The following is a 116,869-nucleotide window of genomic DNA, read 5'->3' on the forward strand; positions in this document are numbered from 1 at the left end:
TCGCTGAAAGGCTTAAGGTCCAACTCTGGTCTTACTGCTGGAGGCATTCAGCAGAGAGCACCAATGTACCGGGGTAGACAGATCAGATTGCTGCCAAGCTCAGATACCAATCTCCCTATTAGAGGCATTTAAAAAAAAAAAAAGGGATGTTTTACTTCAGTAGTGGGCAGCAGAGACTGATTTCAGAGCTATAAGCAGCATCTGTCTCTCCACATCTGCAGAGCTCACTCGATACAGAATCTGCTCACAGCCCTTGTTCCGCTAATGGAAACCAGGAATCACACCCTTGCTCCTTTTTCTTTTTTTCCCTCTTGCATAGGCAAGCATGTATTTTCCCTGTTCTACATGGAAAGGGGCCTGAAGCCAACAAACTGGCAAAGAGCAGAATTGTGTAGTTATTGCAAGGCGTAGGCCAGACCCATCCTACTTCATTGTGCTCCCTGCCTGCAGGTGCTCCTTGAGAGCCCCACAGTGGGCACCCCCGTAACGTCGCATTTCATTTCAGAGCTAGCGGGCAAAATAGCGGACTCGCCCACTAGTATCCTCCTACCTGTAAGACCCCGTTACTCCTAACCTGACCCCAGCAAGGCCACTTCCTACCCTCCCCCATGTCCTGAATCCTAATCCACTATCTTATCTGCTGTTTACACCTCCTATCTCTGCCACCGAATCCTAATCCCCAGCTATCCTGCTCTCTACTGCTGTCACGCATGCACACTGCTATACTCTTGCTACAGCTGTTTGGCTCCTTTCTCGTTTCTGCCCGCTCACCAATTCAGTCGTGGTGCTGGCAGAAGACACCTGGCCGCCCCTGACACTCGGTACAGTCTGCTTGTCGATGGCTCACGCCGCACGCACGAGGTACACGCCATTAGGTGTACATCTGGGTAGGTGCCCGTCTCCCAGAACAGCACAAAATACTGGCAGGAGCAGTCTCCCAGGCAGGACAGATTGCTGCGCTCAGAGAGGCAAGTGGCACAGAGCGGGCACAGGCTCCTGCTTATTCCGTCGTCTTTGCTTGAGCACACAGGTGTCAGTGTCAGAGGGAGGCACTTCACTGGAATTCCTTTTTTTTCTTTTGCCTCCAAGCTACCCATTTCCACATACTCCCCAAAGAAAGTGAGGTGACACGGTGCGGGAGGTGGAAGGAGATGCTTTTTGGCAAAAGACTGGAAATTAAATAGGAGCAAAGGCAGGCCGGACCTTCCTTCTAATTCATACCAGAGTAGAAGCTCCCATCTTAACCACTAAAAAAATCCAAGTTGAGGAAATAACAGCTGGAGCCCAACACACTCTCACACTCATATGTTCTCCCTGTCCTACCCTTCCCCCACACACAATATTTACAGGCTAACAAGCTGCAGCTGCCCACTCTCCTACCCACACCTCCTCTCAATTTGCCATCAATAAATCTAGTGTTGTCCCATTTTGTTCAGGACATGCCCCAGTGCATTATTGGGTGAGAAAAGAGGGCGGTTCACAGCCTTAAAGGAAGTTAGTTGACCACAATGCTCCCTGGGTGCTCAGTTCCCATCCAGAGCCCAGGAGGCAGCAGTGTGGGCAGTCCAGTGCTGTCCCCGGAGCACAGGAAGCTCAAAAGCCCCGTGCTGGGCTATTCCATCGCCCAGAGGCACCAGATCTTCTACGTAGGGACAGCAGCCTCCAAACTGCGCCGGCTGTGTCGGAGTTTGCGTTTGCTGCTGTACAGGGCCATTTCTTCAAGTGCTGATGAAGTAGGTGTTGATGAATCACGAGTTACTAACATTTCCCCTTCCTCTGGCTGCCCATCCTGCTCCTGGGGAACTGCGTAGACAAGAAAAGTTAATGTTTTAAGAGAAAGTGCTAGGTTAAGTATATAGCTGATACAGTTAACGTGGCCATAAGGGTATACCCAGGGGCTGAATCTGAGGCAGGACTGAAGTCTTAGTGATTTACAGTAGTCCCATGTCCAGAACTTTTAGGTGTTCTGTAGCTCATGTACTAACTACTGTGGATGCTGGGAAGGAAGTCACATGCGTGAGAAGACACCTGCCCCTAACACCCACGATTCACTGAAAATTATTGGAACTGCCCAGCCTTAGGAAAAATTAAGTACACTGAAAGGAATCGGGCGTATGCTAGTGCTCCAAGCACTTCACTAGTCTCAGCAGAGCAGCGTGCACTAAGGAGCAGTGTGACTACCAGTGTGGTTTGCCGTAGCTAATGAGATAGGGGAGCACTTTGGTCTTGCTTAATGTGGAAGTTACACGACTAAGTCCTTCCTTAAGTTTAGACTGTGGCTTGAGTCCATCAGCAAAGGAACTCACCAGGAAAGATACTCTGGCAGGGCGGACTCTCAGTAACTTGGTCTCAGGCCTTTTAGGATGTGTTCTGCATCTAAAGTATGCTGATGTTACAGTGGCTCCTTTCCCTCCTGAAAGGAGCCGGTAGAGCTTATCGGATGTGCTTTGACATACACCTGGAACATCTGCCCTTTGTGATAATTTGGCTTGAGCAACTACTGAGAGATACTTGTGTAAAAAGGAAAAAGTTCCATAAACCCACAGATTTCTCCCTTCAAGTGCAAACCAGCTCCTGGGAAGCCTCTCTCAAGTCTTTGAACGTAGCAGAGAACCTCAAATACAGAAATCTATGAAGACACATCAGACCAAAGGTGCACAGTCTGCTGAGCTGTACCCAGTGGCCCTCCCTCTGCTCCAGAGCCAGACTCCAAGATGCAATAACCCCTGTTCCAGCACCCAGGTATGAGGAGCTGTAACTCAGAATCCTTCCTGAACTATGAACCGTAGCATTAACCTGTTCTTTGACAAGGCCTCGGAACCAACTGAATGTAGGCGACGAATCTGACATCCTGAAAGGACACTGGGATTGGTAAGCAGATGACTGACTTCCAAAGAAGGCAGACGGGTCTAGAAGAAAGGCATGGGCACATGCAGATAAAACTCCAGATGGGGGTGGGCTGGAGGAGACAATCAGTGTGGCTTGGAGAGAAGTCATTCCTTTTAAACCCTCTTAGACTAGAATTTGCCAAAGGAGCCATCAAACATGCAAGTTAAGTGATCTCAACACAGCATACTGAACTTTTAAAAAAACTTCTGATTTTTCCTCAGCCAAAGTTCTGAACCAAAACAAGCTGCCATGGGATAAGGCGGCATGTCCTTTAGTAGGTAAATGAGTAGTTAAAACAGAAAAAGTGCAGGAAGATATTACGTGCTGTCACATCATAGGGCAGCTATCCGTGTTAGGGTTAGTATTTGGTAACTAATGAGAAGGAGTAGAAGTGAAGACGACTGTATTGAGAGGAACTGCTGATGACACCAAGCTGTGTATCAGGGTAGTCAAATGAAACTCAACTACAAAAAAGGGCACCAGGATTTTACAGAGCTGACTGGGCAATGATGTGGAAGGTGAAATTTACTGCAAATGTGAGTAGATTCAAGAAAGAAATAAACAACTCTAAAATTAAAGGCCTCTGGCTTAGCAAGTGCTAAAACACAGATTGTTGTAGCCTGGAGTAGTATTCTGGAAGGATTCGCTTTATGCTTTTCTTCTTTTATGCTCTTTTCTTGGCTCGCATCAGACACAATATGGGACTAGCCAGAACTTCGTGCTGACTTAGTAAGTTTATTTTTACGCTTTTGGATGATGCTTAAACTCAATAAAAGTAATATAATCCCAACTGCGTATAAAATGCAACATCCTTAAAATGAGATTATGATTCTGTAGTCATTAGGGGGAGCTTTCTGAAAACACTGGCATACTTCTCAGCAAAACCGTTTCACTTTTGAGGATTAGGTATCGGAAAAGATGGGAGAACATACAGAACACCTTCCGCCACTGCATAAACTCATCATACACCTACATTTTCAATACTGCATGTAGCCCTGTCCTCCTTCTCTACCTTAAAAACAGCATAGATAAAATAAAAAAAGTCCAGAGGGGTGTGGGAACAATTCCCACAAAGAACAACTAGGATTCTTCAGCCTGGAAGAAAGATAACTGATGTAATACCGGCCTACATGAATGGTACAGAAAGAGTGAATAAGTCACAGTTATTCACGGCATCCCAGAAGACCTAAGGAAATTATCAAGAAACAGAATTAAAGTAAAGAAAATGCCTAATTGTGGAACTCAATGCTACAAAGTGTCATGGAAGATTAAAAAAAAATCTAGACCATCTTACAGAAGATCATTCCATTGATGATCTAGGTACAATACAAGGCTCAAGACATCCCTACTTAATAGGTGATTACAGAAAATTGAGAATATGCATCTATGCAAGCTCATTTTTTCTGTTTCTTTCCCTAAGAACTCACTCACTCCCAGCCAAACAGGATACTGGTATATTCTGAACCAGTACAAGCCTCCCTTACGTGCTTCTTATCCTATGACAGAAATCAGAAAATACTGGAAGAGAGCACAAGCATTGCAACTAGTATGAATCTAGAGATTCTAGTTTTGTGAAATTTTGGCATTTTGGTGGGAAAGAATCTGTAAAATGGAAGTCTGGAGAACAAAAGGGTGGATGCAAGTCTTTGGAGTAGAGACGTGGCGAAAGAGGCTGGATGGGGATAAAATAACAATACAAGAAGGTGGAAAGATCATCTTTCATTCCTATGTGTATATGAGCTGCTGAGCTGAGTCCTAGACAAAACTAATAATACAGTAGAGATTAGTCTAGTGTAGGATAAAAAGATGCCTTTCCTGTATAAGTTGCTGTAGACATTAGACATCCCAAGTGGACAAAGACCATGAGGACAAAAGTGGTTTCTTGCATACCATAAGGCATCCAGTAATAACTGCAATACGAAGCTGTCATCAAGGCTGTATTTCTGAAACCCGATGGTTATAAGATTGGAAAGCAAAGGACTCTGGCGGTAAGTCATCTGGAAAAATTATGTCATAAAGCAAACACATAGCATGGTTCCACCCTAAAAATGCTATTATGTAGTTCAAGAACTTCATGGCCTCTTAAAATACTTGGAATAAATGTTTTTAAATACATTTAAAAGATGATGACCATGAAGTCAGACTCGACAATGTAAAGAACATTTTCTTAGAGCCCATCTGCAACGGACAAGAAGAAAATGGTGTGCTTGAAAGATGTTCAGAAGAGAGAGATGCTAATGCCTTCCTGCAGTCAGCAGTAAGATATCCTTGGAGTTTCTGTTATAATGCTCTTCCAGCATAAAGTTTAGGAATTGCTTATGAGTTTACCATATGATTAAAAAGCCATAATTCCATGATCAAGGATAATTCTGATTAAAATCCCAGTGTGTGTAGAGGGGTACAGAGAAAAGGTGTCACTAAATGTAGCAATTAGATCCTCTAAAGCTGTGTTAAATGCACACAGAAGTGAAAGGCCTGATAGGATATGTCAAACTGGTGCCTGACACGCTGGGAGTTGCAAATGAAGCTGTAGGGGGTGGGAGGAGAATGCACAACACAGTGTTGTTTTGAACTAGTTCAGCACATACTCCGTTGATCTTTGGCAACTGGTTTCCTTTCCTTTTCCTTTTATGGTAAAAAAAATGCAAGTAAAAATCACTCCAATTCTCAAGAATTTTCCCAGAGAAATATTTTGTTCCAAATATTTTCTCCACATGTTCTGAGAAGGATATCTGAAAAGAGACAAAAGCAGGCCTAGCAGGAGGCTGGAACCGATGCAGAAAAGGAGGATTTTAAAAATTCCTCATACAGATGTTACAACTTGTCAAAATCTATGTAAAATTAAAAATAAAAATTTGTATGTTGGCTGGAATGCTACACTGCCTGGAAGAATGAGATGGGGGGTGGGGGGAAATCTAAAAAAACCTTGAGAGCTTTGTCCCATACCAAAAGAGCTCAGCTGCATCTTCATCTGCTATCCTTCCAAACCGATTTTGGAAAACCTGCATTTTTTGGTGCCTCACACACATCACAGCCTCATACAGTGGTGACTTAAGGATTATTTAAGGATTAAGGACTGGGTTAAAAACCTCTTGATAGGGCACCACGCTCTTTTTTTATGGCTTTTATTCTATTTGAGGGCCCAACAGACCAATGACAGGCAATAGCGAGGTCTGAAGCCTCTAAGCAATTGGTGATTATTTCCCAGCCCTTCAATGACCTCCTCGTTACGTACACTGACTGAATGGACTGCCTCAAGAGAATAAGCCAGGGTTAAGAGGTTTACTCCGAGGGATGAAAAATAGCTGTTGTTCTCAGGAGAGTAAGTTTTTCTTGAGTATCTCTGCAGCAGAACCCCCTTCTGGAAACGGCCCATACGTGGATCAGCTGTCTGGAGTGCAGCCTTTACTCACAGAGGTTTGCCAAGACAAAATTGAGGGAGAAACTGTTCCTTGTGTAAAATAAAGGGGGGAAAAAATAGCTGCAAAACAGGCAGAAGACAACCAGCTTCAGCTGTTGAAGGAAACAGAAGTACTATTAAGGAGCAGGCAGGCCCTGCCGAGCTCCGCACCACTACTACAGCCACCTAGAAGGAAGTGGGAGACAGCCTGAGCCTGCCTATTATCGTTGGGGACAGAAAGACGTGCCACAGCCAGGACAGCCTGAAGAGATACAGCAGTCAAAGCTTTAATTACTGTTTATTTAGGTGACCGTATACACAAACCCACAAGCGTAGACTTGGAAAGTTACCTGGGTACTCAAGCACCCAAATGCTCTCAAGTCTTAAGCTAGGATGAATCTTGCAGGCAGCAAGATTCTTTGCTCTAGCAGAAGGGGCGCAAGGCAGACCCTGAGCAATGGACGTTATCCACTTACAGCAGGTGACAGAGGCCAAAACTTCCCCGCCATGTTCTGCTACCACTTCTGACTCCAGAACACAAAACCAGGAGAAAACTAAGCATGCTTGTTGCACACCATGCTCAGCAAATCAGCATCACTAAAGCACAATGCAAATATCCTACCCAAAACTGAATGTGGCGAGTTTGAAGGTTTCATTCTAGAACGGGCAAAACAGGACATTGCTTCAAGCAGCAAGAAGTTGAAGACCTCAGGGTTGATTCCACAAACAGACAAAGGGGAACCCTCTAGAACTGTGGTGGGAAGCAAGTAACACAAAGACGACTCCTTTGGCCATGAGCTTACCTGAGTTATTTCTGTCATCGATGTATCTGAGGTCATCAGCTGCATCAGGTGACTGGAAGAGAACAGAAGGCGTAAGCATCCACCTCCGTAGCACAAGGCCTCCAGCCTTCCCACACGCTACAGAGAACCTTTTGCCCCCAAAGGCGCTGGTGAAACAGCAGCCAGGGCACGACCCTCAGCGAATGCACGTGCCTACAACATCAACCCTTTGCGCTAACGTCAAGCAGCCCGTTGCCTGAACTGCAGGATGCGGTGTGCGTCTGCCATAGAGCTCTCCTCCTTGCACTTTGTCTGCGTGGGAGGAGAGGACAGGAAGTGACGTGAAAGGCAGAAAGTGTAAAGACTATAGAAAACGTGTAGAAACATGGGAAGAGAGCAAAGACATGAGCTACGTTTCCTTGAAAGTCCTGGATCCTAATTCTGCGTTTGCACTGTTCCCAGGCCTAGCTTCTTAGGCAAAATCAACCTCCTTCTTTATGTTCAGGTGTGTATAGAGAACTGGTGGGATAGGAAGCAGTTACATCCCGACAGAGGGCAGAGACGGCTTTGGAGAAATGGCTAAGTGATGATCATGAAACTCCACCAGTTCCTGCTAATTTTAAACCTTCACAACAAAGACCATTCCAACAACCAGAGCTGTCTGTATCTCATCAGACCAGCGTGACAACACCATGAGAAAACAAGTTTGCTCATGGTCATGAACTTGAGGTGGCTTGAAGATCAGCACTACTCTGGGGACAGGCATAAATGTCCCAAGCCCTACTTATTTTGCTGAAATGGAGAATTTAATCTAGCTGTATATAGTGCTTCAAGGATAGAAAGGTCAAAGTTCTGTTGAGGTATTCTGTTTACTTCAAAAGTGGCTGCATTTGTTACTTCTAATATTCTTTCTAGGTTTGTACACAATACTTACAGAGCTCAACACTTCTCTGAGCTATACAAATGTGAGGATAAAGTTTCAGAAGAGCTCAGTATTCAGCAAGTTTAATAATGCCAAACTTGTCTGGAAGTTCTGGCCACTAGTGATCAAAATCTATCTTTTAGGGGTCTTGCTTAGCTCAAGAGCACAAGTAGCTTAATTTTTCTTTAGTTGTAGCATAAAGGATGGTGGCTCTATACACTCACATGGAAAGCATTAGGGAAGTTTCACAGCTGTGAGAGCGCAAGAAGCCCTCATTTCCATATAAACTTGCCTATTTTGTGCAAGCAGCAAAACTGGAGGGGGCAGGAAGAGGAGGAGGTGATCTCAGCCCATTTAGTGCTTTAGAAATAAAGCAAATGTATGCTAGAAGTCATGCTCTTCGTGAACAGCAGAGAGCAGAGCACCGGGGGCTCTGGTGACTTTGGCATGCATTGCTGAGGAACACAGCACAGCCGAATACCACCGCACTGATCCCAAGTGAGTGACATAGTTGTGTGACTATGGCCAGGAAGAAATACAGTCTACTTAATTACTCTCCAAGCACTACTGAGAGAGGTCCAGAGGAACTGCCTGATGATTTGGAGGTGTAGCCTCCTTTGGAGGCACCTTCTTAGCTTCATGAAGACCCAGTGCTGCACTGTGGCCTCAGCAGAGGCTTGGGGAAACGCGGGTAGTCCAGAGCTGCCACTGGGGCTTGAGCGGCCAGCCCTCTAACTCACTTGGTACAGAACCCGGACAGGCGCACACCGCAAAAGGGAAGGCATTCTTGGAGAAAAAGATGAGTGACTACCAAGGGCTGAGCAATACCACCAGTGAAAGGAGTCAGCCAAGCATATGCATCAAATAATGTATAACTGCTTGAGAATCCTCAAACTGCAACTCTGCTGAAGTCAGCCTGGCTTTGGGGGTGACACCTTGACCTGGGATCTTCGTGTCACGACAGCAAGTTAAAGCCCGATATGTCAGTACTTGCTAGCTCTCCACACACAATGCAAATGTAACTGCAGGCATCTGCTTCATTGTCTTTACATAAAACTAAAAAAAACCTTAAAAAAAAAAATTTCAGACATACAGTATCTGCTCAAATCAGCTGTCACAAATGCAATCAGTTAATGACTAACCCAGACAATAAAAGAAAGGCAGTTCACAGTCCTCGGCAACTGGCTCTAGGTGGCCCTGCTTTAGAAGGGGGGTCGGACAAGATGACCTCCAGAGGTCCCTTCCAACCTCAACCATTCTGTGAGTCTATGACAAAGCAGCTTAAATTAAATGAGGTTCTTTTAGGAAGGAGAAGAACCTCGCCATGGCGCTCACCCTTGAAACTTGTTGTTCTCTTACCATGCGATTAATTCACAGTTCACCTACAGCAGAGTTACAACATATAAGAATTGTCACCGCAGCTGCTGCTTCGGCAAGATGCTGGATACATTCCAGTTTGAAGTTAACATTTGCTCCAATTTGCAATTTGTTGGCAATCATTTCTATTGGTTTTTTTCCCCTTTTAGTTCTCATCTTTCACTTAAAATATTTCAGGATCAATTAAGGTGAAGATGTAGCTGTTTTAAATTTGCAAAGCTTTTGTCATTAATTTTAACACCATCTGGACCAACTTTTTCACAATTCCACTTGACTGAAGCCTCCAATAAACCCTCAGTTATTCAGCATGGCTGGTTGTCATTGCCTCCCACACAGACAGGGCCTTTGAAGAGGACTTCCTCAAATCATTCAACCTCTGCTCTGAAGGTCATCACTTCATGTGCAGGCACTTCCATCACATCAAGCCCTAACCAATCTAATAGACGGTTCAGCATGCAGTTTATACCTGGATTTCATAAACAGGTTTGGAGGAAGGAATAGCAGCAAATTCCCGGTAGTCAAACTTCTTTTCAGACATGGACTAGAAGGGATAGTAAAAGAGAAGAAACAGAGAAGAGAGAGTAAGGGGAGATAAATGGATGGAAAACCAGTAGCAAGCTGAGCAATCTATGGAGAGAGAAAAGCAGAAGCCGAGCGTCATTCTCAGTTAGTGCCAAGAGTGCCTGGATACAGCCTCTGAAAATGAGGCACCTCTGGGACATTGTCTTTTTAGCTGTTCTGGTGTCAGGACAGGGGTCCCAAGTTGCAGAGAAAACATTATGTGCTCCAGAAAAATGCATATGCACACCAAGTTCGGTAGGAAACCTATTTTGGGGGGAAAATCCATGGCAAGATTCCTGATAGCTATAGCACAGTCAGGATTTCAATCCAGAGTTGGCTGTATTGTGTGACCTTGGGCAAAACCAGGTCCCCTCTCTGTGCAACTGCTCCCCCTCTTCCGTTTGTCTGTTTTCTAATTTTGACAGTTCTCTGCAACAACGCCCTGTTGCATTTATACAGTGCTTAGAAAAAGGAAAATGCTGATTTCAGCTGAAGTCCTTAGTTTTATGCTGTTGAGGAAACAAGGGGCCAAAGTCTCTGAAGGGAAAGGCTTTCTGAACATGGAGATGAAGAACCAAGAAAAGGATGAAATAATAAAACAGGGAAACATAAAACAGACGTTACATCGTAGTTGCAAAAAAGGGGGGATGCCTCTAGCAATGGGTATGTCCATCCACCATGCCCTCTTCACAATTCTGTGTATCATGCAGCCAGACCTAGCTTAAGTACTTAAGTAGGTTAAGTAGGGATCCCAGGGCCCAGATGCACAGTCTACACCCAAGCTGAGTAACCGAGAAATCCCAGGATTATAGGCGAGATAACAAAAGCAAGCAGAAGTATGTCATACCAGCCTTCCCGGTGAAGTGACGTTTCTGGGACTGCAATCTGCAAAAGACGACAGAAAAGCCCTGTTTAGTGAACGGCTGTATTATATGCAACACTTCCCCGGATCTGCCCCTTCCATTCAGCAGCATCTAAGTGTGATAAAAGACTACGCTCAGGAAAGACACTGCCTTCTCAGAACAAATGCCTCTTTCCTGTTTTGTTTAAAAAGTCATGATGCTGGTTTTATTTCTGCTCTGGTTCCCTGGAACCATACCTCAGACGTTCTCTCACATTTTCTATAGATCAGGCCCACCCCCTATGCTACGAGATGTCACATGCCCCCAAGGACCTTCCAATCTAGGCTGAAGGAGGAAATTGCTTTCAACACGTCTGCTTTGTTAAGCTAGAGAAGCGTTAACTTTTTTCCTCGGAGACAGAGATAGCTACACAGTACCTTCCAGCGGTGTTGGCGACGGAGTAGGAACAGGTGAAGGTGACTCTGCCAGCTGCTCCAACGTGCTGCGTTTTTTCCCCTCCTTGGACTTCGCAATAACCATTTGGGCTTTAAGAGCATCCTGTTCAAGTGATTTCATCCTGCCTCAGAAATGAGGGAGGGAGAAAAAGACATCAGACACTGCCTTCTCGATAAAAGATAATGCCGCCTTCTGCGCCCAGCAGCCAGACCACAGTCAACACGCTGAGTGCAGAAAGACGGAATTAAGCACCCTTGGTTCCCTGAGGCAGACAGGGCTTTCAAAGCAGGAGAGGAGAACAGCTTGGTTTGCTGCCATCCTGAAACACACATGCCGTCGTGTGCGTTGAACGGAGAGCCTAGAGCTAAGCGTCAAGGCACTGAGAAGCTGCAGGCCTTTCCAGAGGTACCATATCCGTGGGAGAGCAACCCAAGCTGGGAAGGGAACTGCAGGGGCTCAAACGAGTAGGATCAGTTCTCAGGGCTTTATTCTCCTCTGTGCTCTCAGTGTGTTGCATCTTAACCCTCTTCAGCCATCAGGAGATTACGAAATAGCTAAGAAAAAGCGGGCTCAGCCCTCAGAAATGTCTGCTCCCTTCTCCCAGTCAAAGAGACCCAGCATCCCCCCTCATTCTCATTGAGACGACTGCTGGTAGCCTGTGGGACCTCAGGGAAATGAACACCAGCAACCGCTAAAATTTCCTCCCTACCCCTCGCAGGCCACAGCGGGGAGCACTGCATTAGGATGTCGGGATGCAGACAGGACTGTTGAGCATGCAGCTGGCAGGGAGGGGGCTGTGCACACCTGGATTGGCTTCCTGACCCAGGGGTTCTTGAGGCGTGACTCTGCCTTGGACTAGCCATCTGAGCTGGCCTGGCCCCAGGAGCAGGTGCCCACTGTCGGGACTGGTACAGCTTCCTGGCCAGATCCTGCTCGTACTGTTTAATACTGTCTTCAAGAGCTGAGGATCTGAGGAGGAGGAGGAGGAAGAGGAAGAGGAGATGATGGTGATGAGCATCGCAGCGGACAAGCGCAGGGAAAGAAAGAAACAGATACAGGAACACACCCTGGCAAGGAGAAATATGGGTCTGATACAGGGTCTGATCACCTAAGCCCTGATTAAAGCAGGCTCCTATATCTGATCCTGTCCAACACCAACTGCTGCAGAAGAAGCAGGAACCCCCAGAGAGCAATCCGGGATGATGTGCCCAGAAGCGTTAGCCTTCAGAGCCTCAGCATCTAGAGCCTGCCCTCGTATGGGCTAGGAGGAGAGGACGAGAAACGCCCAACAGCCCGATGGAAAAGGCCCCGGAGGTTGTTACGAGAAGTGTGTATGTGTGTATGCGTGAAGCAGACTGCGGGAGTACAGGGCGTGAGCGAGTGCGCATGCACACATCTGATGGTCTCTTAGCGTACGTTTGCATACATATATCTGACCACCTGTTAGCATGCACCTTCGTTTGACCACGAGAAAAGGGGAAGCAAAATGGACAAGCACATTACAACAGGTCTGTTGCCTGGAACGCATGCAACTGAAGAGGCGGGTGCATCCGTAAAACAGCATGTGCATGGTAGGAAAACTGCCAAGATGCATATAGCCCTTGCTGTACACCTGCCCCCCTTGATATGTGCCTGTACCTTCTGAATCACACTCTTCCTATGGCATGAATGCCAACGGTTGTGTGTGCCCCGAACACTTATATAGCATGGGTTCCAGTGTGTTTGTCCCAACAGCGCACAGGGGTGTGTGCTGGGGGGGAAGGGGGGCGCATCGCATGTCCTGGCAGAGCACTGGTGACACAGGGAGAAAAAGGAAAGGCCAAGAAGGTGCAAACTGATGGGGTGACGAGTGACAGCGCACAGACCAGAAAACTGGAAAGAAGCAGAAGACAGAAGATTAGAAAGAAAGTAATAAAATCAGTGGCATGCACTTAAAGAAAACACAGGTTAGTGAGGCTGCAGCACCACGTGCAGGGCAATACAGTCCTCCTTCTCACACAGCACACGTGGTGCTGCCTGGGGGCCTCTGGAAACAAGACCTGGGCCCTGGCTGCCATCATGTCACTCTGCCTGCTCTAGCAGTTATAGAAGAGGGATCCTAAGAAGACCAGATCATCCTGGAGATCTGTGGTAGCATGGAACAGTCCAGCCTTGTCTTACAAAAAGGAGCACGTTATGGCGACCGACTGATTCCTGCCAAGGCCAAAATAAGCAAGGCCTTAACCCTACCCAAGGAATCAGCCAGGTACTTCTCTAAGAACTGAATAAAAAGCTACGCCTTGGTATCAGAAGCAAAGTGGAGCTGAGGACCTGGTCTGCAGAACTTAAAACCAGTAACACTGGATCTGCCAATTGAAAAGCGAGACAGCTAAAAGTAGCTTCTCCTTGTCATGTATTCTTACCTCTAAAAGGCTCTCCCTTCACTAGTTCATTTTCCATGAACAAAACACGCTTAGAAGAGAAGAAACCGAAGGTTTGGAATGCAGGGATCTCTCTCCTGCCCATAGTGGACAAAACCACTATACCCAACAGCCACTAACCCTTCTACAGTGTAAAGTCGAACTTTTACTGTGCCCTAAGCAATTGCAACAAGATCTAGCTAACCCAAAAGCATAGTCAGATGTACAGTAAAGTTACAGGAACAAATCACGTCATCACCTAAAAGAAAAAAATCAGTGCTGACATTACCTCATAAAGCCTGCCCCATCGTATGAGGAAATACGCATGGGAAGTGGAGGCATGAGGGAGAGAAAATCCTGCGTATCTAATTAGGAAGGGATGACAGATCAGTCTCTACCGCCTCTACAAGCACAGTGATGTTGATTTTCAGGAAGAGAAGCCCGACAGACAACTTCTGTTTTGTTGAATCAAATACAACAGTGGAGCTTTTTTTTTTTTAGGTACAAAGACTGAGCAGCAACTCTGTGCAAGACGTCTACTCCTGACGACACTGTGGTGCTTACCCAGCACCGTACTGACAGTCAGTTTTTAATGTATTCAATGCTCATAGCCTTCCTGTGAGACAGAGAAGTGCTATTACAGTCCTCTCGCCATGCACCTGCGGCACAGAGGGACTCGGTGATCTGTCCAACGTCGTAAGGAAGTATATGCCAGAGCAAGAATTTGGATCTGGTCATCTTAGTCCCAGCCAGCCTCTTCTAAGCGATGGTTTGTGAGCACACATTTGGCTCCACAACACCTACGCAGCTTCTAGCCCTATAACAGAAGGGCAATGCGTCTGTTTTGGCAGGCGTTGTTTACAAATTCTCTTCCACTTGTATTTTTGTAAAGGGGTTGTTCCTGGCTTCATGTGAAAATATAGAACTTCCATTTGCAAATGATGCCACCTGAAAAGTTGTGACACAGAAACCATGGGAACAGCATCAACTAGAACAGGCGTGAGATGCTAAATACAGCAGAACATTCAGTGAGTCAGAGCAGCAGACAGAATCCCACAGTACTTGGAGCATGAAACAACAGCACAGGGTGGAAACAATCCTGCCAGAGCACACTCTGTTGACATCCTGACTCACCACTGTGCCCGTATGCAGGCATCCCCATTAGTGGGGAGCCAGGGAAGGAGAGATTACTAAGTATAGACTCACAGAGTAATTCAGGTTGGAAGGGACCTCTGGAGGTCATCTGATCCAAAAGCAGCTCAAAAGCAGGGCCAGCTTCAAAAGGTCTAACAAACATGCTACAACATGACAGAAATCAATCTTTTCCATATAACAAACAGGCTTTCCAGTGACCTGTTCAGCTTTCTGACATTATAGGGCAGTGCAATGAAACTAAGGCAGTGCTTCAGAAAAAAATTTCCAGCTGAGACAGACTAGGCAAAGGACTCATCCAAGGCAAAGAGTTGGAGCATACCAAAAGTTTTTCCTGAAGGGCAAAAGCCCTAGTACTAGGAACATTAGTCCAGCTCCAAATAAACCATAAGCAGATCTGTTACACAATCAAGTAACAATGGGACGCTTTGTACCCTCAAAGCCCTAGATAATTAGCCAGCTTTCATTGAGGATTCCACTATATATTTCTTCATCCTCAGAGCCTCCCCAGAAGACGACGGCACCATTATCATGCATGTCTAAGCACAAACACTGCAACTGCCAAGTGGTATCACAAGGCACAGTAACCCCTCCAGCATCTTATCTAGCAGGCTGGCAAGGATGATTCACTAGCAGCCCTGTTCCTCTAAAAGCTCTCATTCAAACCCCCAAAAGAGACTGTTTCGGATTGTCCTTTGAATGCCTGCTACAGGAACATGATGGGAAGAAAACTATAATTCGTTATAGGAGCAGCTTAACTAATTTTTGAAAGGACTTATATGATACAATAAATGCCTGGACTAGCTTCAAGTCTTAAGTTCTGAGCTAGAAAGTTCTTTCTTCCAAATCCATTTTTAATCACTCTTTCATAGCTGATAAAACAGCTTGTGTGGATAAGAACGCCATCGTCTTGCTAATTTCTTGGCTTCAGCAAGTTTTCCAGTCTAGCAACAATGTGAAATGCTCTTTCCATTTTTCTTTCTGAATGTGTCACCTTGCAGCTTCAATAAAAAAACCAATCTTTTCCATGGGTTACAAAGGAGGTGGGAAGCTGCGCGCTGAGAGGGAAGGAATACATTCACCACCACATAAAGGTGTTTAAGTTATATTTTTTATAAAACTCCACGGTCTTCATGATTGTGCAAGCACTGTTGAAATATAAGAGTACGCCCATGTAGCTGTCCGAAACAGATGAGCTCAGCCAAGCAGCAGATGCTTCGCACCATTTGAACAGACACTATATAACCTCCCCTAACATCTGACTTAGGAAGGCTTGTTTATTCCATTTTTAATACCATGTAATCCAAAAGACATGCAGCAGGTCCCCTGTTCCTGAACTAGCCTAGTGAAGAGAACAGCGAAGGTTCTTCTGTCTCACCGTGCTGCCCTCCACATTGCTCGTTTCTCTGCCTCCAGAGCACGACGTTCTGCTGGAGAAAGCTCCTTCTCTTGACCACTCAGAAGCTCAGGACTCTGCATTCGCAATCGCTCCTGGTGCCGCCGTTCAGCTTTGGCTGTCCGCACAGGTGCCACTGGATCCCCTGCTCCAGGATATAAGGGACTCAACCTGGGCAGAGAGAGAAACAGTCAGAGGTAGGCTGGCCTGGTCCACCACAACTCTTAACTGCCTGTTTTCAAGATAAAAGGTGATGACCTACACCCCCAATCAACTGTTTAGTACCACATCCAAGGACACCACCTTGGGAGATGGAAGGACACATAACAGAGGTGAGTTTCTCTTAAGAAGTTGGTTCCGATCACAGTTTCCCTTTCTCCACAAAATCCTTCCTTTTACACCCTATGTCTGCTGAAAAGGAGAAGCCGTCTGCTCCATCATCTGGCAGCTCCTGGGCAAAGGACATTGCTGGTCCACTTACCCAGACATAGAGTTGGTTCTCTGTTCAGGCTTGATTCCCTCTTCCAGTGAATTCCTCTGTGAGCTGCTGTTCTCGTTGACCTCAGAGGGCCTAGGGCAAAACAAGCATGTCAGCTAACAGTACCACAGGCTGACATTCCCAAGAGCGGTTCAGAACAGATCCAAGCCCCAGAAAGCAACAACTAGTTCAGTTTGAAGACACAATTCTTAATGATTTTGCTCAACAGCTCCTTCTCCACTGCTGCACTCCACTCTACTCCTTGATTTCATAAATGTGCACGCTCTCTAGCATCAGAACTTATTTTCTTCATTTGGAGGTCAACCATCCACTAATACACACACTCTTCAAATGTAAAGCATCGTGTTTGTTGACAAGTTCTTGCACAGTTCTAGCCTGGCTCTTTCCGGCTGCCATTACGTGATGCGCAGCCTGGCTGCTTCCAGCTTTTTCCTTTGCTGATGTCAGATATGCGTGAATGTTAACAAAGGATGATCCTCCCAGGTTGTAAGTGAACGCACATCTGGGCGAGGGACAAATCCTGAGTGATCTCAGAACAGCGATTCTCAATGTAGCCACTCTACGCGCAACTGCGTGACACACTGAGGCTTTGTGCTCATAACCAAATTACTGCAAACTTCAGAGCAGCTGAGCTGTAGTTACCATCTGCAGCTGTGCACGCGCAGATACTACTCAGTTTGATCTGTGATGAAAGGAGGTCACAAGCCTGTTTTCCACAAGTTAAGAACATGCACACAGTTACTGTGGCTCAGTTGGCAGTAAGGAAGTTCATCATGGCTCTGAGCCCTTGTTTTTACTGCTCAAGTTTATTTTGATTAAATTTCAGTTTCTGTTCTAGCATGACAAAAAATACTTCAAGAAACACAAATTCAGTCTATTCCACTGCCTCACCTTTGTTCAAGCATAAATAATAAGCAACCGTAAGTCATCTGATGAATCCAGCCTTACTGTTCTCTAACCTCCCACATTTCAATATGAAAACAGTAGGGATAAGTAAGCCTTCGCATCAAACCAAGAAGCTGGTTTGCATTTGGCTGCTGTCCTTCCTTAGAGTTGCCCTGTCAGCACAGGAGCTGGAAGGTCTCAGTGCATTAATCGTGTGACAAGTTCCTCAACAGAGACTGGACAGAAACAATGGAGAGAAATGAGATTCAAAATGACAGGGTGTTTTCAGCCACTCTAAGACTGACAATAGAAGTGTTTGTGAGGAGAAGAATGTCTGTACCAAAGACTCAGAGGAGAGAGTTAGATAAGGACAGCTTCAGCTTTATTCTAGTGCAACCTTATTTTTATCTGAAGTCTTACGAGAAGCCTTTTCTCATTCTCCAGTTCTATGCCCAAGAATTAGAAAAACAACATCAAGGCAACCTGAAGGACAAGTCCAGGAAAACCAGGAAACAAAAGCCTAAAAACACCCCAAACCTAGGTTCAGCATCAGGGCTTATCTTGAATTAGCTATCTCTAAAAATCAACATCTCTACATAGCCAAGCGCACAGCTAAAGAAGCTATTCTTTTGAAAAGAAAGAGCTGGAAAAACCTTCCCACTTCTATGCTGAAGAAGAAACACTGCCCAGCCCTCTTCCCTGAAAATTACTGATACTGGGACACCTCTGACACATGTGGCTGGTACTGAGCTACCAGTCTTGTCTTACCGAGTTGCTGGAGCCTGGATGCTCCTTCCATTTAGTCTCTCAATCTTGTACTCAACTCCTTCAATGATGACACTGGACTGCATGCTCATCTCAGGCACCTGTTTTACCATCTCATCCTCTTCTGCCTCTTCCTCCAACAGAAGGGTACGTTTCTGCTGCAGTTTTCGAGCTGCCAAAATAAAGACAGACTCATACCATAAAGCTAAACCCCCACAAGGATGCAACCCCAGGCAGGTCCTTACGCTCATCATCCCTGCATGTTTGTGCTGTTTTAAGTCCATACTCTCTCCATGGATGCCTTTGTTTCTCCTCCACTCCACTAATGCGTCAGATGTAACAAACTTTACACCGTTCCCTCAGTCCCTCCTTCCTTATTCACTAAACTTCCATTCCTGGACGCTCTGTAGAACAGACTTCCAACAGTTCATCGTGCTATTCCACTCAAACTGAAGTTGTGTGTAGACTCTTCTTCCCCCTCCCCAGAATGGACAGCCCTAGGAATCTGCATAGGCATGTTGAGTCCGATCTTCCCACTTGCCTCCTGGAGGGACCAAAACCTGGAGAGCTGGTGCCGAACCTCCACACGCAGCAGCGGACCGGGGAGAACCATTAGGCCGGCAGACAAATAGGTCACGAGAGGATCAGGGACACAAGGGGCCAGAGCGCAGGCTGCTCTCTGCAGGCAGGTATTCTGCAGGCAACCAGTCACCAGCGGTGTTCCTCAGGGCACAATTCTAGGGCCAGTTCTGCTCAATATTTTTATCAACAATCTGGATGCAGGAGTTGAATGCACCATTAGCAAATTTGCCTATGATAGCAAACTGGGAGGTGCTCTGGACTCTCTCAAGGGACACGAGGCCTTGCAGAGGGATTGGGCAATCATCAAGAGCATGAAAATTAACAAGGACAAATGTCGGATTCTGCACCTGGGTCAGGGTAATGCCAGGCACAAGTATAAACTGGGAGAGGAGTGGCTGGAGAGCAGCCCTGCAGAAAAGGATCTGGGGGTGCTGGCTGGCAGCAGGCTCAACAGGAGCCAGCAGTGTGCCCTGGCACCGAGAGGGCAAAGCGCATCCTGGGGTGCATCAAACACAGCATAACCAGCTGGTCAAGAGAGGAGATTATCCCGCTGTATTCAGCGTTTGTGCGGCCTCACCTCGAGTACTGTGTGCAGTTTTGGGCCCCACCATTTAAGAAGGATGTGAAGGTACTGGAATGCATCCAGAAGAGGGCAACCAAGCTGGTGGCAGGGCTGGAAGGCATGTCCTAGAGGAGTGGCTGAGGACTCTGGGTTTGTCTAGTTTGGAGAAAAGGGGCTGAGGGACGACCTCATTGCTCTCTGCAGCTTCCTGAGGAGGGGACATGGAGAGGGAGGTGCTGGCCTCTTCCCCCTGGGATCCAGGGACAGGACACCTGGGAATGGCTCAAAGCTGTGTCAGGGGAGGTTCAGACTGGACATTAGGAAGCATTTCTTTACCGAGAGGGTGGTCAAACAGTGGAGCAGGCTTCCTGGAGAGGTGGTCAATGCCCTGTGCCTGTCAATGTTTGAGAGGCATTTGGACAATGCCCTTAATAATATGTTTTAACTTTTGGTCAGCCCTGAATTGGTCAGGCAGTTGGACTGGATGATCGTTGTGATATAGTCTATTCTATTCTGACCTGTCTACCATAACTGCAAAGTAATAACGCTGCTTGGCCTCTTTTATTAAATGTTTTTAAAATAAACATTTTTTTGCAAACAGAACACTTGTGCCAGTAGGTGTGCCTATATGCTGAAATTTCTAATGCTGCAGTTTGCCAGCAGTGGGAGCCCAAAGCAGCAGAAATCTTTGTGCAAGTGCTGGAATTGCAAAGATTCAGAGGATGTGACTTATCACTTTGAGATATTTGATTGGGGTGTTTCATCCTGAGTAAGGTAAAACTTAATTTATTGTCTGGACGATCTTCACCATGGGATCTCTCTTCCCCAGAGGGATATTTTTTTTTTTTTTTTTTAATTCTAGTACTCAGAGATATCCTGATTAGAGGTGATGTTTCTCCTCATCTACCCCTCTTAGCAAATCTCAAAACAAACCCAAATGCAAGCCTGAAACTCATCATTACTCTACAGTTTCTCCTTCCATACTTTATATCTTGATCTTTGCATCTCCCACAGCTCTCTTTTAGCCAACAGTAAGAGTCTAACATACCCAGATAACTTCTTATGTTGGACCTGTGATTCTTTTGGCCACATCGCATTGAAGAAACTCAAAATGACAAGTTGCAATTTCTTTTTCTTACCTTCCTTTCTATCTTTTATAAGCTTACTCTTGTCTTAAAATGCATCCATGTTCCTGAACTACTAAGTGAAAATGAGAAGGTTTCCAATGCTCTGGACAAATTCAAACAGCCTCTCATGCCTCCCACGGAGAAAGGATTCACTTAACAGGCCAAATTTCCTTGCACAGATTCCAACATACCTTCCTCCTCTTTCATTTTCTTCAGGTCATCCTCTCCTACTAGAGAGACACGCTTGGGAGGCTTATCCATCTGCTGTTGCTTCACCTCAATTTCGAAATACTTCTGCCTCTCGCGGAAGGATCTCTGCTCAGGGCTGTGCAGTCCGCCGGGGCTGCGTGTGGCCACCTGCGAGAGCCACACTGGCACTGCCCACAGAGCGACCGAGCCAAACCTCCCTCTCCACCTCGCCCCCCGCGCACGCCCCGCGCCTGCCCTCCCCAGCCTCGCGCTCCCCACCCTCTTCCTCCTCCCCAGCCCTCCTCTGCGCGCCCACGCTGTCATCCTGTCTCCACATCCACAGCCTCAAAAGCCCCCGAATCCGTGCAAGCCCCATCCTAGTTCCAGCTCCAGCCGCCAGAACTCACCTCCAGGGCAGTTTTGGGATTCTCTGTGCTGGTCTGACCAGGCAATTCCTAAGAATACAGAGAAACGGGCACGTTCTAAAAAGAAAGTTTTCTACCACCACTCCTGCCCTCCAGCCAAGTGCCACCAATGCCGCACAGAGAGCAGCAGTCCCGGACATTAGCTGAAGGGCTGGTTCACAAAACAGTCCCAGAATTAACTCTAGACAATGCCACTTTAGGCTTAGCAATCGTGAGTAATACGGATTTATGTTAAATTAAGGGCTAAACAGAAACAGATGGTGACAACTTTTAAAAGGGTAGAAACAGAAAAACGTGGGGCAATAGGTGAAGAACAGAAACAGAGAACTTAGCTTAAGATGGAAGAGGCTTAGACTTTCTTTAAATCAAAGACGCAACTATTGAAAATTTACTTCTAAGAAGTGGCAACACTGTCAGGAAAGAAAGAAATCCGTATTTACCAGAATAAATAACAGAATACTGGATGAGTAGAACTACAGGGGGCAGAAAAAGAAATTGATCCACAAAATCCATCTGTGAACCAGAAATCAGTAAGGGTAAAAAGAGAACTGCCAAAAAGTTACTAGAAGTATGAAAGTTTTTTAACTATACAAATGAAAAGGAACCACAAGAAGAGAGCAAGTAGACTACCTTCAACTTTAACTTTATTCAAACGCACTCCAAAAACGAACAGAAAGTTTTAATTTTGTATAAGTAAGGAGCACAATAACAGAGAAGGGAAGAAGGAAAAAAAAAAAGAAAAAAGCTTCTAGCTAAGAAGCAAGTGTCTGGAAATAGAAATTATTGCTGCTAACACAGAAGAAAACCTAAGAGCTCAATGCACTCACCTGCAGGGACAAGATAATCACTGTTCAACAATTCTGAATGAAATGACTTGTGAAACTGCAAGTCTGACAAGCATGGATTTTTAATTGACTTGTTTATTTGGGTGGCAGATCATGTCTAAAAAATAGCTAATATATTCTTAAAAATCGAGAAGCACGCAAAAATAATTTGAGTAGCGGAGCTATCGGTCTGTTCAATTTCAACAAGACAAACATTCACAGATGAATATAATTAAAACAAAAATAAATAGAAAAGATTAAAACAGAACAGGTGCAATGAAGATTAATCTAATATCGTCCTTTGATAATATAAATAATTTGTGAAACAAAGAAACTGCATAGGTTTGTCTGAGACTTCGAAGATCAGTTTTGTGACCAACCTTGCTTAATATTTTCATTGTCAAATTTGACTCAGAAACCAGGAAGGTGTGAATAAAATTTGTCAATGGCAAAGACCAGAATGCAGATTCACAGAAATGCGGAGTTGTCCGAGACCTCTGCAAATTATTTCGTTCATCCCACTCCATTGAATGGGGACTAGCATTGTCAAAATTCAAAATAGTTTGGAATATCATCCTGGAGTGACAGGTTGATTTGAGGAGGATGAAAAGAATTTAATTTAATAGTGCAAAATACAAGGTGATCTACTTCAGGATCAGTAATTGTTTCTTAAACCATGATATATCAGCTAGATACTATGAGGCTGGAGAAATCATCTCGTACAAGACACAATCTGACTCATGAACTTAGGTCATCTGGTGGGTTGCAGATGCCAAGAGACAAGCTCCACTTCCTTTTATCCTCGACTTAGCTAACCACTTCCCTGAGCTTCTACGGACAGTCATCTACCTCCGAGTAAATCAGTCTATAGAGCTAAAATGGCCAAAAATCAACCCTACAAACAGTAAAGACAGACTTGTGACCCATATTAATTTACCAAACCAGATCGATGTGAGGCCAGATGAGCACCAACGCATGGCAAGGTAGACAGTGGGAGGACAGGATTAGCTTAGATATAACACAAAGTTGCTGTCACACGTCACTGCAGAATAGCCATAGCTCCCAGTATAGCATGATTATGAAAAAGGTGAGCGTGACCTATTGACATGTAAGGAAGGGTTGTCAATTAAGATTCAGGAAGAAAGAAAGAAAGAAAAAAAGAGAGAGAGAAACAAACTACACTGCAGTAGGAAGAAATCTGTGAAATGGGAGATCTCATTTGCATCAAAGATGTGCCAGCAAGAATTCAGACAGGAACAGGTGAAAAGGAAAGCAGTAAGATGATAAAGAGAACAGAGGGTCTTTCCAAACACGAGGTGTCAAAGGGGACAGTGTTTTGCTTCTTTAGTTTAGTGAATGAAGTGATAGTATGATTGTCTATAAACAGAGAGCTCCAGAGGTCTCGCGTAACTGGAGCGCTGCCGTGCAGGAATACAAGCTCTTCAGGAAGGACAGGTAGGGCAGACCGCACGGGCGACGCCTCAACAACACGCTGAACGAGGGTCAGGAGAATGCCTTTGCAGAGTAAGGGCTGGCCACATGCTGGGCTGCTGGAGTGCAGCCGGCAGGTCCAGGGAAGCAGTCCTTCCTCTTATTCAGCACTTACAAGAGCGGCGTTTGGGGCTCCCCAGTACAAGAATGGCACTAACACACTGCACCATGTCAAGTGGAAGACCATCGGAATGATTTAGGGGGCTGCAGCACATGACCTTTGAAAACGGGCTCAGAAGGCTGTGCTTGTTCAGCCTGGAAAAGAGGAGGCTCAGGAGAGGGGGATCCAATTCCTGCATTCTACCTCCTAGGGGGGGGTTACAGGGCACAAAGTCAGACTCTCAGGGTGCACAGCAAAAGAATGAGAGACCACAGACACAAGTTGCGGTAAAAGAAATTCTGATAAAACATATAGAAAAAAACCTCTTCACAGCAGAGATGGTCATACACTGGAAGAGATTGCCCGCAGTGACCTCAGAATCTCCATTTTTGGAAATTCAGAACTCAAGTGGACTGGGCCTGAGCAACCTCATACAACTTCAAAGGTTGCCCTGTTTTGCACGGAGGACCGAGGCAGATGACCTCCAGAGGCCTCATCTAACCTGAATGGTTCCATGATTCAAATACATGGAGGAGAGAAGGAATAATTCCAATTAAGTTAAAGATCAAAATCTAATAAAAAATTCCTCAGAACAGGTTTAGCCTGGCCCTGGACTTTGGAAGTTCAGAGAGTTTTTTCGTTATATCAGAACAGCACGGTTATACAACAGCATCCTAATGTCCGGGGAAAATAACAGCGACATGAAATTCAATGAGCTTTCAGGACTTGATATGTTTACGGACAGGACTCTGCAGGGTGCCGTCCGCAACATGAATAGACTCCAACTTCCAAGGGGACCTCAACATGTCGCTCCTTCAGGACAGCTTTCTTTGGAGGAAACAAATCACCACCTCCTTCCTATCCTCACACTTCCCTTGCTCACCTGCAACGCTCCGTCTTCTGTTTGTACCACTGTGTACCATCACCCCCAGCCAGCACTAGGTACCTGTATCTCAAGCAGAGGGTGTGACAAGGGCACTGCTGCAAAGGTCTTGTATGCTTGCTTGACATTGATGGGGATCTCGTCAGGAGAGGGTGGTGAAGGTGGCTTTTGCTACAGGGACAAAGACAGAAGGTAAAGATAACCACAGATGTTATAAAAAACTGAACATGGGAGAAACACAGCACAACTCTCAGCCTGCAAAGCCTGAAGAGTGGAATATATAAGAGACAGCTCCTGCAGCCTTGGGCAGAAACAAGAGCAGAGTATTGTATAGATACTATATACAGCAGCACACGTATCACAGTCCTGTTTTATTTCTTGGATGGTGGAGGAATGATACTTCTGGTGGTACAGATCCCCACTGACTCGACCAGAATTTTGCGACTGATCTCTTGGCTAAGGGACCATATTGCTGTCGCAGTCCTCAAGGATTTCCACCCAGTTCAACTAGCACGTGCCTGCTTGAATCAGTGGGCTTTTGGGGCTGGAATAAGACAGCTATACAGTTAACTGATCCCTACTTAGGACTGAACAAGCCACATTTAGTTATTAAAAAGTTAAAGATAAGCCCTGGCCTTATCTGGCACTTCTGACTAAAAGGGCCTTCTTCATGGGAAGGGATCTATTAGTCTCATTTGGTTTTTGCGGTGGCTATTGTACTTCTATTTATAAAATGACCAGCGTGTACTTCTACTTACTTCAAGGCTAATAGTCACAGTCTCCTAAACCAAAGTGGCAACCCATTCAGGGATCTATAATCTGGAGAAGACCTGCCTTTGATCTCAAATTTTCCCTTCACAGAATTCTACTTATTCAGAAACATCTGATAAGGTCCAAGAGGACCCTCCTACTGCTTGTCACTTGTCTTTGCTGGTCTTTTCCTCACCTATCTTCCCTGTGACCGCTCCTATCACATTCAGGGAGGAAGAAGAGTTGGGGTGACTGGCTCAAAGCATCACAGAAATGAATGGGAGTAGGATGGGAAATGACACCACCACCTTCCTTTCTACTAGAAAGCCAATCCCCTTTAGTTGCTTCATTTCTTCAATCCCTCTAGCTGCACTAACTCAGTTTCAGGTGTTTGTGGTTTTTCTTTGTCCTGTTCTGAGGCTAAATTATGTTGTTTGATTAAGTTCCCTTCTGCATAGGCTAAAGAACAGCACATCAAGATCAGAAGAGATTGCAAAGTATGTGAATCTTGGCCAATTACATGGATTATATATAGCTGTTTGTCTGCAAATCAGGTCTCTAATTTGGTATCATGTCATACAAGCTTCAATAAAAAAAGAAGGGTTATATTGTAGGTGTACAAGTCTTCTGTCACGACAAAGACCAAAAGACCTGAATCTTTCTCTCCCATCAACGTACAGCCCAGGGAATATGAATCTTTCAAAACCAATCATTTTGCACATCATAAAACTTATTATCAGCAAGATGGTATTAGCTCTTGCTCCAAGATGCAAGACATCGATAGATAAAGGTTCCGAAAGATCTATGCCTCAACAGAACGCAACACCTCATAAATAAGGATCTAAAACTGTAACTGCTCTGGGATTTCAGCCACAATACAGTTTCAACAATGCCAGCTTCTTGAATGGGTAAGTGAATACACCAGGCAGGCTGGTGAGGCTCGTCTACGTTAGAAAAATGAATGGGATGCACTGACCGTGACTCTATTTGTGAAGAGTATGGGTTCTTACCCAGGGCATCCAGACTGATACAGAAACAAGACCAGCCTGAGCAAAGGCATGTGATCTTTAAACTACAAAATCACCACTGAGAGGGTGTGTTCAGCCTACCCACCAGAAAAAGTGGCACTATAGCAACCTAGGGCGGATAGACATAGCTTAGCAAGAAGGAACTGCAGGCCACTTACAGAGTTCTGGATATTGAAGCACAGCTCAGGTTGCTGGAAGGGATTGGGGCTGTCCCCGTCCTCCGAATTATATGAGGCAGCATTTTGTCGCACTCGGGAAAGAGGCTGAATGACGCCTGGCTTGGTCTGCTTGTGTCAATACCACACAACAGGGGGAAAGGCAGAGGAAAAAGAAAAGAGAGAGAGAGAGAGAGAGGGAGAGAGGGAGAGAAGAGAAACAAGCAGTTAGGGCAGCAAGATGTCTCTGCCATGCAAGTGAATAAGAAAAATCCATGCACCTGAGCTCAATTCCTCAGCTGTGCTGCTGACTCCAGCTACCAGACTGGGAGGGAGAGCTACTGGAGCAAACCCCAAACGCTCTTGTGGAAGTATTGTGGACAGGCAAAGAGATTCAGACAAGTCAGGGTCACGACAGGACCAGTGGGTTACAGAGAAGGCCAGGACACAAGGAAGAATCTGCCATACAAGCGGCAGCTGCAAGGGTCAGAGGGGTACGGCATGAGTATGTCGAAGCTTGGAGAATGTAAGCATCATGAATGGAAAATGCAGTAGGGAAACATCAGCCAGGAATGGGTATTGGCAAAAGCTGGGTATGAAAATGAACTGAGACCCAGCTAGGGCTCCAATTAGAAATGCAGACATAAGAGCAGAGACAAGAGTCTGAGGTTTGACGTAGATGTCATCACTGTTGCATGCTGTGTGGAAGTGAACAAAACATCTAATACTAAAGACAGTAGAAGCAGGAATTGAGTAAGCCAGCAAAAACTACGTGAGTGAAAGCTGCAAGGGTAAACGGGAATAAAAGGTGCAAAAACACTTGCATCAAGTTTTCAAATTGACAATATTTAAGACTTAGTGCATTTGTACAAACTTTGTACAAACAGTGGAGGACTGAAGAAGACAGTGTAAGAGCCAACAGTGAGACTTGCAGGGCTGGAAGTGAGCACACGCAGAAGGAAGAGGCAAGCTCTCTGTGCTGGAGAATGGACATAGGACACTACAATAAGGTCTCACGGCGGATGTACTTACCGATTTACTGTCATCCTGTGATGTAATGAAGTTAATGGAAGCCTGAAAACAGAAATACGGGTGTAAATTTGGAGTCCATACAGGAAGCCTTTAGTTTACTCTGCTCCACACAAAACTCCCAACCCGAACCCCTCCCCTGCCCCGCTGCCCGCCCTGTACAGGGAAAAGCCCCCAAGTCCCATACTACCCTCTACCATACCTTTTTCTTCACGTGGGGAGCAGTCCAGAGCCCACCCGCAAGAGCTTCTCCCAGTTCCTCTGCTATGTGAGAAGGCTCTCACGACTCTCTCTGCACATCTCCAGGCACCGATCCCCACCGCCCCCGTCTCTGCTCCAGCTCAGCTGGTCCTGGCCCTTGCCTACATCCCCTGCCCCTGCACTTGCTACTGAGCTTGAGCAAAGCCACCAGCACCACAGCTTCTCTGCCAGGAAGCGTTCACGCATGCCATCTCAGCAGTGGCCAGCAGGGAACAGCCTCTCGTGCCTCAGCCTGCTGCCCTGGGCGCTGCTCTCCGCAGCAAGCCCTCGGCGCGCACCAAGCCCAAGAGCCGGGGAACGCGGAGCCAGAGGAGGGCGAGAGCAGCGGTGCCAGGTGAGAGCGGCGTGGAGCAGCAGCGCACACTGCACGCCAACAGGCACTTACGAAGCGGGTCTCCCTGCCTGACAGGTGAGCAGGCCGAGGAGCTGCAGGCGTCTGGAGAGGGGCAACGCCAGGGAGGATCGTCGGGGGAGAGAACGGGAGAGAAAACGAAGAGACCGGGTTTTCTGCGTGAGAGGCTGACAAGCACTTTTCCCAGCACAGAGGCTGCGGTTACCCAGAGCTGTCAGTGTCCCATAGCTCCTCGCCGCCTGCCACGGAGAAGGCCCCTCTGCCCTCCTTGGCACGCGCGCACAGACCCACCACAGACACCTCCTTCCTCCCGCCACCCGCTTCCTCCCCCACCAGCAGCTTGCAGAACTCAAGGCCAGGCGAGGCCATCATGACACCAGCCTCAGGACAAAGGATCCAACTTCTCTCAATAATTCCCCGAGAGCTCTGAAATAAGCCTACAAATTCTGGTTGGACTACAAGATGTCAAAACCAAAGAATTTACATTAAAAATAGATGGCGGCAGAGAATTAGAGATGCAATGCCTTGGAAATTCTACTGCGGAACAACAATCTGAAGGTCAAGTCTCCTGAATCCCCAGAAAATGCACCAGCCACAAGGCTACGGATTGCCCTGTGTCCTTCAGTATCATCTGCTGGACCTGTTCCATTTTGTGTAACATTCATTGTCCAGAGAGAGCTAAATCTACCAGATACAGCCTTACCTGACATCCAGGAGACTGCTGCGGAAGGCTCTGATTCGAAAGCATTGCATCATGTAACTGTGACAGAATGCGGGGCTGAGAATGCCACTAGCAAGACCAACGGCTCAGCAACGCGACACCAAGGCATCTTCAAGAACAACTGCCAGAGTCACTAACTCGTAACAGCCATAGACCAAGTAACGAAAAAAGGCTATCAAAATGACACACACACTGGATATCAGAAATGAAAGCAGTGAGCAAACCTGCTGAAGACCTTAAAAGGCTAAAATAAAGGACAAAGTCATGAAATTGGCTATAAATGCTTTAAGAAATTAATGGAATCTCTCATGGCATATGCATCTCTGAACAGAGAGATAAAAGAGAAAAACAAGAAAAAAGCTGTATAGATTATTCAGTATGTTTCTCAAGCTACAGAGAATTCATAATACAAAAAACCTGAAGTGATAGAATAGACTACAAATTACAGCAAGTGCTACATAACGGGGAATTTGAGACATCCAACTTAAAATTGGAAATGCAAATGCCTGCATCTGCAAAAATGCTCCTGGGTGCTCTTAACTTCATAGAATGCATTAGTGAGACCTTGTTTATTCTCCTCAGAGCCCATGGAGGAGAGCATGAACAGTTTCACCTGGAAAGTTTCCACTGTCAGAGCAGTGACTGCTATGAGAAGACAAAACGGTCACTGTTGCCACAGGAATTGGATAATGACAAACCATTAGACTCTAAAGACAAACAACTTATTACTGAGCAAGCCCATCCCGAATTAGAAGAGCAGATGGCATTATAGCCAGAGAGCTGCTAGTGGCAAGGACATTGGCACTGAGCCTCCAACGCCAAAACACTGATAAACAAAAACATCAGGGGTACTACAAAAGTTGCCTATGACAAATTGGAACAAGGGACTTTCCATCCAAATACAAATTTTTACCAAAAAAAAAAAAAATCACAATGAGAGTAGCCAAATATTGGAGCTGGCATCTAGAAAGATGTAGACTTTCCATCTCTAGAGGTGTTCAAAATTTAACTGGACATGGCCTTGAGTAACCTGATCTAATTGGACCTGCTCTGAGTGTGGTCTTAGACCAGACCTTCCATCCTAAATCATTCTATGAGCAGCCACATGGCCACCCTTTGAGATTTGGGCTTCTTTTTCAGCTGAGAGCTGAGGATCTTTAAAGACAGTGCAAATCGATATCTAGATCTCTTTCTGCTGTACAATGAGGAGTATCATCCCCACCCCATTCCTTCTAGATAGAAAGAACCCAATCTCAAAGAAAATTTGCACTTGTGGTAAAAGGAAAACTTACTGACAAACAGCCCAAAATAAACCTCCAATCAGTATGCAACTGCTGTCAGAAAAGCAAATAAGTAAACATATGCAGCTGGAACAGAAAAGCATTGAAATAGCATTACTATAATAAATAGTATCTTCTTCTAATCTTACTGTGTCCCTGGTGATCACTCAGTTTCAAAGGATCCAAGAACTGAGAGAAATGCAAGATAGGCCAAGGAAGCAATAGAAGATAGACCAAACTGTTGCTCACTACAGCTCCGCTGTCCTGTTCGCTACTCCCAGCCACAGGGTCCTGACCCTTCTCCTGAGTCAGTGTTAACTGTCACCTCACCCCAAGGTGATGCAATTCATCTCGCTAAGCTGAACTAACCTAGCAAAAAAGCAGGCAGCTTTTGTCCAGCTTAGAGAACTGAAATGACTCAGCTGAAGATCAGGTAGGTGCCAGAGCCAGTGGGACAAATAGTTTGAGAGCAGTTGCGCTCCAAAAGGAATGCAACAGACACAAATAACTAAGGATGGAGTACAATTTTCAGTTCATTCCAGCCCCCTAATATAAAAACCAGTAACTTGACTGTGAAGGAAAAATTTTAAAAATCCATTTAAGAGTATTTAACTTCAAAAGGCTCAACTAACTTGTGAAACCTACTGCCACAGGATGAAAAGTGAAATAAAAAACTTAGCAAGATTTAAAAGAAAGATCAGAGTTGATAGGAGAAATAAGAACGGCTAGTGAGAATAGGTAATGCTTACCAAAAACAAAACAAAACAAAATATCAAAAGTTACAAGAAATAAAGAAACTTCCCACTTCAGAGTGAAAGCTGGCCTAGTTTTAGAAAATCATTCCCTAAGGGTAGGCTAACCTATAATTGTCTGCTGCAGGATCCTTCAGGTTTTTTCTGAACAGCTGATGTGGGTTGCCAGCAGCATCGCAAACAGAACTAGGGATCTCTCTGGGAGACTGAGTAGCGCTTGTTTACCGACCTGAGATGATTCTGCAAATCCCGACCTCTCCATTTCTTCTCACATACCAATTGCCAGAATTAAATAGTCTCTGTATAAGGTATTGGTGAGGCCATTCTCAAAAAAGAGAGACAACTACCATTTTATAGTCACTCTAGGTGCTCCCCTGCTCATTACCCTGCAAATTAAGTTACCCCTCAGAGCAGTAACTTTCCACCGAGTTTATGACTAGCTAATTATACTCCCGGGTCTCTGAGATATTTTGAAAGAGCAGAGTTCTTCCCCTAGTTCTCTAGTTGCCTCCTGAGATGGATACCCTTCCACCTCAAAGGCGTCCCTCTCACGGATGGAAATCATGCTCGGCTTTCTCTGCCTGTCTGCCCTGGTGCCACCTTGCCCTGGAAGCATGCCTCCCTGCCTTTCCCCATGTTGCCTGACCTGGGGGCAGTCTCACCTGCTGATTACTAGGAGAAAAGGGGGTTTCACGCCTGGAATTTCCTGTCCCAGACTCGCCCACAGGAGCCTGAAAGAGAGAAGACAAAGCTAGATAGTTCCTGTACAGCAGCAACTTCCATGCCTCTCCCTTAGCAGTGAGGCCACGAGGCAAGGGAGATCACCGACATCCAGCCCGAGGCCAACCATGGACCACCTCACCGCGAGAGTGGAGTTAGCATTGGGCCCAACAGCAGCTGTCACATGGCAGAAACTTACAAAAAGCGTTAGAAACAGCAAGAGAACGACATTAAACATTGGAACTGAGATCATATCCAAACGCCCTGCAAGGCCAACTGAATCAGGTTAAAGCCTTCTGCCTTGTAAGACATCCCCAGGAAACCTCTCCCCCTAACTTCTCTTCAGCCCTCAAGAAGGCTCAGACTGGGCCACAGTCTGGGCAAACCTCCTCTTGTACAGACACTGAGCAAAAAAAGCCACTCCCAACTGAACGAGACAAGATTCATCCCCAGCCACATCCATTGCTGTTGGCCTACTGGTAAGACTTTTATGAGCAGCACAGAGCACAGGAAAGACAGGGCTCTCGCCCCTTCCACAGGAACCTATAGAACCATAGAATAGTTTGGGTTTGAAGGGACCTTAAAGATAATCTAGTTCCAACTCCACTGCTATGGTCAGGCACACCTTCCACTAGACCAGGTTGCTCAAAGACCCATCCAGCCTGGCCTTGGAACACTTCCAGGGATGGGGCATCCACAACTTCTCTGGGCAACCTGTTCCAGTGCCTCACTACCCTCATAGTGAAGAATTTCTTCCCTATATCTAATCTAAATCTACCCTCTTTCAGCTTAAAGTCATTACCCCTTGTCCTATCACTACATACCCCTGTAAAAAGCCCTTCTCCAGCTTTCTTGTAGGCCCCTACTGGAAGGCTGCTTCCTGGACCCTTCTCTTCTCCAGGCTGAACAACCCCAACTCTCTCAGCCTGTCTTCATAGGAGAGGTGCTCCAGCCCTCTGATCATCTTTGGGGCCCTCCTCTGGACTCGCTCCAACAGGTCCATGTCCTTCTTGTGTTGGGGGGGTCTTGTGTTGGGAGCTGTGCACAGTACCCCAGGTGAGGTCTCACGAGAGCGGAGTAGAGGGAGAGAATCACCTCCCTCGACCTGCTGGCCATGCTTCTTTGGATGCAGCCCAGGATATGCTTGGCTTTCTGGGCTGCACGCGCACATTGCCGGGTCATGTTGAGCTTCGCATCAATCAACACCCCCAAGTCCTTCTCTCCAGGGCTGCTCTCAATCCATTCTCCACCCAGCCTGTATTTGTGCTTGGGATTGCCCTGATCCAAGATGCAGGACCTTGCACTTAGCCTTGTTGAACCTCATGAGGTTTGCACGGGCCCAAGTAGATGACATCAGTTGCTCTTCCCTTACCCACCAACGCTGTAACCCCGTGGTAGAAGGCCACCAAATTTGTCAGGCAGAATTTGCCCTTAGTGAAGGCATGTTGGCTGTCACCAACCACCTCCTTATTTTCCATGTGCCTTAGCATAGTTTCCAGGAGGATCTGCTCCACGATCTTGCCGGGCACAGAGGTGAGACTGATTGGCCTGGAGTTCCCCAGGTCTTCCTTTTTTCCCCCCTTTAAAAATGGGAGTTATGTTTCCCCTTTTCCAGTCAGCGGGAACTTCACCGGACTGCCATGACTTCTCAAATGTGATGGATAGTGGCTTAGCAGCTTCATCTGCCAGTTCCCTCAGGACCCACGGATGCATCTCATCAGGTCCCATGGACTTGTGCGCTTTCAGGTTCCTTAGATGGTCTCGAACCTGATCTTCTCCTACAGTGGGCGGCTCTTCATTCTCCCAGTCTCTGCCTTTGCCTTCTGCGACTTGGGCGGTGAGGCTTGAGCACGTGCCGGTGAAGACCACAGCAAAAAAGTCATTGAGTACCTCAGCCTTCTTCATATCCCAGGTAACCAGGTCTCCTGTTTCCTTCCGGAGAGGGCCCACATTTTCCCTAGTGGTCTTTTTATTACCAACGGACCTATAGAAGCTGTTCTTGTTGCCCTTCACATCCCTGGCCAGATTTAATTCCATCAGGGCTTTAGCTTTCCTAACCTGATTCCTGGCTGCTCGGACAATTTGTCTGTGTTCCTCCCAGGCTACCTGTCCTTGCTTCCACCCTCTGTAGGCTTCCTTTTTGTGTTTGAGTTTGTCCAGGAGCTCCTTGTTCATCCATGCAGGCCTCCTGGTGTTTCTGCCTGACTTCCTCTTTGTTGGGGTGCATCGCTCCTGAGCTTGAAGGAGGTGATCCTTGAATATTAACCAGCTTTCTTGGGCCCCTCTTCCCTCCAGGGCTTTATCCCGTGCCACTCTACCAAGCAGATCCCTGCAGAGGCCAAAGTCTGCTCTCCTGAAGTCCAGGGTAGTGAGCTTGCTGTGCGCCCTCCTCGCTGCCCTAGGGATCTTGAACTCCACCGTTTCATGGTCACTGCAGCCAAGGCTGCCCTTGAGCTTCATCAGCCCCTCCTTGGTGGTGAGAACAAGGTCCAGCATAGCGCCTCTCCTCGTTGGCTCCTCTGTCACTTGGAGAAGGAAGTTATCATTGACGCATGCCAGGAACCTCCCGGATTGCTTCTGCCCTGCCGTCCCTCCAACAGATATCGGGCTGGTTGAAGTCCCCCATGAGGACCAGGGCTTGTGAAGATGAGGCTGCTCCTATCTGTTGATAGAGGGCCTCATCCGCTCAGTCTTCCTGGTCGGGTGGCCTGTAGCAGACCCCCTCTATAATGTCACCTGTCCCTGCCCTCCCTTTAATCCTGACCCATAAGCTCTTGGTCAGCTCCTCATCCATCCCCAGGCAGAGTGCCATGCACTCCAGCTGGTCCCCGACATAGAGGGCAACACCCCCTCCTCGTCTCCCCTGCCTGTCCTTCCTAAAGAGCCTGTATCCTTTCATTCCAACACTCCAGTCACAGGAGCCCCTCCACGTCTGCGTGCGCACGTCTCTAACTCCTCTCGTTTATTCCCCATGCTACGTGTGTTTGCATAGAGGCACTTAAGTTGGGCCCCCCATGAAGCTGACTTACTGGCTGGAGTTCCTTTGTGCTGCTCTTCAGGTGCTCTCCTGCTGACCTGTGATCCTCCTCCAGGCTCTGGGCATCTATTGCTGGCACTGGCATCAAACTGGTAGGAGTGGGATGGATTGAGGTTCCCCTCCCCCGGCAACTTTAGCTTAAAGCCCTCTTCACCAGCTTGGCAAGCCTGTGACTGAAGATGCTCTTCCCCTTCTCTGACAGATGGGCCCCATCAGCCCAACGCTCAGGCTGAGCCAGCCTACAGCCAGCCCCAACAGCTACAACAAGAGAGCAGAGTCCCAATAATTACCTGCAGTCTGTCCACAGGATTAAGGAGCACGATTTAAAAAGTATTTTAGATGCCTAAAGATGGAAACAGGTCATTTGGGATTTAGAGAACTGTTTAAGCAAATGTAGGGTTCCGCAATCATTAATACCATACCCATGCACCAGCGAATCATGTTAATTTGATTCAAGTCAGCCTTGGGCAATGGTATTTCTACTGACCAAGCCAGGAGATGTGATCTGAAGTTTATATTAGAGCACAAAACCCATCTGTTCCTTCTTAGCACTGTAATGACAGAGAAGGTGGCAGCACCAACTGATCCATGCCTCCACCGCAAAGAGTGTTCTTGCTCAGCCTGCTTCTGGCTACCGCTATCCAAGTCTTCCCGCGTGCCAGCACATGCAGTTACCAATCCCCAACCAAGAAGCTGTTCTACAATAGTCTTTCAGGGACCTCAGCTCCCTAGCCCAGCTGACACGACTGCTCCAGTTCTGCTGTCAGCATATAGGAGGAGAACAAGCAGACAAGGGCAACTGATCCTTTTTGACAGCAACGTGGAATTAGATTAGCTCCAGCTAACTATGACACCCACCTCCAGCCGATGATGGCTGATCTGGCATAAAGTCTACCTTCAAAAAGGGTCAGTGCTTTGTGACCGCTGCTTTTTTGATCTTTTGAGCTCTAAAGCTGGATGCCTATAATGTCCAAACCACAGCCTTTGACTTTTAATATACTGAGAGGTTACAGAGATTCAACCACATGCCCTGCTCTATGCTTATCTGCCTACACATCTGTGAAAGGCAAATTCTCACCAAGGAACTAGGCTAAAAACATTTAAGAGAACTACAGCTGGGGGTTGTTTTGTTTGGTTGGTTTTTCTTCTGTGTGTGTGGGTTGTTTGTTTGCAGTTGTTTTGCTTCTCTTGCTTTTCAGACCTCCCGAAAGGCTGAGGAAGGAAGAAGGGGAGAGTGGTGTGGTGCTAATCTGGTACATAATATCTTTGGGTCTAGTCCTTGCTCTGCCACAGGTTTCCTGTGCAACAGTGAGAAAGTTAAATACAAACAGATTTCCCAGAGCAGAAAGCAAAGTTCTCCCTTGAAATCTGAAAGTCTAGATGTACTGAAATGTGTCACTTCAAGGAACAGCATGCTCCTGGGCTGTAGATTAACTATGTCAGCTGCACTGCCGCTTAGTTTTCAGCAGTCTAAAAATGGCTGGGTTTGTTCAGGCCCAGACATCCAAGTGTGACACCACCACCATTCTTCTGCAAGCCCTGCCGGCTCCCCACTCACAACCACCGCAGACAGGAAACACTGCTGCTCCTAGCCCGACGCTCGCCCGCCCAGAGGGACGTTGGGGACGTCGCCTGACATCACTGCCTCCCCTGAAAGAGGGGCTGAGCAGCATGCACGCTTGGCAAGAACTGGGTGCATTAGTGGCTGGAAGACAATTTCCTGACTGTCAACTGCACGCAACACTGGAGAAGCACGTGTTAGGAGGGACCAACCCCCGCACAGGCCCCGTGCTGCCTGGCATCTGGGGTCCCGGTGCATGCACAGGGGTTTAGTAGAACGCGGGTGGCTTTAACTGCGTGACTGCATGCCACACACAGCATGCCGTGGGACTGCTTGCCTTGGAGTAAAGGTTGGTCTTCAGCACTCCCCCCCTGCCATAGCCCAGGGGCGGGCCCCCCAGACAAGCCTTGCCTGCTGCTTTCCCCTTGCGGTTCGCCACCACAAAGGGGTTCTCGCTGAAGAGGATCGGCTGAGAGTCGATCATACACTCTTGCTCTGGCGTCTTTGGCATCTGGTCCTGGGACAAGGGGCAACCAGAGGGATCCTGCTTGTCTAGCTGGGGCTTTTCTGCCCCGCTCGCGCACTTGTCAGGCGATGCAGAGTCCTGAGGAAGGCCAGCCACGCTTCCGATGATGGGGCCTGCAGCTGTTTCTGGGTATGAATCCCGGCTGTCCCGTGCCACTGGCAGAGACAGCACAGTGCAGTCGCCCTCCATTCTGGAGCTGGCTTTATTGTAACAATGATGAACAAGCTGAGAGGAAAACAAAAGGATCAGAAAGAAATAAGGAGAACGGAGTAAAGGAGAGGAGGGAGAAAATACAGAGCAGCTGCTGATGCTGAAGGACAGGGGAGAGAAGAATTCCAGCACTAAGGACCACACGACCATCCCTTCCCTCTCTTCTACTCTACTACCAATTTTGTGATCTCGAATGCTGCTTCCAAGAGAGGACCTTGCTGTCAGCATGCAATACGTACACCAAACAGTTGACAGGCACAAGCGCACTCCCTCCACTTCTCCAGCTCCCATACACATTCCAGCCTGCATTTCAGCAGCTCACCAGTAACGCTGTTGCTCTCTAGCAAAATTGATTGCTAAAACCTGCACGAGCACACAACCTCTCCCATCTCACTGCAGCACATCCTCAATTCAACTCCACCATCACACGGCCAAACATCAGCTGTCTTACCCCAGCATACTTTCAAATAGTTCCAGCACTGTCACGCAGAATAACACCTCTCACCTTGCTCCAATGCACGTCCACACAGTTAAACAGTTATCACCATATTGTCTACCCCATGCACTTCCATCACACCGGCATGGGCAAACATGCTTTTATGGCCCCACTTCACCAAAATACACACCAACAAGTAACGGAGAGCTAAAGTAACAGCTAAGAGAGCACAGGTCTCTTTGAGCGCTCTTCCTGCAGGCAGGACTGAAACAGAGCTCCAGTCCTGCCTAGGCTCAACTGTACCCATCCAAGACGAAGCACTGACCTTTCCTCTTTTAATACTACAGAGTTTGTGACCCCAGCCAAAGCCTTCTTCAGGGAAGCAGAGATAATCAGAGAGCAATGATCAAATCTCCTTTTATCCAAGTGCCTGCCAGGGAGCAAAAAGACCTCTTCTGCTCAGAGCACATTCTCCAACTCCTGTGTCATGGCAGCATTCACAAAAATAGCTCTCAAGGGCTGGGTGGGCTGGTGACTACAATGGCAGCTGAGAGGCTCAGGAATTTCTAAGGCCCTCCCCTAACCCTTCAACCCCATCCCAACCTAAAGCAGTGGTTGGCAGAGCCCTGGCTCATATCATATTTCTTCAGACAGTGAAGCCTGTGCTACCCTTAGAAATTTTGCTATTGTAGCTATGTGACTTTCCAATGTTAAAAAACCCTACCAAAACAACCCAAACAAAAAAAACCCCAAATTCCAACCTTCTTTTCCCAGAGTGCCATGAAGCACGCTACCAAGAGCTCTGGTGCACATACAATTATGCCAGGCAAAAAGTACTTTCAGGAACGTTATTTGTTCATTGGGGATGCTGTAATGAAAACACTGCCAGCAATCCACCACCGCGAGTGGGGTGGTGGGTCCTACAGCCAAGCGCCTCCGACACCACTGCCGCTTTCCCCTGCCAAGCAGAAGAGCACAAACACTGACCAGCCTGGGTTCCAGGTACATCTCACCACCAAGGCCTATTTTGCTTCGCACAAAGGGAAAAAGTAAACAACACTTTTAGGGCACTGTGGAGATGGGCATCTCACCAAGACTGCACGAAGTCTGATAGTCCATGGGGAGCCCCAATCCCTATTTTGTTCATGGACATGATTGGAACTGAGCTTCATCTACCCCTCGCTTTAATCTCCAGCGCTTCTCCTGCAGCAGTGTATTCCAGTGCAGGATGCCTCGCTCCCTCTACTCCACAGTGGGCTATTTTTATCAGACAAGCAACAATTTCTATTTTGGGTAAGTAAAGATTCTGGCAATGCAGTGTGCTTTTCCCAGCCTTGCCTCTGTCCCTCCCCAGTCTAGCAGACAGCACAATCATGTTTTACCCTGCATCCTCCAAGGCAAATACAGAAGAAATGCATTTGCAGTTCTGATCCATCACTTTGCCCCAGACACTGAAACAAATCTAATTTTAAATCTCATGAACAAGTACAGAGAAAGAATCAACGGCTAGAAATTGAAGAGAAATAGATTCAGACTAGAAAGTACAGATTGTTAATTAACTAACCATGGTGACACGCTACTGAGAGATGCAAAATCCTCTCCACTTCTTATATGGTCCAGAAAGCAGAACTAGATTTTAAATGTTTTGCTATGGCTAGATGCAGTCATTCGTAGGTATGGTTTTGAAGCCTGTACTATGCAGAAGACAAACTATAATACTCTTTTATTACTGCGATGGCAGTATCCAGACATTGCAGTGCACCGGGTACTCTGCAGACATCAAGTTACTGGGAAGCTGGCACAGCTGGAGGGCATCACTGAGACGAGCATTCTCATGCAGCTTTCAACTGGAATTTTTCAGCTGGGGTTTTACAAGTATACAAACGAAACAGGCTTGCATCTCAGTGAGCCTTCGTTAAATCTTGCTCACAAAAGGACCAATACGCAGCAATACAGATTAATCCGAGACAGACAGCCATCTGCCCCCTTCTTTAGGGGCAATTCTGGGGCAATCCTCATTCCACCCGCAATCTACAGCGGTCACAGCAGAGGTCTGCACTTCCCCCTGTTCAACAGCGTGAAGAACAGCAGGCCCTGCAGCTCCCCTGCAGGGACCTATACGGCAACAAAAGATATGTAGACACTGTTTAGAGGAGAATGTATGTGGTGAGAAAGTTGGCCTAGAGACAGGAAGAAAGAGAAAAATACTATGGGAACTGGGCAATAGCATTAGTCATCTTAATCCAGTCAGACTGACTGGAGATAGACTGTTAATGGAACCGCAAGCTTTTCTGCTGGCCGAACCGATCCATGTCGGAGTCTTCCAGGCAGTCACCAAATGGGCTAGGTGCAGCTCCCAAAGGAATGCCAGAGCCTCGCTGTCCTTGAAACCCGTATCTCCCTGCACTCACGATCTAGGCAGACTTTTTTTTTCAAACAGAGCAAAGACAGGGCTGGGCAAATGACAGCTGGAAAAACATAAACATGGGCACCAAGTGGCCTTCCCCTGAAACGGGACATTTATAGATGCCGCCCATACACCCCGGCATTCCAGCGTGTTCAGCCCCACATTCCAGTGCCAGGCATTCCTGGGCTGACATGGACTGTTAAGGCACCAGTTCCCAAATGCTGCCCTGCTCTGGAAGACACTAGGGCTGTCCAGCAAAGAGGCAGCTGCTTGCGTGGGGCTGGCTCTCCCCTTGTTTCCAGCTACTAAGTTACACTAAGAGATGCTAAAAATATGTTAAACCTTTTCCTGGTAATACTTTTCTGCGTGAACAGCCAGGAGAGAAAACCCAAAAGCTGGGGAGTACGGGGAGGAACAAAATGAGACAAAGCTGGAGACAAAGCAGGGCTCTAATCAGTCTGAAAGCAGAAAAGCAAGAGGGCCTGAAGTCGACGAGAGGATAGATGAATAGGAGAGGAGACCTGTCTGGATGGAATGAGGTGGAGAGATGATCCTGAAACAATGGAATGGGAATGCAGAATCTGATGATGACAGCAAAGGGTGGTCTTGCTGCAATAGGAGGAAAGGAATGGAGGTGAAGAGTGAGATGTATGTGAAGGAGCAGGCAGAAAGACAGTGGAATAGGTATGATGCGGAGAAGATAAAACATGACCAAAGGAAGCAAACACGGAGAGGTGAGGTGAGATTTTAAACACAGGAGAGACAGATGACTTTGTAATCTGTGAAGCTTGTGAAATCTGGATTTTCTCTTGGCTGAGCTGCCACCACATATCAGGGACTGAAATGCAGGTGACAGGGTCAGGAGCATCCAGGGCTGCTATCAGGGCTGAGTCATGATACGCAATCACTGTCACTTTGCCTTTTGCAGTCCTAGACGGATCTTGACCTTCTTTTAATACTTTTGGTATCAGCACCCTGCATCCCTCCTTCTTTCTAAACACCATTCACAATGAATTTACAACTAAGCTATGCACACAACATTGTAAATCTTCTGTGTCAGGAAGAATCTTCCCCTCCCTCCTCTGCAGCTTTCAGTAGTTGCTTCCTTCCATGATAAATCTCCTGCACTCTCCCATTCGCATGTATCCTTCTCTCCTGCTGGGCTGTTCTTTCTGCCTTGTTTGAGACACGTCCTTCTGCATCTCGGCAATTACACAGGCCACTTCCCCTTCCAAAATGGAAAGCGACCTGGCTCTCTCCTCTCCTCATTTTCTTATTCTAACCTTTCTTTTGTGGCTACCTCCTGTTTCAGACAGTGTCAAAGTCTACCGCAGTTCTGCTTCCCCGTTTTCCTCTGCAGAGAGTACTGTCATCTCAACACCAGGGCACGAGGAGAGGGCAGGTAAGAGAACAACCACGGCTTCCCCCACGCAGGGACCCACATCTCAACAGCCCCCCACTTACAGTGCGATTGACTCTCTGTAAGCCACTGCTGGGCAAAGCAGCCAGGGTCCGATAGTCCAGTCTCAAGGGTTCACTGGTGATATTCTGGAGAGGGGCAAGGGGGGGAGCAAAAAAACACAAAAACACCAGGAAGAGATCAGGCCAGAGGTCAACTAAATCAACTAGAAAGAGCAAATAAAAGGAAACCACCCCTAGTAATAACCAAGGCCTTATCTCCAAACTCTGCAGAAAGTCCCCATTCATTGCCTGGAAATGAACCTGGAATTGTTCCAAACGCAACCACGGGGACCCATGACAAAGACCGGGCTTGAGAAATACCGCAGAAAACGTGTTGTTCTGGGCCCCGGTCACCCACTGGTACACAGATCCCCACCATTCCTCCTGCCCCAACACGCACACGTCCGCTCCCTTACAGGGGGAGAGGAGAACGTGACATACATACCAGTTTTCTCCAAATAGCATCCAGAAAGGCTTCCAGTCTGGATTTGGAGACATTTGAGAGTGCAAATCTACAATTCCTCTGCAGTATCTTTTCGCTACCTTAACTCACACTCATTGTATAATTCCATTTGATTTCGCTTCCTATTTGCATTTGTCTGCCTTTCTAATTCTAGCCACTGCTTTTCACCATTCCTTCCTCAATCACATTACAGATTTTTTCATTTCTGGTATCTTCTCTTACGCCCAAAAGTCAAGTCTTTTGAGGGGGGAGGGAGTGGAGAACAGAATGAGGGAATGAGAGACTTCTCCGGCCTTCAAGTCCAGCTGCGGCCCTTCTCTGTGACTCTCAACCCCTCCCACCATGCTCCTCACCTCTGCCTCCTCCTCAAGTTGCTGCGTGGCTGCCTCCCGCTCCCTACGCATCCACTCCTTCCATGACACAGGAGAGAGTCAGAGCAGCATCCAAGCAGTGCAGGCAAAGAGAGAGGGAAAGAGGTCAGCACCATGCTGGGCAGTAGCTCCCGAGGAGGGAGCAGAGAAGCAGGAGGAGGAGAGGGTGAGCAGAGACCCAGCACGCATGTTGGGCCTGGGGAAAGAGGAGCTGGAATTCTGCAGGAGCTCGGTTATCGCCAGCAAAACGGACGGGAACAGACACCCCGTACAGCACCAGCCAGGGCGTCACCAGATGAGGGGAAGAGAGCATGTCTCCGACATCCTCAGCAGGGTCAATCCTGGGGAGAAGCCAAGGGAGCTAAAGCCCCCCCCAAGCACAAGCTACGCCATCATCAAGGGAGAGGAGAAGATTGCTTATTGCTAGAAGAGACATCTTGACAGAGCAGACCCGAGAGGCTGGAAGGGAATGGAAAAACAAATCTACAGAGCACAGGACTAGCTGTCACTAACGAAAAAGACCTAAAAAAATCACATGCTTGTTAATAGCATCACAGCCAAAAGACTATATATAGAGACAAATTGTCTAAGCATAAGGCAGGGCTTAAAATCAGCTGGTCAGCTCTCGGTCATTCAGCGCAGCACAGGAATATTATAACAGTGACCAGCGGCTAATCTCACAAGCCCCAGCTACGGGCTTGCTTCCAAGCTGCAAGAGGAAGGTAATGATATGTTACTTGTCTTAAAGAATTATTTCTGCGCATTTATACTTTTGTGACTTTTTGCCCAGCACCTATGCTGCAGAGCGAGGGCTGTGGACAAAAGCATCATTCTTCTTCTGTTCTATTGCGTATTGCAACCCTCCTGACTGCTCCTCCCAAACAGCAGCAACCAGATGGTCCAGAAGTCCCAAGGCTGGAAGGGTGGGAGGTGGAAGGCATCTGAGAAATACAGAGGGAGCTAACTGAAAATTCTGATAAGCACCTAGGCACTTCTCTTCAAAAGCTTCTGTGCATTACCACCAGCAAATAATCAGTGTCCCACATCACACCCCCGATCTCCAGACAAGAATGAGCAACATGAGAAGACACTAATGCTCTGGAGGACCACAAGATCCAAAGGGATATTCAGGGATATTTAAGCTAAAGTCTGTTCCGAATCTGGTTATGCTTATTTTGGACGAGTGTTATCTGTACGGTGAGTGTTCTAGCTGACAGCAATATTCTATGTGATCCTTCTCCGAGGTCTTAAGCTGAAGAGAGACAAGAGTGCCAACCAGCCCAGATGGAGCTGTGGAATGTTCACAGTTCATCTCTGACCACATCTGGGAAGCTTGGGGAAGCTCTGGATTATGACTAGAAAAATAACTACAGTTACAGAGTTGGGATAGAGAAATGCACCATGAATCAGTCCATGGAGATTTGGAGTTACTAATATTGCTGTTGGAAAGAGTTCAAGAACTGAACATGAGCGATGTATGCAGTGAGTGCAACAGTGGTATTTGAAAACCTCTACAGGACTAACGGTGAGTATAGCAAAGCCAAAATTCTTCCCATTTCTTCAGTTCACAACCTTACTGTAAGGAGACATGTTTGATCTCTATCACTCTTGTGCAAAACTGAACATGAAACACTGAAGTATTAGAGGAAAGATCCAAAAATGGTGACATGAATAGTATTACTGAGGATCTGGCACTGAGGTGGGAACTTCCTACAGCATTACAATGGCTACCATACAGTGCTGGCTCCATCACTGGTATAACTTTAATCATCAAAACCAGTATTAGAGACAGAATCCCAGTTTCAAGGTCACGCTAGAAGAAAAACACATCTTTGCTCCTGGGTCTCAGGCCATGGATCCCGAGATGTCAGAGGAGTATGGAGCATCCATTGCTACCTGCTCTTAGTATCCTAATGGAAGGGGTACCAAAAAATATGAAATTTTTTAAAGGCACAGGCAATTCTGGGGGGGAGTCTTGGTCTCTGCTGATCACCAGGCTACAGGCATACTTCTCAGCTCTTTAGAGGTTGGGACAAACAACATTGTAATTATACTAAGTCACACTATGGTGAGAGAAAAGGCAGTATATGGGAATATAGACTTTAGAAGTCCTCAAATATACGTCACTGCAACCTCAGAATATTGCTTTAAAATCTATCAAAAGTAAAATATCCAAGAAAGATGAACCACGATTACCAGGTATTGTTCAGCCTCCAGGAAGAATAATGATATTTGCTATAAGATGGCCACCATTGTTTTGAAATATTGCTGATGGCTGAATGATTAGTTATTGTTAAGTTTTTTCTTTTAAATTAACCATTTTAATAAAAATTCAAGTTCAAGTTTTCCATAAAAAGGTACCATAATATCATCAGCACTTTTTAAAATGAGATATGGCCAAGGCTATATCACCAATCATAAAGGTTTTTCGTTTTTTTTTGACAAAGTCTCTGGAGTATTTTTAAGCAATCTCAGCATAAATTTTGGAAAAGCCTTTATCTACCAAGACTGAACTAATGCAACCTGCTCAGACAGAGCAGCATGGTTTTGGGGCCAGACTTGCTCTTGGTTTATCCAGAGGTGTTAGAAATGCTGATAATGACTCATAGTACCTGAAGTCTCCTAGAGAGTATTCAAATCCATATGCTACCAACATAAAACTGGTAGGAATATCCTTGGCTGTAACAGTAACACTATGAAATCAGGTTTTCTGAAGCCACAATAAACCACTCTCCGTTCCTTCCTAGGCAAGGAACAAGACGTTTTATATGAAAAACCTAAATTGATCTAAATTGGCTCTGCTCTGAGCTGAATCAAGTGACCTGTAGAGGTCCCTTCCTACCCAAATTATTCACAGAATCATAGAACAGTTTGGGTTGGAAGGGACCTTTAAAGGTCACCTAGTCCAACCCCTCCTGCAATGAGCAGGGACATCTTCAACTAGATGAGGTTGAAGATTATTCTATAAGGTCATTCCACTGGAAGAATTCCCATCTAAGTATAGATCTCAAACACCATCAGAACACCTTGCAGATACTTAGGACAGAAATCCCTTGTCTTATTCCTGCACATGCCGACATCAATCTAAGCTGTAGACTAGCAAAGATAAAGCAAAGCTTCCAAAAAGAGTCTGCAACACACCGAACCCCTTTTGTCTCTCCACCCCCGTCTTTTGTAAAATTGTACCCTATATAGCCCATGGCAGTCACTGACAGAAGGCAGAGTAGAATTATACAAATATGAAATATATAGATGTATATTTAATGATTACACATATGGCATGCCTGAAAGGTCATACAGCCATTTTCTTGTTCATTGCTCTGTCCTCTTACAGTTTGTGCCATTGTTTACTCAAAACCTTGACCATTTTTTTCCAAAACAAGTAAAATCTCAAGTGTTAACTAAATTATAAAGATCACCTCCATCCAGAATTGCCAACATAACTACACTCTTGTGGGGTAGCAAATGTAAAAAAAGCTGTGTGATTACAACTGCAGAAAGAACCTAGAGAAATATTAGGTATATCTAAACTGGAAACCTGAAGAAACGCCTGCTTAAGTACACACACTTATCTGCCAGGAGAGCAGATTCCTAATTGACAATACTGAAGAATTCAATTTTCCCTCATCTTCCAAAAGAATCTGACTGAATAAATTGCAGTTTTAAAAGGGATAACTAGAAAACCCAAGTCCTTGAGGGGCTTGACTCTGCTAATCTGTTTCTGTGAAGGCTGAAATAGTGGGCAGAAATGCAAAATTCTCATCAGGAATCAGAAAAATGATCATGTAAACTGAGGAGCACAAACTTGTGATTGATGAACAGCGCCACTTCTTCAATTCAGGGCAACTTGGAGCTGTGTGTTCTCATCTTTGCTCATAAAAGCTGTGTTAGGTCATGGAGTGCTGTATAGACAGAACTGATTAAATGTGGTACTTCCAAGCTAACAGGGCCATTTTTCTCAAAGTTGCAGCTTGGCCAGAAAGTACCAGCAGGTAACAAAGACGAACACTGTAAATAACAGAAGAGTACCATCGAAGAGGTACACAGGAAGGTACGGCAAGGCCAAAAAGCAGCTAGGGTAACTGAGTGGTGCACTAGGAAGAGTGAAGGCCCAACCCCCCCATGGCATTAACAACTGGGTAGAGATAATCTGTGGCATTCTCCTTGGGGCTCACAGGCTTGGCAGAACCACTGTCAAGAACAGATTCTGCTACATGAAAAATCTCTCACCACTTTCTCCATTTCTTCTCTCTCCCACTGAGTTGCTTCTCTCACCATTTCCATCTCCTAGGAGAGACCAAAGTTAGAGCCACTTCACCCAGTGCTCTCTCCCCACTCGGAGCACGTGTAACCTCATGAAGATCTCAGAGTCCCATCCTAGAGCATTCCTGATGAAAGTGCTGGGACCTGCTGATCCCATAAAAAGGAAGTCCACTACCCATTATGTTGGAGATTCCATGCACCAAGGGAGACACTAGGGATTTTCAGAAGCTTTTTCCATAACATTCTCCCAGTTGTGGCCAGAACACCCACCTTCTGTAGGATCTCTAGTTCTTCAGGGCTTAAATCCCGATCAATAGAGGAGATACTTTCCAGGCTATTCTTGCGCCCAATACCAGCAGCAAAAGGGTTTGCAATAATTCCTGGGGACATCTACAAAGCAAAAAGGCAATAAAACATGGTGGAAGCCCACAGTGTGGGGCTACAAAAAATTCCATATCCTGGGCTCCCAGATACAGAGTACCAAGACGATCCTAGGCAAATCAGAACTCTTTCACAACTTGAAATCTTATTTCAGCTGTCAATTACTCAAGGAACTTGAGGTCTAAGAAAGAATAATGTAAATTGAAACAGGTACTGAAAGGGGATAAGGTGACCAGGGATCGGGTACATATTCTAGTGGAGAATAAAAAAGTTACTTGCTAAGCCTTGAAAAAAGAAAGCTGAGAAGGCACAGGATTGCTATGGGTAAGTGTTTCCCTGTGGGGAAAGGCAAACACCAATAAGCAGACAGACAATTTACTTTAAATATAACATCTGCACAAGAAAAAATAGGCATAAATAGCCTGGAGAAAATTAGCTTGAAAACTACATTTCTAACCAGTGCAGTGGTATTGTAAAATACTTCTGTAATCAGCAGAAGAGAGACAGTCTTTAGAGACTGTTGCTTCTACAAAATGGCAACCACCTCCCGTTCACATAGCAGGAGACCAGACTTTGAAATCTGGGACCTCAAAAAAAAAAAAAAAATCTACAGCAAAAGGTTGGAAAAATCCAGCAATCTTCTATGAAGAAAGAGGTGGGATCCTTGTGGTACTGGTCACTACGAGGGCGCCCTGCACTTCGGTTCTCACCTCAATGGCAGCTGCAGCCTTGGGATCAAAACCATCACACACGAGCACAAGGAGTGCGTCACCCACGCTTCGGAGTATCTGTACTGCTTCCGTATGCGTCATTCCCAGCAAACTCTGATGATTCACCTCCAGGATCCGCATTCCCACCTTCAGACGGCCATCCCGGGCCGCAGCCCCAGAGGAGCTCACCTACAACAAATGGGGGGAATCAAGATATCACCTAAGGAGATAAGAGAAGATTAGAGAGCATGGGGACCATCAGGAAGAAGGAATGAGAGGGGGCAGCATACAAAGGAAACAGGGAGAAAAGGCTGCGGCTACATGTCAGGGAAAGCGTCTGGAAGTACTTATATATAGAATCATAGAATCATAAAGGTTGGAAAAGACCTCTAAGATCATCGTGTCCAACCGTCAACCCAACACCCCCATGCCCACTAACCATGTCCCTAAGCACCACGTCTACATGTCTTTTAAATACTTCCAGGGATGGTGACTCCACCACTGCCCTGGGCAGCCTGTTCCAAGGCCTGACCACTCTTTCAGTAAAGAAATTTCTCCTAATGTCAGTCTAAACCTCCCTTGGCGCAACTTGAGGCCATTTCCTCTCGTCCTATCGCTGTTACTTGGGAGAAGAGACCGACCCCCACCCCGCTACAACCTCCTTTCAGGTAGTTGTAGAGCGCGATGAGGTCTCCCCTCAGCCTCCTCTTCTCCAGACTAAACACCCCCAGTTCCCTCAGCCGCTCCCCATCAGACTTGTGCTCCAGGCCCTTCACCAGCTTCGTTGCCCTCCTCTGGACACGCTCCAGCACCTCCATGTCCTTCTTGTGGTGAGGGGCCCAAAACTGAACACAGGATTCGAGGTGTGGCCTCACCAGTGCTGAGTACAGGGGCACGATCACCTCCCTGCTCCTGCTGGCCACGCTAGTTCTGATACAGGCCAGGATGCCGTTGGCCTTCTTGGCCACCTGGACACACTGCCGGCTCATGTTCAGCCGCTGTCGACCAGCACCCCCAGGTCCTTTTCCTCTGGGCACTTTCCAGCCACTCTTCCCCAAGCCTGCAGCGTTGCCTGGGGTTGTTGTGGCCGAAGTGCAGGACCCGGCACTTGGCCTTGTTGAACCTCACACATTGGCCTCGGCCATCGATCCAGCCTGTCCAGGTCCCTCTGCAGAGCCTTCCTGCCCTCTACTTACGAAGAGGGTAGAAAAGGAAGAATGTGTACAGTTTGGTAGAAGAAACAGGTGTGGAAGAAATCTCTTATGGGAGATAAAAAGAATCCGTATTTGAGATGTGTCATCCCAAGGAAAGAAACTGCTTTTGTTTTGTCAATGAAGCAGGTGAGAAAGCAAGCTCTTGCATCTATGATTTATCTTCACAGAAAGGAAAGCGTAATAATTTTTTGTGGGGAGAGAGACAGAAAATGCAAGCGTAGGCATAATTTTTGTGGATAAAGATAAATGAGGCATAAAAACTTTTCACTGTCTTTGTGCTGACAGGCATAACAAATTACGCGTCTGTCATTTTCCGTCCTCTCTTTCAGGGAAATAAGGTGTAACTCCTATTCCCTTTCCTCAGCAAGTCACAAGAACTCATACTTGCCTCACGTACACAAGCTGTCACCAGGGGAAGCAACTACATGAGCATATCGATAAGGCACTTCAAAGCCAGAGTTTGCCTTAAAGAGGGCAAGCATTCGTATATGTTTGAGGAGAGAATGAAAGTGCATGCTCTGCCGCCAGACCAAAGGCAGTAAAGGCAAGGAGTTTTATTCCTTTTTTTTTCCCCTTCGGAACAGGCAAAAGAGACTGAAGACTTGCTGTGGGTACAAACTGAAAGAAAAGAAAAAAACCTAAAAACCCAAACACATGCAAACATGAGGCTCAGGAGTAATTTGCAAGCTGGGGAAGCAAGAAAAAAACTGCACAATGGCAACAGGAGAAGCTACTATCAGGAACCAGACAGAAACACAGGATACAACGTAAAGTTGTGCCTTAGGGAACAGAAGAGCATCACCAAATGGGCATTACTTTTTCTAATGGGAAACCAAAAGGCTTGGAACAACATGGGATGTACCGCAGTCAAGCTAGATCCAATGCAGACCTTGGTACATCTGGTATACAGACAGACCTCACCGGGAACACCAGAGACAAACGAAAGGCTTCAACTCAAAGGCCCAGTCTCAAAGCCAAAGAACCACCGTGACTAAGCTTGAGAAAGAGAATTGTGACCAGTGCTACACAAGGGCTTCGCAGAAAGAATATGTCAATGCCAGGGATCTCAAGCAAAGCCTGTAGATCTATGACAAGGGAATAAGGAAAGCACAAGGGCACACAAAATCGGTTGCTGGGTGAGGGAAATGCAAGGACATGCAAGGACATTGTCAGGGTAGGATGGAGGCACAGGTGACATCAGAGGAAGGAAAGAAAGAAAGGACTGCTGCACACCACATATTACTGGGATCAGAGAGGCAAAAAAACCCAGAACAAACCAAAGGCATGGGTGTTTATTGGATTTATGAGAGCTGTTTTAGAGAAAAAACAGATATATGTTTAATAAAGTACCTATAAAAAGAGGAAAAAATGCTGCTTTTTTTTTTTTTTTTTTTGGTTAGATTTGGGGGGAGGGAAAGCAGTCATACATGCCTACATGTAATTTCTTCAGGGCTGTAAAGAAAAACATTTAAGTGTGTGTGAGTGTGTGTGCGTGCACAAAAATGGTCACATGCAGCTGAATGGAAAAAGACCAAGTACTCACAATTTCTTTGCCAGGGAGAGCAAGAGCATAAGGGTGACAGTAGAACACCCAGAAACAATGGAAGGAGGTGAAGTTAATGTAGAAAAATGGCGTTAATGTCAACTGTCATTTGTATTATTCGTATGTCACTGAGGGACACTGAGCTATCCCCATTGAGACAGATCATGAATTTCAAATTGTAAATATAATTTATACTTCTCATGGTATTCAACTTGTAACACTTCATCAAGGTTTTAAAAAGGAAGAACCAGATTACAACTTTTAAAAAAAAGACAATTAAGGGATGCAATGGAAATGCGAATTAAGAAAAACTAAGGAGAAAGAAGGTAGTAATCAGACATCTAAAGAGGAGGAAGAAGAAAAAGCACTACTTTGTCTCTCAGTTACTGGAAATATACAGACAAACTAAGAGAAGCAGGAAAAACATTCTGGTTAGGACAGATAAGAGAGATCAAGCTGAAGTAGCACAGTTGAAGGGAGAGCAGAGAAGTTCAGCACTTTGGTTCTCCGCATGCTAAAACAACTACTATTTAAAAAAAAAAAAGGGGGGGGGTAAACTAACCCTGCAATGGGGCTGAACTGTAAGCCTTCCAAACCCCTAAATGCTGTAACACTGAAGAAGAAAAAAACAAACCTAATTATTAAAACCTAATCATTAACCTTAGGTTTTCTTTTACTGCTATTACAAATATTGCAGTTGAATGTGCAACTATTACTTTGATAGAGTGAATTTACTCTTATAACTTCAAAACTCAGATAAAGAAGTTATATCCAAGTAATAACAAGTTCTGAGTATTCCCTTTCTTTGAAAGCAGCCAATTATTAGAAAGGGTTAACTGGCAATTACGGAGTGTCCACCATCCAGCAAGGATTATTAAGACCTCTAGAGCTAGAGCAGAGTTTCTACCCTACCATACCAACTAAAGAGGCAACCAGTGACACTAATGTGAACATCTGGAGTCCCCCTTTAGGTCAGCAGCAAGACCAAAAATTACAGCAATTATCACTGTGCTCTGTTGCTAACAAGAAAGAAGAGGCAATACTTTTCGGTAAGGGTCGGGAGAAGCATAAGCTTATACACAGTATATTGTTGAAAAGAAAATATGCATTACTTCTTGGGGAAAAGCGACAAATAAGTATGCACACAAGCAGTCATTTACAAAGGAAAGGGAATAAAATTACGCACACGGTGCATGGCACAGGAGGAAAGGTGAGCAATTCACAACGCTTTCGATGAAAGGAGGAAAGAGCATGCATGTTTGAGGGGGCAGGAAGGCCACAACCACTTGGGGGAAGCAATAGGAACGGAGGGGAAAAGGAAAGATATATGGGTTCATGTTACAGAAAAAAAAGCAAGAGAAGAAATGCAAGACAAAATAAAAGCAAACATGGGAAATGGAAGAAGAAATTTTGTAGCTGTTGTAGAGGAGGAGATATGAAAGGGAACAGATGCACCTCCTTCAGTGGATGGAGAATACTCCTGGAGAATTGATGTACCCAGTGAAAAGTGGAGAGAGCGTATCAAACAAATTCCCCAGGGATCACCCTTTTCCCTAGCAGTCCTTTGCATGCAAGCAGGTTGCAGTTAGTGGTCTGGTACCTTAGAAATGAAGATGCCTTCATCAGTGGGATCAAATGGATTTCCAGCATGACCTTTTGCTCCACCCCGGATGCTGATGCCCAGCTTTTCTCCTGGAGCCTTTTCAATGCATATTTCCTGTAAACACAGAAAAGGTCTCCTTGTTTCTGGGTCAAGTTCAGACTGGAATTGTTGAGGAAACACTCCTAGTAGCTGGCCGTGTTCTAAATACCCTGAAAAGGACCTGAATTAGACCTTTTACTCATTTGGCCCAGTTTATTCCTTTTGATGAGGCTCTGCCCTTTTCTGTATTTCTGTCTCCTGTTCGGGTCTGGTCTTCATTGAAATCTGGTCATTCTCCGATTACAGTATCACCATGGGCATGGCAAGAGACCCTCCACAGTCCTTAACTGGATATATACTTACAAGTGACTGGATTCTGCCACACGAGAAGGAAATTTCAACCAGAAGTTTGGTTGTATCCTAGTACCAGACCTCCTAGATAAGCTAGATAAGAATTTGCCTTCAAAAGCGATCCTTCTATAAAGAAGGGCGCAATTCCCCCCACTTCTCTTACTCAGAACCTACCTGCATACCGGGTGGTGGTGGATCTCGCCTTACTAACATAGTCAGCTCCTGGGTGTTGGAGAGCAGGGCATTCACTGCTTCCTGGTGGGTAGCATGGCGCAGGTCAATACCATTTACCTCCAGGATCCTGTCCCCTACACGGAGCCCACTGCGAGATGCCAGTCCACGGGGAATGACCTGCAAAGAATTATTAATATTACAACTAGAGAAGGAAATTCCATCTCTCCTTGGAGAGACACCGATTGTGTCCCTAGGCAATCCTCCAACATCCTCTGAGGCCTGTTTTGACTTCTCTCTCTGCAACCGAAGTTCCCCAAGAGGTAACACATCTGTGAACACTGGCAAAGAATGAAGTAAGATTTGATTTAAAGTGTCATTTGATATGTTCTTATATTCTCATACTACCATTTTCACCTGAACCAATCTTGTGTCAGCTTTTCCATTATTTTGCCTGTTACTGTAACCAGAAGACAGCTTTCTCAAAGAACTTTGAAGGAACTCGAACGTTAGACTGCAGGGCTGTTGTCAGAACTGCATAATCTACCATTACAAGTGGCCACTGCACCAGGACTGGCAGTATCAGTACAACTCCAGTCCTCAAGAAGTGCTCTAGAGGGGATCTAGAGAGCTACAGAGTTCCTAACCAAGACACCTAACCTCTAATTCCTGGTAAAACAATAGAGTCAACAAAGAAAGAGTAAGATCTGTGAGCATGCGGATAAGCAGGGTTTGTTGGGAAAGAGTTACTTTGGCTTTGGTAAAAGCAAATCCTGCCTCATTGACCTGCTGAAGCACTGTGAGAGAAACAATGAACACACGAAGGAAGGAATCTGGTAGACACGACTTTTTTCTGGATTTCCAAACGGCCCTTGACAAGGTCTGAACCTAAAGGCTATTAGAGAAGCTGTGTCCACTGAATGGGAGGAAAGGCCATCTTAATGGACTGACAGCTGGTTAGAGGAGAGGAAACAAAGGGCAGGGCTGGACAGCTGCTGCTCAGGACACAGAAGATTCACCGGTGGGGTGCCTGAGGCATTGGTGCGGGACTGGTGTTATTCAGCATGTCCACCTGTGACCTGAAAAAGGTAGTGAACAGTGAAATCTCCAGGTCTGCAGATGATACTGTGCTGTTTTGAGCAGCCAAATACCACCCTGGTGGTGGGGAACTTCAAAAGGGGTCAAGAAAACTGGACAAAAAGACACGGCATGAGCTTCAGCACAAACAATGAGTCTATGGAAAAACACCTTAAACCATGCACACACAACACTGAACTTGGAAACAGTAATTCAGGGAAGTTCCTAGAGACATCCGAAACATGCAGGGCTCCACATGCAGGAAGAGACAAAAAAAAAAGCCAACAAAATTTTGGGCATCATCAGAAAGGGTACCGAGAGCAAGACGGACAGAATCACCCACATCTCCAGGACTGTTCAGTTCTCTGCTCCCAAAAAGGCAGAGCAGAAGGGGACCCAGAAACTGCGTCGAGGACTGTGCAAGGATGCTGATGATACACCACAGGGTAAGGTCCCCAGCACCAGCCGAAGTACCCCTGCTGCTTTAGAGGAAGGATACAGTTTTCAGGGTCTTGGGCTACAGGGAGTGCCTGGGACCTCTCCCCGAGGCTGGTGGTGACCTCACCAGTGGAAGGTGTGCTCTGATCAAGGTGCCAAGCTGGCAGGTGAAGAAGCTACAGGATAAGATAACCATACGTCAGTGAAAATGAACAGGAGAGCAAGAGGCTCTTTGCAGAAACCTTGCAGAAAGAAAAGTCCAAATCCCATGTTGTATGGAAGAAGGGTCAGCTAGGGGCTATGCTTAAACAAATAGCAGAGGGCCCAAGCTGGGGAAGGCTGGGAGCTTGAGATTGCTGGCAACAGAGGGAAGAGTCCTTCTCTCTACCGACATGCATCTAAAAAAGAGGTATAGTGCCTTGTAGCAGATGAGGAGAAACAAACTACACAGAAGGAGGCACTGGAGCCATCCCAGAATGAACCACATGTCAGCACCAACAGCAAGCGTCAGGTGAAAGCTACTGGAAACCACTTCTGCAGGGACAGAGGCACACATCTGTCAAACAGACTTCTGTTTCAGGAGGCTTGTTGCTAGCCAGAGGCGTGGATGCAGTATACTGTGAAAGACAGCTGAGTCAGCAGCGTGCCCCTGCCGTAGTGGGGGGTGCCCCCAGCAAGCTGAGGGAGGTGACCATTCCCCACTGTCCAGTGCTTGTGACGTTGCACCTGGAGTACAAGACAGACACTGATAAAGAGTGCGGCAGAGGGCCAAGAAGATGAACCACGGTGGAGAGAATACAATTGTACAAGAAGACAGAGCGACCTGGAATTTTTCATTCCTGAGAACAGAAAGCTGAAGGACACGTTGCTGCTGTCTTCAACTACCTAACACAATGGTACAGAGAAAACAGGAGCCAGGCTCTTCTCAAAGGTACACAGTAGTACAGGGAGAGAGGCAAGGGATCCAAGCTGGAACAAGAAAAATTCTGACTAGATATTAGGAAGAAAATGTTCACCGTAATAGTAGTTAAACATCAGAAGAGGAGCCTAGAGTTGCTGTGAGATCTCCACCTGTGGCGATACTCAGAACTTGACTAGAAAAGGCCCTCAGCAAGCTGATCTAGGCTGGCCCTGTGCTTTCAGTGACATCAAATCACCTCCACAGGTCCCTTCCACCTTGAATGATCCTGTGCTGCCACATCTTGAGAAGGACATAGTGGGGTTAGAGAAGGTCCAGAGAAAGCCAATTAAAATAAGGAGGGGATGGAGCAGCACCTTGCAAGGAGAAATGACAGCCACAACTCTTGAGTTTGGAGAGAAAGCTGAGGAAGGAGAATGAATGAGGTTTCCAACACTGAAGGTGGTGAATAAGACGAATACAGGACTTCCGTTTACCAAACTGGCAATACAAGAATGGAGGAGCACTCAGTGTAACCAGTGGGACATTGGTTTAGAGCAGATCAAAGAGTGCTTCTTCAGGTAATGATGTTCTGGGACTTGCAGCCATGGCTGTTAGAGGAGACAGATTCGGCGTGTCCAAGGGACAAGAGACATATGGATGCAGAAAGGGCTGGGCAAGGGATGTCCTCTCTAACATCCCTAATCCAACAAGTGTGGATGTGCAGGACTGCAAAGGGAATGAGCTGCAGCAAGTGGCTGGCTTGTGTGCTGTCTCGGAATAGCATCATCTAATGCTGCCGCTGGAAAGAGAATGTCGGGTCGAAGGACGCTGGCCTTAATGCAGAAGAGCACTTCTGTTTTTCCTTGCAGTTACGCATTCATCCCACTAACACCTTCCGAGTAATGACTGGTTTTCTGAAATGCCTGCATCTTTCCAGGATTCATTAAAAGCTAGTCTAAGCTCAGCAATTTCAAAAGCTAACTCTCCCCAAACAGTTCAGCATTAATTATACAGGTTTGCAGGCTTTTACATACCATTTAGATTTCTACAACAGTAGAAGTATGTCTAGTATAAGCTAATTCTTTACATATGCACGCATCCCTCCCCCATCCCATTTTTTTTTAAATCTATATGGTACTTCTCAGACTCTTGCATCAAAATCCTTCATCTTAACCCCAATAATTAAGCAGCTCAGCAATGTCCACTGCTAGGCTGATCACACAGGACTCTACCTTTGAAATGAAGACACCTGGTTCATGAATCCCAAATGGATGGCTTGAATGGTCACTGCCTCCTACAATGCTGAGTCCTAGGGGACCACCTGCTTTTACAAGGTGAATTTCCTTGAGGGAACAAGAAGCAGAGTCAAAGGGAATAAAGGATATCACAAAAGGACCACAAACACTGAAAAACATGGAGTCAGGGATATTTTGCATGAGTGAGCACAAGGTAAGCACCCACAGGACAAGGGGGTTCCCCATTATTTCTCAACGCCCCAATAACACAGTGGGCCAGCCTTCATCGGACTACCAATTTTTCAAATGAAAAATACCCAAGATTACACTGTCCCATATTCCAGCAGACAGACTCACCTCAATGGGATATTGATCCTCCAGGCCTTTAGGCAGATGGTTCCTTTGCAGCGCAGGCGCCTCCTCCGGTGGGCTCTCCCCATGGCTAGGAGGCGGCGGTGGGGAATGCATGCGCACTTGCGGCACGCCTGCGGAGTCTCCCTCGCTGAGCTGCTCTGCACCCTCTCTCTCTACCAGCAGCACGATGGTGGGGGAGGATGCGGTAAGCAGCGCTACTGCCTGATCATGCCTGGCTTCTGTCATGTCTACCCCATTGATCTAGAACAACCCGCAAACTCAGTGTCAGACCATCACCCGAGTACAGCCTGTCATTTTAAGCACTTAGCCAAGCACCCATTCTGCTGGAACACTGCCCCTTCTCAAAAGCCTGTTCCCCAAAGCACTTTGTAACTTACCCCACTCCTTCCTATCTGGCAAAGGGACACAGGCACCTGCTTATTCCCACCTGACCACAATCTTCTTTCCAGACAGCTTACCACCCCCTTTCCCACCTTCCCTCAACACCTCCAAGCCCTAACAGTACCAGTGATGCTCCAGGGGAGCATGAAACCCAAGCACAACGCTCCCCCTCCCGGAGCACTACAAATCTAGCTGTTGCCCAGACTATGCTGTGGCTCACCCATTACCAGGAGAGCACCTGCCACTCCTTGGCTTTGCACTCCAGCTTTCCTACAGGGTCACAACACAAGAAGCCCAAGAGGTTGCATTAAAGGAATGGATCCAAAGATCTCAATATGGGAAGAAGACAAAACAGTGATTCCCAGAAGCGATGCCACAGCACACCGATGTGCCATAGCATCAGCTGCCTTTGCACTAGGCCATTTGCCCTCATCAATCGCTCTCAAAGCCCAGACACAGGCACTGAGGAGCATGATCTGGTGTGCAACAGGGCCTGTCACGGGCCACTGGGCTGCTGTCTCCCCATGCCGGGTAAGGTCATGGCAGTCTGGGGAAGATCTCAGTTTTAAGCCACAAAAAGTGTACCCCCGGTATAAAAAGACTTGGAAGCACTGAGAAGGAAATTCTGCTAGTCAACAGTGACTGACCGGCTGACACAAAAGGAAAACTAGAATTTTTTTGGACAAGAAAACATTATCCAATATGCTATGCCAAATAATTTCAAGAATACAACTACGGTCATCTTGTAGTATCAGTGAAAGATATGATGCTTCAGACGAAGAGGTACTTCCAGTACATACAGGGAAGCAGCACTGTCCTTCATACAAAGCATTGAAGAGAACTCATCTGAAAAACTGTATACGATTCTTGTCCTTCACACACACAAAAATTATCTAACACAAGTTAACAAGATGTGCAGAGAAAAGCTGCTACGACAGGCAGGGGAACAGAGAGCCTTTCCTACAAAATTAAGATTTAAAACAGCTTGCCTAGAAACTCAAAGGACCAGAAAGGATGTGACTGTTCTCCATGAATGTATGAGGGACAGAATATTGAGAGGAGAGCTAACTTAGAAGAACACTGCCAAAAGGACAAAACTTGCCATGAAAAAGTTGAAGCTGAAAATTAAAAGGTTTCTGGTCCTTATGTACTGGAAAAGCTTTCCAAAATGCACAATGAGGACATGAAAGATGGAGTTTGATCAGCTTACAAAATAATAACGTGACTTTGTAACAGCCACAGCAACTGGATTTTATAGCCCGATTCCTCACTGTCTGATTCCTAGAAATATTATAGTTCCCCAGCTCCCTCCAAGAAAGCGGTTTCTGAACAAAGCCGACTGCACAGTCTGACAAGGCTTTGTCCAGAATCTCCATGAACACCACCCCCACCCCCCTCAGCCGACCTGCCCCATCCCATCCACAGTCGAGCGTGCTACTCCCCTTACGACATGGAAGAAGACAGGCAAGACAGCCCTGTGCTGTGCTGGAACAGGAAACGAAACCCTCAGCCCCGCGGAATCTCCTCCGCTCAGAGGACTGTCCCCAGAGGGACACCTTGGGCCCCAAGCACCGAGGACAAAGAGAAGGATGTGAAGGCACGCCAGCTGCACGTGCATGCAGGAGGAAGGATGTAAAGGTACCTGGGTAATGGCTGCTGAGCATAAGAGACAAGGCAACAAGCAGGAAAGATAATAAAGTAAACACACAAGTGCCCAAACCTTAATGAAAGGCAGAGAACAGAGACGAGACTCAAGACACTCATGGATGGATCATGGAAGGAATCATGCAAATGGCAGCATTAAAGTGTGACCAAAAACTTGGTAATCAATTGCAGAGGAAATCAAGATTGTCATGGGTTATCAGAACAACTCTCACGGGAAAGAGCAAACTGGCTACAGGAATTTTTAAGGGGGATTGTGGGAACGTGCAAAACTTATTATGGGATGTTTAGCAGAAGGATCACAGGTGAGAAAGGGGAGTGGCCAAAGAGGAGAGGGGAGGAACAAGCAAGGGAAAACGGAGAGATGGAGAATAAAGAAGCTGATCACATGCAAGCAGGCTGCTGGTCAGTATGCTTGCCTGGCCAAGCCCTGTGCCTGATCACGACAGTCTGCTCCATGTTCTTATCAAACTCTGTTTGTATTTACTGTGCAAGTTTGCTCTCTGTTCTGGGTACGTGCGCAAGATCTATTAGTAAAATTCAAGTTGGACTAGCCAGCAAGTAGGAATCCAAAATGCGGAAAGACAGCTGGCCCAGAAACTGGGTAAAAGGCTCAGGGTTTGACCAAAAGAGCCTTGAAGAACTTGACGCTTGGGCCAGAGAGACCTGCAAACATGAATATTTACGTGAGTTAAGTGAGGGAGTATATGTGCATATTCCACTAGCAAACCTTAAACCTGATTAGCCAGAGGGTAGGAACAGGGTTAAGTTGCCCTATGAGGACTGTTTGTGTTGATGTGCGCGCCTGTAAAGGCACTGCCCCCCTTCTTGTCTGTGTAAATCCACGGCCAGCCATGTCTGCAGTGTGTTTCATCTTTGGAATCCGCACTTAGCCTTCCTGATGGCTAGACCTGGGAATGGGGAAAAGCAGCAGCCTTGTGTCCAGTGGACTGGGAAGGGAGGATCCCCTTGGGTCCTCCCGTCTGCCAGATACACCCATTTTTAACAAAGATGACATGCAGAACAGACTTGGCCCTTAGGTTCTTATCACCAGATCAAGGCCCAACATACTCCACAGGCAGACCTGCTGTAGCAGCATGCACTCTTGACTTCATGCATTCCCCTGTTATTCTTCTGACGCTGACAAGAAGATGAGAATGGTCACTTGGTCAGACCAAAAGTACACAGTGGTACTTCCCCAGAGTAGCGAATGGGGACACGGGAACTCCCCGAGTCAGAGGTATATCATATGTAACAGCCCTTGATGGCATTTTACTCATTAACTTCTCCATTACCTGGCAATCATGATGCCTTCCCAGACTTTGGACAGCTAGTTTTCAGTGGCCTTTGTTGCTATGTCTCTGCTTAGCAAGAGAACAAGGCCAACCAGTGCAGTTTGGCTATCTGAGTGCCCAGAGGAAGGAAAAGAGCGTCATCTGTCCTTTCCCACCTCCACACATTTTTCTGTGTGCCAGGGAGTTACATTATTCTGGCAAATTTCTTACTGCTCAGACTGCTCTCGTTAGGACCCCCACGTGTCGCCTGGTGCCACTACTGTCCTAAATCTCCCTCAGAATCAGGTTTCTTCTGTCTACTCCCAGTCCTATCCCAAAAAACTAGCTGCCCTTAGCCACCGCTCCCAATTCTGCACCCTGTCTGCTAGATTCCCGTCCCTTGATTCAAACTCTCCAACATTCCCCCCTTGCAGCTCCCTGCCCCGTGTCTTCCACTATCACAATGACTCTCAGGATGCCTGCGATGATTCTCAAGACACACTAGAATATGGGGAAAGCTGGAGAGTTAGCAGTCAATCGCTGGTGAGTTTTGTAGGGTGTTAACTTTGAAGAGAGATCTAGGCTGGGCTCTTCAGTCCATGTACTCAAAGCTCCCTTAAGAAAGTAAAAGGAGCTATCCCAGTCCTTCCCCTGCAGAGAAGTCCAGGACGATTTAGAGCACAAGGGAAGAGTATGAAGCTGTGCCGTATTTCTTTTCCTAAGAAAACAAAAATTCTTTGGCAAAGTGAGAACTGAGGCATGACTAGGAGACTACGGCTTTGGAAATGGGCCTCTGCCTGCTGGACCTATGAAACCGCCTGTTTCCTAACCAGGGCCCTCCTGCCTTCCCCACGCAGATACAGGGAATACATGCAACCTGCACTGCACGTCCCAGGAATCATCAGATCCTGAAAAACTTTCCAATAAAAATGGGCAACCGCTGCTTCAAAAGAGTCGTGGCAAACAGGGAATTTACACGATGCTATGCGGGCGCTGCTGTGACGTGAACAGACGCTCTCAGCATCCAGTATCACTGGGCCAGGGCAGCCCCACAGCTCTAACCAGATTTTGCCAGAGACGGAGTGAAACTCACACAGCCGCTCTCGCATCTCTCAGAGCAAGCAGATATTCTCGAGGACAAGTATGACTGAGGAGACATGAGAGGCCTCAGGATGCAACACCACCACTGCGTGGAGATCATACTTAGCAGCGAACCCCACAAGCGGGAAAGGCAACTGCTGCCAGGAGGCATGGCTGCTGGAGAGGCGACAGTCAGACACTTGCTGGAAGGCACAGAATTTATGTGAATAGTCCAGATTAGGTAAGTGTTCTCCTGGAAGATAATAATTTGTTCCTGCTTTCATCGTAACTGAGCACAAGATTTGAGCTGCAGCTGATGCTCAGCACCAAACCCCTTATGGCCACACACGCTTCAGCACAGGTGACATCCCTGAGAGCAGAGGACCATGCTCTCAAGCACTGACGTATTTCCCACCTATGCAGTAACACTGCCCTCATCGTTGCAGCGGGGTGTGTCGGAGGACTAATAGCAAGGCCTTCATCCACAGTAAAATCTAACAAAGGCCCCGAGTTCTGCGAGCCCTGAGCAGTCTGAAGACACTGCAAGCTATTACTAGGGAATTAGATCTGCTTTTCCTATGAAGCTGCCCACAGATATAAATAGAGCTGCTAATGGGGGGTGGAGACAGATTTGACTTTTGACTCTATTCTGAGATCTTGGGTTTCCTTCTTGCCACAGGTAGAGCAGATCAACCCCACATGATAGGCTGTGTGCCTGCAATTACGCCTCTCAGTCATGCCTCTGTACCAGTGGAGCACCAAAAGATGAGCAAAACCAAAATAATTTAGGCTATCTGGCAACAATCGGTCAGGGCTTGATTTTGGGAGGAGCGGGGAGCACTCGCAAGGAGGGAGAGATGCTGAACCAGTTTAAGTCTCCTGCCAAGATACGAATGTCAGACCTGGGCCAGAACTCCACTAAAATTCTGTGCCAGAGCAAATGCAACACAGCCCCCAGCCTAGGGATAGAGCAGACAGAAGCCAGCACTGACAAGGCTGTATCAGTGTTTACTCACGCCAGCTCTGTGGTAACACGTGCTCTTACCACAACAGCTGGACCAGAAACCCACCACCAGCACCAGGACGCAGGAGCTTTCACTCGGAGGCAGCACGCGAGGGTGGGAAGAGGGTCAGGAGACTCGGCAGACTCTCCCCGCAGGAGGGGGAGCGAGTGACACGTTAGGCAGAGAGACTTGAGGTTAGAGTCAGCAATGAGATCCATACCACTGGCACAAACAGGAAGGGAAACTGGGACCAGCATTTCGAATGAAAGCAGGGGGAAGCACTGCGGCATGCCCTGCCCGGCCCCACACCGCCCTCAGGCAGCCTCCCTCCGCTTCAGCCTATGCCGACCCCTGCCACCCCGCTCTCCGCAGGGAGTCCGCTGTGCTCCGAAGGGCTTCCCTCCCCGCACGCCGCGCTGCGACGGGGCCCTCTGAGGCTGTCCTACAAGGCTCCGGAGGGACACCAGGCTAGGGCAGTGCTGTCGTATCGTCCCTCTCCAGTACAGCCCCAACTGCCACATGCCGTTCCTGTGGGGAAGCGCTCACATGCAGCGCTTGGGGAAAGGGGAGGCATTAACTGCACCCATCACCAGTCACAGGCAGGGGTAAAACCGCAAAGATTAACTGCTCTCCCAGAAGGCTCAGGAGCTGAAAAAAGGACCCCCAAAATCCAGCTTCAATGATAGAAAAACAGCCCCTGTATGAGGAAAGGCATGGAGCTGAGTGAGACCCCTTTCCCTGCACACCCCCACTCACCGAGATGACCCGATCTCCTACGTGCAGGATCCCGTCCCGATGGGCTGCACCACCCTCTGCAATCCGTGAGATAAAGATCCCCTGAAACACAGTCAGAAGGGTCAGAGCAGCCTGTGCTTCCCCTCACCAGGGCTTGGCTTTCCAGAATCGCTCCTGGACACCAGGCAGGTCCCAGCCCTTTCCCCTTCGCAGACCCCTCCCCTGCCCTGGCACTTCCCATTTGTTCCTCACTCCACACAAACCCTCTTCTGCTTCCAGAGCCACCTGCAAAACCTCCAGCTGCAGCAAAGCAGTCGTGGCCGAGAGCCCAGAATATATGTCAAAAGGACAGCAGCAAGATTAAATGTCACTGGCAGGGTTTGTAGCCCCAGCCCCACCCCCTTCTGAACCTCTCTCCTTCCCCAACTTAAGAGTAGATTCTGGCTCTCAGAGCCCACCTGGCCCACCAGCCCAGGGCCACGCTGCACTGCTGCGTACCCACGGGCGAGGAAGACGCCGCGCTGCTCCCACAAGTAGTGCCGAGACTCGGGGAGCAAGCACCTTCCTTCCCAGGGAATCATTACTGACCGTGTCACCAGCCCGGTAGGGTGTGGAGCCTTTGCCACCAGCAATGCTGAAGCCCAGGCCCTTCTCATTGCGCATAAGGCAGGTGGAATATCTCTCTGTAGGAGGTGCCCCCTCGGGTCGCTCGGGAAAGCGTAGACCACCTCGCCTCTCACGAGGGCTGTAGTCATCCTCAGGGCGCAGCGGTGTGACAGTGATGGCGTTCTCCGGCTCCACCATCCGCTCCCGCAGAACTGTCATGGAGACGGAGCTTCCCGATCCACGCAGAGCTTCCACCGCCACGTGATGCTCAGCACAGTGCAGGGACACGCCATTCACCTGGGGGCAGACAGAATCAGGCACAACCCTTACCTCCGTGGGGAGCTCTTCCAAAGCTGCACAGACAGCTCCAGCCTTAGCAACCGCTGCCCAGCGGAAGCCCAGCTCGTCCCCGGCAGAGCTGGGCTGACACCTTCTTCCCACGGGGTACCCAGACCTCACCCGCCGCCCGCGAAGGAGCTTCCCTGCACTTACGCAGCACAGGAGGCTCCCACAGCACGTGTGCCTGTCCCAGGCCAGGGCAGCCCCTGCCGAGCACAGTAATGGCCCTTTCAGAGGAATTCTCCCCCCACAGGGAGCTCCAACTTCCCTATCGCCTATATCACCCCTGCATGCAACAAACGCCCAGACAGATGACCACTCACCCGGAACTTCTCCCCTAACAAGTCTCAGTACAACTCAGGTCAACACAACTTCTTGTTCACCTTCAAGGACATCTACCTCCTCATACCCTGGAACACCCGTTTCCTTCCCCTCCATGTAAAACTAGTACAGTACTTGCAGGGAGGACACCGGCTTCCGCAGCTCTCAGGGAAGCAACCTGATTCCCTCCACTCTTGCTTCCCTGACTTCAGAAAAAAAGTCCTACCACATCAGAAGACTGAGGAAATGCAAAGTGGAGGCCCATGAAGCTGAAGAATCTTCTCTTCGTAGCAGCTACCTCATTTCATATTAACACATACTTACAGAAAGGATTGTCTGGCGCTCAGCCTGAAAACTAGATGTTCAAATCTATTTCCTCCACTTCATGGCATTTAGGGTTTCTTCCCATCATGGCCTTCATTACTGAGCAACGCTCTGTAACCCTGCTCTAGGGGTAAAGAGGTATTCCTTACAATTCATAGCCAATGAGAATGGAACCAAAGTCTGATGTGCCTCAGCCGTGTCTTACTTGTGGACATGAAACAGTCTTTTAGAAGGAATACAACAAATCTCTGAGTTAGGCTGTGAGGGTACATCCACTTCTGCAGGAGGCACAGATGAATGGGCACATGGGAAGTGAATCAGAAGTGAAAAAAATAGTCTTTTCCCAAAGCTGTAATTGAAGAGGGATCTACTTTATATGAAATAGTAGGCTGCCATGAATTTAACTGTTGGGAAAGGGAATAACCATTCATCTCTCAAAATCTTGAAGATCTGAATCCCTTTTGGAAGTCATTCTGCAGCAAAATGCGGTATGATGCATGCAACACAAGGATGCTCGGTGACACTTAAGGCCCTAAAACATACAAGAGACCAGGCTAGATCAAGTGCATATTCCTTTTTGGACTTAAACTTCATGGAATTATCAAGACAATCCTATGATAACTGCAGAAGTGAACAAGGTAACTTCTGAAACTCCAGAATCAAGTTTTTCTCATGAAGCTATATAAAAACTTCTAATTACAGAACCACATAGCACTTTGTTTGACTTCTACCGTGGTCAATGACAGGTAAGCGGTGAGAAAGACTGGAACACCTACTCAGGCAAACGCCCAGGCCTCCACTGCTAATATGCAGGCTGCAGCGAGTAGGAGTGCATGAGATACCTAGAGACATCAGACCAGATGGCACAAACACCGGCCAGTGCCCCAAACACAGACCAATTATTCCTCTGATCTCTGTCCAGCACTGTCGTGACACCTACTCCCTCCATAATGCAATCCATCCTTCCTCAAGTGCGTCCCAATCCTGTATGATTAATCACGTTTTTAAATAATTTGAAGACAGGCAAGTACAGCATATGGCTGGCTCCCTGGTTAAGAAGTTCTCTTACACGGTCCACTTTTGCCCCGCACAGGAAAGCAGATGCGTAGAGGCCAGCTGGCCAGCCTGCTGGGGACGCGGGCACACACTGCTATTTCTTCCCACCTGGGTTACATGACCGGTCAGAGTTGGGGGAGAGGGAACGCAGGAGCAATTTCTGTCCTTATAAAGCAGCAAAAGATTAACGGTAATGTTAATTAAACAACTAACTCTTTGAGCCAGGGAAGTTTTGTTTTGCTTTTGCACACCTCCGATGCTTAATTTGGCCTACAAACTAGCGCGATGCAAATAAACGCAAAACCATACTTCTCCCTCCACTCTCAAGTCATTAGGAGCATTTACTTCTTCACAGTAGCTAGGTTCTTACCTCCAGAAGCTTGTCCCCAACACGAACACCTGCACGAGCTGCAGGACCCTCTTCTGACACGCGGGAAATAAAGATGCCCTGGAAACAAAACTACTTGTTAGAAGAGGTAGACAACCCTCTGAAGTGTAGAGAGACCACTCCAGGCTGTTCGACTTAAGGGAAAGGGGAAATCCCTCGCCAATCCCGTACCCTGGAAGTGGGGACAGGACAGCCGCATCACCCCATTCAGGAGGTGGTAGAAACGGGAGGAGCCCTCACTGCAGGGCTACCCCACAGGTGACAAAGCGGAAAAGGGAATGACACTTTAAACCTTTTCCGGTGGGACAAGAACATGACACAGCTGATGCCACCACAAGTGTGGAAGACAACCCCATTCTCCTTGCCTTGCGAGTCCTGTGTTTCAGGACACAGATGGGAAGGAAACAGCTGGTCTCATGGCTGCTCTGCAGGCAACAGCAGGAAGGCACCAGTTGTGCTCCAGAGGCAAGAGCCGGCTCAGCCCTGCCAGCCTCCTCCTTCGGGGTGGCCTGAGGGCTGCTCCCACCTTGCTCTGAAAGCCCAGCCCAGCCACAAAGCTGATACATATGGACATCCAACCTCCAGCTACAGAGAACTAGTCCCTGAAGGTGGGTGCTTCAATAATTATACAGTCCAGGGTCTTACCTCATCGTCACCCTTATAGGGGGTGGAGCCCTTGCCCCCTGCGATGCTGATGCCCAGCCCCCCCGTCTGCCGCACGATAGTCAGTGTCAACTGGAAGCAGAATGGACACAGGTTACAGGTCAGTGCAGACCAGGAGAATGCCCAAAACATCTTGAAGAGCAAGGAATGACTAGTTAAAGAATAAGCACAAGAGTATAAACTTTATCTGCATGCATCTGCTCACGTATTTCTGTAAGCTGTGGTATCCATGCCTCAAAGGCACCAAAGTCACAATACATTTAAACACACAAATCCTTTTTCACAGTTGAGTCCTGAACCATATCTCAAGACCAAGAGTCAGTTTGCCTGTAATGAACACATCAGAACGAGATGTCCACCACAAAGTAAACTGAGCAGTAGTGGGATGGGACTGGATAAAGAAACAGGAATAGTGTTCACATCACAGCCCAGCTCTACCACATGGCTCCCTTTGGGGTGTAATTCCATCCAACCACTGGGACATTAAGGGTCACCCCAATGTGGCGTGCAGTAACAAGAGTGCCACCTCTTCCAGAATACCCTGGACAGATACCTAGCTTTGCTCTATTGAGGGAAACCAATACATGATTCCTGAAAAGCCATCCGCTTTGTCCAGCTGGCTCCTTCCTCTTCTCCCCTCTGCACAAGCAGGCTCAGGATTGGAGCTGTGCAATCCAGAAGTCTCTTCTCCTTCCTATCTCCCACCTCTACATACCAAATGATGCCCACTTCCAATAGCAAAACTTTTGGTCAAACTTGAACTGAAATTGCTTATATTCAGGACACCAGCATAAACTGTTCACGTTGCCCCAGTCATGAGAAGGAAGGCAGGGAGCATGTGGTAGGATACAGGGAAAGGAATGGGATAGATAGAACTCTCTCAGGGATCTGTCAGGGCCAAGGACCAAGGAACTGGTGAGGTAAGTGACAGAGATGTACACAGACTCCTGGAGAGAATCAAATTTGCTGTCCTCCAGATGTCACTTCTCTGGAAACAAAGTCCAGAACAGAGAGCGGCTGCTGCAGAGGTGTCTAGCTTCAACATCAGGTCCGCTTGGCCTAGGTTGGGCCACAGTATGGCCAGCAAAAGAAGCTGGAGACTTGCTTTCCTTAACCTCTCCTTTCAAATCCTTCTTCACTTTCTACAATGACAGAAGCAACAGCCTGTGAGGTTTCACATTCTGCTAAGTTTAAAACAAAACCAAAACCAAAACCAAAAAAACACCACAGGAAATGCAGAACTAAAATGAGGTTCCTTGCCATTTCCTTTGGTGTCCAGTCAACAGCATAGCAGAAAGCTGCTGGGATCTTCACAAGGAAATCCCTGATTCTAGACAGACTATAAGTACATCGTCCCCATTGCAAGACCTAGAGACCGAGTAAAATCCAAGTATTGAAAGACTAGGATTATTCAGGTGAGACAGAGAAATGTGGCAGTCATGAGATAGCACTGCATGTCATTGATAGCACACACCAGTTATAGATTAACTAACGCTTTTTGCGTGAAGAAGTCTATTAGGATCTCACTACAAATACCACTTCTTTTCTTCCAGTCTCACTGGATTTTAGTAATGCTCTGAAGACTTATATCTATATTCAACACAAAAACTTCTAAAGACGATGGAAAACTAGGTCTCCAGACAAGGACTAGAGAGTATTTTAATAACAGGATCCAGGTATTTCCGAGTAAGATAGCTGATGGTGCCTGAATCAATAGGACAGGATTGCTATTTTTGACAGCGAATGAGGAATATACAACATCACTGGTCACAGAAAGTCACTTTCAGTCGCACAATAAGTCGATTGTGTAAACTAACTGAAAGATAAACAACAAAACCCATGGGTTTCACAAATTCATAGAAACCAGACTGAAAATATGGGGAAATTTGCCAGAAAAGTCAACTGGATTGAGGGTTAAGAACCTTATGTCTATCAGCATAACACTGAAAAAGCAAAACATCAAGGAGGAACCAGGCCTAATTAAACTTAGAGAGACTGCTAGAACAGCAGCAAATGGGCTTGAATTGGACATAGATATATTTAGGCTGGAAAGAAGATTTCAAACTCCCAAAGCAAATTAGTTCTCCCATAAAAACAGTGTGGTAAGAAACTGAACTGGTGAATGTTTGTTTGAAGTCTATGAAAAGAATAATTGACATCAATATGAACCTGAGAAAGAAGGAACTGGATCCAATAGCCCGTAACGGCCTTTCAGTTTTATATTCAATATTTCACATTACAGCCCAGACGCTGCTTTTTGCACTAAACCAGTAAGTTATTTCCTCCCAAAAGCGCATCTGTCCTAAGGCTGCTTCAGAGCTGCCTCGACTTCCACAATGTCTAGACTGATACTCTGGAAACACAGCAAATAGCTGCCCTAACAGCAGGGACAGCACAGCTTCCACCCCTGCAATCACCCTTGCCAGTGACTTCCCCGGGTATTTTCCTCTTCTTGAATTTTCTCCCCTAGAACCAGGGATCCACCCGCCGCGCAGCAATAGCTTATCTCAGGCGTAACAACCGATCTGCGACGCTCCCTGCCTAGAAACATGCTGCTCAACCCATTCTGGCTCCGTCCTCTGCAGGAAGGGCAAAGCTTCATTAAGTGGGCAACACATCCGGAGTTTCTTCCTGGTTCCTCCCAGACAGACAAGCATCCATGTCCTCCGCAGAAAAGTGCTACTGGGGAAGGAGAAAAGTGGGAAAATTGAAAAAGCTGCCACTTCAGCCTAGAGTTGTCATCGCTCTCTACTCTCACTGGAGACTGGGGGTAAACCCAATTATCATCAATGGCACCAACGCACAAGCCAAGGAGGCAGTTATATCTCCCTCCCCTCTCCTCTATCCCCCTCAGTCCCACCTGTGTTTCCTCCCGTACATCTCCAGGGAACACACTCAAACGAGGACTGATTCCATCTCAACCCATTTTTCATACATTTTTAATATATCTGTCTTTTAACAGATTCTTTCAGAAGACTTTCCAACTTTACAACTTGCAGTGAGTAAATATATATCATTCTGGAAACACTAGAGATGTTGCACACATGGACAGGCTTACTTCCCGGTAGCAGCCAGGGACATCGGGGTATGGCCCAACAGACTTGAAAGAGTACTCAACGCTGTGCCTTGAACGGCCAGCTCAGGATTTCTGCAACTTGCTCTTGGCAGGGGCAGGGCAGACACAGTGGCAGCAAACCAGACATGCACAGGTCTCAACTGCCAAGGCATGGAGCTGCTGTACTTCAGAACCTGCTGAAAGACCAAGTTGTTCCTCCAGACATACCAAAGGGAGCGGGGGTTTAAGGGCTTTATTTCCAGAAGTCAGCAAGTTTCTGCATGCACAGGCATCTTTTTATAACTTGCTATACATCTGGAGGCATGTAAGTGAAATCCCTGCATTTACATCACTTGAGACTTTAAATGAGACTGGATTGTCAACAATGACACAGAAAATGCAAACGTGCGATAAATACTTCTGATCTGTATTTGGACAGAAGCATGATGATGTACACGTGTCACATGAAAGTAATGAATCACGCTTCACTCCACAGCAGCTGAAGAATCCATTTAATATCATCCATAAGGAATAACCCTTTTAAAAGTCAAAAGGACTTGTACCTAAGAGTACTTGGATAACTTGTACCTAAGAGTCCTAACAACTGACTGAGATCTCCAATATGCTTATAGAGCATTTATAGAATTCTGGAATCTTGATACCCTGAAATAGTATTTACATTATCCTGTTAGACTAAGGGATTACACAGGATGATGCCTGTAACTATCAGCTCATCATCCTAGCACCAACTCCAGAAAAGTAACTGACGAACACGCCTGCCTCTTACCAGGCACACAGAAATAGCACTCATGCCAAACAGCTGAATTTTATGAAAATTAGGTCTCTCAAAAAGCAAACACACTTCTGTTTCATTCTTTGACAAGACTCCAAACTTGGCTGGTACAGTAATAGTAAAGATTTAATAAGCAGACTTTTGTAACACATGCAACTTGTTCTCACAAGACATTCTTACTGACATCACATGATGCTGGTTTGGGTGTGCATTACAGAAGCTAAGAACTAGCAGAGGTCAAGTACTAGTCATCATGGAGAACCAAGAAGTAGGGTTCTGCCGAGAATTGCGTCAGGCCTGATCTTATTCCAAATCACTGACAGTAAAAATGTTGATAGTTCCAAGTGAGAGGAGGCTAGGAGCCTTCAAATATGGGAGGGGGAGGGATAGACATATTTTTATCTTTTCACGCCATTAACAATTTTATAGGAAATTATTATTCCATGTTTGTAACAACAAAGGAATTAGGGATACCCAAGGAAATTTCAGCAGCAGGCTTAAAAAAATGCTTTTTAATATAAAGCACAAGTGAATTACATAATTTATTACCACTCAATACCGTGGAACTAAAACGTACAAAAGGGATTGGAGAGATCAGACAATTTCATAGGCAGCAGCTCCACTGTGTTTAGTACAACGGTATGAACAGCCCAGAAATCCTAAGCTACAGATTGCAAGGACCTGGGAGAAGACACCAGTGAAAGGGTCACCATGTCTCGCTAAGGTCCGTGCTTCCTAATCCCGAAGAAAGCCCCTCACACCCACCGTTAGAGACGCCTTTACGCAGACATCACATTCAACTCTGTGTGTCCTTTTTCCAGGACACCTCGACAAAAGAGAGGGTACTCACATAGCACATAACTGTAAGAGACTCGGAGGAGTTCAGGAGCCAGAGGCACTGACTCACCAGGAAAGATTAGAAGAGCTAAATCTGTCCGGCTTCAGTAAGCAGTAACTCGTGAGGACAAGGGGAGAGCGGCTGAAAATATCAGCGACCAAATGGAAGATGGGAGATTACTGCATGAGCTGTTGGGAACTGAATTAAAAATGAACATCAGAAAAAGGAACATGAAGGAAAGAGCCTGCCCTCGCAGAGGAGCAGCCTGCTGGGTATCAGCTAGAGATTTTGTGGCTCTGATGTTATTTCTTCCTCCGTCCAGATGGTTTTTTAGTTACCAAGGGAATGGATACTTGCAAGGCAGAGATGGGAGGGTACAGATCAGAGGAGTCAAGCACTTCACTGCCTTCTTACTCAACGCCTCTCCAACCAGTTTAGTACTGACCAGAGAGCGCACCAAATAAGAGAAGCTTGCAAGGCCCAGTGACTGACAGCAGCATTAAGAGCAGGCAGGGCAGGCAACCTGCAATGCTAAATGCTCTGGTGTACTCCTGCAGACCCCCTTCCCCAAAGGGATTCCAAGACAGTGAACTATATTTCATTACGTGAGGATGAAGAAAGGATGCATTTTTTAAAATATGATGACTTTTGAAGCGTAAATAAAAAACTAGGTTCATACAGATATGATTAATCTTGATATGAATATATAGATATGAATAGCTATCATATAGATAGGAATCATATATCATAATACATATATGAATATTCGTATCTATATATGTGTCTATATAGAGATACGATTTCATCTTGAGATAAGAAAAAAATGTTTACAGTGAGAACAATCATTCACTGGAACAAACGCCCCAGGGACGTGGTAAAGTCCCCACCAGTGCAGGCTTTCAAGATGCAACTGGTCAGGGTGCTAGATAATCTCGTCTAGGCTCCCTTTCCCGCAAAAGATTGGACCTTTCAAGGTCCCTTCCAACCTGGGCTGGTTTTTGATTCTATGATTAGATCTTATATTAATGAATTCCAGAAATAGGGATTTAAGAAGCTAGTACTTCCTCCTCGTCACGACGGGCACCCAAGTTTGTCACAGGCATGGAAACACCAACAGCAAAAGAGGGGATCCTGAAAGGAACTGGGCTGGCTAAACTATGGAATGCAACAGGACAGAGTCCCTCTGGAAATGAAAACATTCAGCTTCTTAGATAAACAAAATGAATACTGGACAAAGCCACCAAGCCTTGAACCATTCCCCGAACTGGAAATAGGACAAAAACCTAGACATGGAAGTCCTGCGGATTCAGCTGGAATAAGTGACGCTGAAACACATTGTATTTCTTCCTCCCTTCTGCAGTAAAGAATTTTTATTCCTATTCTTACTGATTCTTTTTGTGTGGTAAAATCATTGGTATAGTCATTCATTCTGCATCATTCTGACTACAAAATTTCACTTAGAAACGTCTCTCAGCCCAATAATTTCTTACTGTTCCAGAGGTCCGTTTTAGCCCATCGTTTAACATACAATTAAAAGACTGAAAGGACTGGAGAATTTACAACTCTCTTCTAAAATATGTTTCAACTTTGTCCTGCTAAGGGCAGACAGCACAGTAGGAGAGCATTTGTCCAAGGTGACAATGAGATAAATGGAAAATTCTTGCACTAAACCTGGCATCACTCATTTTAAAACATACAAGCAGAGACGTCTTTAAGCACACAGTCTGGAGGACAAAACTCACTGAGGACCTTGATGTTGAATGCAGGAACAAAAGCTAGGTAGCTTAAAGAGAACTTCCATCCATGAACAGAAACTACCACATTTGCAGTAGAAGAAAAACTATGGAATTTAGTGAACTGAAGTCTGAATAAACTGTCATGTTATCCACAGTCAACAAACCTGAATTCAAGTAGAACAGGTGAATGAAAAGGCAGTGAGAAAGTCAGGGAAAGGAAATCTATTTTACAAGAGAACACTAGAAGAATTTGGTTTCTTTAATCTAGAAGGACTTGTGACTGATGTCCATAAAAATATACCAAGGAGAAGCAGACAAAGGGTCAGACAGCAGGAAAGAGATTTTTCAAGATAAAATATAATGAAAACAATGAATTAACAAATACAAGTTCAGCTTGAAAGTAAGTTTTCTAATCGTTCAAGAAGTAGAAATCTGGAGAAGTTTTTGGTTTCTCCCAGTAGGAGGAACCTGAGTGTCCGCACACACATCGAGTAACAGGAGGAAACAATCTATATTTAATAAAAAGTTTGACTGACTTATGAAATAGAGTATAGCATCTGGTTGCTAGTGGTGGTAGGAGACTCGACTTCAGGATTTCTTCCAAATAATCTGTTATCTTCGTCGTAAATTTAGCTTGTTGTTCCTGAATTGAGCACAGCACTTTTTTGGCTAAAGCATATCTTCCAGAAATGGCAACCTATCCCAATCTTGCCTTGTTTCAGTTCCCGGATCCAAGCTGGTGATTGTCTTCCATCACAAAGTCTTGAAACTATTCTAGGAGTTATCTTTCTCCTCTATTGACATAGTCAGAAAATACTATTGAGCTTGCAAACAGGGACCAGTTTTTAAAGGCATGCAAATGCTTAAGCCCCATTAATTTCTACAGGGGTTATTTATTCCCTAAATTTTTTGTATAATCCTTGTCCTAAGCAGCAGGACCCATATCTGTTATATACATTGCATTTTTCTATTTCAAAAGCAAAAATCAGATTCGCAGTGGAGTATCTTCAGTGTCTTCTCTCTCTCTCTCAAAACACTCCTCTATTGCTTTCTGTTCTTTCTATTTAAGAAAGCAAACCAGATGATTCTGCCACACTCTTAGAGCAGGAAAAAGAAACTCTGCAGATAGTTCTGCATTTGTGTGAGAAATCATTCCACAGTTTGCTACTTGGTCCTTAAGAAAGCTCCAGATCAGATAAAATCTGCAGTTCTCACGGAGTGATATATTATGAGGAATAAGCAGCAATCACACAAGTAATCTCTGTCACTTTGTAGGTGAATCATATTCAACCTGTGCCTTAATGGACCTGAATGCGAAGCTGTACATCTGCAAGAAGAGATTACAGTCCCTACCTCCAAACTGTTGGAGGGTCACAGCATAAGACAGAATACTAAGGGGCCTTCAACACAGTAGGAAAAGGTCATAAAAACATTCCCATGGCAATAAATTAAAAGCCAGACAAATTAAAACAGAAAATATGGCGTATTTTTCCTTGCTCAATGGGAACTTTAGTCATTTAAAAAATTAAATGAGAGAAAGCAGTGTGTTGTATCTTTCCATAACTTGGAGAGGACTCTGCTCTGTCAGAAAGTATCTTCTAGTCAAGCCAGCTGAGCAAATACAGCTGGTGACAGGATCTTTCTTGCACTATACAAGAGAGGTTTATTAATCTTTTCAGGGTTTAAAATTGACAGGTCACATTGTGGGAAAATCAAATTTGCTACATAAGAATTCTAAGCCTGACAATGTCCTGATGAGTACGTGGTCTCACCCAGTAAACAATAACAACAGACCAAGGCACAGAGGTCCAAGTGTAAAGGCAGGATTGTAGCAGCATCACTGAGGTGGTGGCGGGGCACCCCGATGCTATGCACTACGTGGGCCAACCTTTTCAAAGTGGAACCCCCTTAACACTGGATGCTGTCACGGTCCGCCTCTAGCAAACAGCAATTGTGGTGCCAAGCATCAGGCCTGCATTCAAACACAGATGGTAATATTTCTGAGCCATTTCCACAGGACAAGACTCCTTTAAGGAGAAGACTTGACTCGCTTCTGACTCCAGAGCGATAGGGTACGACATCTGAGCAGAAGCAGCTGACAGGATCTTTTCCACCCTCCGGCAAGGAAGCCACGGCACTTTGAACATCTAGGATCAGCCTAGCCTGTTCCTAGGGAGGGAAATGAGCAGCATATCCTTTCTGGATAGCCTTGTGCAGCTGGGAAAAAGCACCATGGGAGAAGCAGAAACCTATAAAGCTCTTCAGTCAGCACAAGTTTTGCCAGTGCAGAGCCCTTCACCACTCCCATACTTTCAGGTCCTCTGCAGAAGATGGGTGAAGCCTGGGCAAACACAGAAGGATGACATCAGCCATTATTGCAGACAAAGAAGCATTGGTCACTTAAACAGAATTTGGGACCCTCTTTCCACTATTATCTTCAATCTGCACAGCAGCTCTTTCTGGACTATTTCTTCAAAAATTATCTGGAAAAAAACAGACTTCAGGTGCAACCTCGAGTCTTCAAACAGCAGCTTGATATGCTTCTTCTCTCCTCCAAAAGCCTCCCTACAACCCAGATACAGCCACTTCTGCAGTGCAGATGGAGACAAAACATTGGGAACAGAGTCGGCAGTAGAATCCATGTATCCACTATCAGATATCATATGCTTTAACAAAATTATTTCTTTCACCGTAGTAGAGTCCCACTGGCACTAACAGCTAAAGGGCCTCTAGAAGTACCAGCTGCATAGATAGTACCAGGCTCCCTACACCCTGATGCTGAGGTGCTGACAGAAATTAGGCAGATGTCTCCAGCTCCACTCTGGCAAGGTTAGTCTTCGGCTCAGGATTACGGTTTAGGCTTAAAGAACACACAATCAGTAGTCCCCTCTCTTTAAGAGCTGTATAAAATTATACAAGGAATGTGATGGCAGCATTATGAACTTAAACTGTGCTGCTCAAGGGGCACCAGGCTCTCCACTCCGCAACGGTCTTGCTCAGTTTCATCAGCCCATTGGTTTAGCTGTAACAGGCTCTTCTCCAGGACATGAAATCATCCCTGGAAACAGCAGGTAGACGCTATTTCTGGGATCAGTCACTTCCCAAGCTAATTCTCTACTCAGATGCTAAGTAGTTCGATGAAGTTCCTGCTGACTGGAAAAGGGAAAACATAACCCCCATTTTTAAAGAGGGAAAAAAGGAAGACCCAGGGAACTACAGGCCACTCAGTCTCACCTCTGTGCCTGGGAAGATCATGGAACAGATCCTCCGGGAAGCTATGCGCTAAGGCACATGGAGGACAGGGAGGTGATTCAAGACAGCCAGCATGGCTTCACCAAGGGCAAGTCCTGCCTGACCAACCTAGTGGCCTTCTATGATGGAGTGACTACATCAGTGGACATGGGAAGGGCTACAGATACCATCTATCTGGACCTCTGTAAGGCCTTTGACACGGTCCCCCACAACATCCTTCCCTCTAAACTGGAGAGATATGGATTTGATGGGTGGACTGGCCGGTGGGTGAGGAATTGGTTGGATGGTCGCATCCAGAGGGTAGTGGTCAACGACTCAATGTCCAGATGGAGATCAGTGACAAGTGGCGTCCCGCAGGGGTCCGTATTGGGACCAGTACTGTTTAATATCTTCATCAATGACATAGACAGTGGGATCGAGTGCACCCTCAGCAAGTTTGCAGACAACACCAAGCTGAGTGGTGCGGCTGACACGCCGGAGGGACGGGAAGCCATCCAGAGGGACCTGGACAAGCTGTAGAAGTGGGCCCGTGTGAACCTCATGAGGTTCAACAAGGCCAAGTGCAAGGTCCTGCACCGGGGTCGGGGCAACCCCCGCTATCAGTACAGGCTGGGGAATGAAGGGATTGAGAGCAGCCCTGCCGAGAAGGACTTGGGGGTACTGGTGGATGAAAAGCTGGACATGAGCCGACAACGTGTGCTCGCAGCCCAGAAGGCCAAGCGTATCCTGGGCTGCATCCAAAGAAGCATGGCCAGCAGGTCGAGGGAGGTGATTCTGCCCCTCTACTCTGCTCTGGTGAGACCCCAGTGCTGTGTCCAGCTCTGGAGCCCTCAGCACAGGAAAGACATGGACCTGTTGGAGCGGGTCCAGAGGAGGGCCACAGAAATGATGAGGGGGATGGAACATCTCTCCTATGAAGAAAGGCTGAGAGAGTTGGGATTGTTCAACCTGCAGAAGAGAAGGCTTCGGGGAGACCTTATTGCAGCCTATGAGTACTTAAAGGGGGCTTATAAGAAAGATGGGGACAAACTTTCTAGCAGGGCCTGTTGCGACAGGACAAGGGGGAATGGTTTTCAACTAAAAGAGGGTAGATTTAGGCTAGATATAAGGAAGAAATTTTTTACAATGAGGGTGGTGAAACACTGGCACAGGTTGCCCACAGAGGTGGTAGATGCCCCATACCTGGGAACATTCAAGGTCAGGTTGGACGGGGCTCTGAGCAACCTGATCTGGTTGGAGATGTCCCTGCCCACGGCAGGGGGGTTGGACTAAATGACCTTTAAAGGTCCCTTCCAACCTAAACTATTCCATGATTCTATGATTCTAAATCTTCAGGACACGCCAACAGTGGACCACATCTGAGCCAGCTCATGTTTTGCCTGAAGTGGAAAGGACTTGTCATCCCCCTCCCAGAAAGTCTTACTCCAAAACCAAGAAAGAAAAGCCTCCATTTTACACGTGAAGGAGCAGCAAAGAGCCAACTTCAGAGAGACAACCAGCCAGCACTCTCATGTAATACATGGGTCTGGTACCATTGTACTGTCCTAAGGCAAGAAACCTTCACGCAAGCTGTTAGTACCGACAACAGCTTCTGCCTCTTGCCAGCGGCAGTAGCGCTCTGCTTCCAACAGCTCCTTGGAAACCTGCCTGCAGAAAGCCCTCTGACCCAAAGGATCAGGCAAGCCTACCGAAACTTGGAAACAAATTCAGAAAGTTAGGACACACTTTGGCACAGAACACCCTACATGTGCCAGGGGCTTTATGGACCCTCTAGTGCCACCTGCCCCTTTCTGACATCCCAAAGTGCTGCATGTGAAGACTTGAGGGGGTTCTATAGGGGGCTGCATGAGATGCATGAATCATAGCTCCAGTCCACCCTTCTCATGCAATGGCACAGTGTTTGAGTTAGATCCTCCTCCCTCTCCCAAAGGGTCACACACAGCACTCAGCAGATTCCTGAGGCCTCTACTCCTTCAGGGTTACCCACCGCTCCCAGAAGTATGCATTTGTTTTCTTCCACCGTCTAATTCCTCAGTGCACAGGGAATAGGAACTGAACTTTCCCTCTGGTTTTTTTACCTCTCTTCCATCTCACTCCTGATCTGCAGCAGCCATTCTCACCTCAAGTATGGAAAAGTAGGGAAAGGAGGTGAAAGCAGGGGAGGAAACAATCATTGTGTGTTTGTGATCAGTCAGGTCCAGAAGCCACTTGACCCAGAGAGATCAGAGTTTCCCCTACAACAATGGGTGAGCCTGGGAAGCAAATCAAGCAGACTGAATGATTTTTGGCAGAGAGAGAACAGTAGGAGTGGTACAGACCTCTTCCTCCTCAATGCGAGCAGGTTCAATCAGCAGATTATTGGCTTGATCAAACGACACCCCCTGTTAGGACAGGAACCAGCAAAGAGGCATGCGGATTAGTGGAGCATAAACCAAACCCGCCACCACTACCACCACCACCCAACACACAAACGCACACCACTCCGATAGGTCTGGCCGCACAGCACCAGAGCAGACCCCACTCACACCGCTCCTGATTACCACCTACCAGCGAGTACCAGCGACAGGGCGGCTCCCAGGGCTCACAACATGCGGAGTGTCAGCACTCTTTGGCCCAGCTAACTGGAAGCTGCATCTTTAAGGCCATATTTTGTCTGTGTTGGCACCCTCAGGCTGTGACCACCAAGCTCACAAGCTGAACACTATTAGCTGATTTTATCCCTTCTGTACCAAGTCATTCAGTGAAGAAGGAAGGATTAAACAACGCAGGAGAAAAGCTGGACCTCTGGTGACACCCAGCTGCTGCACAGGAACGAAGCGATCCCAAATCAACCTGCATTGGTCCCTCCTGCAAAGGGAAGAGCCTCCAGTGGAACAGTGCATCCTGCCAGACACCCAGGGATCCTGCTCCCAAATGCAGGAAACCTTAGAATTTCTCTTGAAAACCAACTGTCCCTGCAAAAACCCTCTGGTTTAAGGATTCAGCCTCCTGCACACCCTGTCCTACCTCCTTCTTCAATACATGTATGCAGCATCTCTTACTTGAAACTGCACTGCACAGGGACACTGCTCCCCACACTCCCACTTCTGGAGGATGACTAAGGAGGCAAGCTAATAGATCTGCCTTCATGGAGCAGGCATCCAACCCAGCCCCACGAAAAGGAAAACTGTGATTTCCAGGCAGAAGGCTTAGCGGGTAACAAAAATAACTTTCTGATAGATACACCAAACCTGTGGTCTCAAGGCCTATGTAGACTTTACAGATTTTGCCAATGGGTCAGTGCATCCTCCGCTTTGAGTCCCCGACTAAAATAAGCTTTTGGGTGAGGGCACTTCCCACGTATGGCAGGTCTTGGACGAAGGGGACTCAAGATGGCTTCACACATTCTTACAAGCAGCAGCAGCAACTCCTTTTCATTCTGAAGAACTTCACAACAGTAAGGAAACTACATGCCTCGTCCCTAGGTGGCAAGGGACGAGCTGTATCAGCTCAGATACAGCAAGGCAAGCATCCACTGAGGAAAAGCTCCAAAGCAAACTTGAGTGCAAGAACCTTCCCCTGAGCAATCTGAACTCCAGCGCGGGGTGGAAATGATCCCAATACTCTGAAGTGTATATGGTAACAGCAAGAACAGATTTTACTCCAGCATCTTCCACCAGTTCAGAGATCTGCATCTTGCCCGTGGGATTTGTTGGTGTCAGACTATGATGGAGATTCAGCCACATCCTGATCCCTGCCTGCCAAATACACCTCACAAAATCACCACACCAACTTCAGTAAGAACTGGTCTAACCTCATGCAGTGTCTCTCATCCGAATGCTCCTATTCCATTGTGAGGATCTTCCTCAAGCAAGAATCTCTCTGTGTCCCTAACCAAACATGGTGATTCAGCTGAGTAGAGCCAAAGGACCTCCTATCTCATCAGTCCCCAGCATAACCAGAAAGGCCCATCACAACCCCATGGCCCACGGTAACGGCAAAACTCCAGAGCACAAGTTCCCCTAAATCCTAATGCACACTTCTGACTCTGTGCTCGGGCAGGTACGGGGTGGAACCAACGGCAAGGGCATGCTCCTGTCTGCTCTCACTCCCCACTCCTCGGCAGAAAGACAAGTGTAAGCAGCCTGAACGTAAGCCTGAGATTAGATCCATCCAGGGATAAAGCTCGGCCTGTTGCAAATGAGGTGCAACAACCAGCAAGCGAGGAGGCGACTGAAAGGAATGGAAGAACCTGGCAGTGACGGGACAGAAGAACTGTTCGTGCAGCACAGAACACATCACCACACACGTAATGGGGAGGGTGCAAGAATCTGGATACAGTGCAAGGAGTCAGACATAAGCAACATGGCACAGCTCTTGGACAATCATATGAGCCCCAGAACGAACTTCAGCTCTCCCACCCTCAGCACGTCTCTCCTGAAGTGCAGGAGCCTCTTGCCAACATTTTCATTGGTACCACATCAACCTGGTTGATAGTTCAAAGTAGCAGAAGGGAGGTCTGGCACCCCTCTGACCTTCCCCCCTTCCCACAAGACCTTACCTTCACTGACGGCTGAGCAGATAAAGCTCCATTCTTTCTGTCATCCTCATCCCATGCTTCCTCCTGATCCTCGGGCTCTGTGTTGTTGTTGCAGCCTCCTAACTCCTCTTCCTCTTTGGGGACTCCATCACTGTTCAGCCCCTGCAGGAGTGCCACCACTGCCTCTGGCTTGGGCAATTTAGTTATCTTAAAGTGTTTCTTATAATGGGGCGTGTCCTTGCGGATAAGCCTCTGTTTCTCCACTGGGAATGGCCGCTCTTCATCTTCATCCTCATCCTCACTCCGTATTAGCGTGTCCTCAGCAAAGTGTACAGTGGGCTACAACGGCAAAGCCCCAGAAAGGTTGTGAACCTCAGGTAACAGCCATATCTGGAGGCAGTGCAGAAACCTGCTGTCCCTCCACTACCAACACAGGCAAAGCCAGCGTTGGTGCTTTTGCGCTAAAGAAGATGCAGGAATACGTATTAAAATTTCACCATACTTGCCTTTTTCCATATCAGCTCCTGCACTCAGATACATCTTCTGTCAGCTCCAGGGATTGAGGGCACTCAAACCTGTAACCCTGATTTTCCCATAGTCCCTGTCTGGCTCCCACACTGTCCTTCCCAGTCTCCCATGGACCCAGCTCCCACAGGCTGCCTGAACCTCTACTTGCACTTGGCTTCCACAGCCTGTATTTGCCTCCAGTGATGCCCAAACCACACTCTGTACATCCATTTACCATTTTCTCTGAAACTTTCAAGTCCTTCCACTTTTTACCATGACCCTGCTGCGGTTCCTAGGCTCCTACCTCATTGTATTCCACTTCGACATCTTCCTCCTCTTGGTCAGCAGCTTCCTTATGCTCTTCTTCAGCTCTGGGCTTTGCCTCCTTCTCCAGCTCTTGCATCTCAGGCACCTGCCCATTTGGCCAGCTCCTCTCTCCCTCTTCTCCCTGCTCTTCTCCCCTAAAGTCAGCAGAGGCAGTGCTGTTGGAAAGGTGGGAGTCCTCACTGCGATTTGACATGGTGCTCAGCCTCTTCTCCTGAGAAGATGATTGTAAAAGTCAAGATGGAAACCAAAGCAGCAGACAGAGCAATGTAGTGTGACTGGTGCAAGGTGGGGTATGATCCAGCACCAACAGAACCAGCTTTTTCTTCAGGCTGCCCATTGCTTTCACTGCCACGCCTGCTGCATCTCACCTAAGTCCATCCCTGTTCCACCATCTGTTCCACCACCCACCATTTATTCTAAGTGTCACACCTGGGCAGCAAGATGCCTCCTCCGAGTGCTCCGTTCCCATCATTCTTTACTGGGAATATCAGAGCCTTCTTTTCCTCTCCCTGTGTTATGACAAAAGTGGTACCAATGCACGCAATTCCCCTTACGCTGCTCTCTGTCTCCTGGTTGCATCTCTTGCTCTATCTCAGTGGCCCCAGCTGACACCACAAGGCAGATTCCAACCCTTGGAATCCAGGCAATCCATGCCCAGTCCCTTTCAATCTTTCCCAAAAGTAAGTTCTTTCTGCCCAGCTTACACACACTGCCTCCCCATTCCCCAAGTCTGCCCCATGTTCTCTATGGTTATCCGTTTCTTAATGAACAGCACTCACTTCTGAGTGAGGAGAATTCAGGTCCACATCAGGCTTTGCAGCATATACCTCATTGCGCCGAACTTCAATCACCTTCTTCATAACCTTCAGCTCACTGGGATGAGGGGTTGCTCTGCGCTGTAAGCCCTATCGAAGAAAAACACTCAGAGCAGGAGGTTCGAGAGATTCAACTCAGAGCAGCATGTGCAATGCCTCAGGACTGAACCACTCCGAATAACGTGTTTTATCGGAGTGCTAGAGCCCTCTGATACAGGGGGCTCCGATACATGACCTAAACGTCACGTTGCAGGATCTGATCTGACCTCTCCGCCAGTATAGCCTGCAGCTGGGAAGGGGAAAGAAATGGAGGCAGATAACATTTCTCAGAGCTCGCTCTCCGACATTATCCTGCTCTCCATCTGAAAGGGAGGAATTATAGAGACGGGAGGTTTTAAATTGTGCTTCAGGCTTGGTAAATGCGAAACTGTCAACACAGAAACCCCTAAAGGAACACACAGGTGGAATATCTTCTTAATCCCTCTGGGGTTTCTTAACATGTCTGACAAGCCCGTACGCTACCAGAGTTTGTGATGCTTAGCTAGTTCCATCCCAGCTAAGAGTCAAGAAAAACAGTATTCTAAAATTAATAACAATAAAACAATTAATAACAATGAAAAACAATTAAAAAAACCCCCACAAAACCTCCAAACACCAGTAGCATACACATGCTGCAAGGACAGAGGCAAATACAATTTATTAGAAGGATTCAGATCTCAAGAGAATCTCTCTCCACAAAATAAAAAGGGAAAAAAATCCTGCAAGAGATTTAAACCGACAGAGTACTTGCTGGAAACTGAAACTTTTATCCTGCCCTTTGCATCTGCAAAGCAAAATGATCTTCTACAGTTTTTGAGGCTGCCTGTCTACACTGTTTAGCTACTTTAGTAACAGGATACTCCACAGCATGGGCTTGCATCTGGCTCCATACTTACAGAATCACAGAACAGTTTGGGTTGAAAGGGACCTTTAAAGGCCACCTAGTCCAACCCCCCTGCCGTGGGCACGGACATCTTCAACTAGAAACTTGGAGGGGTGGAGATTGCCTGGTTCGAGTTTGGCTGTGCAGCTCTTCCCCATGAGGGGGGTCAACTAAAATCCAGTCCTGACAGTGCTCTGACTATTAGGATCTCTGGACTACCTGAATGCTCCAAGGGCCGGTCAGCAGTCACAGCTCAACTCCCATGGGACAACCGTCAAAATGTAAATCTGACAAAGGGTCTCAGGGAATTCTCTTTTATACCTGCTTGTCTCCCCAGCACACCAAATGTCCTTTGGACTGCAAAAATACAATACGTGTCTGCGGCAGTATTACAGTGTGAAACATGAACAGCATAATGGCTCCCCATCTTAGGAAAAAAATTTAGATTGTGCCTATGTTTCCATAGGGAGCTAACAAGCCTTCAGAAACTCTTCTTCTTACCCGTCTCTCAGCTCCAGACTCCTCTTCGTCATCTACTTTGGGTTCATCCAGGAACTGAATCACACTGACTCTGTTCAAATTGGTGTCCGTCCAGCTCTCATCCACACTGTTCTGCAAAAGGTTCTCTGGGGAGAAAGATAACACAGTGGGAGCTACTGAATGAGCAGGCTTGTAGGCTTGGAGGAAAGACAGTTCTCAACCCATTAGGGCACTTCTGTTGGTTCTGCCCATGGCATCAAACCAGAGAGGCCTTGAGGACAAGGGATGTAGCCTCCAGATCTTGTCACCTCTTGTACATCTCCCACCAGATCTATAGCAGCCTCTACAAAAGGACCTGAACGGTTCAGCTCTAGCACTCCTTACCCAAGAACTAAGGAAAAAGGTAGGATTAAGGCACGAATCAGAAGTATTGACACAAGAATGTCATCATGACAGGAAGCAAACCTTACAGGCAATGAACTAGTCGGTCAATAGATCAAAGCAGAAGACTTGAAAACTAGGCTGCAGCTTCTTCACCACCTGGCAGAGAAGCAAATTTCTCAGTTTTAACAATCTCTGCCTTGGAAAGTTGCCACCAGCCATTCAGGAGCCTAGGTCTGCTACAGGCATCACAGTAACGAAGAACAGTCCAACCAAGCGGAGAGGAAGGTTCAAGGCCTCTTCCTTACAGCACTCTCCAGAGTACACAGTACTGCAGACAGCATCCATAATGCAGTCTCTTACCTAGGCTAGGAGAGGGCTGCTGGGGAAGCAGGTAACAAGTGAGAACTTTCTCTCCTGTCTTTTCATCATCCTCTGTTTGGAATTTCAGCATGGGCTGGGACTGATTTTCTGCCAGCCACAGGGCTTTCAGGTTAAGATTTGTCAAAGCAAATGGCAAGTTCTGCAGTCTATAAAAGAAAAGAAGAACTGCTGGTTAAACTTACTTGGTAATGAAGGAACTTCAACTCCGCTCCAGACTGCCTCACCTGCATTGGAGAAGGACAGAGCCAAGCCACTGCAGGATCCCTCACTTATACACACTGGCCTCATGCTGCATATGGCTCTGCCACAGCCACAGACTGGGCTCCAGTAACCCACCCTCATCAGTTTTTAGCAGAGGACAACTCCCATCAACGATGTGAAAATGGTGAACTTTGAAGAGGGGTCTGAAGACAGAAGAACTGTGCTTTCACGGACCAGTATACAGAGAGCGTTCCAAGCAGAAGCTCTGGTCAGCTTCCGACTGCTACAAGAAATACCAGCCTCAGCTAACAGAACTGCAGCTAAAACCAGCAGAATCTTTCAGAACAGATCACAGATACTTGCACACTGTGGGGTTGTGCGTATCATAAACAAGGCTTTGGCACCAATCACCTGAGGACTGACGACACAAAACTACAAAATCTGCAGGAAGGAAGACAGTGGACCAGGGATTTCCCTTGATCTTTACTTCACACATGGCAAAATGCCCCCACGCTTCTGCATTAGTTCTACCCTGTAACGTGGAGAAGGACTTAACAGGCAAAGCTTGAGAGACACATGCCCTCTTTCCAGAGCCCTCAGCAGCCAGTCTGGGCTTCTCCAAACCGCGGATCCTCAGATTAGCACAGATCCAGCGTCTCCCAGAACACACCAGAGCCCAGCCCACGCTGCCCCTTCACAGCAGCCTCCTTAGGAACATGCCTACAAGCCTCTTGACCCTTCCTGCTGCTGACCTGTTCCCGGCCACATCCAGGACATGAAGCTCAGTGGTGTTGGCAAGCTCTGGTGGCAGGAGAGCCAGGCGATTGTCTCGCAAGGACAGCACGTTCAGATTGGCACAGCCTCCAATCTCAGCTGGAAGGGATGTTAGCCGGTTCCGATCCACGTTCAGGTTTGTCAGCTTGGCCAGCTTGCCGAGGGACTTTGGTAAGGCCTAGGAAGGAGATGATTCAGTAGTTGCAAAAGATAAGAGCAGTAGAATAAAGGTACAAAGGCATAAAGCCCTCTACCTGGGGGGAAAAAGCTGTCTTCTGTCCTAACAGAGACATTTTCGATAAAGTTCTCACTACAACTTTGGGACAGATTTTCCCTCAGGTTCAGACCGTTACATGCCAACCCTTCACCTCAGCACAGCACACTCAGAACACCACTGGTCAAGATTTTTCTCCTGTTCATCTGTCCGTTCCCAATACTTGTGTTTTAACAACCAAATCACGAGCAGTTTGGAGCAGGGCCATTTTAAACTACACGACTCCGTAGCCCCTCGCCACATGCAGCTTTTGATGTCGTTCTGCTCCCATCAGATTGGATGGGCTTCAGGATTGGCTATCCTAGAGCCAGCATCCTAGCTATCCTAGAGAATTCTTCAGAGAAAAAAAAACAGTGAGAGAAAGCAGCTTCCACTAGGGTCTTCGCAGGAGCCTGGGAGCTAGGTGAAACTGTGCATCAAAGCAGCTGAAGGGAGAGCAGCGGGAGCATGCTCAGGAATCCGGCTCAGAGGCCAGAAGATGGGCAAATATCCCTGATATGTGGCTAAACTGAACAGCACAGGAGAGGCAGGGTAGCTGCTGGCGTACTTACTGTCAGCATGTTTTCTGTCAAGATGAGTTCTGACAGATTTTCACAGTCCCCAATCGACTCTGTCACCTCTGTCAGCCGATTCTGGTCCACCTTGAGGATGGAGAGCTGCTTCAGCTGACCTGGCCAGGGCAACAAGCTAGGTGTGAACTATGCCACAGAGATAATGACGCTGTTCTACGTTCACCTGGCCGAAATGCCTCCCACCAGGGATTACGCATCCTAACAATACAGGCACTACCTTTCTTCCCCACCAAGCTTGTTCACAGGTTTCACCCATGCGTGATGCAGATCAAGAACCTGAACTCCTCCTGTAGAGTTCTGCTCACCAGTATCATCTACTGCTTCCGCACTCAACTACTGTGACTACGTCCATCAAGCCCTAATACCTTGTGACATACACTCTTGCCTGAAGCACCCCCCCAGGACCGCTGCCCAGGCAGTGAAGTCCTGCACCGCTCCCCATCCCGCAGTACTCACCAATGCCATCTGGAATGCATTCCAACAGGTTCTGTGACAGGAGCAAGTCCGTCAGTGCTACTAGCCCACTGACCTCGTTGGGCAACTGCTCCAACTTGTTCTCCGACACATCCAGACAGACCAAGCGGCGGAGATTGCCCAGCTCCTAGGATCAGAAAGGAGACACTACAGCTCGAGGGAGCAGCTGAGGAGGGGAGCAAAGCAGCGAATAAATGACCCCGAACAGGTACTCACTGGAGGAAGGGCTGAGAGCTGGTTCCGGTCTAACCAAAGCTCACGCAGGTTTGGTAGCGCTCCCAGAGTATCTGGCTGTAACCGAGCAGGACAGTAATAGCATCAGTCCCTTCCACAGGGGAGAAGCTGCTCTAGGATGCTACAAATCACACCACACCTCTGCAAAGCTAGACATCGTTATTGCTTTCACACCTCCTAGAACCATTCACCAAATGGTTTATGAAGCTAACGTGTTGGTGTGCCACAATATAGCAGCACATATGTTTGGAAATGTCTGGAATGGCATACTGGCTGTAGAAGGTCCCAAGAGGAAACATGGAAGACGACAGAAAGGACTGACGGGTAGCAGGCAAAAGAAGTACTAAACAGGGTTTTGGAAATTCTGGCCTTACAGAAGAAATGAGTCTTTCTCCTCTTCCTCCTCTCAGACATGAAAACAAACATTTGGATAACAGTGGCCAACTCAACATGATATAGCAGCACCATCAGCAATGGTAGACATACGTTCATAGCATCACTCCACCAACACCACACACACTGATTAGCATTTGGGTTTGGAGTTAATGCACCGCAGGAGTGCGGTTCAAGTGTCAGACAACTGTTCTCACAAGCAAGCTGCAGCCTTGTGCACAGCAAGCTGCACGAACTCCTTTGCCTCCCAGTTTAGATGGGTTTCTGCCAAAAAGCATTCCAGAACATTAAGAGCAGGATTCAGTAACAGCTTAATCCATAGCTGCAAAATTAAAGAGTATCACTGGATGTCCCTGAACATCAAGACAAGCTGAATTTCGAGACTGTGCACTGGCTCTCAGCAGGCTTGCGCTCAGAGCCCTCCATGGAGGCACCCCAGTCCAGACGGCACATACCCCACGCTTGGCTGACTTCACTGCCAGGAACAACGTGGAATGGTCCTGCACTTTGCAGTAAAGAAATCAAATCAGAAAGGAGAAAGGCAGAAAGTTGGCCTAGCAGAAGTGAAAAACAACAGCTGGGGCAGCGCAACACAGAAGATAAAGGAAGTACCAGAGAGTCTCATTGGAAAGGAAAGATCCTGAGGCAGCTAGATACAACAATTAACATCCCAGAGCAAAAGTGCTTGACAACAGAAGAGCAAGTTGTGCACGAAGACAGTAGGAAGCAAGACACAAGGGCCAACAGAAGAACAGAACATTATGCTCGGAACAATGACTAGGCCATAGTGGGCAGATCAGAATCTTCCCAAACTACCTGCGGGTCTATTTCTTTGCATTTCAGATGAAAAACCACTTGCTTCCACAGAGGTACAGGGTTCTGCCCCTATCAACCACCCATATTCCCGCCCCACCATCCCTCACCTACCAGTACTTCCAGGTCATTGCCACCAAGATCCAACTGTTCTAACTTGACAAGGAAGGAGAGTGAACTGCAAGATAGGGGAGTAGAGAGGGGAAGAGAGAAAAAAAAGAAAGAAAGAAAGAACAGAAGGTTAGCATCTGGGACACACATCTCACAAATTACATAATTTTTAATAACTCCTAAAACAGGTGGGGCAATCCTTTTTCATAGTCCCTCTGAGCCAAGCAGTTTAGGGGAGTTGGTACCCCTCCCCAGGCCAGACCATCTGCACCAGGGAATTGGGTTCAGTAGCACCAGCAGTCCCAAAGCGGCCACTTTCCACTCTGTCACCCATTTGCCTTCTCCCCCTCCCACCATAAAATACTCTTTGAGCAAAAACATGACAGACGACACACCACACCTTAACATTGCTGCCCATTTTTGTAGCGAGGATGGGGACCTGGGCACAGACTAACAGATAACAGGAGAGAGTCAGCAGAGGATGATACGTATTTGAGGGACACGGGGAGCATAGCTGCAGGGAGAGGCAGGAATGACAAATTTAACAGCCTCAGTTTCCCCAAAAGGGATGCCCATGCTGCTTAAGAGAAAGGGAAGGACAACACTGGCATGATGTCTCAGAAGAGGTCAAGACGTAGAGACAAGCAGCTCACTAGGCAAGATATTGCGAGAAGCCTGCATGGGAACCAAAGCCTGTCAACACCGGTGGTTCAAGGATGCGCCCCGAGTATCCAAACACGTTACAACGCGGTGATACATAAGGCTGCAGTCTGCAACCCCACAAAACCAGGATTCAGTTCTTCTGACACGGCCCAGGTGTTCATGGGTCCTCAGCTCTCAGTCCCACCCCATTAACTCCAACTCCCACTTCCCCAAACAGGGGTTGCTGTCTCTCATTTTACACTTGGGCAGAACTGCCATCTCAGCCCTGCCCACTTCCCCAGTAGGGAGGGTCTTCAGTTCTTTTTATTCTCTTCAGAAGGAATTGTCCTAATACAGAAATCACTATATTTCTCTGGAAATAGAGCTATACATCTCAACACCACCCAAGCTAAGGAAGTTGGGTGGTTGGCTGCAAATCTATGAGAAAGCAATAAGAGAGATATGTCTTGCCTGGGCCAGGCTATAAAAATATTTGGGCTACACAGGAAAAGCAAGTTCTTACCTTACGCAGTGGTGGATTTTGAGATATTATATTAACTCAAGCAAAGGTTTATCAACAGGGTCATCAAAAGGATCCTGTTGTATAGCAGTCTCTCATTATGACTGTACATTTGCTCTTTGACTTCTCTGAAGGGTGAAGCAGCCTTGACTGTCCCTTCACACCTTCACAGTTTGAATTCCCAAAATAGGGACAAGTGAGCTATGGAATCCATGTTGATATATGAGGTCTTGCAAAATGCCTCAGTATAGATCACCCTCCTCTATTCCATGAGAACACATCAACGAGAGCTACCCTTCCCAAATTATTGGCAAGCTGTGTCCCATCTGCGTGGGAAAGATGAGGAGTGATAATGAGCTGTGCAAGATGAACTGTTTCAGAACTCAGTTGACAGCAGAAGACTAACCAATGAAATTAAATTTTGACAAGTAAAGGCCATTGCAAGCTGGATCTTTTAAGGAGGTCAACAACAACAACAAAAATCAAAAGGACACTGATGCATTATGCAGTCGCAAATTCACAGTATTGAAGCCCATCTACCTACTGGGCTCAGTAACCTTGAAAACTGAAAGCATCATCCATTTTGATAAGTCATTCTACTCTTTGGCAAAATCACTTGGACTTGTTTAGAGCCATTCTTGGGCACAATTTGCAACCAGACTAAATACAAGAGCTTCAGACTGGCGTAGAGTACTTGAAATTTCTTTGGCCGTTGATATCGATCTCATATTTGACAGACAGATCTGATGAAAACTGCCTTGGCCTTCAACATCCTCTTTCTACTTTTGGAAACCATCCAAAAGTAGAATTTGGGGAATTGGGGAAAGACGAAAAGACGCTGGAATTGCACTGCAGAATGAGTATCAAGCCTGGACTTATCTTTCAGAGAAAAACCACCAAAACTCATAGCATGCTACAAGTATCTTGCTGGATGGCATACAAATCTAACATAGGGAAACAAGGGAGCACTGGGCATGAGAGATCTCTCCAGAAACCATATGGGTTTGGTCACAGACTGAATTCTCAAACTCCAGATACTTGCTGGTTCCTAGATGGTGAAAAGCCATTGGGACCATTCTTCACTGCAGTTTGAAAGCCCAGCTTTGGATGTAGCTATTGCACCTCTTCGTTTATACGGTGTGTCACAGTGGTGGTACCTGTCTGTATGAACACAAAGAACACATGGAACAGACAGCAGTGGGTCCCAACACCAGGACCCAAACTTCTCCTGCTTGCCTGTTCTTAGCCTGGCATACGGAGCTTTGGCTCTCACGTTCTCCCTTGTGGCTATATTCCATGTGGGGCCATCTCAGCTGGTTTCTTAATATCATCTTTCTGTGAGAGGGTGTTAATGCTGACAACTTCTGTGCAGAAAAGATCCAGTGACTTTGGCATCAGAGACGAGATGACAGTGTTAATTTGAACTATGCTTCTACGTTGTGTAATCACCAGATATGACGCCTGGGAGATGACCAGTGCAGACTCTTTCAGCTCCTTTTTGGAAGCGTCTTGTCCTCTGGGTCAAAGCTGACACATGAATTCTACAAGCAGATATAACTGATGTCATATAAAGCCTGTACTTGCAGGTCCCAGACGAAAATAACCATCAGGAAGAGCATGCGCCTGAGTCAAAGCAACATCTCACAGTGAGGGAGGCCTGGCCATCACAGAAGAAGCAAGACTAAAGCCCTAACTGCTTAGAGTCTCAAAGCCTTGCTTGAACACTGTATCATCAGATGCCTCCTTTCCCCTCTTTTTTAAATAAAGCAGGGAAGCAAGGGGGGGAGTACGGGTAGCCAAGTTGAATACTTGCCATGAATAGTAAGAGGTACTGAGGAAAGGTGACAATAGTTGCATGCTTCACACATTCACTGAGGAGTTTGTGTGGCCCCAAAACACACTGCTATTCAAAAAGAAGTCAGGTAGAATCTCTTCCAACATATATTCAAGGAAGACTGGGGGAATCACCAGTTGGATGGATAAGCAGGCAGAAAACAAGCTGGCAGAGCTAATGTAGGTTAGAAAACTCAACAAACAACTCTCATGGGCTCCAAACCAGAAATTAATATACAGACTCATTAGCTCTCCACATCCTATCCACCTGATAGCATCAGCTGTACCAACCAGATTCTCTACCAGGAATTAATCTCTCTCCCTAACCCTCTGAAACGTTTAGCAAGGCTTACCTCTCTCCCTCGCTGGCTTATTTTTTGTCTGCTGCAGGAAAGCCAGTTATCCCATCCATTCCCACAAACTGCTCAACCAGAACAATCAGAAGGGATACCCAAGAAAACAGAGATATCAGAAGCAAAATATATCTTCAGCCGTGTTCTGTTGCTCTTCAAATTATGAGCTTCGCTTCCTATACCCACATCAGTACATTTTTCTCTCTTTTTCCAAAAGAATCCGTCATTTGCTCCACCTCTCCAGGAAAAATGGTTCTCACCATTTCCAGTAGCTTTCTTGTGGAACCCTGTCTATTCCAAATCAATCCTGACCAGAGGCTGAGTACAGACTCTGAACATCCTTCCCTGCTCTTAAGCCCTGTACCATCTCTCTCCCTCCTCACCCCAATTTACAGAAATCCAGCAAGATCCAGCTAATTTAGCTAATGAGCCTTCCCAAGCAAACTGCTAGAGCCTGTACTACAGAAACAGCAAGTCCCTGAGGAATCAGTAAGAACGATCAGGCAGGAGACTCCTGAAGCCACCAGACAGACACTCACGTGGGGAGAGTCTTTAGCAGGTTCTCACGTAGCTCCAAAGTCACCAGGTTTGCCAAACTGCAAGAGAAAAAGGAGCGAGAAAGCCAGATTCACCAAACAGGGCTTCAGGGATACAAGGAGATGCTCATATCCCTTCCCTTGGGACCACCCCTCATGACCTGCACAAATGCATATATGTAAGTGTGTACACATGAATGAAGGTGACAGGGGAAAACAAAAAACAAAGAGGATCTTAAATGACTTCTGAAGAAGGTGACTGCTTATTGCAAAGTCATGGGGAAACAACGCTGTGCCCAAACTCAGGTCAAGGAAACATCACATAACATACAGGACTGCCTGCCCAAAAAGATAAAACCCCTCACGTGTACAAAGCCAAATCCCAAGGGAGGGGCGCTGCACCCCACAGGCGAAGCCCCATGGGCTTTGCCTTGGCCATTTGCTAGCAGCATAAATCATTTCAACATCATGGGACACACCGCACCTGTTTGGAAAGGGGCAAAGGGGCACTCATAAAATAAGGAAAGATAGAGGATTTGAGAAGCCTGGATGCACTCCTTGCCTGCGCCACAGACCACAGAGGAGGAGGACAAGCAGCTGAGACCAGGAAAGGAACATTTTTGAAAAGGTTGTCTTTTAACAAGAATAATGCTTAGAGGTGCTCACACAGTATCAGTACAGTGCCAAGTTCGGTATGTGGGACGGCACGCTCTTCCCTTCCAAGTCCTCCTAGTGTTGCTACCTCAACAGCATGGTGTCCCCACCCCAACCCTACTCCTCGTTATGAGGAACAGGGGCATACTCACTTCCCAATGTCATTGGGGAGGCTCTGCAGGGACACATCATTCAAGGCCAAATGGCCCAGGCTCCGAAGCTGTGTGAAGCCCTCTGGAAGCCTGTGAAAGCATGACGGAACAAAACACCGTTAATTCTGTACACAAAACAAGCCCTAAATTCCTCACTTAAATCCCCAAAAAGTCAGTCTTATCCCAATTGGTATCACCATGTGGAAAGGAGAAGAGCAGGAACCAACTCTGACCCTGGCTCCTGATCCAGAATATGCCCCGTTTCCAAGACAACAATACCCCCTTGCCCCACAGTCACTACATGTCCAAGTGTGCAAACTTGGCTCTGCAGTACTCAAACACAAATCCCAGACTAAATTATGCCATGTGATCATTTAAACCTGGAAGCAGGGAGGGCTACCAAGTAATCCAAATGCCCACCTAAGGATATTTCTGCAGATGACACTGCAGCATTCCCCGTGACCAAGTCGTGTCATCATAACAGCTCCAAGGTGCAATAGAACAGGGAAAGACCCGTGAAAAGGAGAAATACTTTGCTCTTCACAGGCAGTTCCTGGCGCTTCCCTGCCCCGCTGCTCACGACACACACCTTACAACTCTGGACCACAAAAAGACTGACAAATAACTTCCAGTGTAGAAGTGCTGGTCATTCCTGTGGTACAGGGATTCTCACCGACTGAAAAGCTTGTCCCGTTCTGGCACCACAAGAGGGAAGCAGAGAGTTAAATCTATTTAAAGGGTGACTTAGGCAGCGCTTGCCCAGGAGCACGGAGGGCAGCAGGCATCTGGAGTCGGACTGGCATCTGCAGGGACCCTGGCAGACAATGCACCAAGACACCAGTGCCTGAAAGCACGGCTCACCAAGGCAGAGGAGCCACACTTAAATTCCCAAAACATTATGGATTAAGAGCTGTAGAGTCAGAAGACTGAAGAGACAAGGCAGAGAGCCCCGTCCTTGGACATAGCTCTGGGCACTGAGATATCGGGGAAACCGACCAAACACAGAGTTCAAAGGACGGCCATCCTAAGTTATAAATGAGAAGTCAGAGCGCAAAAAGGGCCGGCAGAGCGCAAAAAGGGCCGGCAGAGCGCAAAAAGGGCCGGCAGAGCGCAGAGGATAGTATGCAGGCCTTTCTCTACTCCCCCGTAGTACAATGAGTCCACATCCATTTTGGTTTGTGCAGCAGGGTGAAGGGGTGGGGAGGGAGAAACAAACTTATTCTGAGAGGACAACAGTCCTCACCATTCACACCAGTGACAACAGCATGACTAAAGGCTCATCGATCCAAGCTACAGGCCCCACAGAAGAGGGAGCACACTCCAGCGCTTCCCTATGCCGCCTGTTCCACCTGCCAGGAGAGCAGACATCTGCAGGTCTTGGCAAAGGCAGGGTGATCCTAGGCCTTGACTTCAAGGGAAGATAATTACAAGATGGAGACCAGAGAATGCTAGGGAGAATGAGGAACTTCAGCTCTCATTCTCAGCTGGACAAAAGGGTTGCATATGCCTTCCTACCTGGAGAGAGGATTCCCACTGAAGTCTGCGATTTCCAAGGATTTGCAGAATTTGATGCTTTCAGGAATTTCTGGAATGTCTGGAAAAAATATGTGAAAGAAAAAAAGAGACTTGAGAAGAGCCTATCATGTGGAAAATGGAGCACCAGGTACTGGTGACAGCCTAAGACGCAGTAAGACAACCATCTTTTCATAGCTCAGGACCCACGAGAGATCACTCTGCAGGACCGTGAAAGGATACGGCCTCTTCCCGAACATGACTGCACAGGGCAGTACTACTACACTGAGAGAAGCAGGGCTGTGGGGCACCCGCTCCCCATTTAGCTTTGACCTTACCGTTACGGGAGATGTCCAGTTCCACCAGCTGCATGAAGTTGGCAACCTCAGGGGGAAGTCTCTGGATTTCATTGTCACTCAGACCCAGCTTGCGCAGGTTCAGAAGCCTGAAGAAAGGCTATGACAGGAGAGAACAAAACTGGGTCAGCAGCAGTTCTGTGGGAAACCTGTCTTCTCACCTCAGGGCAAACCTGAGCATCCATCCCTGGAGACAACTGCCTCCTCTCATAACCTCTGTCCTGGTGAGGTCCTCAAAGTGCAGTTGCTGCACAGATGAGAACCTTGATTAAGGTCTACAAGAGACAAGGGTGAAAGAAGAAAGGCACTTAATGAGTTTAGCTTGATGATTCATTTGACATCTCTATTATCCCACTGCTCTTCTCCCTCCCTTGTAGGATACAAAATGGATGTTCCTTGTGTCCTAAGATAGCAGTTCATCTTAGGCATTCAAATACTAGCATCATGAGGAAGTCACTATAAAGCAGCTTGCCAGCAGACACTACAGCGTTTATGAGTCTGGGCCAGAGAAGCCAACAAAGGAGAAACGTAAGGGGACTTCCAGACTGAAGTCCTGTCGCTGCTGTCACACACATCTGCTGTACAGTACATTTTGTCAGGACATCAACAGAGAAAGCGTTGGTGCCACTTGCACCGGAAAAGAAAAGGAGCAGGCAAACTATCTGTAGGGCCCAAGTAACAAAGAACCGGAGAAGGGAAGAAAATTCCTTTCTCGAAACACCAGAGTCATAGAAATGTTGACTGGAAGGGACCTCTAGAGGTCTCCTAGTCTAACAACATCCAACTTCTCCACACCCACCCTTGTCCTCAGAAGTCAATTATATGAGCTGTAAATGGTAAATTACAAGATTCATCAATCATTCTCTTTCTAGACATCAACAGCCTCTCAGTAAGTTTACTAAAAACAACATACTATAATTATCAACTGAACAAATCTCGCAGCTGCTTCTAACTATTGTTGGACGTAGGATACTGGACAGGATGGAAACCAAGGCTGTGGTGTTTGCTGCATTTCCTGGATCGTTTCAGAGTGCCTGGGAATAACAAACAAATAATATTGGGCCACTGCAGAAAATGAGACAGTTTTAAGAAGTTTACCCATAACCCACAAACAGATGAAGGCAGAGACTGTTCACACACACGTAGCAACACCGTGCCTCTGATCATGTGTTTGGGTTCTGCCACAGTATGGACAAGCGCTCTAAGTCACCTCTAACAGTTTATGAGTTTTAGATGGCCAAACCTCAAGAAGCCAATAACTCTGCAAAAGAAAGAAGTGATGAAGCTAGGAACAAACTCAGGTCTGCAAAGTAACACGCAGAAGCCACTCCTAATCCACGTAATCATCCTGTCTGTCCTACGCCAGAGGCAGGGAGGGAGTTAGAGTAAGCAACAGAAGATGTAATCGCAGGATTACTTACAGATCACAAAACATGTCCAGAGAGTCAGGGCTGCTTACACAGACCATGCTGAGAAGGAGCAAACAAGAATTTGAGATCTGAACCTTCTTTCTCAGCTGCCTTTCCAGTAACCCATCCGCACAAAAGGTTGCTGAAAGAGACCTCCCCAGGAATAGTTGTGGGGTTACTGAGATTTGTTCAGGTTCAGCGTGGTGGGACACCCAGAGCTGTCTCTCATAACGTTGCAAAGAGCAGTCATACAGACCAGACAATGGAGGGGTAAGGAATGAAAAGGTGATCACAACATAGCCGTGAAAAGATACACAGACCATGAAGAGAGCTGCTTGCCCCACTAGAAGGAACGATGATGAGGGCTGATAATATAACTTGAGAAGTTTCTCTGCTGTAGATCAAGACCTCTGCAGTTTCCCATCGAGATGTCTCGGTCAGGAAGCGCTGCCAGGTGCAAGTGCACGTTTGCATCACTCCCCATACTGAAAGGGAGACGTGCTCTGGGATGAACAGCAGTGATATGAAATTCATACTCCTGATGTTCTAAGGTAGTAGAGGAGATCACAGTAAGTAAAAAAAAGAAGAAAAAAAAAAAGAGTCCTCCTCGACACTGAACAGTGTAAGTTCTTTTTAATTCAGTTTATCTAATGCAAATCAGTTTAATAAGAAAGGAAGTAGGTGAAAGTCTAAATGACAACAAAGGTTCAAGCCAGAGCAGGAGGTTTAGGGACTTGATTTGCTATTGTTTCCTAGATCCTTCTCCTAATTTTAGAATGCAAGGAAATTCCAGGCAAGACATTGTGTTGAACTGCTAGAGTCCACAAGTTGGAAAATAACAAAGGGAACAAAACAGCTATAGTCCAAACTTCTAGCACTCCTGCCTACAGATTTTAGGCAGTCTCCAAATAGATGTGTGCACTTTAAAAAAAAATAATTTAGGATAAACTAGAATAAAATCATGCTGTGTGTTGCACTGCAATATATATGGGAAGCGTTTATTGACAGAATAGAGATTTAAAAGCTAACCATCTGTGGGGCAAACTGGTAGCTGTGAACATCGACTTCAGTTTTGCCTACAGTTAAGTTTTACTGTCTTAGCTAGACCGTCAAAATCAAAGCAACATAACAATTCATAATTGGTACAGCAGTTGTATCCATGCAGTTTATTGCAATTTAACAGAACAAACTGCATACAGGCCTTTTTACTAGCATAACTACCTTACTGAAAATAATCAGAACCTACACGCACACAGACCAAGCCTCAGCATTAGGCTGTCGTGACAATCTCACAATTCTTCCCATCCAAGTAAGTTTGCTTCAGGCAGACGTCTACTAAATATAATGTTCCAAAATACCTTGCTTTGTATGCAACTTTTTTGTATCAGTTAAAGAGCATTTCTTCTCCCCCAGCTTTTTCTTTTTTTAAAAAAAAGGTAACCAAAAAACTCCAAAACCTCACAGTGCTAACAGACTATTATCAGATCTGTGCACAAACTTCCATTGAGCAAACAGCAAGACAAGAGCAGTACATCCCACTTCTCAAGATTCAGTTAAGCTGGACTTGAGTAAAATGTTTTGATGTGACAAAAATTCAAGCTAGTCAAAAGTCATCAGTGGAGGTCACAAAAAACAAACGCAGAATTACAGCATTCCCATGCAAGAATTGAGATTTTATATTTTAAAAAAAAAAAAAAAGTAAGTTAAGCAGAACCAAGTAAGCCACCACGTCTACTCTGACTAGCAAAACTTTCTTGTTAATTTTTAGGTACCAGCCACTTACTCCTCATCATTAACCTCTTACCAACAGGATCGTGTCAGTGAAATACTGCTAGCCGAAGCACGGATACACCAACAAGTCTGTATTTTCCCTTGACAGACTGCTTTGCTCATGAATGTCTTTACTGTAGTGGCACAAACAGTTCTGCCAGCAGAGCGTACCAACGTTTCCATAACCCGTCTGCTAGGCTTAACGGCTGCTGCATCGCAGAAATGTAGAGGTAGACCAGCCCTGCTGAAGGGAATAAACACGCTGGTTGCTCAGCTGCCGACTGAAGAAGCACTTCAAAACGCAGAACAGATGCGCTTCCCACTTACACTAGCACAGCTTTTAGCAAGCAGTCAAAGTTTACTCTTACCTCTACTAGGACTGCAGTTAATATGATACAAAATATGGCAACATGATGTAATCAAGAACTGGTAAGACTGCAAACACTGTTTCTAACGATGCATATAATTTTCAGTTCTGTATTTTGTGAACTGGGTACTTCAACTCGTAAGTCCAACAGCCAAATTTTCAAAGCAAGACTGCCCAAGAGATTCATTTGTGACATTGGAAATGGAGAACAAATTAATTTAAAAATTGTTACTGGAACTAAGAGTGAAAACTTAAGCAAATGTCTCTTTGGAGACTGGCAATTATCCCTTTTTCTAATCAATGTTAACCCTGTTTCATACAGCTGGCAAAAAAAAGTCACAAATTTAGCACTATACTGAATGTCTCTATTAAGACGAAACACACACAACTTCAAGATTTTCTGAATATCAAAAAAGAAAAAAATCACCAAATCTGCATGACCAAACTTTCAGTGTCCAAACTAGACTGATATAAGATCAAAAATACAAGTTTGAAGAAAAAAAATAAGCAGCAACCTTTCACTGTTTCCTGGCATACCAGAAGCCTATAGACCACACAGAGCAAACACGGATTAGTACGAAAAGACTCCAGTGCACAGGAATTCAGCCAGCTCAAAGTGTGATGGAAGTCATCACAAATAAAAAAAAGGCTCAAGACAAACATTCAGGGGGTGTACTAATATATTAACAGCATAGTTGGGTAACTAGGGGGGGAAAAGCCTTGTAAATTAGAATACATTACAAAGATATTCTACTATTGAAGTATGTGAACTGTTACGGGATGCCTAAGATGGAAAACAACTACAAAATTGTCTTGCAAATAAGATTCAGGGGGCATAAAATCTCGCAATATCCAGAGCAGAGCAATTGCAATACAACAGATTGGAAATCCATAGGCCATTGTTCTCATTAATGTCCTGATTGGCTGAAAATTAGTGAAAGGTATAAAGAGCCTGTAAGCACTATAAGCCAACAGGTAATAAACACTCCGCAAAATTATAACATTGCAAAAAAGACAGAAAAACGTGAAATACAGGCTCTGCAGCATGTTTTCAGATGCAACATCCTCATTCAGCAGCCCCTCTAAAGACGAAAGCAGACAAACATATGAGAAGTCATTCAAGTTATCTATAATTTCTGAAAGAAAAATCAATTACTTCAATGTCTTTGAAAAAAAAGGCAACCTAGATCCGTGGATTTTTCCATCAAAACGGACAATGAAGTAATATCCTTCTAAACCTTTGTATATCACAGACCTTTACCGCAGAATCATGAAACAATTCAGATTGGAAGGAACCTTGGGAGATCTCTAGTCCAAGCTCTTGCTCAAAGTAGGGTCAGCTATGAAGTCAGACCAGGTTGCTCAGGCCTTTGTCTAGTCAAGTCTTTCAAAACCTCTAACAATGGAGGATCCAAAAAACCTCTGGGCCCCTGGGTCCACCAATTAATTATCCTAACAGTGAAGAAAGCTTCCTTGTACGCAGAAGGAACCACCTAGTTCAATGATACCCTGTGCCTCTTGTTCTCCCCCTCACCGGGCTCCGTCTCCTTGATAACCTCCCTGTGCACACTGGCAGGCTGCTATGAAGTCCCTCCGAAGCAGTCTCTTCTCCAGGCTGAAGAAGTCCTGTTCCTGCGGCCTGTTCTGTCAGGGCAAGTGCTTCAGCCCCCATCCACCCTGCAGACCCTCTCCTGAACTCACACCAGTTCGGCAATGCCATTCTTGGGCCCCGCAATGGATGCGGTATCGAGGTGTGGTCTACGGAGTGCTGAGTAGAGGGGAATAATCATTCCCCAGTCCCTGGGCATGCTCCTATCGGTATGTCCAGCACGCTTTGGCTCTCCGTGATGCTGGGGCACCCCACTAGACCCTACGAGGAGCCGAAGTCTGAATACACAGACCAAGGATGAAAGCCGAGCACCTTTGGCACAACGTCCAACAGGAAAGTGGAGAGGAGGTGGCTATGTATGCTAGAACAAAGAACGTTGCCAACGATGGTGCATGCAACATGAAGTCAAACTCACAGGCCCATTCACATAACCAAATAAAAAGCCTCACATGTCCCTTTTTGCTGTTGCAGGCAAATACTCAAGTGTGCAACCAATATAAACAATGGAAGAGAACCATCAAAACTTCAGGAGACTCCTGACTGTGACAGACCTTCCACAATTAAACCACACCAGTCACTCGGAAGCTACACTTAGGCGAGTTACACAGCTACCTGCTTTAAATGGGCTGGGCTCCCAAGAAACTCCAGGTAAGCTAATGGACCACCCTGAGCTATTTATTCTACTCCTGTTAGAATACACGACACTCACCTGTCAGCTAGGTCCAGCTAACTACAGTTAAACCAGAAAGACTTTACTTCTGTCTTAACGACGACTGATGCCTCAGCAGCTATGGAAGACCCACTTCAATACTGAAATATGGTGATATATGCAGAAGTGAGAAAGGATGAAACCCCAGTACAATTATTAATGAACCTCTTGATTCAGACCACTGCCTTTGGAGTAATTTTATAATGGAAAAATATCAGGCTAATAGAGCAGGATCACTGCTATGACAGTCAAAACTATCGTCATTGCAAAGGGAAAGAAATGTCAGCTTCAAATTGAAATATTACAGCCAGCCAAGCAGAGAGCCATCCTGGCCATATAGCACTCATCTTCACTGGTTAGGTCAGTCCTACTCAAGGAACACTTCCAAACAGCACATTGTGGTTTTATCTGAAGTTATCCAAAGAAACAATAACAGGCTTAGCCAGTTTATGAAAGCAAATACAGGCTCCATTTGGCAGATTCTCCTTTGGCTTCTGCTGAGGAGCTGAAATACCTGTGTATTGAGAAAGTCCTGAGCCTCATGTATTGATGTCAAGGCCCACTGATCTAGGATACATTTCTTACTGATAATGCAAGGATGCCTGACACCCCACTTTGCAGAGCTTCTCACCCTGTGAGACACAAAAGCACAGAAGTCCCTGATCTCATGGAGTTCAGTATACATGAAGCATTTTGCATGCACTGAATTTATAAGCCAGGTTAGCCTACGGCTCCAGCTTTGGTCAAAGATGAACTCTTACATGGGAAAGATCTTTGCGGGATCGACTACACCCTCAGCAAGTTTGCAGACAACACCAAGCTGAGTGGTGCGGTCGACACGCCTGAGGGACGGGAAGCCATCCAGAGGGACCTGGACAAGCTGGAGAAGTGGGCCCATGTGAACCTCATGAGGTTCAACAAGGCCAAGTGCAAGGTCCTGCACCTGGGTCGGGGCAACCCCCGCTATCAATACAGGCTGGGGGATGAAGGGATTGAGAGCAGCCCCACCGAGAAGGACTTGGGGGTACTGGTGGATGAAAAGCTGGACATGAGCCAACAACGTGCACTTGCAGCCCAGAAGGCCAAGCGTATCCTGGGCTGCATCCAAAGAAGCGTGGCCAGCAGGTCGAGGGAGGTGATTCTCCCCCTCTACTCTGCTCTGGTGAGACCCCCCCTGCAGTGCTGCGTCCAGCTCTGGAGCCCTCACCACAAGAAAGACATGGACCTGTTGGAGCGGGTCCAAAGGAGGACCACAAAAATGATCAGGGGGGTGGAACGCCTCTCGTATGAAGAAAGGCTGAGGGAGTTGGGGTTGTTCAGCCTGGAGAAGAGAAGGCTCCAGGGAGACCTTATTGCTGCCTATCACTACTTAAAGGAGGCTTAGAAGAAAGATGGGGACAAACTTTTTAGCACGGCCTGGTGCGACAGGACAAGGAGTAATGATTTTAAACTAAAAGAAGGGAGATTTAGACTAGAGATAAGGAAGAAATTTTTTACAATGAGGGTGGTGAAACACTGGCACAGGTTGCCCACAGAGGTGGTAGATGCCCCATCCCTGGTAACATTCAAGATCAGGTTGGACGGGGCTCTGAGCAACCTGATCTGGTTGAAGATGTCCCTGCCCATGGCAGGGGGGTTGGACTAAATGACCTTTAAAGGTCCCTTCCAATCCAAACTATTCCATGATTCTATGAAAGCAGAGTGAAGCCAGGAAGGAGGAAATACCCACCTGATTTAGAAATGAGCTTCTGGCCTCATGTGCTCCGTGTCATGACTGCTCCCCAGCAACACAGACGGGTGGCACTAGAGGTGGTGCTGGCCAAAATGAAGAGAGGGAAATGCCTAACTCCTGAGTAGAGTCAGAAATCTGACAGTCCCCTGTATCCCTTCCTCACTCATTACGTGAGGAACTGACTGTCCAACTCCAAAACTGGCTGTATCAGCCGCCCCCTGTTCTGCAAGAGAGAACGGAGCCAGCCACCACTGCCTTCACACACAGCCTCGACCAGCATGAGGCAGGCATCTCCCTGCCTATGAACACTAGCACAGAGCTCCCAGCTAAATTAAGAAAGCAGGGTAAGTTCCTAGAAAGCCGATGTCTGCAAAACTGCACAGGAGTATGTAGCAGGACAGTGAGTGAGGGATGCAGGTTTCCAAATACAGCAGTTCACTCAAAATGCAATTTGCACCAAGGAGGCAGGTCCAGCAGAACCACAGAATGGCTGAGGTTGGAAAGCACCCCTTAAGGTCAGCTAGTCCAACCTCTGCTCAAAGCAGGGTCAGCTATAGCAGGTGACCCAAGGCTGTGTCCACTCAGGTTTTGAATATATCCAAGAATGGACATTCTGCAACCTCACTAGGCAACACGTTCCAGTGTTCGATCACCCCTCCAGTAAAAAAAAAAAAAAAAAAAAGTGTTTCCCTATCTTTAAACAGAATTTCCTCCATTTCACTCTGTGCCCGTTACCTCTTGTCCTGCCATTGGACACACTACTGAGAAGAGTCTGGCTCCATCTCCTTTGCTCCCTGACATCATATACACGTTGGTAAAATCCCCCTCAGCCTTCTCTTCTCCAGGATGAACGGTTCCAACTCTCCCCATATCACAGATGCCCCAGTCTCTTAACCATTTTTGTGGCCCTTCACTGGGCACACTCCTGTACGTCCATGTCTTCCCTGCACTGGGGAGCCCAGCACTGGGCACAGTCCTCCAGATGTGGTTACCAGAGCAGAACAGAGGGGAAGGACCACCTTCCTTGACCCGTTGGCAATGCTCTTCCTAACTGCTGGTCAACTTGTGGTCCACCAGGACCCCCAGTGTTTCTGCAAAGCTGCTTTTCAGGTGGTCAGTCCCCTGCTTGTACTGCTGCATGAAGTTATTCCTCCCCAGGTGCAGAAATCGGTATTTCCCTTTGTTGAACTCCATGAGACTCCCATTAGCCCATTTTTCCAGCCTGTCAAGGTCCCTCTGAACAGCAGCACAACAATCCAGTACATGAAAAGTCACACACAGCATGTATATACACAGCAAAGTCATAAAGGGCCCTTGTAAGCCCAGTCTCTTGTCTGTAAGAGGCCCCAGGAAAGGTCTGAAGGAACTTCCATCCTCTCTGTAATTAGCATGCCTCCAACTAAGTTGTGTTTCTTCAGCTTGCTGACGTGATGTACTTTCTCCAAACCTCAATCCTGCCTCTTTGACTGTCAATGTTCATATCTGTGAAGCTCCCAGCATTAGTACTGAGGCTGCAGCAAAGCCCCAGGACATGAAAAAAAGGTTAATGGAACTATTAGGTTAGCCTAGAGAACCACAGTATTCAGATAGTGATGCTGGGAATTTGGACACCACCCCCAAGGGTTTCCTTTCTGCTGCAGAGTAATGCTTAGCAGAGCCTTGCCTTCTCCCCCTGCTCACTTATTCAGTCAGATCAAGGGGTGGAAAATGAAAAAAGGAGAAAGGACAATGGATAAAAGGATCAGAACAAACCCTCTGAGCTACCACTCAACTATGCCATTTCCCAGAAACAACAAAATCCTGAGGGCAGGCCTGGAAAGCCAATCACTCCCCAAATGGGATTAACGGCCAAAAAGCCAGCCCAGCTTGGCGGGGCAGACAGCACCGGGTAACCCCAGCCGCCCCCGCACTGCCACTGATGGCTGTTTGGAAGAGGCACGGTGGAGCTGGCCCCGCTGCTCTGGCAGGGGGAAGGGAAAGGGCTTCAGTCCCGGAATGACCCCAGCAGTCCGATGATGCACGGCAGGGTCAGGCACGCAGACCTACCGGGCCTACCGAGCTTCCCACGCAGACTGCTGGTGCCCGCGATGCCGGCATCCAGCCCGCGGCAGTCACGGCCACAGAGTCCCTGCCGCAAGGCCAGAGCTCTGTGCCCACCCACGATTCACGCAATGGCAACACAAGCCCATACGTCCTACAGCTCCCATCCCACCCGCAGAAAGATGCATCTTCACAGCCAAGCAAGCAGAAAAAGCCGTTTGGGTGCTGAAGCCTGGGACTTGGAAAACACTGACTGCTTCTGCATGCAGACTGCTCCCTGCTCCAGGTCGGCCCCAGGCCCAGGTTACTTTCATGACTCCTTTCTGAATCTTTGTTTTCTTGAGGCTACAGCAAAAGGGCTTCTGGCTACCCGAGGCTGCACTCCAGCTCTCCCCTCACCTGCCGCTGCTTCGGCAAGGAGATCCCCTCCGCACTCCCCACACTAACGTGCAACACTGAGATACGCGTGAAGCATTCCCACACATCTGGCAGAGGCATTTATCCCGTTTCACACCCCAAACGTCAGTCCCGCCAAAGGTACCGTGCCTAATCCTAGGGGAAGGGGACTAGGACAGGCGTCTCCGTTCCCCAGCACCACCTTGCTGCTCCCCTCTGACAGCCAGCCCCCACGCTCCCACCTGCAGCTGGAGGAGAAGCCATCTCCACAGCGGCCAAGAGAGAGGGAGGAGGGCAAAGGGATGCTCAGGCTCCTTCCTCTACCAGTTTCTCTGGAGAAGGAGCCACGCTGTTCTGCGGCACAGACAGCTCGCGGGGCTGCCTTGGCACCAGGACCCCTGCTGCAAACAGCAGACAGGAGGGAGGCACTGCCCAGTGCCATCGGGCTGTAGGGACATTTCTCCCCTCAACCAAGCATGCTTTAAGCAGGCTTCAGTGAAACGCCTCATAAAGATTTCTCAAGGTGAGATGGCTGCAGCGCTGCCGAAGGGAGCAGGACGTGTGCCAGAGGAAGAGCAGTCAGACACCCAACTTACACAACCATAGAGCCACAATGATCTTACACACAGGCCAGCATCTTTGAAATAAGGCAGTGACAATTTATACATCTGGAGACCAGGAACTGGGTCTACACTGTAAACACGGTCTTCACACTGGAATTGCGCAAAACCTTCTTGCTTCTGCAGCCAAAACTATCAAGGTGTTCCCAAGTTCTGCTAGCCAAACAGTGGGTCTAAGACACCTCCTTTTCCTCAAAAATAACCTGTGACAACCCAGGCTGCTCCAAGACAAAGGTCCAGAGCCAGCGGTATTTGGACCAGGTGATTTTGCTGCAGGGACTGAGCACACCAACAGTGCCTGCTGCTTCTCCTCCAACACAGGCTAAAGGGATCCAAGGCAGAGGTTTTGCTAACCTTTCCGATCCTGGAAGTGCCAGTGACAAGGACAGGTCCTCCTTACATCTCATTACTCTTAAAAGAATTTCAAGTCCAACTGTCAAACCCTGCTGGTACAGTCCCACCGCCTTCAGCAGGACAGCACATATTTAATTAAAGGCAGGATCAGACTGTGTAGCAGGAAAATAATTACAATTCTCCTGGTGATTCATGAGCAAGAAGAGAGCCTGTTTTCCCATGCCACCACGGCCTGAGCTCGCAGCAGCATGCAGCAGAGCTCCGTGTTCGTCCCCAAACAGAACGAATGCACAGGACTCTGCCGCTGTGGGCAGGAGGTGTCCATCAGCAGTGAAATGCAGCAGCTCGGGCAGCTCCTCGAAATGCTCACAGCAAAACCAGATCATGTATTTGAGCCTTGTGTTTCATTCACATTTTCCTGGTTAAACGTGGGCTTGACATCTTAAGAATTGCCCACGGAGGAAGCAGAGACTCTGCTGCGTCCTCCGCAGCCAAGGCGTCAGGACGCAGGAGCGCGTGTGTCTGCCTTTCCAGTCTCGGAGACCTACAGGTAGGAGAAGTGTGAACAGAACTGGGGTTCCTCCTTTTACATCTGTGATGAAAGAAAGAGCTGATCTTTGACGACTGTGCCAGTGGGATTGCCTTTGGGGAAAGCCAGATGTATGAGAGAAATTCAAGCGGAGCTGGAAGCGAAAACTGCAAAGCAAAACACTTGGGAGTTGATCAGCTCTAAGGTTAAACTCAGTCCTTCCAAGTCACTGTGCTCAAAGCCAACACCTTACAGGTGAGGCCACAGAACCAGAAAGACTTCTATCCCACAGCTGGGCAGCTCAGGCAGGACGCCAGTCCCAGAGGCTGTACAGCTCCCTTAGCAGAGCAGGAGTCAGTCCACTTCCAGCAGAGCCAGGCGCCTCCAGTGAGCACTAGGTTGCATCACCAGAGCAGCGAACCCAAGACGCCTTTCCCTATATTGAGAGGAACAGGGCAAGCAATGTATATTCCCAGAATAGCTAGATTCAAGAACAAGAATCACTCCACCTGAAATCTAGTGAGGGTAATGGAGTTAATGGTAGCAGAGGTCAAAAGAGTGATCACCACTGCTGAGAGATAAGAACATCAGTTTGGAGCTCCCGCGGAGAGGCCACACCTCAGCCCCCGCAGGGCAGCCCTGGTGCCACAGGGCAGGCACCACCACCACTACCCAGGTAGACCCTCACACCTGGGCATTCCTCAGAGATCCTCCTGCCCGTTACCCGGAGACTCAGTCTGACCCACCTAAGCAGGCGTGGGACAAGACCACCGGCAGCGGATACAGACCACTTGCCATCCCAAGCAAGGGTTCTTCCCAAATAACCGACTCCAACTATAGCAGTGTTTCATTCTCCACTCCTCGAGCCGAACTGGCTTCAGCCTTTTCTGGCCACAAGCGCGTAATCACAAACACCTGAAAGGCCACAACTCGGCAGCATCCCAAAGAGAAAGAGCTGATACTCCGCAGCAGCCGAACACCAGGCACAGCAGCCTTCGGCCAAGCTCGGGTTTGCAGCCAGACCGCCCCGGCAGGCCGCCTTCCCGGTGCTTCAGCAAGGACGGCAAAGCGGGGCCCTCCTCCCCGTCGGCCCCTGCAGAGCACAGGAGGAGGGGATGCTCCTCACCTGCCCACCCAGGCGGGCCCATGACAAGGAGGAGATGCATGGACGGGCCTGGCGGGGCAGGGCACCTCCCGGCAGGGCCGGGCAGGAGCACCGAGCGCACGGAACGCGAGCGGCTCCACATGCCCCTGCACACGCCAGAGCTCAGAGCCAGGGAGGAGACCAACCCTAAACACACGCGGGCTGCTCCCTGGCTGCCAGGACACAGCCCGCCCCAGTGCAGACTGGCCGGATTTCCGACTATTTAAGCCCACGTATCAGGCCCTGAGGAATGTATTTCAAATATATAAAAGCACTTAAGCATCAGGAATACATTCCAGCTAAGACAAAGCAAGTTGTCTCCAAGCCAAAGGCTCACCAGCTGCTTCTTCCCAGGCATTTCAGCAGGGACTGAGGAATGCAGTCCCCTCCGGGGCCGGACGCAGCAACTGCTCCCCTGCAGACAGCACGCTGCTTGAGGACGGCACGCAGGAGCAGAGCGGAATCTCTGGTTCCAATGAAATGACAAACCAATTCGGGACCACAGAAAGGAAATCCCCAAACCAGAATTAGATCACGACAGCACAATTAACACCTCACTCTTGTGAAGAGCTGTGGGGGGGTTTACTGCTGGGAGCAGTTCCTGGTCTCAGACTGCATCTTAAACACAAAAGCAGCAGCATACAACTGCGTGAACAGCGGGCCCCCCTACTGAAAGCCCCCCTACTGAAGCGACCTCCACCTCAGTCCTGTACAGTGGGTTGGGAGGAGTCCACACGACGGGTGCCACAGACACACCAGTACTCCCTGCGGCAGACACGGAGCATCCAGTGGCATTTTCCATTGAAATACTGCAAAAGCATTTATCTGGAGAGACTTGTTGAGATCATTTCATGGGACAGCATTCTGGCTACGAGTGAAGAAGCAAAACCTAATACACCCCGAGTACTATCCAAAGACCTCTGCCCCTTTCTTATCTATTCTACCATTTATCTCTTCCCAGCCCCCTCCCCTGCATACCAGAACCTCAGGAATGGCCTTCTCCAGTATAACAAAGGGACCTGGTCTACCAATCTAGTTTTCTTCTAAACCATCTTCTGACCAAAGAAGGGTCAACTAGCAATTACAAAAAAGTAATTTACTTATCTGTAATGCCACAAATATAAGCAACAGGGAAAAATGCCAAGAGTTATACAATAACCTGTTCCAATTGTTTCAAATAGGATTGTATTTTCTTGAAGCAGAAATCATATCACCCTATAAGTTTATATACAGATGCATCTCCAGCACTGAGAGGCATCATAAAAAAAAAACAAACAAACAAAAAACCCCCAACAAATAAGCTCTAACCCTGAAACTGGGAAACCGAGACAAGGCAGACGAGATCAAGTTTACTAGTTGGTACAGAGCAGGGTATTCACACTATAGCGGACTGCACCCTCGGGGTTCATGGAAGCAGGTTTGGGGGACTGGAAAAGTGTTAAAGAAGAGTTAAGTGTCCCTGAGTGGAAGGAGACAGCAGGAGATTCTCAGACACAAAAGACACAAACAACTCCTCTGAACAGGAAGAGTGCAAAGAATAGGAAGGTGCCAAAGCAGCTCTCAGGGGAACAGCTCAGACATACACCGTTAAATACCCTGAACTAGAAATGGAAAAAGGAGTCAGAAACCAGAGAGAACCTTGCAATGCAAGAGCTCTGCGGGCCGTCACATCCCTCTGCCTCAGCACGCAGCGTGTCTTACCATCCACCACGCTCTTTCACTACTGTTTCCAGCCTCATCCAAGTTTCTAGCAGGGAGACGGTGAAACAGGGTTATGAAATCCAGGAATATTCAGGGGAACATACATAACAGGTCAGAGGAGACCTAAAGAGGTTAACCTAGTCCTGCCTTTATCTCTAACCATCCATGAAACACCACCTAAATAGTTCCTGGCAGATATTCAGACAATAGCCAAAGGGAATAAGGAGAGATCTTAGAGGTGCAAGCAGATCAGGTAACGAGCAAATGTTCTGTAGGGCCACTGTGATACCAGGTTTACACTTGAGAGACAGTGTCCTGGAACGTGAGCAAGGGAAGGCCTCACCAAGGAACAGGAGGAATCCCAAAGGTGCAAATTTGTTCCAAGCAGCCAACTTAGCAGCCGATGCACCCAAAGATGTGGAAGATGTTATTAACCACACGACAGAGACGTATCTTGAGGTTTACAATAACCGGGTCAGCTGAACCCAGTGGAAAGACTGAGTAGGTGCTTTCACTGATGACCTCCCTACATTGAGGGAAGATTTGGTGAGAGGCAGCACTGTTTAGGCCACAGACACCTAAATCTTCATGAACTCTTTGCTTCACTGAGCGTCTTTGCCACCCAGTATGCCTTTTTACCTCACTGTTACACTCATTTGAACCTTCTCCAAGACCTGAGCTCCTTTTGAGATCCACATGGGACAGCACGCCCACACGCTGTTCAGCAAGGAAGATGACTACACACCTTGGAGCTCACAGAGAAGTTAATATTAATAGTCAATTCTTATCGGTAGACCTTAAAGCATAAAATCACTTCTGTGCTCCTCTTTGCTGTTCCCTTGTTTGTATGTCCAAGAATTGTATGTCTGAGAGTTTTATTAGCTCTTTTTTCCACAACTGAACCTACACTCAGCTATTCCCACTCCAGCACAAATCCTAAATCCCCCAAGTCACCACCCAGGATTTGTGAGACAGACAGTTACTGCGCAGAGAGAAAAGGATGAGGGTGAAATGGCCTACGCTTACTTCAACTTCTGGGCAGCCGCACATCCAGAATACCTGGCTTTTGGAGAAACAAAACCACATCCATTTGTACACATTAACTCATGCGGCTCCTGAACTCCTGGAAGGAATAGAGAGGAATGCCAACTCTGTGCACAGGTCTCATAACAATCAAGTGAAACCAGTTTCTTGACTGGTTTTGTTAAACAAATGCAGCTTGCAGTCTTGACAAAGCCTGTGATGCAAAGAATTCACATGCAGAACAAGAGAAGGTGCCCACCACACACTCAAGCCTTAATGGGCACCAAAGCTCGCTCAGTTCGGTGAACCACTGAGGATTCCAGTCACTGACGATTCGTGGTTCCCTGGCTTTCTCAGGGAAGGGCTATTAGCATGGAGAGATTAAAAGGAGCAGCTTTACTCCTCCATGGAAGTAAATAAAACCCAAGATCCTCCTTGCAGGCCCCAGATGCCAGGAAATTAAAAGCTACTCTTAATTAGCTTTGCAAGGCCCCACCTTGTCTTGGGAAAGTGACAAACACCGCTCTCAGGTTTCACCCTGCTGGTGCAGCAGGATCCCAGGCTCTGGACGAAGGACACCGATGCTCTTGCCCCAGCAGCCAAACAGGAGGAACCGCTGAAACCCGGACTGTTTCCACCAGCCTAGAAATGGCCTTGCCAAGATGCAAATAGCAACAAGCCAGAACAGGAAGGCGTCTGCACTGGACCCAAAAGGCCTCCTCTCCCTGGTGCTCTAGCCAGATGTCCACCTCATAATTTTCAGTGCAAGCTGGTAACAGTTCACTGGGCAGTAGAAAAAGTTTTCTGCACTGGGCCCAATTTGTCATGGGAGCTTTAGTAAGGAAAAAGCAAAGCAGAGAAACTGCAACCCCTCCATTAGACATCCCTAGGGCTTGCCTCTTCAGCACCACCACTGTTCAAAAACTTGGTATCAAAGCTAGCTCTTTAATTTCCTCCTTTTCCCCCTCTCTGCATGATCCCTCAGCCTGCCCCCCCACCTCACAACACCTCCTGCCCAGGTATCCTTCCAGCAGAAGTCTCCAGCGGCCAGTCCCTCTGCATACTCCTGCTGACACAGAAGAGGTCTCCTCCCTCCTCCCCATTGTCCCGTTCATAATTTCCAGTCCCTACTCAGCTCCACCCTCTCTTCCTCCTACACCAGGTCCTACAAGCTCTGCTCCACCCAGGTTTCTTCCAACCTCTCCCTTTTGCCTTCCCATACTCCAAACCTGAGCACTCCTCTGAAAGCCCACCAAGAGCCTCTGGATCCCTGTCGATCACGCTCCGCTCCTGGGCCGCGACCTGCTCCGTCCGCCACTTCCAAATCCCTCCTCCGAATTCCAGACCGCATTCATTCCTTTCTGGTGAGACCTGCACCTCTGAAGAGCTCACGGGGAGTGGACTCAATGAGTCAGGTGGTTTTTGTAGCTCTAATGTAACGATTTAGCAGGCTGTATCCCTGAAACCTACCACCCTAGCTGAAGGACCTGATATTTATCCTGCTGCTGTAGCGTGCTACAAGCTCACAGTCCTGCAGAAGCCACTTCATGCAAGCCAGGTAGAGCAGAAGTCAGCCCAGAGCAAGCATTTCCTCCTCTGGAATTCAGACACCCTCATGAAGAGCACGGGGAACTTGTCAAATGGAATTTATCATTTTCCATTAAATCATGCTGTATCACCCTGGCAGCAAATCCCTGCAACAAGGCAGCAGATCCTCCTAACACAGATTTAATCTATCGCTTCAAACAACCGGAGTATAGCCACCATAATGAAAAATCTGGACTCAAAACAGGCAAGATTCCACGTGGGACAAATAAAAGAGAAGCAAGTGCAGACAGGAGAGTATTTAGCACGGCAGGACAGAGAGATACAAGCATTCACTTCCACAGCTTGGAAGAGAGAGTTCAGGACAGCGCGGTGGTGTCATTCAGAAATGCCAGGAGGCAGGCAGATCATCTCATCACACCAAGAGCAAAGCAACAGCAGGAAAGGGACACGGGAAATTCTGGTACAGAAGAAAGAGCAAGAGACTGCCAGTGTTTCTGGATTCTGGAACAAGCAGAATAAAGACAAATAAAAGCATGTCAGACAGAGGTGGCCTGGTAGTGGGCGCTAGGTAAGAAAACCCACAGAAGAGGAGTCAAATAAATTCAAACATTTTCAAAGGAAGTTGTTTGCTAACTGTAAAACAAGATGACCTTTCCAAAAGCCAGCCACCCCTCCATTCTTTTGCTTCAAAAGTCACCTTCACATGGAAGCCTTCCCAAAAATCCTGCCTGAGCCCTTAAAAACAAACTTGCTGTGGTCAAACTTGCTACCAAATACTGCATATGCTCTTTCATTCACATTTTTTCTAACTGATCTCCATTTGCTGCTCTCCTCTCCCACCCCTACACGCACACCTCAGTACCCTTTAAACTCTGCTCCCAAGGAATGGGTACACACAGCCCTATTCTGTGAAACAGTGAAGCACACTTCCCTTTCCCCCCATCTTCCTTCGTGGTGTGCACAAATCCTCCTCCCAGTCTCTCTCTCACACAAAAGTTATGTTTCCATGAAGTGCTCCTCAACTGGAAAGTGTCGTCCCAACTCCAACGCAAGACTTCTCCCATTGCCCTCCCTCAGGGAAAATACGTGCCCAAACTGATTATTGCTGTCCTCTCTTTCCCTGGTGGAAGGGCAATTTATTTTCAATTTTCATCCCATATCCACCTTGTATAACGTGCAGATTCTTACTCGTACGTTAGGTATCTGTCCCCACCCACATGGCCCCCAACAGTAATATCCTTAAATAATGCTCTTCCTGCACATGATTTGTGTGCCTGGGGCTAAAAAGTGCCCCTCTTCGCTGCTCAAGTAAGCTCTATTCGCACACACCATTAGGGCACATGTTGGATCAAACCTCAGGTGGATCCACCCTTGCATCCTCATTCCACCAAACTGCAGACCTCCTCACCAACTGCCTCCGGACCACTCGTGGCACCAGCTGGAGCGAACCCGGTGGGGAGCTGGAAAGGGGAAAGACTGCAGGGCCTACTTCTGCCCACTCTTCCTGACGTGTCTCCAGGGCACAGCATCTCTAGGCAGCGTCCACCAGCTCCTTGGCTTTTTTCAGGAGCAGTTTGCACTCAGGGGTGCTCTGCTTGCTTCCCCTCCTGTTCCCCAGCTGCACGTCTTTGACGCTCACCTTGCTTGTGAGGGAGAGGGCCTTTAGGTTTTTCTAGGAATGGGCTGATACCTGTCACGACTGGAGAGAGCCCATAGCAGCTGCAGACAGTACTGGATATGAAAGAGTGCGAGTACAGAAGTCCAGAACAACGCTTCCTCTAAGTCTCGCCCAGGACATGCAGCACAGGCAAGATGGTGTCTTTGCTTCTACTCATTTTTGGTCGTTTTCTTTTCCATGAACGGGTCCACTTCTTTCCTGAGCTCATGTAAACTTTGAGCATCCATTACGTCATATGGCAAGTAGTTCCACACTTCAGCTTAACTACATTTTGCATGAAAAATGATTTCATTTATTCTGAACTGAGCCCTTTTTGGTTTCACTTAATGGCCTCCAGTCCTCCTGCAGGAAGAAACAGTGGCCAGTTGCTCCCTGTTCATTCCCTCCAGGCCATTTGTGATACTCCAGACCTCTGTCATCTGATGGAGGAATGGCACTATCTTTTTCAGACAGACTGAAGAGATCTTGTAAACATTTATTTTCCTTGTGCAAAAGCTGTTGCATAATGTCACGCCATTTTCTGCTCCCCATTCTCTGTACCTCTTCTGACTTTACGACACCTCTTTTGAGACCAGAGGACCGGAATCTTATCCGTCTGTTCTCTGTTGTTTTTCTAATAATTCTTTGCCAGAAGAGTCTAAAAATCTGGGCAAACTCAAACACCAGAGAGGAACCCATGACCCCAGGATAGGTCATGGCAAGAGCTCTCATGCTCCCAAGCCGAACAGACATAACAGCTGGAGTTAAACAACAGTGTTCAAATACAAGCGCTTTGGATGACAACAGGAAGGAGACACAGTGCTTAGGACAGACACGCAGTACCTGCTTTCACAGGCAGGATTATATCTATCTGATCACAGACTAAATAAAATGTCAGTATAAAATTTGCATTTATAATCCAAAAGATGCTCTTCAAAAGCTAATCAAAACCCAGTAATATCTCGGTCCAAATGGGTTCATTGTAAACACAAGGTAGGACTGTGACTGTAGGACTGTGACTATTCCGCAGGACAGGAATGAATTGAGCAGTGCGAGGATCAGCAAGTTCACTGCAGATATGTCACAACATATCCTCCTCTACAGAAGAGACTTACACTCCTCCGTAAGCCCTAACCTGCCTATTACACACATTTTCCAGTAGTTTGAGAAATATCCCCACCTAAAGTATAACAAGATCCCAAGCTACATGATGGAAGAGAGCTGATAAAGTATCATACGAGCGTCTCCATACCTGAACAACACACCCTCACAACCGAGTCCCACGACCAGCCTGGCTCACAGTAATTCAAAGGAAGACAAGCACGAAAGAGAGAATGCAAAAATCAGGAGAGCAAGAACCTGCTGTTTCTATACAAGAGAATCTGTTTACGTAGGAATGCATAAATTGTACAGTTTAACAAAACTGAACCAATTTACTTTGGCCTGAATCAAAAATAAGTTTTTGGGTTTTTTTTCAGATTTCATGGCAAATTTCATAACACATCAGTAATTCAACAGAAACTTTAAAACAAAAAATAATGACCTATTTCTCAGGTTTTTTTTAATAAAAAGGTGACTTAGTCTATATTCACTGACGAGCATCTGTCCAAACAAGCTACAGTCAAATACTTTCTGGCACAACTAATACTGAACTAACTTTTTAAAAATGGTACAATTTCCACAGGGGATATGTGGTAAAACTTACTCCATAATATCCTATAGCCCAGTAATGTCTTAAGGCCTTCTCCTTCCTGAGAGGCAGGTTCAAATTCCAATCCTTGTTTGCAGTGTCCTGTGCTCCAGATTACCCAGCAGAATAGGAACATCACCGTTTCGGTTCCTGCTGAACGGTACTTCAGGGCGCAAACACGAGAGCTCGGCCAGTACCCAAGACTCCTGCCTTGTGAAAGCAAACCCTTGGGAGTCAAGAGAGGTCTGGGTCCAGCCAGCAGCTGTCTGCTGCGCAGATCTGCAGTCCCCTGCTTCTACAGAGGAGTCGTGTCGGCACGGTGTGTGGCAGCACACTAAGGATTCATCACAGGCGTTACCTGTGCAGAGAGCTCTGTGGCTAAACAGAACTGCGGAAAAAGTTGCCAGCGCAAGCTGAAGCTTATTTGATACCTCTTGTGGTTTGCGGATAAGCCGGCTTCCAAATTCACACTGTATTTTGCTTGGCAGTAAGCGTGGCTCACAGGACTGCTGGCTTAGGTAACGCGCGTCTCCTTCGCGGGCAGGAGACCCCTTTACCGGGCAGACGAGCTCACCCTCTCAGCGCCCACCAACCCGCCAGGCAGCGAGCGCTCCCGAAGCGAGGGGCTTCCCTTCCGCGGCAAGCCGCAACGAGCCAGCCGAGCGTCCACGGCCGCTGGTCCCCGTGGGAAGGGCGAAACCCACCCGGGACTCCCACTCCCACAGCGGAGGCACTTGGCCCCGATGGATCCGGCGGCCCCTCTGCTCCTTTGCCCGGGCCCGGACCGCGCGAGAAGCACGGGGAAGGCGGCTGGAGTCTGGACAGACCGAAGCCGCGCTCCCCACCGAGGACACGGGGGAAGGGAAGCGGCGCAGCCGGGAGGAGGCCGCTCCCGGGAGCGGGGCTGGGTAGGCCGGGGCAGCGCCCGCCTGCTCCGCTCACGGGCCACCGAGAGGCGGCTGAGGCGAGAAGGCGCCGGCGGCCTCGGGCGGCCCCGGCAGAGCGGCGGAAAGGGGCGGCCTCCCGCGAGGCCCGGCCGGGCTCCGCCCGCCTCCAGCCCCACCAGGCCGGGCCGGGGCCGCGGGGCCGGGCGGCGGCCGCGCTCCCCGGGCCGCAGCGGCCCGAGGCCTCCACCGGCGGCCCACGGCCGCGCGCTCCAGCCGGGCCAGGCCGAGCCAGCGCCGGGGCGCGGGAGGCCCGCGGCCTCACCTTGGGCAGCTCCCGGAGTTGGTTGGCGTCCAGCAGCAGCTCCTCCAGCGAGCGGCTGTAGCGGTAGATCTCCTCAGGCACGGCCTGCAGCGAGCAGTGCCGCCGGTCCAGCGCCTCCACGTGCCGGTTGCAGCGCCAGAGCGGCGGCATGCACCGCAGCATCGCGCCGGGCCGCGCCGGGACTCGGCCGCGATCGGCGCCGGGCGCGCAGGGGCGGGCCCGGGCGGGAGCCGCCGCGCCGGGAGGGGGCCTGCCCGAGGGAGGGCCCGGATGTGCGGGGAGGCGGGCACTCCGGCAGGGCCGCGCCGGGCTGAGCCGCGGCCCCGGATCCGCGGTGCGGCTGCTCCCCAGCTCCGCGCCGCTCCCTCGGGCCTGGCTGCTGCGCTCGGGCCCCGCCGCTCCCCGCCGGGCCCGGTCGGCTCTTGGGGCCGCACCGCCCCCCGCGAGCGTCCCTGGGAAACGGAGTCCGCTCCCGCCCTGCCCCGCGCCCGCCTCGGCCCCGCCCGGCCGCCCCCTCCGCCCTGGGGCCGGGCAGCGCCGGAGAGCCCGGGCCGGAGCGCGGGGGCTCGCCCGCCGCTGAGGCGGAGGGGGGCGCCCGCCGCCGCGGGCCGGGCCCGAGCGGGGCGAGAGCCCGGGTCAGCCCCGGCCCAGCGAGGGGCGGCGGCTGCCGGGCGGCAGGCGCTGCGCTGGCACCCCTGGGTGCCGCGGCAATGAACCGGAGCCGGCTTCGAAAGCAGTACCCGGCCTTGCTGCGGCGGGGTCTTACCGCCGCCGCGCCGCGCCTCAC

General features: G+C 47.5%; 1 protein-coding gene across 50 annotated transcripts; it reads right to left on the bottom strand.

The window, feature by feature from the left end:
• Window positions 1-1,063: 1,063 nt before the first annotated feature.
• On the bottom strand, window positions 1,064-116,298 carry SCRIB (scribble planar cell polarity protein). 50 transcript variants are annotated; one of them, XM_075140942.1, is made up of 46 exons: window positions 116,083-116,298; window positions 94,558-94,675; window positions 94,223-94,301; window positions 92,708-92,797; window positions 91,905-91,961; window positions 88,021-88,084; window positions 86,683-86,757; window positions 86,449-86,593; window positions 85,972-86,090; window positions 85,125-85,324; window positions 84,151-84,317; window positions 83,428-83,552; window positions 81,969-82,094; window positions 81,167-81,400; window positions 80,377-80,694; window positions 78,155-78,217; window positions 66,145-66,234; window positions 65,482-65,559; window positions 63,054-63,368; window positions 62,487-62,567; window positions 56,312-56,569; window positions 55,952-56,062; window positions 52,307-52,483; window positions 51,740-51,856; window positions 47,383-47,571; window positions 46,562-46,681; window positions 46,259-46,315; window positions 42,011-42,067; window positions 41,198-41,281; window positions 36,492-36,905; window positions 31,499-31,567; window positions 28,117-28,167; window positions 27,474-27,515; window positions 26,445-26,570; window positions 24,572-24,679; window positions 21,193-21,240; window positions 20,788-20,953; window positions 18,329-18,497; window positions 16,658-16,747; window positions 16,159-16,347; window positions 12,034-12,198; window positions 11,211-11,350; window positions 10,779-10,816; window positions 9,837-9,911; window positions 7,093-7,144; window positions 1,064-1,803 (listed from the first exon to the last, which is right to left on the bottom strand). In XM_075140942.1, the coding sequence occupies exons 1-46, from the start codon at window positions 116,242-116,244 to the stop codon at window positions 1,643-1,645; spliced, it is 5,979 nt and encodes a 1,992-aa protein (XP_074997043.1). In that variant the 5' UTR covers window positions 116,245-116,298; the 3' UTR covers window positions 1,064-1,642. The 50 variants fall into 50 exon arrangements, 47 of the variants coding, with proteins under 47 accessions (XP_074997043.1, XP_074997044.1, XP_074997019.1 ...); XM_075140943.1 differs by having other exon boundaries at window positions 26,445-26,573; XM_075140918.1 differs by lacking the exons at window positions 9,837-9,911; window positions 36,492-36,905 and adding exons at window positions 95,549-95,609; window positions 95,997-96,530 and having other exon boundaries at window positions 26,445-26,573; window positions 94,558-94,822; window positions 116,083-116,172.
• Window positions 116,299-116,869: the final 571 nt, after the last annotated feature.

The sequence above is a fragment of the Calonectris borealis genome, chromosome 2 (assembly GCF_964195595.1).
Source record: "Calonectris borealis chromosome 2, bCalBor7.hap1.2, whole genome shotgun sequence".
Taxonomy (NCBI): Eukaryota; Metazoa; Chordata; class Aves; order Procellariiformes; family Procellariidae; genus Calonectris; species Calonectris borealis.

What these genes read in the sequence shown, in the direction of transcription:
- SCRIB (XM_075140943.1), bottom strand. Translation starts at nt 116,244, where the DNA reads ATGCTGCGGTGCATGCCGCCGCTCTGGCGCTGCAACCGGCACGTGGAG. An exon ending in CCTATAAGGGTGACGATGAG is followed by an intron (nt 65,560 to 66,144) that starts GTAAGACCCTGG and finishes TTTTGTTTCCAG; the next exon opens with GGCATCTTTATTTCCCGCGT. An exon ending in CGATGACAGAAATAACTCAG is followed by an intron (nt 1,804 to 7,092) that starts GTAAGCTCATGG and finishes TTGTCTACGCAG; the next exon opens with TTCCCCAGGAGCAGGATGGG.